The sequence below is a fragment of the Salmo trutta genome, chromosome 31 (assembly GCF_901001165.1).
Source record: "Salmo trutta chromosome 31, fSalTru1.1, whole genome shotgun sequence".
Classification (NCBI taxonomy): Eukaryota; Metazoa; Chordata; class Actinopteri; order Salmoniformes; family Salmonidae; genus Salmo; species Salmo trutta.
Window position 1 is genome coordinate 31,833,245 of NC_042987.1, and position 114,327 is coordinate 31,947,571.

The 114,327-nt window shown below is 42.6% G+C and overlaps 5 protein-coding genes across 8 annotated transcripts; 3 read left to right on the forward strand and 2 right to left on the reverse strand.

Annotated features, from left to right (window-relative positions):
• Window positions 1-4,720: 4,720 nt before the first annotated feature.
• LOC115169974 (anoctamin-8) lies at window positions 4,721-28,658 on the forward strand. Of its 3 annotated transcripts, none has more exons than XM_029726140.1 (17): window positions 4,721-4,933; window positions 12,727-12,837; window positions 13,474-13,606; window positions 13,898-14,036; window positions 14,154-14,250; window positions 14,353-14,469; window positions 14,682-14,809; window positions 17,024-17,185; window positions 18,032-18,184; window positions 23,502-23,628; window positions 24,297-24,352; window positions 24,487-24,561; window positions 24,666-25,337; window positions 25,591-25,782; window positions 26,117-26,248; window positions 26,738-26,848; window positions 27,292-28,658. In XM_029726140.1, exons 1-17 carry the CDS (start codon window positions 4,786-4,788, stop codon window positions 27,964-27,966), a joined length of 3,228 nt encoding a protein of 1,075 aa, XP_029582000.1. In that variant the 5' UTR covers window positions 4,721-4,785; the 3' UTR covers window positions 27,967-28,658. The 3 variants fall into 3 exon arrangements, with proteins under 3 accessions (XP_029582000.1, XP_029582001.1, XP_029582002.1); XM_029726141.1 differs by lacking the exon at window positions 4,721-4,933 and adding an exon at window positions 5,336-5,780; XM_029726142.1 differs by lacking the exon at window positions 4,721-4,933 and adding an exon at window positions 5,336-5,654.
• Window positions 28,659-28,844: 186 nt separating this feature from the next.
• Window positions 28,845-33,102, reverse strand: LOC115169976 (DET1- and DDB1-associated protein 1). Its single transcript, XM_029726144.1, has 5 exons — window positions 32,568-33,102; window positions 32,057-32,137; window positions 31,771-31,822; window positions 31,527-31,588; window positions 28,845-31,398 (listed from the first exon to the last, which is right to left on the reverse strand). The coding sequence occupies exons 1-5, from the start codon at window positions 32,574-32,576 to the stop codon at window positions 31,294-31,296; spliced, it is 309 nt and encodes a 102-aa protein (XP_029582004.1). The 5' UTR covers window positions 32,577-33,102; the 3' UTR covers window positions 28,845-31,293.
• Window positions 33,103-33,462: 360 nt separating this feature from the next.
• mrpl34 (mitochondrial ribosomal protein L34) lies at window positions 33,463-34,947 on the reverse strand. Its single transcript, XM_029726143.1, has 2 exons — window positions 34,802-34,947; window positions 33,463-34,351 (listed from the first exon to the last, which is right to left on the reverse strand). The coding sequence occupies exons 1-2, from the start codon at window positions 34,855-34,857 to the stop codon at window positions 34,033-34,035; spliced, it is 375 nt and encodes a 124-aa protein (XP_029582003.1). The 5' UTR covers window positions 34,858-34,947; the 3' UTR covers window positions 33,463-34,032.
• A 976-nt stretch (window positions 34,948-35,923) lies between these two features.
• LOC115169978 (protein ABHD8-like) lies at window positions 35,924-43,125 on the forward strand. The gene is made up of 5 exons (XM_029726145.1): window positions 35,924-36,384; window positions 40,580-41,379; window positions 41,781-41,951; window positions 42,257-42,473; window positions 42,716-43,125. Exons 2-5 carry the CDS (start codon window positions 40,589-40,591, stop codon window positions 42,929-42,931), a joined length of 1,395 nt encoding a protein of 464 aa, XP_029582005.1. The 5' UTR covers window positions 35,924-36,384; window positions 40,580-40,588; the 3' UTR covers window positions 42,932-43,125.
• Window positions 43,126-52,117: 8,992 nt separating this feature from the next.
• On the forward strand, window positions 52,118-82,456 carry LOC115169979 (lysine-specific demethylase 4A). 2 transcript variants are annotated; one of them, XM_029726146.1, is made up of 22 exons: window positions 52,118-52,258; window positions 52,949-53,104; window positions 53,283-53,458; window positions 53,810-53,924; window positions 54,303-54,496; window positions 54,727-54,776; window positions 54,875-54,978; window positions 55,140-55,277; window positions 57,981-58,204; window positions 58,355-58,521; window positions 59,847-60,517; window positions 60,737-60,953; window positions 61,121-61,299; window positions 61,550-61,763; window positions 62,541-62,617; window positions 66,804-66,859; window positions 67,442-67,550; window positions 70,440-70,628; window positions 73,943-74,113; window positions 74,584-74,703; window positions 79,925-80,017; window positions 81,403-82,456. In XM_029726146.1, exons 2-22 carry the CDS (start codon window positions 52,964-52,966, stop codon window positions 81,541-81,543), a joined length of 3,546 nt encoding a protein of 1,181 aa, XP_029582006.1. In that variant the 5' UTR covers window positions 52,118-52,258; window positions 52,949-52,963; the 3' UTR covers window positions 81,544-82,456. The 2 variants fall into 2 exon arrangements, with proteins under 2 accessions (XP_029582006.1, XP_029582007.1); XM_029726147.1 differs by having other exon boundaries at window positions 58,355-58,506.
• The last annotated feature ends 31,871 nt before the right edge of the window (window positions 82,457-114,327 follow it).

Consider the following 114,327-nt stretch of genomic DNA (forward strand, 5'->3'; position numbering starts at 1 on the left):
ACACACCTCCAGATTGTATAAGGGCTATTTGACCAAGAATGAGAGTGATGGAGTGCTGCATCAGATTACCTGTCCTCCACAATCACTCAACCTCAACCCAATTGAGATGGTTTCGGATGAGTCGGACCACAAAATGAATGAAAAGCAGCCAACAAGTGCTCAGCATATGTGGAACTCCTTCAAGACTGTTGGAAAAGCATTCCAGGTGAAGCTGGTTGAGAGAATGCCAAGACTGTGCAAAGCTGTCATCAAGGCAAAGGCTGGCTACTTTGAAGAATGTAAAATATAAAAATATATTTTGATTTGTTGAACACTTTTTTGGTTACTACATGATTCCATATGTGTTATTTCATAGTTTTGATGTCTTCACTATTATTCGACAATGTAGAAAATAGTAAAAATAAAGAAAAACCCTTGAATGAGTAGATGTGTCCAACCTTTTGACTGGTACTGTAAATATATACCACAGGATTTGTTGGAAAACATTAACTTTTCTTTCCTAATCACACTGGACTCCCAACTGTATTGGCTAATCAATTGCTCCAATCTTAATTTCAATCCTCAAATGTCCACAGACTAACCCATCTTTCCCAGTACACTACCATTTTACTATTTCCTTTTGCAATACATAAATATATTTTACTGTGATGTCTTACGAGGGTCTTGACTCTCTATTTGTACCATTTCTACTGAGATTGCTGAAAAAATTCAAACTTTACCTAAGCGTGTGTCACGTCCTGACCAGTAAAAGGGGTTATTTGTCATTGTAGTTTGGTCAGGGCGTGGCAGGGGGTGTTTGTTTTGTGTGTTTCGGTGTTTTTGGGTTTAGGTTGTATGTTCTCTATTTCTATGTTTATATCTAGTTTTCTATTTCTATGTTGGGTTTTTGGCAATGACCTCCAATTAGAGGAAGCTGGTTGTCGTTGTCTCTAATTGGAGGCCATATTTAGTGGTGTTTGTTTCACTTGTGTTTTGTGGGTGGTTATTTTCTGTATAGCCTGGGAGCCTTATGGGACTGTTTTTTGTCGTTTGTTTATTTTGTTTAAGTGTTTTCTTTAAATAAATTAAGAAGATGAGCACTTAACCCGCTGTGCCTTGGTCCAATCCTTACGACGCCCATGACAGCGTGTAATCATATTTTCCATTGATTGATCGTGGTTTTTCAGATCGCCTAACAGTATTGTTTGTAGGTCCATCTGAACACAGACATTTTGAATGAACAACTCCTGGACCTGACTCCAAAAGCATGCCACCGAAGGACAGTACCAGAACAGATGATCTATTGACTCTGTTTCCACGTGGCAGAGTCTGCCTAAGGCTGAGTGTTCAATGTACCATATATTGAGCATTATTTTTGTGGCAACATTTTTATATGGAAGTTTAAATTCAAAAGAACGGATTGATGCGTCAATTTGTATATCAGTTCATCAACCTGATGCCATGGTATCGGGACAATAGAATTAGGAATTAGAATAATTTGAGTAATTTAATAGGATCTCTATGATTGGGACATCAAAAATCAATGCCGCATAAAATTCAAGATAGGGAACAAACCATTAATTGAAAAGCTTAAAGTGGTTTGACTGGGTGACAATTGATAAATGATAGAATTCAGTAAGTGAGACCTCCTTCCTGTCTAAATGAAAAAGGAAATCCTTTGTTTAACATTGTGTTATTCCAGTCAGAACCGTTGGACCTCCAGTTCACCATGAGAGAAGCCAAGAGGAGATTGTAGGTCTATGTTCTGGTCTGATTCCATTTTGGCACACTCCGCCACACTGGACAACAGTCTCTTTCGATGGAAAATGTCTGAGATAGAGACATCAAAACTGCTGACATTACTGGCAAACCACTGCAATTTCATACTATCACAATCCTGACTTCATAAAAAAATAACTGAAACTCTTCAACGGTACTGCAAATGTAATGTCCATGTGATAGAGTTCACACAGGCGTATGCATGATTGTGCAAATTGCACTGCAGGTTAGCACAAAGCAGGCCTGAATGCCCTATTAAGTGGATATGTCACAATCAACTAAATGTAAAGATTTTGGAGGCATGAAGCAGTGTTTTCGGTAGTTAGCAAAACTTTGAGTGTAGGAGTGGTATCTAACTAGGCTAACTGTAAAAATAACTATAGCCAGCTAACTTGGCTAACTGTGGGTTGGAAATATCTCGTTGAGCTCTGCCCAGAGGTGTGCTGTTGGATGCATTCTGTTAATTTTTGCCTTATGAAGCTAATGTTAGCTAGTAGCTAGTAGACAGATGCTGCTGAAACTAACCAAATAACTCAAATATGGACTTTAAAACTGGATCAATCAACAACAGCCAACAAAAGTAGAAAACTTTGATATGTGTTTTAGGTTAAAGTCCCCTTTTAAACCTATATATCATCTTAATTTGACATATGAAGAATTGCCTGCTTATCCCTCTATCATGTTGTAGGTTCAGCGTGATGGGTGCTATTCGCAATAACCTTTATAGGTAATCTCTGCTTGTCATCTCTGCCACCAGTCATTTGCTTTTGAGCGTCCTCAGGTATCTGAGGCCAATTAGGTAAACAAAAAAAAATCTGATTTGAGCCACAATGGTGTCTGAGAATGCTGGGTTTGCTCTGGTCTGGGTGTCTTTAGCGACAATTTGAGATCCAGAAAGGAAAGGGGGCCACATCTCCCCACTCCACCCAAACTGCAAGAATGGAATGGCCGCTTATTATTGCTACCTCCTTACTACCCGGGGTTGCAGAACTCTGACCCCTTTTGTCTCTGGCTACTAACGTTGCCTTTTGACCATGAATGCTAATTACACTTCCTATTTGCCTGGCCCCTTTCAGGCCCATGGCCACCTGACTAGTAAACACATTAGAGGGCAAAACCTCTCTCTTGCTGATAGTTGAGGGTGAGGTTAAGAGTGGAAGCAGCAGCAGGTGGATGGAAACAATGGGCCTCAATGGTGTCCCTGGATCTGTCAAACACAACCTGAGCTCAATTGGCCTCTCATGTCAGGTCAATCACTTGTCATTGCATTACTATCAATCACATCTGTAAATGTGTGTCACACCCTGATCTGTTTCACCTGTCTTTGTGATTGTCTCCACCCCCCTCCAGGTGTTGCCCATCTTCCCCATTATCCCCTGTATATTTATACCTGTGTTCTCTGTTAGTCTGTTGCCAGTTCGTCTTGGTTGTCAAGTCAACCAGGGTTTTTGTCTCAGCTCCTGTTTTTCACAGTCTAATTTTTTCCAGCCTTCCTGGTTTTGACCCTTTCCTGTCCTGACTCTGAGCCCGCCTGTCTGCCGACCTGTACCTTTGCCCCACCTCTAGATTATTGACCTCTGTCTGCCTGCCGTCTGGTACTGTTGCCCCACCTCTGGTTTACTGACCCCTGCCTGACCCCTGCCTGCCTTGACCTGTCTGTTGCCTGCCCCTGTTGGATTATTAAACCATTGTTAATTCGACATTGTCTGCATCTGGGTCTTACCTTCTTACCTGATTAATTTGAGATGACCCAGTCATCTACAAGTTCAGTACTGCTCAGAAGCCTGGTATCTTTTCATATTTAATCGTCAAGTTATTGTAAGTAATTTAAAAAGTATACTGAATTCCTCACTTGCATTGCAAAATGAATGTTACAATCCTATTTAAATGAAGACTAAACCAACATTTACAATGAATATTTAATACAAAAGCTTTTTCCTTTACATAGACCAATGGCCTCTCCCCAACAAGATTATCAATCATCCTCAACGGCAATCCAGTTGGATTTTAGCATGTCACCAGACTAGATTTACTGTACTCAAGCCCATCGATTAGCCATCAACCAGAAAGCCCCAATGCCTATGGTATTCTGCCAGAGTAGGGAGAGACAGAGCATTTACTCTGCTCAGCAGCAGCACTGCTACCTGGGCCCATATTCATAAAGCATCTCAGAGTAGGCGGGTGCTGATTTAGGATCAGTTTTGCCTTTAAGATCATAATGAATATGATTATATGGACAGGTGGGACCTTAACACTCTGACTCTGAGACACTTTATATATACGGGCCCAGATCCTTTACCCGGTGTTCCCTGTAGGAGTTTAGTTAGGGCTTAAAGGTAGCAAGCAGGCTGGCACCTCATCGGGATGTCCTGTCTCTTGCCCTTTATACCAACAAGAAGCGTCTGTCTTTCTCACACTTTAACACGACTGCTCTCTAGCGGCCATGACATTGTACTGCAGGATCTGAAAGTATAACGGCATTGAGAAGTATCTCCTATAAATCGGTGCCCTCCAGGGGGGCTTTTTAAACCCTATAAACTATATTTATTGCAAATAGGGGTTTCTCATAGGTCTTTCCAAAGAGACTCCGTAAGCATCTATAATAATTACTTGCAGATCACATCATTTTGATGAGAGGTAAAGGGTCCTTTTGAGATAAAAGTACTCAATGGTTTGTTATTTTGGCTCTACAATACAATCAGGGCCCGTATTCATTGTGTCTCAGAGTAGGAGTGCTAATCTAGGATCAGTTCTGTATTTTAAATCATATTAATGAATGAGTTACATGGACATGGGGGACCTGATCATAGATCAGCATTCCTAATCTGAGACTATTTATGAATACAGGGCCAGACCTTCTCCATATGAACGAGAGAGAGAGAGAGAGAACCTGTTACAACCAAACACTTTCTGCCAGGTTCAGGTCATAGCACGAACAGGTAGGGTAGGCGGGTATCACCAACCCTGTTCATACAATGCTCATACAACATCACCTTCCATAGTTGCAGCGCTGTCTTTTAATGCACCATGATCGTGACGATTGGGGCACCTGATCCCACCGCGTCTGTAAACAGCACCGCGGACGACGACAGGGTAGGGAAGAGGATGGTGCCCACTGAAGACAACAAGATAACTAAGCAAAAACAGACATATTCAATGTCGTTCGGTGTCCTGGGTGAGTGTCTTGAGGAATAGAGTATTTGTCTCGTGAGGTGCGTGAATTCAAGTTAGATGGTTGTAGGGAGGAACATGATCAATGCTATTTGCGGTGGTACTAGATAGACTATGATGCAGTATTCTCAAACATTCACGCAAACTGCCATTTACCTCAGTACTTGAGGTTAATCACATACACCGTTCATATTAGGCTACATGCCACGTTTGTTTTTGTTTTTGGTGCGTCGCGTCCGGTAGCATTGTGCGCATTCCGATGAGCAGGGCCGAATGTGGCAGCTGTCTTCTGTGGTCCCACAGGTGTAGCCTAGCCTATGGATCCAAGGCATTTCAGTCTATTATATTGTTATGATATCGGCTATGTATTGTAATAAATAATGGATTACATTATTTATTTCAGAAGTCTAGCAGTCAAACAAGGGGGTTTAAACGGAAACTGTACGATTAAAAGCTAAATATTTCATGTTGGATTTGAGTAGCCAAAAGTGGCTATTTTATTACAACTTTGTCCTTAGAAAACTGGATTGCGCAATGTGCATACATTAAGCAATCACACACATGTCTTACACGTCTACACTTCTTACGCAAATACTCCGTACAGAGTATCACAATATCACAGCAAGCCAGCAGTTATCAGAACCATCACGGACGCGTTTTACCGCACTTCCTTTAGTTTTTGAAAATTCTGTCACAACGTGGTGGAGGCGAGAGCTAACTGACTGGTATGTTTTGCAATGGTTGAAGAAAGTCATCGAAGAGTCATCGAAGAGCAGTAGTGCCTGTATGGCACAGGACATGGCTTTATTATCAATTTGGAGATGGAGATCAACCTGGTCTCAGAGCATTTGGTATTATTCTATATGTAAATCCGAGACACTCTATTTAGACCATTTGTGGATGTCCATCACACATTTCGTATGATATGTTTAGAATTACAATTTGTATTATATACATAATGAAGTAGCAAAACTCAGAATATGTTTCAAATTCACAAAACGTACAATATGTTACGAAATTTTCTGAACGTATGCTATGTTACGAATTCTAGCTAGGTGGCTAAGTGGCTAACGTTAGCTAGCTCGCTAACATTAGCAAGGGGTTAGGGTTAAGTTTAGGAGTTAGGTTAAAGGGTTAGGGGAAAGGGAAGGGTTAGCTAACATGCTAAGTAGTTGGAAAGTAGCAAGTAGTTGAAAAGTTGCTAATTAGCAGAAATGCTAAAGTTGTCGGTGATGGGGGATACTGACTCAATGCTCAGGGCCTGTATTCATAAAGCATCTGAGAGTACAGTGATGATCTAGGATCAGTTTGGCCTTTTCGATTATAAATCAGCTCTGCTACTCTGAGACGCTTAATGAACACAGGCCCAGATATGCTATTGGATGAGGGGACATGGGGATAACCCACATTCAGTAGGCTTTGGACTGCATTTCTACAATTTTTACTGTCAGACTATTATCCGCCATTCAGTACACACACACACACAAAATTGGCCTGTAATTTATATTGAGTAAATTGTGTTGATCATAAAGTAAAAGTGTTGTTTAGGAAAAGAGCACCACAGTAAAGTCAGTAGGTACAATCAAAGGAACATGACCCCATTTCCTATATCTGCTGATAGATGGCTTTTGACACATTGCTACTAGTAGACCTAGCAGTCCCAGCACTATAGCAGTACCTAGTATAGCGCTGTCATAGGTTTAAACGGTGTTGGCAGTGAAGATAAAAGTATACAATTTAGTTGTGTAAGAATGGGGAAGGATAGAGTAGTTGATGCTGTTCATAACAAAAGCCCTACAGTGGCACCTGGTTAGAATGACAAGATTAATTTCACTTCACAATCTAGACATGGCTCACACGTTAGGGGAGGGAAAGAGGATACCTAGTCAGTTGCACAACCGAATGCGTCCACCGAAATGTGTCTTCTGTATTTAACCCAACCCCTCAATCAGCCTAGTGGTGTGTGTGTGGGTGTAAATGTGTAAGAGAGAGAAAGAGAGAGACAGTGAGAGAGCAAAAGAAAGTGAGAGACAGAGTAAGTGAAAGAGAGAGAGACAGAGATGGCAGGGAATTTTAGAGGACAGGACAGGACATGTCAGTAACAGAACATTTATGGGATTGCCAGTCAACAATTCTCATTCTTATTTTGTTTCACATGGTTTGACTGGATTAAGTTGGACACTTTAAAATCGGCAGATCCTGTGTTTAGTACCTCCCATGTAGTGGTTGGTTTTCAATTGCAGTGCTCCAAAGCTACCATACAAGTACTGCAGCTTAGTAGAGTAAATACTGTGAGCCTAATGTTCAGTTGTACAAACAACTTAAATACACAGACCCTGTGTTGTAGAAGAGGAGCCAAACTCTTTTTCAATCATGCCAATGTAGAAAATGATCATGTTGAATACTTTCTGATTTGGGTTGATCTGTGTCCATTTCTAACTTTCAGACAGCGGAATACAGTAACAAACTGCTTTGGCCTTGTTGATGGGCAGAAGAGTGGGGAAGCTGACAATGAGGATTTAGCATTTTGGCAGAATCCTCCCTCTCTCCATCTGTCACCACCCATGTCAATCAATCAATCAATCAATCAATCAATCAAATGTATTTATAAAGCCCTTTTTACATCAGCTGATGTCACAAAGTGCTGTACAGAAACCCAGCCTAAAACCCCAAACAACAAGCAATGCAGGTATACAAGCACGGTGGCTAGAAAAAACTCCCTAGAAAGGCCGGAACCTAGGAAGAAAACAGGCTATGAGGGGTGGCCAGTCCTCTTCTGGCTGTGCCGGGTGGAGATTATAACAGAACATGGCCAAGATGTTCAAATGTTCATAGATGACCAGCAGGGTCAAATAATAATAATCACAGTGGTTGTAGAGGGTGCAACACATCAGCACCTCAGGAGTAAATGTCAGTTGGCTTTTCATAGCCGATCATACAGAGTATCTCTACCGCTCTTGATGTCTCTAGAGAGTTGAAAACAGCAGGTCTGGGACAAGGTAGCACGCCCGGTGAACAGGTCAGGGTTCCATAGCCACAGGCAGAACGGTTGAAACTGGAGTAGCAGCACGACCAGATGGACTGGGGACAGCAAGGAGTCATCAGGCCAGGTAGTCCTGAGGCATGGTCCAAGGGCTCAGGTCCTCTGAGAGAAAGAAAGAAAGAAAAAGAGAGAGAGAGCATGCTTAAATTCACACAGGACACCGGATAAGACAGGAGAAATACTCCAGATATAACAGACTGACCCTAGCCCCCCGACACAAACTTTTGCAGCATAAATACTGGAGGCTGAGACAGGAGGGGTCGGGAGACACTGGCCCGTCCGACGATACCCCCAGACAGGGCCAAACAGGCAGGATATAACTCCACCCACTTTGCCAAAGCACAGCCCCCACACCACTAGAGGGATATCTTCAACCACCAGAGGGATATCTTCAACCACCAACTTATTATCCTGAGACAAGGCCGAGTATAGCCCACAAAGATCTCCCCCACAGCACGAACCCAAAGGGGGGCGCCAACTCGGACAGGAAGATCACGTCAGTGACTCAACCGACTCAAGTGACGCAATAGATTTTTTTGAACAATTCTCATCAATGACATCTTAGAACTGATTTATCGCTCATCTAAATCTGGTATCATTGGTAATCTGGTAATGATTATATAATTGCTTAAATAATGGCAGGTAGCCAAGTGGTTAGAGCGTTGGGCCAGTAACCGAAAGGTTGTTAGATTGAATCCCCGAGCTGACAAAGTAAAAAATCTTTCGTTCTGCCCCTGAACAAGGCAGTTAACCCATTGTTCCTAGGCCGTCATTGTAAATAGTTAAAAAAGTTTTTAGGGATGGCATGGAAGAGCACCAGTAAGCCAGGGACTCAGCCTGTGTAATAGGGTTTGAGGCAGAGAATCCCAGTGGAGAGAGGGGAACCGGCCAGGCAGAGACAGCAATGGCGATTCGTTGCTCCAGTGCCTTTCCATTCACCTGGGCCAGACTACACTCAATCATAGGACCTACTGAAGAGATGAGTCTTCAATAAAGACTTAAAGGTCGAAACCGAGTCTGCGTCTCTCACGTGGATAGGCAGACCATTCCATAAAAATGGAGCTCTATAGGAGAAAGCCCTGCCTCCAGCTGTTTGCTAAGAAATTCTAGGGACAGTAAGGAGGCCTGCGTCTTGTGACCGTAGCGTATGTGTTAATATGTACGGCAGGACCAAATCAGAAAGACAGGTAGGAGCAAGCCCATGTAGCTTTGTAGGTTAGCAGTAAAACCTTGAAATAGCCTTAACAGGAAGCCAGTGTAGAGAGGCTAGCACTTGGGTAATATGATCCAATTTTTTGGTTCTAGTCTAGATTCTAGCAGCCATGTTTAGCACTAACTGAAGTTTATTTAGTACTTTATCCGAGTAGCATGGATTAATTTTTCAGCATAATTTTTGGACAGGAAGTTTCTGATTTTTGCAATGTTACGTAGATGGAAAAAAGCTGTCCTTGAAACAGTCTTGATATGTTCGTCTAAAGAGAGATCAGTGTCCAGAGTAACGCAGAGGTCCTTCACAGATTTATTTGAGATGACTGTACAACCATCAAGATTAATTGTCAGATTCAACAGAACATCTCTTTGTTTCTTGGGACCTGGAACAAGCATCTCTGTTTTGTCCGAGTTTAAAAGTAGAACATTTGCCGCCATCCACTTCCTTATGTCTGAATCACAGGCTTCCAGGGTGGGCAATTTTGGGGCTTCACCATGTTTCATCGAAATGTACAGCTGTGTGTTGTCCGCATAGCAGTGAAAGTTAACATTATGTTTCCGAATGACATCACCAAGAGGTAATATATTTTGAGAGGAATGGGAGATTCGATATATAGGCCGATAGTTTTTTATATCTTCTGGTTCAAGGTTTGGCTTTTTCAAGAGAGGCTTTATTACTGCCACTTTGTGTGTTTGGTACACATCCGGTGGATAGAGAGCCGTTTATTATGTTCAACATAGGAGGGCCAAGCACAGGAAGCAGCTCTTTCAGTAGTTTAGTTGGAATAGGGTCCAGTATGCATCTTGAAGGTTTAGAGGCCATGATTATTTTCATCAATGTGTCAAGAGATATAGTATTAAAAAACTTGAGTGTCTCCCTTGATCCTAGGTCCTGGCAGTGTTGTGCAGACTCAGGACAACTGAGCTTTGGAGGAATACACAGATTTAAAGAGGAGGTCCGTCATTTGCTTTCTAATGATCATGATCTTTTTGTCAAAGAAGTTCGTGAATTTATCACTGCTGAAGTGAAAGCCTCTCTTGGGGAATGCTGCTTTTTAGTTAGCTTTGCAACAGTATCAAAAATACATTTTGGATTGTTCTTATTTTCCTCAATTAAGTTGGAAAAATATGATGATCGAGCAGCAGTGAGGGCTCTTTGATAATGCACGGTACTGTCTTTCCAAGCTGGTCGGAAGACTTCCAGTTTGGTGTAGCGACATTTCCGTTCCAATTTTCTGGAAGCTTGCTTCAGAGCTCGGGTATTTTCTGTATACCAGGGAGCTAGTTTCTTATGACAAATGTTTTTTTTATGGGTGCAACTGCATCTAGGGTTTTATGCAAGGTTAAATTGAGTTCCTCAGTTAGGTGCTAACTAATTTTTGTACTCTGACATCCTTGGGAAGGTGGTGAGTCTGGAAAGGCGTCTAGGAATCATTGGGTTGTCTGAGAATTTATAGCATGGCTTTTGATGATATTTGGTTGGGGTCTGAGCAGATTATTTGTTGTGATTGCAAACGTAATAAAATGGTGGTCCGATAGTCCAGGATTATGAGGAAAAACATTAAGATCCACAACATTTATTCCACTGGACAAAACTAGGTCCAGAGTATGACTGTGGCAGTGAGCAGGTTCGGAGACATGTTGAACAAAACCCACTGAGTCGATGATGGCTCCGAAAGCCTTTGAGTTTTTCTGTGGACTTTTCCATGTGAATATTAAATTCACCAAAAATGTGAATATTATCTGCCATGTCTACAAGGTCCCATAGGAATTCAGGGAACTCAGTGAGGGACGCTGTATATGGCCCAGGAGGCCTGTAAACAGTAGCTATAAAAAGTGATTGAGTAGGCTGCATAGATTTCATGACTAGAAGCTCAAAAGACGAAAACGCTGTCGTTTTTTTTATTTGATTGAAATTTGCTATTGTAAATGTTAGCAACACCCCCGCCTTTGCGGAATGCGCGGGAGATATAGTCACTAGTATAACCAGGAGGTGAGGCCTCATTTAACACAGTAAATTCATCAGGCTTAAGCCATGTTTCAGTCAGGCCAATCACATCAAGATTATGATCAGTGATTGACTATAACTGCCTTGGAAGTGAGGGATCTAACATTAAGTAGCCCTATGTTGAGATATCACAATATCTTTCAGTAATGACAGGAATGGAGGAGGTCTTTATTCCAGTGAGATTGCTAAAGCGAACACCGCCATGTTTAGTTTTGCCCAACCTAGATCGAGGTACAGACACGGTCTCAATGGGGATAGCTGAGCTAACTGTCTAACAGCCTGCTGTCTGGCCTGCACCCTATCTCATTGTGGAGCTAGGGGAGTTAGAGCCCTGTCTATGGTCGTAGATAAGATGAGCACACCTCCAGCTAGGATGGAGTCCGTCACTCCACAGCAGGCCAGGCTTGGTCCTGTTTGTGGGTGAGTCTCAGAAAGAGGGCCAGTTATCTACAAATTATATATTTTGGGAGGGGCACAGTTTTCAACCAGTGATTGAGTTGTGAGACTCTGCTGTAGAGCTCATCACTCCCCCTAACTGGGAGGGGGCCAGAGACAATTACTCGATGCCGACACATCTTTCTAGCTGATTTACACGCTGAAGCTATGTTGCGCTTGGTGACCTCTGACTGTTTCATCCTAACATCGTTGGTGCCGACGTGGATAACAATATCCCTATACTCTCTACACTCGCCAGTTTTAGCTTTAGCCAGCACCATCTTCAGATTAGCTTTAACGTCGGTAGTCCTGCCCCCTGGTAAACAGTGTATGATCGCTGGATGATTCGTCTTAAATCTAATACTGCGGGTAACGGAGTCGCCAATGACTAGGGTTTTCAATTTGTCAGAGCTAATGGTGGGAGGCTTCGGCGTCTCAGACCCCGTAACAGGAGGGGTAGAGACCAGAGAAGACTCGGCCTCTGATTCCGACCCATTGCTTAACGGGGAGAACCGGTTTAAAGTTTCTGTCGGCAGAATGAGCGACACCGGTTGAGCATTCCTACAGCATTTCCTTCCAGAAACCATGAGAAAGTTGTCCGGCTGCGGGGACTGTGCGAGGGGATTTATACTACTATCTATACTTATTTGTGGCACAGACGCTGTTTCATCCTTTCCTACACTTAAATTACCCTTGCCTAACGATTGTGCCTGAAGCTGGGCTTGCAACACAGCTATCCTCGCCATCAGGCGTTCTCCATTATATTATGAGTACAGCGATTGCAATTGGAAGGTTAATGTTACTACTTGGCTTCGGCTGGTGGAAGTCCTGACGATAAAGCTTCCGTGTGAAAAAGTTGAATGAAAAAAGTTGAGTGAGGAATTTTTTTTAAATATGAAACGTTAATTAAAAAGTAAAAACCGTAAAGTTGGCAGGTAGCAAAGTAAGGTTAGCAACAAACCGCACAGCAGCACGTAAACAAGTCTACAAATTAGGACCGGAAATGATGTTTTCATTACACTGCACTGACTGATGTGGGCTATTCTTACCCTCCATCTGTCTCTCTTTCTCTCTCTCCTCCCCTCTACTTCTTCCCCTTTAGATAAATTGTTTGGGAAACGCCTCTCGCAGGCCAGACAGTACATCATGTCCCATAAATCCTGGCTGAAAATGGTGCCAACCGAAGACTGTGATATCCTAATGACATTCTCAGGTACGCTAAATCACCACCTTCACCTACGGTTCAGTCCCCTCAATCATGATGGGAAACTTCGAGGGGGAGTCTTATTGGCCGATGTGGGCAATGAGCCAATCACTCGTTGATGTGACACAGAACAGTCTGCAGGGACTATTGAATAATATCCATTACTTGTATGTTTGTTTCAGAGTTAGGCACTCTATGATTCTGCACACATGCTGTGTGGGTTTACACAAATGGATCTCATTAGTCAAAGCAAGTTTCCCACATGGATCCCAAATAGGGTTGGATATGAATCATTGCACTCATTCTTGCAGGATGGGATGAAATGAATACCCCATACCCCTAGGGCGGTTGCCTCATTTGATTGTATTGACCTTTTCATGGGTCCACCCTCCCACGGTTACCATTGCTGCCTCTGTCAAGCATTGAAGAATGTTGTTGTTGCAGCCTCCTTATTTGAATGTTCCAAGAGTCTGTGATCAGACTGATGAATGACTAGAATGTCAAGTGTTAAAAAAATGTCAAGCATCGAATGACTGCGACAGAGGTTCAGTATTAATTCATGGCAATTGGGCTGTGGCTCTATATAGATTTAAATAAATGAAATACAAATGCTGACATCGAAACTGATCATTTACTCCTTTCTAGACACAACAGACGACCACACCTTGCTATGGCTGCTGAACCACATCCGACTGGGAATCCCACAAGTTACAATCCAGATCCGACAGCATCAACACACACAGTGCTACGCATTCTTTATTACAACCACATTTGAGAAGTAAGACACTCCACTTCTTACATGACATTTATGTCGGAAATGTAATGGTTAAATGTTAATTATATGGTCGTTACCTAATATTGTTACCACATCATTCGTAAACATCACATTCATAAATAGCGGCCTGGTTCCAGATCTGTTTGTGCTCTGTTGAAATGGTTGGTTTGACAATGACCAGAGGAGGAGTTGACAAGACAGAACAGTCAGATATGGGACCAGGTAAATAGCGTCTGAAACACGACTGTCAAATAAAGCTTGTGTCCTACTCCCCTCTTCTCTTCCTCTCCTCAGCTTGCTGCGTGGTGCAGAGCTGACGGGGATGCGCAAAGTGGTCAAACCACAGTATGGAGGTGGAACACATAGGTTTTCCTGTGCAGAGGACAATATATACGAGAACATAGAGAGCGAGCTGTGCTTTTTCACCTCCCAGGTTCGTATCAGTTATGGCTATGATCTCCAAACATATTTAAACAGCTCTGATATATGTCCTGTTGCTGATTTTGACCTTGTTCCCTCAAACTCTGTGGTTGTTCGATCTTTTCTTCAGGAGCGTCAGAGCATCATCAAGTACTGGCTGGACAACCTGCGAGCCAAACAAGGAGAAGTCCTTCACAACTTCCACTTCCTGGAGGGACAACCAATCAGTAAACAGTTGTTTTTGTATTTCATCATTGCCTGACTCTGCAGCATCACAATAAAATCTGAGACAGCTTTGTTATTGACTGATAACTATGTGTTCATCTCAGTTCCAGAGCTGATGGCCAGAGGAGTAATCTATCAAGTGTTTCCTCTACACGAGCAACGGATCCTCAGTCAGCTGATGACGTCATGGGTCCAAGCTGTCTGTGAGAGACAGCCTTTGGGTGAGCAGCACCTGTTGAGACAATATAGCATGCTTAATTGTTACAATTAATTGATCATTCTATCATAGAATAAAATAATATCATTTGCACTATAAATACAATATCAATGGAAAGATACACATTTCTTAAAAATATAATTTACTAACTGAAGCCAATAACCCATTGTGTCTGTCTTTGTCTGTCATGTTGTTGGTGTCATGTCTGTGTGTCAGATGACGTCTGTGATTACTTTGGGGTGAAGATTGGCATGTACTTTGCCTGGCTGGGTTTCTACACCAACTCCATGCTGTACCCTGCAGTCATCGGCTTCCTGCTGTGGATCCTGGCTGAGGCTGACCAGGTAGGTGGTGCAGCATCACATTACCTAAGGGAGATCTCACACTGGTCAATATACACTACCGGTCAAAAGTTTTAGAAAACCTACTCATTCAAGGGTTTTTCTTTATTTTTCTATTTCCTACATTGTAGAATAATAGTGAAGAAATCAAAACTATGAAATAACACATATGGAATCATGTACTGTAGTAACCAAAAAAGTGTTAAATAAATCAAAATATATTTTATATTTGAGATTCTTCAAATAGCCACCCTTTGCCTTGATGACAGCTTTGCACACTCTCAACCAGCTTCATGAGGTAGTCACCTGGAATGCATTTCAATTAATAGGTGTGTCTTCTTAAAAGTTAATTTGTGGAATTTCTTTACTTCTTAATGCGTTTGAGCCAGTCAGTTGTGTTGTGACAAGGTAGGGGGGTATACAGAGGATAGCCCTATTTGCTCAAATGAGCAAAAATAAATTACAATCCATCATTACTTTAAGACATGAAGGTCAGTCAATACGGAACATTTCAAGAACTTTGAAATTTTCTTCAAGTGCAATCGAAAAAACCATCAAGCGCTATGATGAAACTGTCTCTCATGAGGACCGGCACAGGACAGGAAGACCCAGAGTTACCTCTGGTGCAGAGCATAAGTTCATTAGAGTTACCAGCCTCAGAAATTGCAGCCCAAACAAATGCTTCACAGACTTCAAGTAACAGATACATCTCAACATCAACTATTCAGATGAGACTGCGTGAATCAGGCCTTCATGGTCGAATTGTTGCCAAGAAACCACTACTAAAGGACACCAATAAGAAGAAGAGACTTGCTTGGGACAAGAAACCCGAGCAATGGACATTAGACCGGTGGAAATCGGTCCAAATTTGAGATTTTTGGTTCCAACCGCCGTATCTTTGTGAGACGCAGTGTGAGTGAACGGATGATCTCCGCATGTGTATTTCCCACCGTAAAGCATGGAGGAGGAGGTGTTATGTTGTGGGGGTGCTTTGCTGGTGACACTGTCTTTGATTTATTTAGAATTCAAGGCACACTTAACCAGCATGGCTACCACAGCATTCTGCAGGGATACGCCATCCCATCTGGTTTGGGCTTAGTCGGACTATCATTTGTTTTTCAACATGGACAATGACCTAACACACCTCAAGGCTGTGTAAGGGCTATTTTACCAAGAAAGAGAATGATGGAGTGCTGCATCAGATGACCTGGCCTCCACAATCCCCTGACCTTAATTAAATTGAGATGGTTTGGGATGAGTCGGACCGCAAAGTGAAGGAAAAGCAGCCAACAAGTGCTCAGCATATGTGGGAACTCCTTCAAGACTGTTGGAAAAGCATTCCAGGTGAAGCTGGTTGAGAGAATGCCAAGAGTGTGCAAAGCTGTCATCAAGGCAAAGGGTGGCTATTTGAAGAATCTCAAATATAAAATATATTTAGATTTGTTAAACACTTTTTTGGTTACTACATGATTCCATGTGTGTTATTTTATAGTTTTGATGTCTTCACTATTATTCTACAATGTAGAAAATAGTAAAAATTAAGAAAAACCCTTGAATGAGTAGGTGTTCTAAAAATGTTGACCGGTAGTATACCTGTCAATAGTGCAATCTTAGAAAAAAGGGTTCTTCAGCTGTCCCCATAGGAGAACCTTTTTCGTTCCAGGTACAAGCCTTTTTGGTTCCAGGTATAACCCTTTTGGGTTCCATGTAGAGCCCTTTGTGGAAATGGTTCTACATGGAACCCAAAATGGTTCTGCCTGGAGCAAAAAGGGATATCCCTGGAAACAAATTTGGTTCTTTAACCCTTTTAGGTTCTAAGTAGCACTTTTTTTCCTAAGACTGTATCATACACAATGTAGTTTAGCCTAGTCCATAATCTGACAATGACATAGTGTAGGAGTTTGCAAGATAGCACAAACAGATCTAGAACTAGGCTACATGTAGTTACCATACACAGTAGGAATTCACAGTTTTACATTACAAATGGCTCACTTGTTGGAATCTATTTGTATGTGTTTTCTCTCCTAATCACCACATAAAAATTCATGTGAAAAAATCTGGATGTGTTGGCCTAGACTACAAAACTGTATTTCACCCACCATAGCACTTACCATCTCTGTGCTCTTTGATACATGTCCAGTGTTATTATTTGTTGATATTTAGTAGAAAGATTCCCCTAATCTGTTGTATCTCACCCACTTCTCCACTCCCCCACAGACCAGCCAGGACATCTGCTGTGTGGTGTTTGCCCTCTTCAACGTGGTGTGGGCGACACTCTTCCTGGAGAGGTGGAAGCGGAGAGAAGCCGAGCTAGCATACAGGTGGGGGACATTGGACACTCCTGCCGAGTCCCTTGAAGATCCTAGACCCCAGTTTCGGGTGAGCGTCCTGTTGTTATTGCATCCTATTCATTCAGAGTTAGGCCGAGATTCAATCTGGGCACGTTGTAGAGCACTTGACATTTAAAGATACTTTCTGATTGAGTTGAAATCTGCCCTGTTTACTATGAATGTCTGCAAGCGTTGAGAACATTGCCTTTAAAAGACACATTGTCGACAGCGCTCTACAACGCATCATAGATTGAATCCCGATCTTAGATTACTACCAGTGCTGTTTGGTTCCTTCAGGACAATGGCCAAAGTACAAATTCCATCAGCAACCTCATACAGCTGTCACAGGGCTAGAGTTTAGGGGTCTACAGGGCCAGAGTTTAGGGTCTACAGGGCCAGAGTTTAGGGGTCTACAGGGCCAGAGTTTAGGGGTCTACAGGGCCAGAGTTTAGGGGTCTACAGGGCCAGAGTTTAGGGGTCTACAGGGCCAGAGTTTAGGGGTCTACAGAGCCAGAGTTTAGGGGTCTACAGGGCCAGAGTTTAGGGGTCTACAGGGCCAGAGTTTAGGGGTCTACAGGGCCAGAGTTTAGGGGTCTACAGGGCCAGAGTTTAGGGGTCTACAGGGCCAGAGTTTAGGGGTCTACAGGGCCAGAGTTTACGGTCTACAGGGATAAGTAATATGAGATATAGGTTTGGAGAGTGTTGTGTGAATTCCAAGGGTTAGAGGCAGGGTTCATGCCTCCTGGGGTTTCTAAAGGGGCAGTTGTCTCTGTCCTCCTCAGGCCCGGCTAACTCAGTTGGTAGCGTGTGAAACTCTGGGTCGTGGGTTCGAGCCCCACTTTGGGAGCTAGCATTTTAGTTGGTGTGTGTCTGACTGTGTGTTTCTGTTTTTCAGGGTGTAAAGCGGTGTAGCCCCATAACAGACTGTGAGGAGTTTTACTACCCACCCTGGAAGAGGACGATTTTCAGGTGGATGGTCAGCCTCCCCATCTGTCTCCTCTGTCTCTGCTTTGTCTTCCTGGCCATGCTCGTCTGTCTGGAGATGCAGGTAAGAGACATAAATCAACAGAAAATAGCTATATTGACATTTAAAGGCTTTGGTAAACGCTGCATATGTCGGCACAGTAGGAAATTACCTTTAAATTTAAACCGTGCTACAGATTGAAGCAAGCCCTTAGCCATCGGAATCAAACATGGTCCACTATTGAAGTATTGAAAGAAGGTTGAGGACTGCAACTTAATTCTCTTTAATAATATTTATTGTTGACACGTTTCAAAGGAGCTCCTTTGTCAAAAAACACTAAGTATCGTTAGGGCTCGATTCAATCCATATCGCAGAAGTTCAGCAGTACAGTATAGCGCCAAAACAATTTACATGTAATTTCCGATTGAGCCGACATACTGTACAGTGCATTCAAGACCCCTTGACTTTTTCCACATTTTGTTACGTTACAGCCTTATTCTAAAATGGATAAAATGTTGTTTTTTTCCCTCATCAAATCTACACACAATACCCCATAATGACAAAGTGAAAACAGGTTTTTAGAAATGTTTGCAAATATATTAAAAATAAAAAACAGAAATACATTATTTACATAAGTATTCAGACCCTTTGCTATGCGACTCGAAATTGAGCTCATGTGCATCCTGTTTCCATTGATCATCCTTAAGATGTTTCTACAATTTGATTGGAGTCCACCTGTGTTAAATTCAATTGATTGGACATGATTTGGAAAGGCACATGTGCAATGAAATCTAATTTTATTTGTCACATGAGCCGAATACAACAGGTGTAGACCTTACAGTGAAATGCTTACTTACAAGCCCTTAACCAACAATGCAGTTTTAAGAAAAATACCTAGAAAAATAAGAACTAAAGTAACAAATAATTAAGGAGCAGCAGTAAACCTGTCTATATAAGGTTCCACAGTTGACAGTGCATGTCAGAGCAAACACCAAGCCATGAGGTAGAGCTCCGAGACAGTATTGTGTCGAGGCACAGATCTGGTGATGGTGACCCAAACATTTCTGCTGCATTGAAGTTCCCCAAGAACACATTGGGCTCTTATCATTCTTAAATGGAAAAAGTTTGTAACTACCAAGACTCTTCCTAGAGCTGGCCGCCCGGACAAACAATTGGGGGAGATGGGGCTTGGTCAGGGAGGTGACCAAGAATGTGATGGTCACTCGGACAGAACTCTAGAGTTCCTCTGTGGAGATGGGAGAACCTTCCAGAAGGACAACCATCTCTGCAGCACTCCACCAATCAGACCTTTATGGTAGAGTGGCCAGCCGGAAGCCACTCCTCAGTAAAAGGCACATGAAATCCCGCTTGGAGTTTGCCAAAAGGCACCTAAAGGACTCTCAGACCATGACAAACAAGATTCTCTGGTCTGATGAAACCAAGATTGAACTCTTTGGCCTGAATGCCAAGCGTCACGCCTGGAGGAAACCTGTCACCATCCCTACGGTGAAGCATGGTGGTGGCAGCATCAGAGTTTTTCAGCACCAGGGACTGGGAGACTAGTTATAAAATGTGGAAAAAGTTAAGGAGTCTGAATACTTTCTGAATGCACTGTATGCAACTTTTGCCGTAAATGCAGTCTCGACTAACGTGGGAATATGTCCATTAAATTATAATCGCTCTATAGGATCCCTTAGTGTCAGTTATGATGAGTGTGTACTGCCGTTTAAATCACTAGGAACCTAATTAACTTTTCAGGAATAAGCGCTTTTAAGATCAAAGATAATGGCTCAAGGGGTAATTAACCTGTCTTTAAAAAATATATATATATTTTAAGGGGTGGGTCAGCTTAATATTGCAGAAAGAATATTGCTTCCATCAATGTAATTGTCTGCATCATTTCCAATCCCCCATATATTTTTTGGGGTAAATATATATATCCATACACGCATGCATACATATACACATATATACATACACATACCTATATAGACATACATACTTTTTTAAAGAATATACCTTTATTATTCCCCGCAAACCCAACCACCGATCCCCCAATTGGAGTAAACTAATAAACACTTCGGCTTTTACTTTCAATTTATTCATCTTATACACATTTTACAGACAGTCTATTTTACAATAGTTCTTTTTTGTTTGTTTTTAGTCCTTCCTCTATTTCTGATGTCCATCCAGTTTGATTTCTATTTGTAACTGTGCTATTTCACAAAAAGTTCTGAACCTATATACATTTTACAGACTCTGTATGTTTACTATGTTTATCTTGTTAATAGTCCCACCCTTCAGCTCCATTCAACCCCTCCCATCTGTCTCTCAACACCATACATTTCGGATTTCTATTTGCCATATATTTTTCAACTGTGCTGTGATGCTTCACAAAACAATTGAAGCTTTCTATTCTCATAGCTTCCACAGATTGCAAATCAAAAATAAACATTTTTGCTAAAATAATTATTATATTATTGATTGATTGACTATGACTATGACTTTTCAAATCACCCAGTATTGCTATCTGCAGCGTTAGTTCTAGGTAAATGTTGCAATTCTTCAGCCATTCCTGGACCTGTGACCAAAAACGATCTACATATGGACAATACCAAAATAAATGATCTAATGACTCTGCCTCCTCACAGCAGAATCCGCAGAGCTGGGAAGATTGTATCCCCCATATATATAACGTTCTATTAGTTGCAAGAATTTTGTATAGTAATTTAAATTGAAAATTTCGAAGTTTTGAATCCGGCGTTGTTTTGCGTATCAATTCATAAACCATGTGTCATGGAATGGGTACATCGAAAATCTCCTCCCAACCATTCTGCAATTTTATATGGCACAGCTGTCAGTTTTTTGGTCCTTAAATGAAATTGGTATATGTTTTTATTTATCACACTTTTCTTTAACCATTTATGTTCTTTAATACAGGGATGACATACAAGTTCCTTACTTTTTTCCCCTTCTACTTGCCTCTTCCATTTTTGTGGTAATGCTGCAATGAATTGATTGTAATTTTGGATAGAGCAGACATTTCCATAAGTCTGTGTTAGCTGCATGTGTGACATCACTCCACCCATCCTATTTATAATGTCATTCACTAAAATTATACCTTTTTTAAACATTTCTTTGAAAAATACAGTTTTTTTATCAATTACTATATTTGAATTTAACCACAATATTTGTTGTATTATTTGTTCTGTCTTTTCAGGTGGATTAAACTGAAATTGCAACCAACTTTCTAAGGCTTGTTTAAAAAATAAAGATATTTTGGAGATTATTTCCTTTTCAAACAACCGAAAGTGGGCAGGTGTAATCTGAATAAAGGGAAAAAGTCCCTTCTTGAACATAGGATGAGACATTCGTACCAATTTACTAGAGAACCAGTTTGGATTTAAGTATAACTTTGGTATGACTGATGCCTTTAGTGAGAGGTCTAATGCTTTAATATTTAATCATTTCTGCCCTCTGAATTCATATTCGTTATATAAATAGGCCCTTTTAATTTTATCTGGCTTGCCGTTCCAAATAAAATTGAATATTTTTTGTTCATATAATTTAAAAAGCAGGTCACTAGGTGTAGACAAAGCCATAAGCAAATAGGTAAACTGTGACATGACTAAAGAAATAATCAGGGTGATTTTTCCACAAATATACAGGTATTTTTCTTTCCACGGTAGCAAGATCTTATCTATTTTTGGTAACTTTCTATAAAAATGTATTGGAGTGAGATCATTTCTTTCTTTTGGGATTTGTATACCGAGTATGTCCACATCTCCATCAGACCATTTAATTGGTAAACTACATGGTAATGTAAAATTTGCATTTTTTTTTTGTGATCCAATACGTAAAACCACTTATCATAATTTGGTTTTAATCCAGAGAGGATAGCAAAAGTATCTAGATCCTCTATGAGGCCGTGGAGAGACTCTAATTGTGGTTTAAGAAGAAAACATGAATCATCGGCGTACAATGACACCTTAGTTTTTAAGCCACGGATTTCTAATCCCTTAATATTATTGTTTGATCTAATCTTAACAGCTAACATTTCGATGGCAATAATAAATAAATATGCCGATAGTGGACAACCTTGTTTTACTCCTCTAGATAGTTTAAAACTTTCAGAGATGTAGCCATTATTTACTATTTTACACCTAGGGTTACTATACATAACTTTAACCCATTTTATAACAGATTCCCCAAAATTGAAATATTCTAGGCATTTATATATAAACTCCAGTCGTACTTTATCAAAAGCCTTTTCAAAATCAGCTATAAAAACCAGGCCTGGTGTCCCTGATATTTCATAATAGTCTATTGTTTCCAGTACTCGTCCAGGTAAAAACCTGTCTGATTAGGATGAATAATATCTGACAATACTTTTTTAATTATATGCGCCAAGCATTTTGCTAGGATTTTTGCATCACAACACTGAAGTGTAAGAGGTCTCCAATTTTTTAAATGGACTGGATCTTTATATATACCATTTGGGTCCTGTTTCAGTAATAATGATATCAGACCTTCTTGTTGCGTGTCTGATAATCTATCATTTATATAGGAATGGTTAAAACATGCTAATAATGGTCCTTTGAGTATATCAAAAAAAGTTTTGGATACTTCCACTGGTATGCCATCCAGCCCTGGAGGTTTCCCATCCTTAAAGGCCCCAATTGCATCAAGCCATTCCTCCTCTGTAATTTGGCCTTCACATGAGTCTTTCTGTACAGATGTTAATTTTACATTATTATTAGGAAAAAAATCCTTACAATTAGTTTCAGTTTGTGGAGATGGAGGAGACTGAAATGAAAACATATTCTTAAAGTACTTTACTTCCTCTTTCTAAATATCATTTGGTGAATCATGCGTGACTCCTTCATCTGTAACAAGTTTTAATTAAAAAAAAATTGTAGCATTTTTATATTGAAGATTGAAAAATAATTAGGTGCATTTTCCCCCATATTCCATCCAGTTCGCTTTATTTTTATAATATATTACACTGGATCTTTCTTGAATAATTCCCTCCATTTCTTTTAGTTTTTCCTCTAACTTATTCTGTGCCTCTATGGTACCGTTTTTATTGCTATCTAACTGTACTGTTAGTCCTTCAATTTCCTTTGTTTATATGGATTATTTTGATCTAAATTGCTTTTGTTTTATAGATGAGTACTGAATTGCATGACCTCTAAAGGCACACTTAAAAGTGTCCTATACAATTAGGGGATCTGCTGTACCTATGTTATGTCTGAAAAAGTCAGTTATAAATTCTTCTGTCCTAGTTCTAAACAATTGATCATATAGTAGGCTTTGATTAAATTTCCAATATCTAATTAACCTGTCTTGCTGTAATTAAATACATCTATTTTTTTGGTTGATCTCTTCTTTCTTTTTATAGGAGTTTGTGATGGAAATTAAGGAATTACCCAGTATCACAAGATTCATTCCTAAAATTTTGCTGGCCATCGTTGTGACTATATGTGGTGAGGTGTATAGGAAGATCGCCCATTGGCTCAATGATATGGGTAAGCCGTTCAGCTGAGATTCACTAATATGAGCAACAGGTGAGGAATGATCGGCGCAATGAGGTAGTCTCAAAAACCCGACCTAGGCAACAGCGACTAGGATCTGGTTTCAATGATGGACTCTTTATGACATAGATGAACTACATCACTGCCTACATCGCTACTTTATCCGCTTAAATAAAATACTAAATAGTAGCTAGCAAGATTGAGATCACAGAGGTTATTTTTAGAGTGCATTTCACAAGTGGCTAGTTTACATCAACTACCTTCACTAAAACAACTGCAACGGTTTAGCCTGCAAACTTTGGTTTTGAATCGCCACATTCTGGCATGTCTGCCTCGTGGTTTGATGGGAGTCTCCGGAATATTTTCCCCTGAACGACGTAGGCAGTGACATAGTTCCTCTATGCCAAAGATTCCATCATTGAAACCAGACCCTGTGTGTTGCCTAGGGTCAGGTTTTCCAGACTAGCAGTGAGGGCCCGACTCAGTAGAAATACTGATCTGGGATCAGGTCCCTCCCCGTCCATGTCATCTACAAGGCAAACGCTTTACGAATACTGTCTCTGATCTCTTCAGGTTTAGTACAAAGTGATCATACAGGTTTGTTCAGTAATCAGTATCAAATGGAGCGATGTATTTTAATGATTCTTATCACTTTGTTACAGAGAACTACAGACTTCAGAGTGCCTATGAGAATAATCTCATCATTAAAATGTTTTTTGTAAGTTAGACTTTTCATGTTTATTTTATTCCTACTGTTCTCTATTATCCAAAGGGTGTATTATTGACTAACACTGTTGTATATATGTTTAGAAATGTCATGTCTCATTCAGACTCCTTCTCTTCATTTTGCAGTTTGAGTTTATAAATTCTTACCTTAGCCTTTTCTACATCGGATTCTACCTCAAGGACATGGAGCGACTAAAGGAGGTAAAATCTGTCAATTAGGTTTGAATAATGGAAAACATGATTGAACAAAATTATTCTCGCTAAAGAACAGCAATAACAGAATCACTCAAACGGTCTCTTCACAGATGCTAGCCACTCTCCTGATCTTCCGCCAGTTTCTCCAGAACATCAAGGAGGTGCTCCAGCCTTATCTGTACGAGCACCACAAACTAGGAGTATTTACCCCCAAGGTCGTGTGGGAGGTTCTCCAGGCCATAGTGATCAAGTACAGCCGCCTGGCTCTAGGAAAGGCCCAGGCTTCATGGACTATCCAATCCCTGCTAGGCCCCAAAGGCCTTGCCACACATCATGTGAATGGACAGACAGAACAGAACAAGAGAGGAGATCTAAAGGCTGGCTACAGGTTCACAGAGGAAGAGTGGGACATAAATGACACACTGAGGCAGCGGAAGATTAGCTTCAATGAGAAGGTGGACGTTGCCAGAGACGTTGCCATGGCGACCCAGCCTGAGGACAGCTTCCCGGAAGACAGTCCCACGATGGTGGAGGAGGGCATGGATCCTTCCAGCATCTTTGAGATGGGCGACGATGACAGTGACTATGAGTTATCTGAGACCAAGGAGACCAAGGAGACTAGTGTCTCCCCACCAAGTGGCTATGACACGGTAGTATGTCAGAGACGGAAAAATCCAATCCCAGAGAAAGAATCCACAAAGTCCTGGATTGACCCTCCTGAGGAGCCTAAGTCTGTCATCCTCACCCAAGCAGAGATGGAGAGCTGCATGCAGACATATGAGGTATGGCTTAGTTGTCAGATCTGTTCTTGTGAACTGGATCTGCTGTCTGTGTATCAATGCAACACAGTTCATTAGTTTTATATTGTACACATGTTTAGTTGCATTTGAATGGACTTGAGTTAGTATTTGGTGCATACGAAGCCCGGCGTACAGTGCATTCAGATTTGAAGTGAAAAGTGATTTAAACACAAATGCAATTCAATGACAGCCCATGCAGTTATATGACTTAGATTTTTGACCTCTGACCCAACAGGACACCCTGCAGGACTACCAGGAGATGTTCATCCAGTTTGGCTACGTCGTGCTCTTCTCCTCTGCCTTCCCATTGGCTGCCATGTGCGCACTCATCAACAACATTATTGAGATCCGGAGTGATGCCTTGAAGCTCTGTACTGGCCTGCAGAGGCCCTTTGGCCAGAGGGTGGAGAGCATCGGACAGTGGCAGGTTAGTGGTCGCTCACATCTGGGCTGGTATTCAAAGACATCTCTGGAGTCTAGGAGTGCTGATCTAGGATCACCTGTAATCTTATTCATTATGATCTAAAAGGCAAAAATCATCGTAGATCAGCACTCATATTCTCCAAGTATGAGTTTATCCTGGTACAGTATGTCCCAGGGCATATATTCAAATACATATTTACCTCACCTGCAATTAAGCTTAAACTTAGAGAACCATTTTAAAATCATGCAATTCTTCAAAAAAGCAAGACAACAGCTATTTCTTTCATAAAGATAATTTCCCTCTGAAATATTTTAATCTCTTCTCTTTCTGTGTGCAGACTGCAATGGAGGCCATGGGCTTGATAGCCATCATGGTGAACTGTTACCTCATTGGCCAGTGTGGTCAGCTGCAGCGTCTCTTCCCCTGGCTGAGCCCAGAGATGGTTATCATCTCCATCGTGCTACTGGAGGTAAAACACAATGCAGTGGACATTGTGTTTTAGCACCTTTCTCAAAACCAAGGAGGCTGTATATAAATCACACAGAGTACTGACTATAAAACCATGCGGGGGGGGGGCTGTCTAAGCACAAGTCAACAGCCTTCACTCAAATAGGGCATTTCGTTTTGAAAATCCATTTCAGCGTTGTACAATAATGTAGATGCATATTGTGCTGTCTTTTAAAATTGAAAAAGACTTGACAGGTAATTGAGAAGAACAAGAGCTGCTGAAAGGCATGCGCCCAACGTGGGGCTCGTACCCACAACCCTGTGATTAAGAGTCTTAGGCTACACCAACTGAGCTAGCCGGCTTGAAAAGATCAAGCAGCTCCCTCTACACATCACACACACAGCATGGCATCATCACACTCTTTCCACTCTGGTATAGATGAATTACACTTTTCTGGGTTTTTATGTCACTGTTTGCTCAGTCTGTCCTTTGTTGTTTTGGGACTGACAGCATTTTGCCATCCTCCTCAAATACGTCATCCATGTGGCCATCCCTGATATCCCTGGATGGGTCGCAGACCAGATGGCCAAACTGGAGTACCGTCGAAGGGAGGCTTTCAAGGTACAGTTGCATAGGTTGAAACACTTTTGGCTAAATCCACAGAGCAAGCTGTTATATACTGTCCGTGTCTATCACTATCATCCTCCAAGTTTGTGTCCTTTATGTGTCTTTTCTTAGCGTTTTAAAAAAATCTTTGAATCGTGTATGCCAGCATTAGGCTTCCTACAGACACTGTAGTATGTTTGAGTCCATCAGGGCATCCTTTTGTACTGAATGTATCAAAAGGATATGCCTCTGACACTTCACTTGAACTCTCCAGTAACGTTGGCCTACATAACGATGTCATTATAATTTAATTACTTAACAGATTTCATACAGTCATGAAAGATGATGTCAGCATATGGTGTTTAACTTTACACAGTCATGACACAAACTAAAGCTGGTCATAGAAAGTGTCTGCTCTCTTTATGCCACATATTGTATATTACCTTGTTCCTATGCAGAAGCACGAGCATCAGGCCCAGCAGCACTTCCAGCAGCAGCTGAGGAGGCGGCGTGAGGAGGAGGAGCTGCAGCGTCAGGCTGAGCTCCAGGCCGAGGCCCGGCAGGAGAGCGAGTACCAAAAGGCTGACCACCAGCACCACCACGACAAGACCCAGGGCAAGCCTGGGGACAAGCCCAAGAGACCCAGCTCTCTGCTGGGCAACAACAACGTGATGAAGCTCAAGCAGATTTTCCCCCAGCAGGGGAAGTTCTCTACGGGCACGGCCCGATCCCCTCAGTCCCCAACCGGGGCAGAAGCAAAACTACCAGGTTTCCTCAGCTTCAAGTTCCGGAAGTCTCCGGAGTTGAAGAAGGAGCCGTTGTCAGTAACACCAGCGCCGGGGACCGTGGTGACGACTGCTTCCGTGAACCAGGAGAGGTCTCAATCCCCCAGCAGGACCTTCAGCCCAGGGAAGCTGTTCAGCTTCAGCAGGTCAGAGGGCGCAGTGGTGTGTGCGAACGGGGCTCAGCTGTCCAAACCAGGTGATTCTGGCCCCCAGGCCGCTCCTAACACCCAGCCCACCAGGCAGGACTTGAACACAACTCCATCAGGCGAGGAGCTACCCTCGTCTGAGAGCGAGAAGGGAGAAACGAGACTATCTAGCGATACTGACAACTCTGGCTCGAAGTGTTAGTCCATCGTCATGGCAACATGGAACGTTTAAGAAAGGGAAGCAGAGTACGATACATTTTTATCCTTGTTAAAATGTCACCATGTTAGATGCAGAGTACGATAAAATTGTTATACTTGTTAAAATGTCACTGTGGTAAATGCACTTCCTGTAGGTCATCTTGAACAAGCTAAATTATGAAATGTAAGGTCAGAATGCAGATGGTTTTGGGATAATTCTCCACAATCCAAATGACAGTAAATATAGGCTATATATGTTCTATATACTGACTGTATAAGTGGATACTATGTACAAATTGTAACAGTTTAACCCCTTGAATGAAGCCCAAGTACCGTCATTAAATACAGTTATAAGACTGCATGACCTGTGGTTCTGATAATCATAAAGCATTCCTGTAAGATCTGGATGGCAGTTTCCATTAAAGATTTTGTCTATCCATTCATCAGATTTGATGTCTTAAAAGCATGGTGAATCATCTGCATGCCTGAAATAAATGTCTTCAATTATTCAGCACCTTCTAAACCAAGCCATCATATATTCCTGCAATAGGACAGAATAAGTACATTCACTGTGACTGTAAGAGATATTCTATTTTTCTTGACTTTGTTTTTCTATGAATTATTTTATTACATGAAGTAGTGAATTTACCTCAATGATGCAAAACACACTTCAATAAACTTCATCATGAGACCACAGAAAATGTAACGCATCACGTTTTTAACACAGCTGCCATGGCAACTTTACCACGTAGCCTGCCAATTCCTGTCATCTGTAGTTATATTCATTTACTAGCCACCTTTGCGTGTATGCAAAATGTGTTTTGGTGAATTCCAATATTAGAAGGAAACACAAACCTCATGGACAGTAGACAGTACAAACGTTCATCAGCAACTTGACACTTCCTAGATCACTTTATTGAGACCAATGATCCAAAGTACTCTTGAAAGCACATCTTTGCAGAGGGTCATTGCCATATGAGATCAACCGGAAAATGTGCTGGTTTTTTTTAGCTTGCAGCTGTTGGTTTTAAAGAGAAACAATCAACAAACTTTTGCCCATTTGAAAAGTCAATGGTCAGAAAATGACCTCAAAATTTCATGGGCAAATATTTAAAGCGTTTTCATTGAAATCAACAGGAGTAAGGTCCCAAGACAAGTGCTTTTATATGGCATGGCCCCACATTCACACAGTTTAAATCACAGCACACAATGTCTACATTGGTCATCACACAGTTTACTGTTGAGAACTGAATGAGGGAGGGAGTGCATCATCTTCAAAAAATGTGTCTACCTGTGGAAAGAACTCTCAACATTAACACATGTAGACAGCTAGCTTCACCAAGGAACATAATGGTATCTGATCGTCAGCCAGCCTCAAGATCAACTCAAACAAGATGAGTTGACACCACCTTAAACATATGGCCTGCAGAGTTTAAACTGTACATGCATTCAAACAGGTAAGATACAAGGATCCAATGATCTAAAGGTTCTGGACCCTGCAAGTCCTTGAACTATTACTTGATAATGGTCTGAAGAAGCAAACCATATACACACAAACTTTATAACCCATAGTTTTGGACAGGATTAACGACTCACTAGACAATACCAGATCTTTGTAAGTAGCAGCAGAAGGATAGAGAGAGCGGATCAGGAACAATACTCTCCGCTTGTGTATTTACAGCTGTCGATAATGTTACAAACACAACTAGGCCCCACATTAACAGTTTAACAGCACGCCTTATACGGCAGACCACTTTGAGACAAGGTTCTATACACCTGAATTGCACATGTATCCCACATATTGACTAAAGCAAGACATATACTATAGGTTCACACAGATCGATTATGCCAAGTTGCAACTTAGCAGCTATGGTTTTACTTGTGGAGCCATCAAAGTACCTGAGCCAAGTTTAGTCTTGGCAGCTAGCTATATGTTTACTTGTGGAGCCATACCATGTTAACAGTAATAAGTGTTATAATATCCACAAACACTTATCTGTTTCAAGATAATTCTAGATGTGATGGCAATCTAGCTGTTAAGAGTCTAGGGGGAAACAAAGTTTTGACAAACACATTGAGCATCATTTGTTGTGTGTTGCTACAAAATTGGTCTGTTTTTATACTGTATAAGAGAGCAATAGTAATGGCGTCTTTTTGTAGGCACTAACTCAGTCATGTCTCGTTGGCCAAAGCCTATGGAAAAATGAATATGGTTATGGGAGGGGTTTTGGATAAATGCCGAAAATAAGGGCTGTGGTAAACACAGGCTTAAATTTTATACGTTTTGTTCTATGAAATAATACTAATCAGCTAAAGTCACTTTTTGTGAATTTTGAAGCATTTATGTAATTAAAACAAGGACAAAGGCTTCATAATTCATAAAGGTCACGTTAACTTACTCATTATCTCATTGAACAAAACAGTTAAGATGTCCTAAGCCTGTGTTTACCCCAAAACCCCATTATTTCTCCCATAGGAATGTAACAGTTTTGGGGCTCAGTTTTTTAGGACTACAAGGTGGTGAGCTCTAAAGGTTTGCATTTGGTATGCCTTTAAATGAGCCCCAATATGACCCCGTGGAAGCATTCTCCAAATCCACATCCCTCATTAACAGTGTGTATTTCCTCCAATGACATCACAATGTAAACAGAGGGAGGGTCCTTAAATGACCAAGAAACACATTTCCATTAAGGCAATTAATCCCTCAAACCAGGAGAGACATCAACACCTTCAGGAATACAGCCTTTTGAGACAGCATTCCCCATAATAACCTGAGACTAATTCAATCTAAAGTCTAAACACTGTCGTCATTCTCCAGTCACCGTAATAATTGTTGGGGATCTCTCACACATCCTTCAGTGTAACAGTATAATCACAAACTTAAACTGAGGCAACGGAGACCATATTCTATTCACTTCAAGCCCAGAAGGATATATATAAATGGCATGCAATTGAATTGATTAAATGGACATGACTTTAAAAAAAAATTAAAAACTGGTCAAAGTACAGATGAAGTACAAGTAAATTAATAAAAGCAAACAGAGCAATAGAAATGTAGAAACATGGTCAAGCAAAAATGAATTTGAGGGGGAGGAGATAATGTTATTGTGCCTTTTGTTATCAAGGCAGAACTTTTCAGCTATGTGCCAATCGAAGTCAAGGGAAAAGAAAAATACAAAAGGAAATAAAATACAAAGAGACAAAACTGTCAGCATCCCAAGATCATGTTGAACAATGTAGGCAGTGGTCTGTCCTGTCTGTCAAATGCACTTTGCTTGTGTGCTTCTTTATCCATAATTGTGTGTGTGTTGCATGTTGATGACACAGCACTCTACGAGTCCTCATTCAACTCCTGACTGTCCGTTCTGGCAATTTTCCGCGGAGGTGCAGTGTTCTCCCCCTCACTGTGCTCCTGCTCCCGCTTTTTGGCTGCATTCTGTTAAGACAAAAGACATGGAGGGGTTGGAAAACTAGCTAACATACATTAAACAATACAGTGCCCATATCGTGTAAAGGAACAATACATTATGACTTTCCAAGGTATCAACTGTCCCATTACTTTACCTTTTTGTCCCACTGTTGGTGAAGGTATCTCAATAGAATATTTGTCTTCTCTGTGACAATGACTTGAAGGAAATATATATCAGATCAAAACCAATATCAATCACAAAGATGCATTAATGTTGTAAATATAGATCAATAATGTGTAACCTTTATTACTCAAACTTCACACTATTCTCATCCAAAGTACACATCAGCACAGATACTGTGGCAACAGAGTACCAATTGAATCAGAGGGGACACTCACTCTGTTCTGATGGATACTCCCGAATTGGAAGATACACAGAGGGCCTCCGGTTCTGAAACAAATACAGAAATCAGTGACGAGTTTAAATCAAGTATGAGTCCACTAACTGAAAGTCTCAAACATCAAGAAATATAACAAAGATCAACTAAATGATGGCATTGTTTGGCACAATATCTATTTTGGACTTTAGCAATTCATGATCTCCAATACAGGTGAAATGCCAAACAATCCCATTCATTTGAGATTGCATTGACGTACAGAAATTGTATGGCAGGATGACACTTACTGAAGTTTTGCAGACAGAGTCTGCATGAAATCTGCTGAAATTGCTTTTGTTGAAGACAGGTAGTCCTTTTAAAAAATCTGCCTGTTTAGGAAAAGTGGCAAGTGTGAGAAATGACCCAGGCTGACAGACTATTCAAACCTTTTAGGATACTTCAAGTCTGAACAGTAGGATTGGGAAACATGTTCCTGGATAGCCAACTGAGAAATGACTGTACCTACACAAATGACATAGCTAGTTAGCGAGCTAATAAATAAGATTAGTAGTTAGTGAGGGACAATATATTGGGCCTATATCATGAAACATGTCTCTTTTCTAACTGTCATATCCAGTTAGTTAGCTAAGTCAGTTGAGGACCCAAAAGTAAACACATTGCCTAACTACGTTAGCGAGTTCAAACTAAAAACGTGGTAGCCAACTAACGTTAGTTAGCAGTCAACTGTCCCCCCCCCCATAGCGTAACTGTTACATGTTTAGCTTGATAACTACCTAAAAGAAAAGAAAGAGACGTTACCTTATCCATGGTGGCTTTTCACCCCAGAAAGACAACACACAGACAAAAAAAGTTGCTAGCTAACGTTAGCTGATGCGCGTGGAAGATCTGCTAGCAACAACACGAACCTGCTTAGCTAGCTAGCGAAATGTGATATTTAGCCTTGGCTTTTTCAAATATTCAAGATTACACAAAGTACAACGAATGTGTGCATCAATTCCAAGTCATTTCCAAGTATTTCATAAACTAGCAAAGACCAACAGCTAGCTAACTAGCCAAGCTTGTCTATCCAGCTAGCAACTCGCTAACGTTAGCTAGCTACTATTATAGCCAGTGTTTTGTTGTAACTAAGAAATCACTGGTTGTTTACAAATTCGTATAGAATATGCTACAATCAAATAAAGATGGGTTATTTGTAAAACTAGGTTTGACTTAGACGCTAATAAAACTGTGTTGCATTGAATTACAACGCATATTGTACTTCATTGATTGCTAGCTTAGCACGCAACTTAGCGTAACAAGAGCTGAGGTATAAGATAACAAGTCCATCTACTCTATTTGTGTTCCTAGTCCGTGTGTGGGCGTTCCTCGTCTTCTTGCCTGATGCTCCATTGGCTACAGGAGAAGATGGACAATCGTAGAATGACACAGCACAATGCTCATTGGGTCACTAATGTTTCCGTGAGAAACCAGCCCGCCAATGGGAAGAGGCGCTTTGACCCTTACTGCAGATGCCTTCACATGTAACGTGACGGCAACAAGGTGGTCAGAAACATGCGCAGTAGCAACAAATTTTAATTTCAAATATAATTTCAAATTGGTAATTTCCTAACAAGTAGATATTATTCACAGAAATTTAGATATTTAATTTGCATCATCTCAAACCCCACTGACTTGTACCAACTGCACACGCTCATGCAACAAAACAACGTTTATTTATTCAGAAACTCAGAGAGCTTTTATTTGAGCAAGACAAAGACTTGAATGACAAATGTGTATTAGCTTTAAAATTGATGAAGGTCAGAAGGTCTATCTATTTTAGCAGCAACTGAATAGCACAGATGCTTATAGCCCAGCACCCATTTATTAAAGGACAATATTCAAATTCTGGACCTAGTTCAACCCCACCACTGTATGTTGACATGTACAACTTCGGGTCTTTTATCACAACTTTCATCCTGCATGAATTAACAAGGTCATATTCCATTTCAAATTCACTGATTGCAACAGCAAGGCTCTGCACTACTTCTAAGCCTCTACAAGATAGTTGCTGAAATACATGATGGGAAAACATTTGTCGAAGTGTAAATGTAAAATATATATCTATTTACATGGACAAACATCTGCCTTCACATATCCAATAACTGACATTCAGCTCTACACAAAACTGGGCCAGTAAGTCTTGAAGTTGTTATGCATTTTCTCAAGAGTTGGCAAAACCTGGGTACTTCAATAAGTTCACCAAAAAACTTTGTCCATTGGGTGCTTAGTGTGACAGGGATTTTCGCCCTTTCAGCATTCTACGGAGAATCACCTCGATGCCACCCTGAGTGCTGATCCTCTTGATCCAGCCATGGGTCCTCTTACGCTTTATATTCTTGGGCTGATACTCTGTGCCCCGCTTCCCTGTGCGAATCTGCTGGTGGTGCCAGGGAAGTTGCTGCAACACCCCTGCCCCCTCTGCCTGCGATGTGAGAGGTCCACACCGAGAGGTCTGGGGAGGTACACTGGCCCGGGACAGCACCCAACCACTCAGTGTTCGTGGCTGGTGGCCACTGGATGCTGGAAGCTGTGGTGCAACAATCCTGTTTGATAATAAACGTACGGGATGTTATTAGTTTTATGATTTAACCATGCAAACTATTCAGCAGAGTGCGAACGCATTCAAGCTTTAGGAAAATATGGCTGTTGGTTTGTGAAAATGTATAGCTAGTTTAGTTAGTTTTTTAAAGCAGACTTTGTCATGAGAGTTAGTTAGCATCAGTTCATGGATAGCTAGTTCACTTAACATTCAAACATTATTTAAAGTAAATCCAAGCATGTAAGCAACACATTTGATGTTGTAAGACGTGGAGGGTGGCATCAAACGTGCAAAGAAAGCCGACAACACTGCTGCAGCAGAAAGTTAGCCAGCGTACGTTAGCTAAACAACAGTAGCTAGCTACCTAGTATACGTGGAACCTGAACATTTCATACCATGAGGACTTCTAAAACATACACTTTTCATATTCATTTGAAGATCGTAGCTAATTTACCTGGTGGAGCATATCACTCCATGAAACCGGAATAATGACGACCTGATAATATTCATTTTAGACAATATTTTAGAGGGTTTTATCACTGACTTAGCTAGCTAGCTAGGCCACTGGTGAATGCGCTAAGCACAACATGAATGTCATCGAATTGGAAAATCACCCTCGTTCCATTCAGAGCTACGATTGGCTCTCGTTTTTCATCCAATCGAAGTGCAGGTCACAAGCGTTTGAACGCAAAGATGTTGATTTGAAATGGAGATAATCCACTTAAAGTCTGGAGATTTTAGACAAATACATGCGTATTTAAGTACTTGTATTTTAACGTTTTAAAAAACATTTTATTTATCTATTTCATAGACACATTACAACATATATCTAAATACATGTTTTATTTACCACCATGTATTTCGATATATTACTTATAGTAACATATTTTCTACAGCCTGTTATCGCTTATAGCCAGAGATTCGAATATTACACACGTGGGAGAGTAGTTGTTTTATGCTTTTATGCTAAATTAATTACAACTTTATGTGCCATTTCTTTGATAATTCAGATGATAATTAAGTTGTGAAACTTCAGGGTGTTGTAGGTAACCTTTTTCATGGCCCGCAGCACCGTCTTGCCATGCAGGTTCTTTTGTAATTATCTTAAATGTCTTTCATGGTCCATTTCTGCCTTGGAACAGGAAGAATAATGCAATTCCACCTGTAGCAGTGGAGAGGCTGGTGGAGAGGCTGGTGGAGAGGCTGGTGGAGAGGCTGGTGGAGGTAAGGACCTGGCCAATGATCTGGTTGACCAGACAGATGAAGGAGTCATGTAGAGTCCCAGATGCTGCAGTGTTGATGCTGCTTATCTCACTCACATCTTTTTCCACATGTATTCTACATTTCTATTTCATCTGTATGGGTTCATCCATCCATTCACCCATATAACTACATGTCACATTGACTTATATAAATATCAAGACACACATCCACATATACACATACCCACACACACACACACACACACACACACACACACACACACACACACACACATATGCCTATGGTATGTGAATCTCTTGATTTGATCATTTCCCCACCCGGCCTTAGCAACAGGAATACAAGACATCCTATTGGCTTTAGTAGAACCAATGTTTGTGGCCTATTCGCTATATTTCTTGTCATTCAACAGCAGAAGGAAGCTGAGAGGAGAATTCCGTGGATGCGGAAAACAACAAGGGTAAAAGGGTTGGTAGAATCTAGCCCGTGTGCGCAGCGCCGAAGGATGCTTATTGAAAAAGCATTGCTATCTGTCATTACTATGGTCATTTTAAAATTGCAATTGGCACAGCTTCCTAGTGTGCATTACTTCGATTTAAAGCCTTATTCCATTTGTTTGATTAGTAAGATGTAAACCATCTCTAGATAAAGCCAATTATCAACTTCTCCATCTTGCAGGTTGCTTTTGAATTATACTAATATTGCAACCAATGCAACAGATTTTTCAGCTGCAGTTAATTATAAACAACCTATTGACTATCGTCTTATGGCAGAGGAGCATCATATTCCTCATCATCCTTAATCATCATCAGTAAGGTAAGAATTTCGTTTAAAAATAGGCATATGCACCAGTAAACGTTATTACTATATGTTGTTTCAAATTGATACCATATCTGAAACAGTGTATTTTATGTTTCATAATGGGAATTCAGATAAATAGATGTCAATCATGATGCATTAATGCGCCACACACAAACTCAATATTGATTTATGTTGTTGGTATATACTGTATCTTGCTCATGGTCCTCTTACCATATATATAGGCTACTGTAGTGGCTATTTGGCAAATGGTTAAATATTTAATAATAGTTTTGAACAAATTATTAAAACAATTATTATCGTATGCTCAATTGTCTTACCTGAATTTGACTGCGCTCTGTGGTACATTATATGTTTATAGGTAGTACAAACATAACTAGTTATAAATTGCACATTTGCATTTCTTTACAGACTTGATACATTATTGTAATCGTAGATTCAGTGGTCCTCCAAACCAGGTATTTTGAACACTGTACATATGCATCAGAATGTATTAGGCTACTGGAGGCCTAGCGTGTGGGTGGAAAACTAGAGCACATAGCGTACCAAATGTATGTTAAACATGACGCTTGAATAATCAACCTAATTCTGCAATGCAGATCAAATAGTAAAATGGCTGAGTAACATGGGTGAGAGAATTTAGAGGCAGTCCACTTGGAAACTCATTTAATTTACATTTTAGTCATTTAGCAGACGCTCTTATGCAGAGCGATTTACAGTAGTGAGTGCATACATTTTCGTATTTTTTGTACAGTTCTGGGCCCCTACGGGAATCGAACCCACAACCCTAGCGTTGCAAGCGCCATGCTCGAGAATTCATATTCAAATCTCACTTTAATTGTCGACCTTAATACGTGGGATTAAATGTCAGGGAACGTTGAGTCGAATGGTCCTTTGCATTTTAGGTCGTTTTCACGCATAGTTTTGAGCTATAGTTCAAATCAGAGTTCGACTATTGTTATTATCGTTTGTATTTTTTATCATTTGCTCCGGTTGGTTTCACATTGCCAAATGTAAACGAACTACAATTCCTAAACAAAACCACGTGTCCCTGCAAGTCATTTGTTTATTAGCAAAAATGCTCACGTTAAAACAGTTTTGGATTATCATGAAACATCACTTGTCCCAATCTTCATATTACTTTCGCTTTGGGCTGACGTGAGGAAACAGCACTGCGACGTGAATTCAGTAGCCTACATCCTTGGTAGAGCCCCGGTATCCCCTAATCTTCATCGGATGCGCTCTTTAATGCGCTGCTACTCACTGAACGTTTCAGAGATCTCAGGTTATGATGCTGCGTGTATTTCATCAAATGCTCGCAGTCAAACAAACAATAACAATAATATGTTCCTTTGTACGGACTGCGTTCTCACCAGCAGCGAACCGCACCACGTCACGAATTGAATCGGACCGAGACTCCCCTTTTTTTTAGCGAACCACGGTGCGTTGTTTAGTGCGCTACGGTGTGCGGATAGAGTATTCACAGGAGTGTAGTGCAAGTCTCTTCGCAGTTTATCAATCATCACCTCATCCCCTGGAGGAAAGTCCACCTCCAACATACTTTCTGTTCAGTCTTATATCATGCCTGATACATCAGATGATATAATAACCTCAATATGATGTTATTACATAAGGGAGCTGCAGTATATGCCTATATGTCATGGCTTTCACAGTGCTAATACACATATTATCCACTATCCTGAACCCTAAACTTAATGTAATGATTTAGAGGTCATCCCGTTAAATAAATACACATTTAGATGTGTCTATTGAATGTTGTGATGGTAGCAGATTTTCATATGATTAATGACTGACTCACTGCTTGTAGCAGCTCACCATATTGACCCACCAAGGAAAGGTAGTCACACATTTCACTTGGCTCCTGGATGAAACAGGATAGTACAGGATCCATCATCCTTCACAACACTCTCGATAAATTCCCTCTGTCTTTCTCACTCTATTTCTCTCTCCTTCCTTCTTTCTCGCACCCTCTCCATCCCTGCTTCCCTCTCCTTACCCACATTCCCTCTCCTTCACGCTCTCTTTCTCATCTCACTCACTCTCTCCATCCCTCTCCCCCTCAGCCAAACATTGATCCCTGTGTGCCACTTCAATACGTTAATGAACTCCCCTGTGTGTGTGGAGGCAGGGATAGAGTGAGCAATAAGCTGCACCTCATGCAGAGGTGTCATTTACCAGGGTCAATGGCCCCTCCTCTCTCCCCATTACCTGCTTCCTGATGTCCCATCTGTATATTCAACTGGACTTCATTAACTTGCCTTCGCCAAACCTGCACTCTCAAAATCGTTACGCTAAACAAAACTTGTTTTTGGCATAAGAAGCCTCTCATTTCCCAGTGCACCTCATTTTCTTAATAAACTTCGCTAGGTCAGCGTCAGCGATTAGCATACACATCTGGGTCGGGAATTGGAATATACGTACACAGCAGTTTCATCTGCTGCTATTCAGCATTTTAATGGCAAGCATTACACAGATGGACTTTTCAATTACATGTAATAGTAAAGCGATAGAACAATGAGACTTAGTCTGTTTAAAATGCACCAGCGAGTATTAATAATGTCGACACATCTCCCCCTATTGTGAATAAATAATGTATAAAGCTAGAAATGAATCCGGGGTTGAAGGTGATTAAAGGTAGGTGGTGAATGAGAGAAGGGTGAACTTGAGTCATATCACCCTTCCCCTCAGAGCTCTGCCATTATTATTGTGTGCGTGTGTGTGCGTGTGTGTGTGTGTGCGTGCGCGTGTGTGTGGCTTGACATTTATATAAGTCAATGGTGTGACCTTGGTGTGAATAACAGGAGCGAAATATAAATGTTGATTAAAGCCAGTGTGTCAGGTCAGCTTTTATAGGAAGGGTTTCCACAAACTCATCATTAGAAAAGCCTCCCTGTTGTGTAGGCAACACTTTTCTGAGAATTGAAAATGGCTGTGGTAGTTTTGCCCAGACCTCACTGACTGTAGCTATGAGCAGGATTTAATAATATCGGTGAACGTTATTGACTGGAAGTGTAACTCAATCCAATGTCTTGCATGGCCGGGATCATCATTTCTAAGCATAAATAGATCATAAATTCCAGCTTTACATAAGATAATTGAACGATAGACCAACAGTTACTGTACATAGGAAACAATGAAGTCTGGATCCAAGTTCCAACACATATTGTAGATATGCCACTTCCGTTCTGCTTCCCGTTGATAGTCTATGTGTCTATATTTGAACAGTGTGATATAAAATACTCCAATACCCGACTGCCAAAAACCTCTTGAGCCATTATTGGACATAACTGTCTTCGGAAAGACCATTGTCTGCTGGTGTACTGAAAACCAAACCCCATTGGCACATGGAATACATACAGTCAGTGAGCAGTTGGCATGAACCCAGCTGTGCCATTGCTAACATTCTATTTATACCCTAGGGTCCAGGGGCCATTTTGGAAGAGCCTTGTCTATTCTTAGTTTGTGTCTAGGTCATTATGTGAATTGATTCTGCTTCTCCACACTGAGACGAAGTGGGTATTGTTTTTACTGTTATCTATGGACTGACGTTGAACCCAGTGTGAAACTGGTACTTTTTAAATTGAAAGCTTAATGATTGAGAAACCCTAGGGTGTTTATCATGGAGCAAATGTCATCTACAAACAACTGTCGTTTTCTGTGTGGTGAATTGTTGTGGTGAGAGCCAGGGGGAACTTTTAGCTCAAAGATCTTTGTTGACAGTTGATCTTTGTTGTCTGTTAAGCCTACCAGATCCTTCCTATTATGTGTTTTGACCAGTGGAGGTGCTGAGAGGAGGACGGCTCCTTTTTAGGTTGTTATACTATGTTTGTTGTTTATATACAGTATGTTATAATCAGAGACTTTGTCACCACTCAGATTATGTTACCTACAGTGGAGGTTGCTGAGGGGAGGACAGCTCATAATAATGGCATGAACGGAGCAAATGGAATGGCATCAAACACATGGAAACCATGTTTGATGTATTTGATACCATTCCACTCATTCCGTTCCAGCCATTACCACGAGCCCATTCTCCCCAATTGAGGTGACACCAGCCTCCTGTGATTACCTCATGTTCTTACCACAGTACTTACTCCCTATCCGTTTGAAAATGTCATTTTTTCAATGAAAAGATAGCTCGTTGGCATTTCTCATGGATGTGTCTCTGCAGGCAGGCACCATGCTGACCAGCATTACAGATGGGATCCTGTGCTGTCTGACTGGGAAGGCTGCCAGCCTGGTGATGCCCGTCGACTCTTCTGAGCCAGCTGACACCTTCGAGTTTGTAGAAGTGAAGCCTGGGAGAGTCCTCAGGGTTCGCCACATCATGCCCGAGCGCCGGGCGTCAGTAGTGACGGAGGAGGGCCAAGTAAAGGAGCCAGAGCAGGAGAAGGGCAGTGGAAACAGCAACAACAGTAGCAGTGTGCACTGCAAGCGCAAGATCACTGTCTACCGCAACGGCCAGCTAGTCATTGAGAACCTGGGTGACGTGCTGCACTCGGAGATCGTCCAGTGCCAGGATGGAGACCTGGAGCCCTGCAGCACCGTGGAGGTGGAACTAGCCGACTATAAGGAAGTACCCACATCTCCTGAACCCAAACCCGCGCCTCCCCTGTCCATGGTCGGGGAGCAGAAACCCGCGCCCCCGCCTCGCCGGCGCCGCCGAAAGCCCAAGCGCATGGTGATGATTGACTCGGAGAGGGAGATCTCCAGCTGCAAGGGGACGCACTCGGACGTGGCGCTCTTTTTCGTGCACGGGGTCGGCGGCTCGCTGGACATCTGGGGCAGCCAGCTGGACTTCTTCTCGCGGCTAGGGTATGAGGTCATCGCACCTGACCTGGCGGGCCACGGGGCCAGCACGGCCCCCCACATCGCGGCGGCCTACACCTTCTACGCCCTGGCCGAAGACATGCGTGCCATCTTTAAGAAATACGCCCGTAAACGCAACATCCTCATTGGGCACTCCTATGGGTCAGTATGCTTGCTTCTCTGTTAAAAATGAATGGTCAATTGATTACCAAGTATCATCTTATGTCTTAGGTCAATTAACAGATGGAATATCATGATAGTAAATGAATAACAGTATTTGAACATGCCTTGAAACACATAATAAACTGGTGCTGACAATGACTGATGAAGAAGAACCAATCAAAGAGCAGCATTATGACGATGTCACAATTAAGGGACCAATTAGAGAGCAGGGTTATGACGATGTCATGATTAAGGGACCAATCAAAGAACAGGGTTATGACGATGTCACGATGAAGGGACGAATCAGAGGGCAGGGTTATTACAATGTGATGATGAAGGGACCAATTAGACAGCAGGTTCCCAATACATTGTTTTTACACGTTTGATTATATCCCTTTCAGGGTATCGTTCTGTACCTTCCTGGCCCATGAGTATCCAGACCAGGTTCACAAGGTAGTGATGATCAATGGAGGGGGGCCCACAGCTCTGGAGCCCAGCCTCTGTTCCATCTTCCAGCTGCCTTCCTGTGTGCTGCACTGCCTGTCTCCCTGCCTGGCCTGGAGCTTTCTCAAGTAAGGAAATCATCTCATCTATTTGTAGACAAACCAATATTGAAGTGCAGACAAATCAACAACACATTGCCAGACAAAACACCATTTGTAGACAAAATGACAACACATTGCTTTACAAATAGAACAACAACCTATTGCTGTAGACAAAACAAAACCAAGATACTCTTCATACAGAACGTATACTGTAGTGTACAGTGTCAATGCTTAGCTACTACTGCGTACAAAGATTAAGAGGAATTTACTGTAACACATAATTTCGAATGTCAAGTAATACTGATGGCTATGAGTCTTTCCAACATGTTCAGGGCTGGGTTTGCCCATCAGGGAGCCAAAGAGAAGCAGCTGCTGAAGCAGGGCAATGCCTTCAACGTGAATCCGTTTGTGCTGCGTGCCATGATGAGCGGGCAGTACTGGCCCGAGGGGGATGAGGTGTACCACGCTGAGCTAACCGTGCCCATCCTGTTGGTGCACGGCATGTACGACAAGTTTGTGCCCATTGATGAGGACCAACGCATGGCCGAGGTAAGGAGACATACATTTATGAATACCAATCCATGTCAATTGAGTTAGGAAGCTCTACTACCCATATATAAAATATACATTATATCAATTCAATTTGAAGTTGTTATGAAAGAGGAATTAAATTAAATTATGATATGAATTATGAACAGTCCCTATATCAAGCCCATCATATTCAATTACTAATATCGTATTGTAAAATGTTTTATATATCTTGACTGTAACTATTATCCTTTTAATTTCAGATCCTTCTGTTTGCTTTTCTGAAAGTCATCGAGGAGGGCAGTCACATGGTGATGATGGAGTGCCCTGACACAGTCAACACCCTCCTGCACGAGTTTTTCCTATGGGAGCCTGACATGTCCAAAAAGAACGCCGCCAAGACTGATCCTGACAAGACTGTTATAGTCAATGGTGTTGTCGCCCAGACACCAAAACCGAACAAGCCCATGGACAAATAACCAATAATGAGTCTCATTTTACATGAGCAAACCCAATCCGAGGGCCTGTCTTTGGCAGGTGGCACGTGGTCTTAAGGCTGCTCGCAGGCTGAGAGCTGTTATTAACAGGGCCAGAGTTTGTTGTGGAAGTGGAGGGGAGGCACCTGGTGCTCCAAGCTAGAGTTGACATTTGAATAGGACTGTGGCAAGAAGAATGAAGAAAAGGATGGAAAGAAGAGGAATCTGACAGAGATGCGTGTTTCTCTTTCCCCTTTGACAGCTGTCTGTGCTTCATCATGTGGTGTATGTAATCAGACAGACCTCGGGTCCAGAGGATGTTATTAAAACACAATATCCATTTGTAATTCTCTCGAGTACCAAACTTGGTTGGTGAGTGGACCATTGTGAACCAAAGCGAGGAAGGCATGACCATTAAATGGTGTGTGGATCGCGTTGCTACCTATCATCCATTATCTTGTGAGTAATATATCACTGCTGATTGGTGTCCTGACAAAATGATGATCTTATAAAACTGGGTTCATATTATGGATTCACTTCAAAGGGGAAAATAATTAACTTGAAAAACTGTGAAACTATCCAGACAATACGGCAGGTAGCCTAGTGGTTAGAGTGTTGGGCCAGTAACCGAAAGGTTGCTAGATCAAATCCCCGAACTGACAAGGTAAAAATATGTCGTTCTGCCCCTGAACAAGGCAGTTAGCCCACTGTTCCTAGGCCATCATTGAAAATAAGAATGTGTTCTTAACTGACTTGCCTAGTTAAATAAATGTTTTCCAAAAAATGACAATTATAAAATACAAGTCAATGAGTGACTGTTGTGTATTATGGGAGGAAGAGTTCTCATGCCACATTGCGATCCAGTTTGCATGAGGTCATCACCGTAATCATCCCCTACTAAGCAGGTTATAGACTAAAGTGTTGACTGGATGGAAGTGGTGGATGGATTGGTAATTGTTATGGCAACAAGTTACTACAAGACATACACCACACATCTAAACAAATGGGCCATACAAGTTCAGCAACCTCATAAAATATAATCTAGCCAAAGTAAAGCTGTTACAACATATCTTTAAGCAAACTAAATATCTGTCAGTTGCAGTCAGTATTGAAACATATCAACACATTCATCTATACCCAACATGGAGCATTTTGCCTCAAGAACATTTTGCGGTGTTTTCTGATATTATGCATTTAGAAACCTATGCTTACTGTGTGTCCACGTTATGAATTATCTAACTTAACTGGACTATTTGAAGTTGCTGCATGAATAGGCTTTTAAGATATTAGAGATCTTTCTTGTCAATATACTTTGACAGTTGAGAAATCCAAAAACCTTCTCTGTCCTCTGAGAGTATAATCTAAGCGGCATTATGGACAGAGGAGAAATTGGACCAAAGCTTTGGTGATGGGCAATCCAAATAATGTAAGAGTAGTCCATAACAATTATTTTAAAATACTGATGCTAGTTATTCAGCTAACAATAGGGCAACTCATTTTGCCTCTGAATTTGATGTAACACCATTAAGAATGATGTTGTTGTTCTGTCTACCAGATAGTATAGCAAAGCATTGTCCTCCACTACCCTCCAGTCAATCTGTTTGTGCTTGCAATGTCAATGGTCGTCCATGATAATAAGCTAAAGGACATACGTTTTCAGGTGCTCATTTGTGATCGTTTTCTTGTCTCATAATGAGAGTGTGTGATTTGATCTGTGATTAAGAAATAGGAAGCACAGTAACACATGTATCTGGTTCAATCTCTCTGACTGTTATTAACATGCTTTATTCACATCTGCATTATTCTGAGAAAGGATGAGAGATGATTATGCAATTTCAAAGGAGATGAGTAATGAACTGTACAGAAAGATAATGCATAAGTAATGGAAACAAGTAGGTTGAGGAACAAATTAGTTTGACCTAGCTGTTGAAAAGAAGATGTATTCATGTAGACTGTCTAAAATACCATGAAGTGCTGCTGATCCACTCTGCTTAGGCACTGTATAGATTGTTCCGACAGCTATATGGATTGCAGGGCGCACATTTGCTTCCTCCGCTAAATGTCTAAAAAACCAGTCTGTCCTATCCAGTGTGCTATCATTTGTGGTTCAAAATGTGTAAATGTCATTAATGCATTTATTCCTAGACATCAGAACTCATGCACTGCCTGAATGTAGGTGCATATACAGTTCTGATATATGGACATGTTCAGTTGAGTGTATGAATGTGCCTTTCCTGGCATGAAATAAAACAAATGTTTACATTATATGGTCGTTTTTGTTCTTCTGTGAATTAATGACTGAATGAATGAAAATGAATGTGTGAATTAATGAATTAGGACCATTTTGTTGTGACAGACAAAAGTAGCAATGGCTTTGAGTGTACATTACTGGCTCTGGGCTCTGAGCCCCACCCACCCCTGTTAGGCTTGTGATTCTATCTTATATCATAACATTTTTTACTATGGCGGGCTCAGTGTTTATTATTTTGCCCCATCATATAGACTAAATGAGATGTCCTTGTCCATCATAAGAAACAAGCCTTTTCACCTCTGTCGTGTCTTTGGCATCATTAAAACTGAAGACATGTTTATCAAATAACTCCCTGTAATTATTATTACGCGATTAACCTGATTAATCATGTAACTGTAATTAACTAGGAAGTCGGGGCACCAAGGAAAATATTCAGATTACAAAGTTATAATTTTCCTAATATAACTTTCAGATATTTTAATATCTGATCAATTAGTCTTCGAATTAATTATTTATTATTTACCTCACGCCAGTCTCATTCCAAACGTCGTAAATTTTTGGTTATCTGCACGAACCCAGTCTTCACTATGAATCATCCATACATCAATTGACTTAAAATAATTTATTTACTAACTAGGTAATTTAATTCACAGAAATGCATAACAAACAGTATATATCGTTACAAAGAAATGATAGAGGAATGTTCCCTAGTGGGCTAAACCGGCATGGCGGCTTGTTAGACAAAAGGGGAGTGGGGGGGGGGTCAACTGAGAAGGCACTACAGAGTTGATAATTATAACAATTGAAATGCTAATCCTTGCACATGAACGCTCACTCATTTGGGAATAATTGCAATCAATATATATATTTACGCTCAGTGTGTCTTCGGGATCTCTGTTGAAAAGTTTGTTTCTGTTGGAGAGTCTGTCCGCCCTCTCTCTCTCTGTCGCGGTTAGAATGGATAGTTCAGAGTGACATTCATTCATGTCGTTATAGAATAGCTGTTTCGGCGGTTGTCGGTCTTCACGTTCAATGATACCGAATTCCTAGCTGCAGACTAGTAATTAATATCAAAGACTTGTTCTTATTCTGTAGGTATCGATAGTCTATGTATTTAACCACGTGGTATGGTTAAAAGTTCAGCAAGAGGTAAGCTGGTCTCCAACCTTTAGCCATCTTGTAATTGAGGTAAGCTCAGTCTGGTGATAGAAAACCAAGGTGGGGGTTTTATTCGGAAGAGCAGAAAAAGGCTGTCTCATGACGCCAGGTCCTGTCTGTGTCCCTGGGGGCGTGCCAAGGACTTAGTTAAGACTCCAAAGGGAATTGGAGTTTCCTTCATTAAACAGTCCAAAATCGCATTACACAATTTCACAAACAGTTCCATCCTTATTCATTCATTTTATACAACCATTTAGATGTAAGTCTCATAGCTGAGGCTATTGTATAAACATGATTATGGTAATGTGGCGGTATTGTCTCTCATGAGTTTCACAAAATTGTACCAAATGGACCATTTCATAGCTGGATTCTTCACCTATCTTTTATACCTTCTGCAGAACCTGAATATCGTTCGGTTCTCCAGTTCTGTGAGGTGGAAGAACTCCTGAGTTCTCTCTATACTGGGGCCATGAGGAGAGGGTCTCCTCGTAGGAATTTACGACCGCTCTTACAGAGCCTGGTGTCAGAAGTATAGAGGTCGAGGGATGGTGCTCGCAGTGTCCAAAGAGGGCAACGTCATGACACCTCCTCACAGAAAGATGCCACCAAATCAAATCATATCAAGTCAAATTTTATTTGCGCCAAATACAACCGTAACCAACAATGCAGTTTTAAGAAAATAGAATTAAGACAATAGTTACTAAATAAACTTAAGCAAAAAAAAAGTAACAATAAAATAACAATAACGAGGCTACATACAGGGGGTAACAGTGCCGAGTCAATGTGTGGAGGTACAGGTTAGTCAAGGTAATTGAGGTCATTTGTACATGTACACTACCGGTCAAAAGTTTTAGAACACCTACTCATTCAAGGGTTTTTCTTTATTTTTATTATTATTTTCTACATTGTAGAATAATAGTGAAGACATCAAAACGATGAAATAACACATATGGAATCATGTAGTAACCAAAAAAGTGTTAAACAAATCAAAATACATTTGAAATTTGAGATTTTTCAAATAGCCACCCTTTACCTTGATGACAGCTTGGCATTCTCTCAACCAGTTTCACCTAGAATGCTTTTCCAACAGTCTTGAAGGAGTTCCCACATATGCTGAGCACTTGTTGGCTGCTTTTCCTTCACTCTGCGGTCCGATTCATCCCAAACCATCTCAATTTGGTTGAGGTCGGGGGAATGTGGAGGCCAGGTCATCTGATGCAGCACTCCATCATTCTCCTTCTTGATAAAATAGCCATTACACAGCCTGGAGGTGTGTTGGGTCATTGTCCTGTTGAAAAACAAATGATAGTCCCACTAAGCGCAAACCAGATGGGATGGCGTATCGCTGCAGAATGCTGTGGTAGCCATGCTGGTTAAGTGTGCCTTGAATTCTAAATAAATCACAGACAGGGTAAGCAACAAAGCACCTCCACACCATAACACCTCCTCCTCCATGCTTTATGTTGGGAAAGACACATGCGGAGATCATCCGTTCATCCACACCACGTCTCACAAAGACACGGCGGTTGGAACCAAAACTCTCCAATTTGGACTCCAGACCAAAGGACAAATTTCCACCGGTCTAATTTCCATTGCTCGTTTCCATTGCTTGGCACAAGCATGTCTCTTCTTCTTATTGGTGTCCTTTAGTAGTGGTTTCTTTGCAGGAATTCGACCATGAAGGCCTGATTCACACAGTTCCCTCTGAACAGTTGATGTTGAGATGTGTCTGTTACTTGAACTCCGTGAAGCATTTATTTGGGCTGCCTTTTCTGAGGCTGGTAACTCTAATGAACTTATCCTCCGCAGCAGAGGTAACTCTGGGTCTTCCATTCCTGTGGCGGTCCTCATGAGAGCCAGTTTCATCATTGCGCTTGACGTTTTTTGCGATTGCACTTAGAGAATATTTCAAAGTTCTTGACATTTTCCGTATTGACTGACCTTCATGTCTTAAAGTAATGATGAACTGTCATTTCTCTTTGCTTATTTGAGCTGTTCTTGCCATAATATGGACTTGGTATTTTACCAAATAGGGCTATCTTCTGTATAGCCCCACTACCTTGTCACAACACAACTGATTAGCTCAAACGCATTAAGAAGGAATGAAATTCCACAAATTGACTTTTAACAAGGCACACCTGTTAATTGAAATGCATTCCTCATGAAGCTGGTTGAGAGAATGCCAAGAGTGAGCAAAGCTGTCATCAAGGAAAAGGGTGGCTATTTGAAGAATCTCAAATATGAAATATATTTTGATTTGTTTAATTATTCTACAATGTAGAAAACAGTAAAAAATTAAGAAAAACCCTTGAATGAGTAGGTAGGGGTAAAGTGACTATACATAGATAAACAACGAGTAGCAGCAGAGTAAAATAATGCAAATGTAAAATAATAATGTAAATAATGCAAATAGTCCCGGTGCCCATTTGATTAATTGTTCAGCAGTCTTATGGCTTGGGGTAGAAGCTGTTAAGGAGCCTTTTGGACCTAGACTTGGTGCTCCGGTACCGCTTGCCGTGTGGTAGCAGAGAGCACAGTCTATGAGTTGGGTGACTGGAGTCTTTCACAATTTTTTGGGCATTCCTCTGACACCGCCTACTATAGAAGTCCTGGATGGCTGGAAGCTTAGCCCCAGTGATTTACTGGGCCATACGCACCACCCTCTGTAGCGCCTTATGGTCGGATGTCAAGCAGTTGCCATACCAGGCGGTGATGCAACTGGTCAGGATGCTCTCGGTGGTGCATCTGTAGAACTTTTTGAGGATCTGGGGACCCATGCATGCCAAATCTTTTCAGTCTCCTGAGAATAGGTGTTGTCGTGAATAGGTGTTGTCGTGTCCTCTTCACGACGGTCTTGGTGTGTTTGGACCATAGTTTGTTGGTGATGTGGACACCAAGGAACTTGAAGCTCTCGATCCACTCCACTACAGCCCCGTCAATGTGAATGGGGGCATGTTCGGCCTTCCTTTTCCTGTAGTCCACGTTCAGCTCCTTTGTTCTGCTCACGTTGAGGGAGAGGTTGTTTTCCTGGCACCACACTGCCAGGTCTCTGATCTCCTCCCTGTAGGCTGTCTCATCATTGTCTATGATCATGCATCAAGCAACGATAATCTAGTTTTAACCCAGTGTCTCTTACAGTGCCTTCAGAAAGTATTCACACCCCTTGACTTTTTCCACATTTTGTTGTGTTACACCAGCATTTCAAATAGATACAATTTTGATTTTTTTTGTCACTGGCCTACACACACAGTGGAATTATGTTTTTATGTTTACAAATTCATTAAAAATTAAAAGCTGAAATGTCTTGAGTCATTAAGTATTCATCCCCTTTGTTATGGCAAGCCTAAATAAATTCAGGAGTAAAAATGTGCTTTTAACAAGTCACATAATAAGTTGCATCGACTTACTCTGTGTGCAATAGTGTTTAACATGATTTTTGAATGAGTACCTCATCTCTCTGTACCCCACAAATACAGATAATTGTAAGGTCACTCAGTTGAGCATTCAATTTCAAACGCAGATTCAACCACAAAGACCAGGGAGGTTTTCTAATGCCTCGCAAAGGCCACCTTCTGTATTGGTAGATTGGTACAAATAAAAAAAGCAGACACTGAATATCCTTTTGAGCATGGTGAAGTTATTAATTCCACTTTGGAATGTTTGTCACGGTTGTTGTAGGAATGAGCGGACCAAAGTGCAGCGTGTGTGTCGTTCCACATTTTATTTATACTGTGAACCTATGCAATACATAAATAAACTGAATGACAAAAAAACAACAAACCATGACGCAGAGGTGAAACATACACAACTCAAAATCAATCTCCCACAAACCCAGGTGGAAAAAAACCCTACTTAAGTATGATCTCCAATTAGAGACAATGAGGACCAGCTGCCTCTAATTGGAGATCATCACAAAAAACAACAACATAGAAATACAAAACTAGAACATGAACATAGAAATACAAAACATAGAACAACACCCCCTGTCACGCCCTGACCTACTCTACCATAGAAAATAACATCTTACTATGGTCAGGATGTGACAGTACACCCCCCCCAAAGGTTCGGACTCCAACCGCACCAAAACAAAAACAGGTTTGGGGTGTAACCCCCGCTCCGCCTGCTGCTTCTGTGTCACCGGACCGTGGATCATCGCCGGAGGTTCCGGGCTGCAGGTCGCCGCCAGAGACTCCGGGCTGGAGGCCGTTGCCGGAAGCTCCGGACTGGGAACTGTCGCCGGAAGCTCCGGACTGGGAACTGTCGCCGGAAGCTCCGGACTGGGAATGCGCACCTCAGGGCAAGTGCGGGGAGCAGGAACAGGGCGTACCAGACTGGATAGACTCACTGGAGGCTGGGTACGTGGGGCAGGCACAGGATATACTGGAACGTGAAGGCGCACTGGAGATCTCGAGCGTAGAGCTGGCACAACCCGTCCTGGCTGGATGCTTACTTTCGCCCGGCAAACACGGGGCGCGGGCACAGATCGCACCAGGCTGTGAATGCACACTGGCGACACAGTGCGCATCACCGCATAACACAGTGCTTGCTTCTTCACTCGCTCCCCATGGTAAGCACGGGGAGTTGGCTCAGGTCTCCACCTTGACTCTGCCAATCTCCCCGTGTGCCCCCCCCCCAAAAACAAAAAATACATATTTTCCCTTTGTCATTATGGGGTATTGTGTGTAGATTGGTGAGAAAAAAATCTATTTAAACCATTTTTAATTCAGGCTGTAACACAACAAAATGTGAAATAAGTCAAGGATGTATAAATACTTTCTGAAGGCACTGTGTTTATTTTTTAGTGGTACAATCTAATTTATTTGGACAAAAGGGATACAGCTAATTCAACTTAGCTTCCTTTTCCGCTGAAAACCGGTTGTGGGAACTCCACTCAGGTATTTATTTCTACGCCTGCTACGTTAGGTTAGATATTGCACGTCTAGTGGAATAGGGTGCTGTTTATTAAATGATTAATTTCTTCATAAATAATGTAGTCCTTATTTGTATATACACTGAGTGTACAAAACATTAGGAACACTTTCACCCCCTTTTGCCCTCAGAACAGCCTCAATTAGTTGGGGCATGGACTCTATAAGCTGTCGAAAGGTGACCATGTAGACTCCAATGCGTCCCACAGTTGTGTCAAGTTGGCTGGATGTCCTTTGGGTGGTGAACCATTCTTGATACACATGGGAAACTGTTGAGCGTGAAAAACTCAGCAGCTTTGCAGTTCTTGACACACTCAAACCGGTGCACCTGGCCCCTACTACCATACCTCGTTCAAAGGCACTTCAATCTTTTGACATGCCCATTCACCCAATGAATGGCCCACACACAATCCATGTCTCAAAGCATAAAAATCCTTCTTTAACCTGTCTCCTCCCATTCATCTACACTAATTGAAGTGACATCAATAAGGGATCATACCTTTCACCTGGATTTACCATTTCATGGAAAGAGCAGGTGTTCCTAATGTTTTGTAAACTCAGTGCATATATATATATATATATATATATATATATATATATATATATATATATATATATATATTATTAATATATATATATTTTTTACATACATTTGTATAATTATTTTATGAAATAGTGGTACATAGGTGTAGGGCTAGGTGGTGGGGCCATTTTTTCCCTTTGCCCCTTTAAATTTTCAAAATACGAAATATCACGTGCTCGACTTCACACTCCCGCACAGTAGGTGGCGGCATGCACAAAACAAACGTGCGAACGCCATGCTACCAAAGAAGAAAGTGCACGTTGTCAAAATCATTCATTGATTGGCTACGTCTGATCCTGTGCGAGCGCCTGTGTACTAGTAGTAATGGAGAACAAATCCTCTTCGGGGTAAAATCGGAATTAAGTGCTGTCGATATCAAGTCACCAACTGCGCAAGATTTATCAGTGTTGGTATGGGATCTTGTTTTAAAGGTGTAATTGTACACCATATTTGGATTGTTTATCATGAATACGTCGTTGACAATGGCTAGCTAGTAGCAATAATAAGATGGCTTGCTAGCTAGCTATTTATTATTAGCTAGCTGTCATGTAACTAGCTAGATATCCATGAATCATGCAGACATTCATTTAACTAAATACCTAGCTAGTTGTTTTTTTATCATACATTCTCATTCCTTACGGACGTGTTATGGCAAGCATAACATTCGGCTACAACATTTGCTAATTACAAGCTGATAGTTGCATTACTTATCTGAGGTAGTTAGCTAACTAGCTACACTTCAGGGTAGGCCGGACAAACTTTAAATAGATGCTACTCTTGACCAATCAGGTTGCTGCTTTTCTTTTTGTCGAAGGTGTGTCACACGTTCACAGCAGAAAGTCATCTTCGACCGAACTGTTTCATCGTCTTGTTTACAAAGCTACTCTTATCTTATTTACAATCGACCAACACTTTGTAAACACGCTGTAGCCATAACAGTGAGATGTCACTGGGTGTGTCCAAATAAACCTATCACGCTGTCCAGTCATGAACCAACATGACTGAACAACCCCCCCCCTCCCACCCCACAGATGTCCGTTGTATTAGCTTCCTAACACATCGCTGTCTATTGTTGAAACCTGTTTAATTCTGATCTGCAGGGCTTTCTATTTAGTATGTCGTCTGATTCGGGGTCCCAGACTCCTGGCCCCAAGGGGATCATGACCTTTCACCCCACTGCTGAGGAGTTCCAGAACTTCAGCCGCTACATTGCCTACATGGAGTACCAGGGAGCACACCAAGCCGGCCTGGCTAAAGTGAGCACTGCCTTGTGAAGATTATTTTCTGATTTCTATTACCAGGCCTCCAGTTAGGCAAAGCAGCAATGCACAGAAATACACACATTGTGAATATTTTTTTTTAATACAAATGACCCAAGTTTTTACGAGTGAAATACTTTACAGTAACTGATACTAAAACGGACTGTTTTTACAGGTCGTGCCACCAAAGGATTGGAAGCCCAGGAAGTCCTATGACGATATAGATGATCTGGTGATCCCGGCTCCCATCCAGCAGGTAATGACGGGCCAGTCAGGCCTGTTCACCCAGTACAACATCCAGAAGAAGCCCATGACCGTCCGAGAATTCCGTAAGACGGCCAACAGTGACAAGTGAGTCTGACTGCACCAAAACTGGAACAGCTATAACAAAGTTTCATAACATATTACACAGTCTATGAATGAGCTATACTGTATGTTTCCTCTTGTATGAAGAATTTGTTGCCTTGGTCTGTGATTGGGAAAAGTCACTCCGTACATGCTATTTGTCTAAGGAAATGATACAGCGACAAAGTTAATAACATGATTTAAAACAGAGGGTTTGTATGATTAGCTTTGGTAGTAATTCATGTGTTTCTCAAGATCTCTTGGGATTTTGAAAGGCTCTGGCTCACAGGCACTGATTTGAAAAGTGTATAGTTTCTAGTCGACCGTACTGATTGACCCTGTTCCCCCCCATCATAGGTTCTGCAGTCCTCGCTACGCCGACTTTGAGGAGCTGGAGAGGAAGTACTGGAAGAAGGTGACCTTTAACCCGCCCATCTACGGTGCAGATGTGAACGGAACACTTTACGACCCTGTGAGTCATTACGAATCGCCCACAGGGTTGTTTTTTTTACTATTCTATGGTGTTTACAATGTTAACATGTTGTTATTGTTCCTGGTTATAAGGATGCTGGCTGGTGAGAGTGATGTATTTTGTGGTTGTGTAGACAAAGGTTATGTGAAATACTTGTACGTGTTTCTCTCAGAATCATGTTACACCCACAATTTAAATTCACAACCAGTCTAGAAGGATGCAGTGGTTTTGTTTCACTACAGTGGTTTTGTTTCACTACAGTGGTTTTGTTTCACTACAGTGGTTTTGTTTCACTACAGTGGTTTTGTTTCACTACAGTGCTGAAGAAGATAATGATCTCCAGCAACAATAGTTACATTATTCTGTCGTTCTCTCCAGGATGTGACTGTTTGGAACATCGGCAAACTGAATACCATCCTGGACACGGTGGAGCATGCGAATGGCATCACCATCGAGGGGGTGAACACACCCTACCTGTACTTTGGCATGTGGAAGACCACTTTCGCCTGGCACACTGAAGACATGGATCTCTACAGTATCAACTACCTCCACTTTGGAGCGCCAAAGTCCTGGTAAGTAGCTACACTATTAGTCACATACCGGTAGTAGATGTATTGGTAGTTGTGTGTGTATAAGAGCCAAGTTTTTAAGCATCAACATGCTGATGATGGTTATGTAAGTGTAATTTGAGGACTCGTTGTTACGATTGAAAACAACACTCGCCAAGTAATAGAAATGGCAACAATTTGAACGTCAGCGTTATAACAGAAGATAATTGATTGACGTTCTGATACCCTCACAGGTACTGTGTTCCTCCAGAGCAGGGGAAGAAAATGGAACGCTTGGCTCAAGGTGAGAGGGATGATGATGTGTGTGACACATGTTTTGCCTAATTAGAAAACAACTGTTTTTTTTAACTAGTTTTAATCCAACACACTGTTTCCTTTTAGGGTTTTTTCCTGGTAGCCACCAAAATTGCGAAGCCTTCCTGAGGCACAAGATGACCCTCATCTCGCCCTCCATATTAAGGAAATATGGCATTCCATTTGAGAAGGTAAGCCCTCATGAATAGTGATGATTTTCGACTTTTTTTTAACTGCGTTTATTGTATACTGACCTAAGACCACGTGGGATTTTATAAACGTATGTTGATCACTTATATAAAGCCTTATACAGTGTACAGTATATCATCGTTTTTTCCTGTCCGTGTTTCAGATCACTCAGGAGCCCGGTGAGTTCATGGTGACATTTCCCTATAGTTACCACGCCGGATTCAACCATGGCTTCAACTGTGCCGAGTCCACCAACTTTGCCACCGAAAGGTGGATTGAGTATGGAAAGCAAGCCATGCTGGTAAGGAAGAGTTACATTTTCTTTAAGTGCTCCTCGTTTAAACCATGTACATTAGGGATGTTAATCGGTTAGCTGCCGAAAGCATGACGGGTCAAATGTATTTATTGGTCTATAGGTTAATTTGCATAATTTAGTCGAATGAAATTGGCGAGTGTGTATTTTTCGTTAGTCATCATGTATCTTATCACACGCACAGCGTACAGAGCCTAGTTTGAGAAAAGGAATATCCTGTCAGACAGAATGAGAGCAGCTCCTCAGAAAGCTGCTACTGGAGTGAAACAGGCTTTTAGAAGCCCTGTCATTGCGCAACCAATAACCATTTTTAAATGCAATCACATGTTAACTGTTTTGATGAACACAATTAAAAAGAGCTACACTACCAGTCAAAAGTTTTAGAACACCTACTCATTCAAGGGTTTTCCTTTATTTTTACTATTTTCTACATTGTACAATAATAGTGAAGACATCAACACTATGAAATAACACACATGGAATCATGTAGTAACCAAAAAAGTGTTCAACAAATCCAAATATATTTATATTTCATTCTTCAAATAGCCACCCTTTGCCTTGATGACAGCTTTGCACACTCTCGGCATTCTCTCAACCAGCTTCACCTGGAATGCTGAGCACTTGTTGGCTGCTTTTACTTCACTCTGCGGTCCAACTCGTCCCAAACCATCTCAATTTGGTTGAGGTCGGGGGATTGTGGAGGACAGGTCATCTGATGCAGCACTCCATCACTCTCCTTCTTGGTAAAATAGCCCTTACACAGCCTGGAGGTGTGCTGGGTCATTCTCCTGTTGAAAAACAAATGTAGTCCCACTAAGCGCAAACCAGATGGGATGGCATATCGCTTTGGTAGCCATGCTGGTTAAGTGTGCTTTGAATTGTAAATAAATCACAGACAGTGTCACCAGCAAAGTACACCCACACCATAACACCTCCTTCTCCATGCTTTATGGTGGGAACCACACATGCAGAGATCATCCGTTCACCTACTCTGCTTCTCACAAAGACACGGCGGTTGGAACCAAAAATCTCAAATTTGGACTCCAGACCAAAGGACAAATTTCCACCAGTCTAAATGTCCACTGCTCGTGTTTCTTGGCCCAAGCAAGTCTCTTCTTCTTATTGGTGTTGATGTTGAGATGTGTCTGTTACTTGAACTCTGAAGCATTTATTCGGCTGCCTTTTCTGAGGCTGGTAACTCTAATGAACTTATCCTCTGCAGCAGAGGTAACTCTGGGTCTTCCTTTCCTGTGGCGGTCCTCATGAGAGTCAGTTTCATCATAGCGCTTGATGGTTTTTGTGACTGCACTTGAAGAAACCTTCAATGTTCTTGAAATGTTCCATATTGACTGATCTTCTTGTCTTAAAGTAATGATGGACTGTTGTTTCTCTTTGCTTATTTGAGCTGTTCTTGCCATGATATGGACTTGGTCTTTTACCAAATAGGGCTATTTTCTGTATACCCCCTTGTCACACCTTGTCACAACACAACTGATTGGCTCAAAAACATTAAGAAGGAAAGAAATTCCACAAATGTATCACCTGTTAATGAACACCTGTTAATTGAAATGCATTCCAGGTGACTACCCCTCATGAAGCTGGTTGAGAGTGTGCAAAGCTGTCAAGGCAAAGGGTGGCTAGTTGAAGAATCTCAAATATAAAATATAGTTTGATTTGTTTAACACATTTTTGATTACTACATGATTCCATATGTGTTATTTCATAATGTTGATGTCTTCACTATTATTCTACGATGTAGATAAATAGTAAAAATAAAGAAAAACCCTTGAATGAGTAGGTGTTCTAAAACTTTTGACTGGTAGTGTGTTTTATTTCCTAATCTTTACTCGTAATCAAAGCGCACATCTAATTCGCCATTCAAGCGCGTAGGCTATAGTCAACGGTAGGCAGGGTATCAACACGTAACACTGCTTTACAATGTGAGCTTGAGGCAGCAGTATAATTGTTTGAAACTTAAACGTTTTACTTTACTTCAAATAATGAGGCATGTCTTACCTTGCTTCAAAGTAGCCTAGCCAAATCCACTATAGAAACGTAGAGGCAGTTATTTTATGCAGACTTCCTCATGCTAATAACCATAGTTTCTCTCCTGTTCTATTGGTTTTCATATCTACATTCTTTCGTTGTCCAGAAGCCAAAGGAACAATCCTAGTCATATTGGTAACCCATTCTAGTTGTTGCTGTTAGATTCCCCTGCTTTCTAACAGAGATTTTCATCTCCGTCACATATAGAACAGATCTCACTAGGTGTTTTAGAACAGTGTTTTCCCGCAAATTTCAATTTACCAAATGTTTTATTAGCTGCTTCATTCCAGCAGTTGCATGTTCAATATAAAGGCTATTAGCCCTTTGACTGTAAAATGATGGGCTTGCTATTGTTGCATGTGTCCATTTTAAGATCTTAATGAAAAATGTCTTCCTTGTATGCATGTGTAATATTTTCTGTTGGTCACATCATTTTACTGTTTGGGGAAGAATATAACCATTGTTGACCAGTTAATGGGGGTTGGTTAGTCTGCAGAAAGAGGGAAACTGGGAAAAGACTATACTTTGTATTAATAACAATCTCGTATGACTCTCTATTAGACTGACCTTGGTTTATTTACCTCTGGGAGCATTAGTACATCCCTAGAACTTGTTCTCTCTACCTCTTGTACCTCTTGTCTCCAGTGTACGTGCAGGAAGGACATGGTGAAGATCTCCATGGATCTGTTTGTGAAGAACTACCAGCCGGACCGCTACGAGCAGTGGCTCGCGGGGCGGGACACAGGCCCCATCGACCACTCACGGCCCACCCCAGAGGCCAAGGAGTTCCTGGGGGAGGAGCAGGGGAAGGACTGCATTTCCAAGGAGCCCTATGGAGCGGAGCTCAACACACAGGTGGAGCGAAAGAGGTCAGAAAATATGTACATTTTTATGTTGGTAGAGGGTGCTATAGAGCAGATTTAACAGTATATGGATGGAAATGTCCTTTTTTGTTTAAAAAAAAAAGAAATGCTTGACATAAATAATTTTTTTAACTTGAATGTTTTATGGCTCACCAGCCCAACACCAAGGATAGGGACCAAGAGACACTGGGTGTGTCTGGATGTACCTGACAAGGTGGTCCTTAAAGATGAAGAAGAAGAGTATGAAAAGGAGGCCAGACTAGGCCTCACCACGCTGGGCACGGGAGCAGAGGACTGCACAGATACAGGTACCTTCACTGACAGTAAGGCTGTGACTACCTACCTTATTTTCACTATTTAAAACCTTTAAAATTCCACGCAAAATCAGCACAGAGGATGCATGATACATTTGTAAAATTAGGGGGTAACAAAATATCAGACTGACACTTGTGACTGGATTTAAACCTGGAATCCGCATTATGGGAAACAGCGTCAGTGTTTGTGTCCCCAGCACATTTGTTATTGTTTTTGTTTTGTTTATGGAAGGAAAGAGAGGAGCGTCCAGCATCGTAGTAAATACTCTGCTGTTTCATCGCACGTGCAATGATGTCTGCGGGGGGAAAAAGTGTTCTTTGTTTTGAAGTTATTTCTTTGTTGTTGTAATATCGCAAACTGCCATGGTGGATTCCAGCTTTAATAAGCTCCAGTGTCTTTGGAGATGTGGGCTCCAATCCTGCCACAGCCATCAAATGTTAAATGGTTTGAATACAGGCCACTTGTCAAATCAGTTTATTGGCTGCGTACACAGGTAAGTAGGTGTTGTAGTGGTTGCAGTGAAATGCTTATGTTACTAGCTGCTAACAAGTCAGTAAACCACAAACAACTTGTGTAGTATTGTAGTAAATGGGTATCGATCTTCTGCCTGGCTGCCCAGACTCCTTGTTCCAAGAAAACACTACGTCATGCCCCCGGATGTTAGTTTCAGTGGAGGCAGGTGGGAAGAGCTATAGGAGGACGGTCTCATTGGAACGGAGTCGACCATGTGGTTTCCATATTTTTGATACCGTTCCATTTATTCCATTCCACATTCCACAGTCTCCACATTGACTTTGGATCTGCGAACACATTCAAGGCTGTCTGATTAGTCCATAAACCGATTGGTTGGGCCAGAGCCAGAACACACGTGGTTAAAGCCTAGTGGTTAGAGCGTTGGACTAGTAACCGAAAGGTTGCACGATCGAATCCCCGAGCTGAAGGTAAAAATCTGTCGTTCTGCCCCTGAACAAGGCAGTTAACCCACTGTTCCTAGGCTGTCATTGAAAATAAGAATTTGTTCTTAACTAACTTGCCTAGTTAAATAAAGGTAAGATAAATAAATGGGGGAAAAAGCAGTGGTTTGAAAATTAATTGGCTTTGATACTCTGATTGGTTAGAGACTATCCAATCGCTGATGACTTTTTGTACAATAGCCCTCGTCACCACAAAGGACTTCAACGATGGCAGTCTCAGACTGAAGTATGTAGTGACAGAGCAGCGGAAGTCGTCATGATAATCGATCTGCGTCACTAATCCACTATGGGACTCAGTGGATATTTGGGAATGGTATCCCTGTTGCTTCTCTCTCCTGATACAAATGTTTATATTTCAGACACACCAGTGAAGCTCACCCCGAGGGAACTGCCTAATTTAAAGACGGACCCTACGAAGGGCAACAGCAGTACAAGCCCGGCTCCACAAAAAGTCACCATCCCCTCCACCAGCAATCACGCAGCGACCATTTTGGCTCAACCCCAGTCGCACAGAAATGGCCACCTCCCAGTAGTGGCTCCCCCGGCCAGGACCGGTCCTTCCGCTCAGCCTGTCCGAAAGCTGGGGGTGGCCAGCCTCCTCTTCCACAAGACCCAGAGCCCCAAGGAGAACCTGCAGGTCCACAGCTACGCCCGTGAGAACCAGCAGCCGATTCACCACACCCAGCTCCACGTGCACAGTTACGCCAGGGAGCATCTGCCACGGCACCTCCAACCCCACCTTCAACTCAAGGCCCAGCTCCAGTCCCAAGTCAAAGCCGGGCAGCAGGAGTCCCAGGTCCCATTCGCCGAAGATGAGCATATCCAGGCCGAAGCACAGAGTCCCAGTAAGGGAGAACAGGTTGAAACCAAGGCCCAGACCCAAGGCCTCAGTAAGTGGCAGCAGCCAGGCGAGGCCCAGGCTCGGGAGGAGAAGTCTGAAGCGAAGGCTCCTAGCAGCCCGGAGCCTGTCCAGACCCACGCACACACCAGGCCAACCAAGAGGGCAGAGGTCAGGAGGGACAGTTGGAAGGTTAGTTTACCCTCTTTCATGATTCTATCTTTAGAAGTTATTCATGTTTGGTTATGGGTTTGTGATGATAGTAGAGACTGATATTAGAGGCGAATATGTTAAAGATTAAAATGACATTGATGTTTTCACACTTGCCATACAATAGAAAAGGCATTAGATGTGGAAACAACACATGAGCCAGCTGATGGTCACTCCTCCTCTTCCTGTCTCTTTCCCCAGCAATGTCTTTCCCCCGTGCAGGCGGAGTTAACTTTAATCAAGCAGACAAACTTCAACTTAAGTAAGCCGATGATTTTACATCCAAGTAAACTGACTAACTTAAGTCCAAGTAAGCAGACGGACTGCAAGAGCGTGAAGAGCAAACGATGTCCTCTCCTCCGCCAGCTGCCCAAACAGCACCCACTCCTCAGCTCCAGTGAAAGCCACAGTGATGATGGTGAGCATCTGCTTGTGGTGCGTTAGAACAGTATCCCATCATGGACTTCTATAACCAGCAACCTTTTCAACACAAGTACATATTCACAGTGATAGAACAGGGCCCTAGTCTCTCTTTCTCCTCTCTCCTAACCTCCTCCATTACTCTCTCCCACCTCTATCTTGTAGATGAGCTGTATGTGGATATGAAGGATGAACCAGAGGAGATGGAGGAGTGGGCCAAGCCCCTGGCCCAGCTGTGGCAGAGCCGACCTTACAACCCCCAGGCGGAGAGATCGTACAACCAGCGCATGGGCCTGCAGGCCCCCTACTGCTCCATCTGCCTGCTCTTCCACACATACGACCAGGTAGAGTGGAGAGGTCCTTGGTCTTATACTGTAGCTGTTGTTAATGGGCCCTCAATACAGTTGTTAATTAGGTTGTTTTTTTGTTTTTTTTACAAAAAAACACGTTTTACTTTGAATTATCAATTAGTTTTTATGTACGTTCTAAAGATATTTAGGCAACAGAAAAGCAATTCAGCCACCAAGCCAGCTGTGCACAATAGTAGTCGTAGAAATTACAATTTGACCTTTAATAATACGCATCCCTCTCCAGTCGCAGTCTAGCAGCAACCCCAGCTACACTGTAAAAGGCCGGCGCGGGGGCAGTCAGAGGTCCAAGCCCCTGATCCCGGAGATGTGTTTCAGCACCACCAATGACAAGACCAACAGCAGCAGCGCCGAGGGCCAACTCTACACCCCTCACCTGGAGGAGGACGGCACCAGCCTGCTGGTCAGCTGTTCCCAGTGCTGCGTCCGTATCCACGCCAGTCAGTAGCTACAGTCTCATTCATTTGTAATTTACTGTAGTACTCCAGATTTCAATGAATAGTAGTTCATTCACATCCGTTGTTAGACAGCACGTGTCCATTGATAATCGCTAATATGCTCTTGCTGAATTCCATTTAATTCACATCAACAGTCTAACACCAATGTTTAGAGCATTTAATTGATTTTAGAATTATTTTCTCAATTGTCATTGAAATGACTAACAACAAATTGAAACTAGTGTAGAAATAATGTACCTGCGGAACAGAACAAATATAAGCACCCCCCAAATAATGTTGTTTATTATTATTACATTTAGTCTCTTGACTCTGTCCCTCTTGCTAACAGTCATCAAAACTAAAGCTAGACAGTCTCGGAGCATTGGAAATTCCGTTTGATAGAGGACTATTTTTTGCAAATTATGACGGCAAGGAAATCTAATCAATTTTAAGTGCGGTGAAGACTGAATGTGGCCCCGCGGGGCAAAATGAGTTTGACACCCTTGTGCTTAATGTGTTCCATATGTTTAATGTAATCAATGATATGCTCTCAAGGAATACCAGTTCATGTCAAAGTTCAGTAATCAATCCAGAATGTCCATTCTCATTTATTAACAATGATTTACTGCAATGACGTGCACTTTAATCAATTGATTTGCATGACAAATAAATGCTAAGTGGCTGTGGAACTTCTCATTCACATCAGTGCCTTTGTCACCTCTGTCAATAGAAAATGGCTTCTAATGTTTTCCGTGACCTTGTTTCCCTTGTGTCCCTCAGGTTGCTATGGAGTGTCTGTTGACCAAGTGTCAGACGATTGGATGTGTGCCCGCTGTGAAGCCAACGCTTTGACTGAGGTCAGTACTGCAACGAAGTACAAGTGAAACCATATCACTACACAAGCTTATCAACACTACATGATCTTAGTTCTACTTCACACACATACTAGCACCCTACTGACAATGGCGTGGGATAGGATAATGTTGTAACTCATGTGCATTCAATCTCTTCAGAGATTCTCGAAGTAAGAATATTGAAGGAAGAAGGCTGACAACAAGAAAGGATAGGATTACAGTGCTTTCAGAAAGTATTCACACCGCTTGCGTTTTTACACATTATGTTACAGCCTGAATATAAAATGAATTAAATTGAGAGATTTTTTTTTTTTGGTCCCTGGCTTACACACAATTTAATTTCTCCCTTAATGTTAAAGTGGAATGATGTTTACAAATTAAATGTTTACAAATTAATTAAAAATCCAAAGCTGAAAAATGTTGCATCTAAGTATTTAACCCTTTTGTTATGGCAACCCTAAATAAGCTCAGGAGTAAAAATGTGCTTAACAATTCACATAAGTTGCATAAACTCACTGTGTGCAATAGTGTTTAACATGTTTTTTGAATGACTACCTCATCTCTGTACCCTACACATATAAAATGATCTGTAATGTCCCTCAGTCGAGCAGTGAATTTCAAACAGATTCAACCACAAAGACCAGGGAGGTTTTCCAATGCCTCGGAAAGAAGGGCACCTATTGGTAGATGTGTAAAAAAAATATAAAAAGCAGACATTGAATATCCCTTTGAACATAGGGAATTTATTAATTACAATACACCCAGTCTCTACAAAGATACAGGCGTCCTTCCTAACGCTGTTGCCGTTTTTTTGTATTTTTATTCCAAAACATGCATCCTGTTTGCAACAAGGCACTGAAGTAATACTGGGGGGGGGAAAAAATGGCAAAGCAATTCACTTTTTGCTCTGAATACAAAGTGTTACATTTGGAGCAAATCCAATATAACACATTACTGAGTACCACTCTCTATTTTTTCAAGCATACTGGTGGCTGCATCATGTTATGGGTATGCTTGTAATCATTAAGGACTGGGTAGTTTTTCAGGATAAAAAATAAACGAAATGGAGCTAAGCATAGGCAAAGTCCTAGAGGAAAATCTGCTTCAGTCTGCTTTGCACCAGACACAGGGAGATGAATTCACCTTTCAGTAGAACAATAACCTAAAACACAAGGCCAAATCTACACTGGAGTTGCTTACCAAGAATGCAGTGATTTTCCTGAGTGGTCGAGTTACTTTTGACTTAAATCTGCTTGAAAACCTGAAACTAGTTGTCTGGTAATGGTCAGCAACCAATTTGACAGAGCTTGAAGAATTTTGAAAAGCTTAATAATGAGCAAATGTTGCACAATCCAGGTGTGGAAAGCTCTCAGAGATTTAGAGACCCAGAAGGACTAACAGCTGTAATCACTGCCAAAGGTGATTCTAACATGTATTGACTCGGTGATGAATACTTATCTAATCAAGAGATATTAGTTTTATTTCTCATGATTCTTTTACAAATGTAAACATTTTTCTTCCACTTCGACATTAGAGTATTTTATAATTCCTCTGAACACCACAAGTTCTATCCTGTACCGAGTCTCACACACCAAGTCATGAATCATATTTTGGACGTATGATTCTTGATTAATTAATGGACTATTTAGTGAAATTAATTTCTCCCTCTGAATACGCCTACCTGTCAAGCCGTGAAATATGTCTCTTTTCGATGACCTCCCAACTTGATATAACCATGTTTATCCACTAGATGACAGTGTTGTCTAAGGGAACGGTCATGAACATTCCTGCTTTTAACTCTGTGGTACCCAGTGTGTTTGAGCAGAATCGCTGATCTTTATCACTTCAGTAATTATTTGGGATGCAAGGTGATATGTAGATCAGTGATTCTGTGCAGTCCAACTAAGTTAATTATAAACCATGCATTGTACCTAAACTGTATGTGTAAACATGTATACGCAGGGCCCAGCTGTAAAAGAGAACTTGGTCTCAGTCTGTGTTCCTTGTTGAAATAAATGTATAATAAATTGCCGTAGCTCTTACTTGTGGACATGCACATGTCTGGCTTACCCCCGCCACTAACTGTAAAGTTACTGATTGACCAGAGTTAGCTTAACGTCCTACGTCCACAAGAGTTACGCATTACAAGATGCTGGAAAACCCACTGCCAGGCAGCCCAGCGAGGAATGTAAATCGCAGTACTCTGGACAGCTTTCTTTATGAAGGGCATTGCCACAGACAACGTGGAGAAAAGTTTCACGTGAATAAATTGAACATTCAGCTAATGAATTTAAGTCGGTTAGTAATTGGTATTTTATTAGGATCCTCATTAGTTGTTGCGAAAGTAGCAGCTACTCTTCCTGGGGTCCACACAAAGCATGAAACATGACATAATACAGAACATTAATAAACAAGAACAGCTCAAGGATGGAACTACATCATTTAACAACTCACTGGCACCAAGTGGCAAGAACTGGGTATGTTTTAATGATTACCAATTAAATAAAATACTATATAATTACCATTTTACTATGTCATTTACTGTATACAGTTGAAGTGTATAAACTTCTGACTAAGGTTGGAGTCATTAAAACTCATTTTTTAACCACTCCACAAATTTCTTGTTAACAAATTATAGGTTTGGCAAGTCGGTTAGGACATCTACTTGGTGCATGACACAAGTAATTTTTCCAACAATTGTTTACAGACAGATTATTTCACTTTTAATTCACTATCACAATTCCAGTGGGTCAGAAGTTTACATACACTAAGTTGACTGTACCTTTAAAACAGCTTGGAAAATTCTGGAAAATGATGTCATGGCTTTAGAAGCTTCTGATAGGCTAATTGACATCATTTGAGTCAATTGGAGGTGTACCTGTGGCTGTTTTTCAAGGCCTACTTCTAAACTCAGTGCCTCTTTGCTTGACAACAGTGGGAAAATCAAAGAAATCAGCCAAGACCTCAGAAAAAAAATTGTAGACCTCCACAAGTCTGGTTCATCCTTGGGAGCAATTTCCAAACACCTGAAGATACCACATTCATCTGTACAAACAATAGTACGCAAGTATAAACACCATGGGACCACGTTGCCGTCATACCGCTCAGGAAGGAGACGTGTTCTGTCTCCTAGAAATGAACGTACTTTAGTGCAAAAAGTGCAAATCAATCCCAGAACAACAGCAAAGGACCTTGTGAAGATGCTGGAGGAAACCGGTACAAAAGTATCTATATCCACAGTAAAACAAGTCCTATATCGACACAACCCGAATGGCCGCTCAGCAAGGAAGAAGCCACTGCTCCAAAAACTCCATTAAAAAAAACAGACTACAGTTTGCAACTGCACATGGGGACAAAGATCATACTTTTTGGAGAAATATCCTCTGGTCTGATGAAACAAAAATAGAACTGTTTGGCCATTATGACCATCGTTATGTTTGGAGGAAAAAGGGGGAGGCTTGCAAGCCGAAGAACACCATCCCAACCGTGAAGCGCAGGGGTGGCAGCATCATGTTGTGGGGGTGCTTTGCTGCAGGAGGGACTGGTGCACTTCACAAAAGGAAGTACAATTTTGTGGATATAGTGAAGCAACGTCTCAAGACATCAGTCAGGAAGTTTAAGCTTGGTCGCAAATGGGTCTTCCGAATGGACAAGTCAAGGTATTGGAGTGGCCATCACAAAGCCCTGACCTCAATCACATAGAAAATGTGTGAGCAAGGATGCCTACAAACCTGACTCAGTTACACCAGCTCTGTCAGGAGGAATGGGCCAAAATTCACCCAACTTATTGTGGGAAGCTTGTGGAAGGCTACCTGAAACGTTTGACCCAAGTTAAACAATTTAAAGGCAATGCTACCAAATACTAATTAAGTGTATGTAAACTTCTGACCCACTGGGAATGTGATGAAAGAAATAAAAGCTGAAATAAATAATTCTCTACTATTATTCTGACATTTCACATTCTTAAAATAAAGTGGTGATCCTAACTGATCTAAGACAGGGAATTTTTACTAGGATTAAATGTCAGGAATTGTGAAAAACTGAGTTTAAATGTATTTGGCTAAGGTGTATGTAATCTTCCGACTTCAGCTGTACATACCACATAAATGACTATAACATTAAGTGTATCCAAAATGTGATGTTAAACACTAGGTCAGAGGTCATCTGTGTGCGTCTTTTGCTCCCTCAGGACTGCTGCCTGTGTTCACTGCGAGGGGGAGCTCTACAGAGAGCCAACAATGACAAGTGAGTATAGTACAGCGATTTGAGGAGCTACCCATTTAATGGAGGCCTCAACCTCTAGGCTAAATACATTTTGTTTCACCGACGCTACAACCACTCTAGTCTGGTATTTTATTAGGATCCCCAGTCTGTAGCCAGTGGTCACACTTTACCCTCCCCGCTGAATCTAGGACACTTCAGTCAATGAAAAAGGCAGGGAATGCCTGTAGACCAAGCTAGCCTTCTCTATCTAGTCAAGTCTCTGTAATGGCTTGTGACAGTGAGGAGCCTGTGCTAGTCTACAGTAAGATTGTATTATATATTGAAGGATGATGTCCTCAATAGCATAACGATATATAATAGAAACAGGTTTTTGTCTAGGCTACATGTGATGCTAACATTTTTGTATGTTAACAAAACAAATGTTTAATGTTTAATATAGCCTACCCTTTAAAAAAATATATTGTTTTTGTCCATGTTAGTAATAAATAACATCATGTTGTAATTTCCTTGAATTGGGAATGAAGGCTCAGTGGAAACTTTCTCCTGATGTGTCACACACCTATAGTCTGTTTATTGTGCTGATCTGTTTCCTGTGACACACAGGTGGGTGCACGTGCTGTGTTCACTCGTGGTCCTGGAGGCGCGCTTCGTGAACATCGCCGAGCGCAGTCCTGTGGACCTCAGTTACATCCCTCTGGCCAGGTTCCAGCTGGTGAGCTCCTGTTCCTCAATGGTCACGGTCAGGACCACAACACTACTTCTTTGCAGGGCCTAAAATGTGTTTAGATTTTGCCATTGGTGGTTATTTCAACAGCCGCGTTGGTGGGTGCATTTCACTCGTATTTGTGAATGAAAATAGTCAAGGATGATCACATTTATAGTAAAATAAATGCTGTATTAGCTGGGGTTTTTTCAAAGTATTTCTGCTGTTTTGTTTCATAGCTGGTACATTTTATCGCACAAAGTCAAAGAACTACGAATTCTATATAGCCTATTCCACCTCGCGCTGCGATACTGCCTGGCTGGGGGTATAACAAAAGTGAGAATTTGTGTTTCTTGGCTATTTACATTTGTTTTGTTCACAAGCTAGGTTGTTTTTCTATGTTTGAGTTTCATTTGCTCGGGAAGACGACGCTTTTACTAGTCAGATTCAGACACAGACACAGACATGACTGGAGTCACCTTATCACAGTAACATCTGGCCCTTAGAGGCAGGTGAACATTTCTCTCATCTATGATATTTTGGTTAAAAGACAGGTCACAAAATGTTTTATTATACAATATACTACATTACTACTTACTAGTAATACATTTGTTGTTTTAGAAACATTACAAAGCATGCTCATCTGTTTTTGTGTGTTATGTTGGTTTAAAGTTAGCTAAAAAACAATATTTTGGTTGGTAAACACTGAGTCATGGGAGATTTTGAAATCTACCTTCCACAGTGGCTGGTGGGGAGAAGTTATTTTAGGCCCTGCTTTTGTGTATCGACTTCCTGTCATTTAATTCTCATGGTTGTCGTTTAACAGTGGTTTTCTCAACTGCTGAGAGATACAGAATTCAAGTTCCCCATAGTCCTAAACTCAAATGAGAAAAGTCTAACTATTTTCCATATGATGGGTATTGTTCCATTTTCCATATAAATATTTGCCTATGCTGGTGCCATTTGGTCATTTTTTATTTTATTAGGACCCCCATTAGCTACTGCTAAAGCAGCAGTTATTCTTCCTGGGGTTCACACAAAACATGAAACATGACATCATACAGAACATTGATAGACAAGTACACACACCTGTTCAACAGTTTTGGGTCACTTAGAAATGTCCGTGTTTTGAAAGAAAAACACTTTTTTTTTTTTCATTAGAATAACATCAAATTGATCAGAAATACAGTGTAGACATTGTTAATGTTGTAAATGACTATTGTAGCTGGAAACGGCAGATTTAAAAAAAAAAAATTCAATACAGAGGCCCATTACAGAGGCCCATTATCAGCAACCATCATTCCTGTGTTCCAATGGCACGTTGTGTTAGCTAATCCAAGTTTATAATTTTAAAAGGTTAATTGATCATTAGAAAAACCTATTGCAAATATGTTAGTACAGCTGAAAACTGTTCTGATTTAAAGAAGCAACAAAACTGGCCTTTAGACTTGTTGAGTATCTGGAGCATCAGCATTTGTTGGTTCGATTACAGGCTCAAAATGGCCAGAAACAAAGAACTTTCTTCTGAAACTCGTCAGTATGTTCAATTAAAAATCAGCCGTTTCCAGCTACAATAGTCATTTACAACATTATCAATGTCTACACTGTATTTCTGATCAATTTTATGTTATTTTAATGGACAAAAAATGTGCTTTTCTAAGTGACCCCAAACTTTTGAACAGTTGTGGACAGAATTGCATACATTCATGCCTGAACATTCCATGCTCCTAATCATCATCATCAATGTTAATGGCTATACTGCAGCCATTCATGTTTTCTCATACATTCTCTACTGCTTCCTCTAAGCCGGCCCTGATATCCTGATCCCACAGCCACCAGTGTTCTGTAAACACCAGAGGGAATCAAACTTGTTTAACAAGGTCCGTGTCCTTGGTCTTTCAGTCTGACATCAATACTGTCTAATCATGTGGCGTTCCACCGAGGTCATTGACTCCTGCTCAGTTCCCCTGATGTGAACAAAGCCACACATGCAATCACACATACAATCATGCATACAGTTTCACTATCCTGCTAATATGTAACCTTTATTTAACAAGGCAAGTCAGTTAAGAACAAAGTCTTATTTACAATAACGGCCTAGGAACAGTGGGTTAACTGCCTTGTTCAGGGCCAAAACGACAGATTTTTACCTTGTCAGCTCGGGGATTCGATCCCGCAACCTTTCGGTTACTGGCCCAACGCTGTAACCACTAGGCTACCTGCCGTCCCTGAATATGAAACAAACAAAAGTGTGTCATATGGAGCTTCACCAAGGGTCCTTCACTCCCATTCAGTTCACGAAATGAACATAATAATTAGTCATATGGGCCTTAACCGGAGTCCTTCAGCCCCTGCTCATATGAAATGAGCCAAATAGGCCTCTCAAAAGGAGTTTCCTCCAGCTAAGGCTTCTCCTCAGCAACCATGAACAGTGCCTCATATGGAGCTTCACCAAGGGTTCATGTTGGTGGGCCAGTCTGTTTTCATGGCTGTCACTTCTTACTCTGACCCAGACCACTTCAGTGTGATTGCTTTGTTTGGTCTACAGTGAGGAAGTGGACTGTATGTATTTATTGGAGTCATATTCTAAACTGGACTGGGAACAACAGACAATGGGTCATCTGGGAGCTTGAAACGGTGAGAAAGGAAACGTAATTTCCTATGTCCTTGTCTCCTTCCCCCTCCCCTGTTTCTTTCCCTTTATCCCACCTTCCATCTGGCCCTCTCCTCCTACTCCTCCCACTGGTGATCCTCCTCTACTTCCTCATCCTCCATCCCTCCCTCCTTATTCTCATCTCCCCCTCTTTCTTGTCACTGACTCTTCCCTACAACCTTTTCAACTCCCACTGCACTTCTCCTCCCCCTCTTCCCTCTTCCACTTTCCTCACCCCCCTGCAGAAGTGTTTCTACTGTAAGCGGCGGGTGAAGAGGGATGTTGGCTGCTGTGTTCAGTGTTCCCATGGCCGCTGCACCACTGCCTTCCACCCCACCTGCGCCCAGGCGGCTGGCCAGCTCATGCAGCCTGATGACTGGCCCTTCATCGTCCACGTCACCTGCTACAGGCACAAGTCACCCGTCCTACCAGAGGTAGCTTCTACGGGGGTGGGGGTAAACCATTGGTTCAGGGAATGCATCACGTTTGTAAATGGTCAGAAGTGTCTTCTGACTCTTTTTGTCCCAAAAGCAACTATTTTCATAGAAATAACTCCTGCACATAGGTTTACCTCTGCATATTTAATTTATTGGCTTTTGTTATTGCTGCCACCATCAATTGGTTAATAGATATTATTTGTATAGCAGAAATTACATGTATCTTAGTTGTCAGGTTGGAAACCAGTTTGACGCCAGACTAGGTGAAACAGGTCAAATCATTCTTCCCTAATAAAATATTGAGCAGCAACAGAAACCAGAGACCATAAAACCAGAGACCATGTGGCCATAGGAACATTGCTTCCCTTCCCCTAGAGTGAGAACTGGCAAGCCCAAGCACGTACAGATATTTTGTCATGCGACATGAAGGATCACGTTTACTCTTTGTCCTGATTCCTGCTGTGAGCATTGTGTCAGCAAGTCAGAACACGTTGCAGATTCAATCAATGACATACAATCCCCTGGTGTAGAGTTACTGTTGTGGGTTAGCCTGTCAATCATTCTCGGCTCTGATTTAGATTTCTTGTCTTTTGTATACAGCTATGTAGCCTAGGCCAGTGTTTCCCAACTCCAGTCCTTGAGTATCCCCAACAGCTGACATTTTTCTGCGTGTGGGCGTCTGGCAGCGTGTGGGCGTCTGGCAGCGTGTGGGCGTCTGGCAGCGTCTGGCAGCGTCTGGGCGTCTGGCACATGACTAAGTCGCTTTTTGTAAAACTGCTAAAAGGCATATTATTATTCAACTTGTCAACTAATCATCAGGCCCTCAATGAGTTGAATCAGGTGAGTTTGTCTGGGGCTACAACACAATGTGTGCTGTTGAGGGACTGGAGCTGGAGACACTGCCATTGGTTGAATCATCTACAGCACGTGTCCAACTCATTCCACAGAGAGCCGAGTGTCTGCGGGTTTTCGCTCCACCCTTGCACTTGATTAATTACCTGGTTGTCTTGGTCTTAATTGAAAGGAAAAACCAAAAACCCGCAGATACGCGGCTCTTCGTGGAATGAGTTTGACACCCTATGATCTATGGCCCTTCTGCTCTACACTGTATTCAACTGGATTTTTCGCCTCGGGGGCAATACGAAAGGCAAGTCAGGTTCCAAATATCAATCCTCCACATAACATAGTATACAGACAACACATTCTGATTCCCAAACATTATACAGACATCACAATGTGTGTATGAGTACTATATAAAAAGCTATATCTATAAACGATTCATGTTCCAGACGGATTGTTTCTTTTATACTAATACTCCCGTAATTGGCAACGGTTGGAACAGAGCGAAGATCAACGCTTCTGTCTCTGAAGTAGTCAGTCAGTGCCGCAGGCTGCACAATATTTCCTCTAACGTGCTGCAGGCTCTCTAGCTTTTGTTGAAGCTCAGTGCTTTAAATAGCTAGTTGGGTAGGGGAAGTTATGTTATAGTTGAACCGGAGATGTGTGCAGAGATCAAACTAATGTTCAGTGAAATGCAAATGAATCTTCTCTGAACTTTTTTTTCTTCACCGATGGCATATGCATTGTCTAGATTTAAATACCTCTGCTGAATGAACTTTAAAATAAGCTGTTAGATGTCTCACGTGACCAGAACAATTAACCACTACTGAAATAGCTTTTATGAATCCTCTTTAGTTTATTTTCTCTTACCAAATGTAATATATTCATCAACTGGAAATATACGCTGTGTGTTATCTTTATGGTATAACAATTGTAGGCTAACTCTTTAATCTCCCAGCGTAATAAGGCAGCCATGCAAGATTTTATTTCTAAACTGAGTTAACCGAGGGCTAATGCATTGTCTGGTTTTTTAATACTTTAGCTGAGTTCAAAAGCATACAGTGGGTATAGAAAGTCACCACCCCCTTTAAAATGGTTCACCTTTTGTTGCCTTACAGCCTGGAATGAAAACGGATCAAATCAGACTTTTTCAGCTTTATTAACACACAGTAACCCACGTGATTTGCTGACAGGGGTAAAATCGAGCACACATCCATGCAATCTCCATAGACAAACATTGGGAGTTGAATGGCCTTACTGAAGAGTTGAGTGACTTTCAACATGGCACCGTCATAGGATGCCACCTTTGCAACAAGTCAGTTCATCAAATGTCTGCCCTGCTAGAGCTGCCCCGGTCCACTATAAGTGCTGTTATTGTGAAGTGGAAATGTCTAGGAGCAACAATGGCTAAGCTGCGAAGTGGTAGGCCACACAAGCTCACAGAATGGGACCGCCGAGTGCTGAAGCGCGTACAAATCGTCTGTCCTTGGTTGCAAAACTCACTACCAAGCTCCAACCTGCCTCTGGAAGCAATGTCGGCACAATAACTGTTCGTCGGGAGCTTCATGAAATGGGTTTCCATGGCCGAGCAGCCGAACACAAGCCTAAGATCACCATGCGCAATGCCAAGCGTCGGCTGGAGTGGTGTAAAGCTCGCCGCCATTGGACTCTGGAGTAGTGGAATTGTGTTCTCTGGAATGATGAATCACGCTTCTCCATCTGGCAGTCCGACGGACGAATCTGGGTTTGGCGGATGCCAGGAGAACGTTACCTGTAAATAATGGTCTGTGGCTGTGTTTCATGGTTCAGGCTAGGCCCCTTAGTTCCAGTGAAGGGAAATCTTAATGCTACAGCATAGTGACATTCTAGATGATTCTGTGCTTTCAACTTTGTGGCAACAGTTTGGGGAAGGCTGTTTCCTGTTTCAGCATGACAATACCTTCCGTGCACAAAGTGACTTCCATACAGAAATGTTTTGTCAAGATTGGTGTGGAAGAACTTGAATGACCTGAGCCCTGACCTCAACCCCTTCGGGATTAATTGGAATGCCGACTGCGAGCCATGTCTAATCGCCCAACATCAGTAACCGACCTCACTAATGCTCTTGTGGCTGAACGGAAGCAAGTCCCTGCAGCAATGTTCCCACATCTAGTGCAAAGCCTTCCCAGAAGAGTGGAGGCTGTTATAGCAGCAAAGGGGGGGACCAAATCATTAGTGCCCATGATTTTGGAGTGAGATGTTTGACGAGCAAGTGTCCACATACTAAATATTACATTTTATTTATCTAAATGTATGGTTCTTAAAAGAAGAAATTGTTAGATGTTAACAAACGAGTAGCTTTTACGGATCCACATTCCTTCATTTGTTTCCACTTACCAAATGTCATATTCGTTTAACGGTGTCTGGTCTTTATGGTCCTCTGTTTATGGTGCTATATGGAGTGCTTGATCTTTGACCTCATGTCCTCCTAGCGTAATAAGGCGGCCATGCAAGAGCTTGAGGTCGGCCAGCAGGTTATCTGTAAGCATAAAAATGGCCGCTACTACCAGTGTGAGGTGCTGGAGCTGACCACCGCCACCTTCTACGAGGTCATCTTCGACGACGGCTCCTACAGCGACAACCTCTTCCCTGAGGACATCGAGGTGAGGAAACTATACCTTTATCGTTGGATGCATGAGACAGCCACAAGTTCTGAAGCTTTATCTGGGGGTGTTGAGAAACATCAGAAGACATCTGTGTTGTTTGCTGTAACAAATAGACAATGCAGTTGTATTGACATTTTAAATATATTCTAAGCAAACTAATCACTGGGGCAACAAATTAAACTAAGTTTTGCCTGAAACATTTCCTTTTTAATGTTGTATTACAATGAGGAGCCCTAATGCACCAGTGTCAATAGATCAGTCTGCTTTTATCAGTGCAAGGCGTGGCATTCAGTGGTATGGCAAACGCAGTGGTAGTATTGGTCATAGAAATTGACCAATCCTAAAAAGTGGAAACAAATCAATCCAGTTGTGCTGTGGGCTATATTGACTTGATTTAATGGTCCTGGCATATTTAACTGTGGCTCACTGAACTAATACGATGGCTCTTGTCTACGGTTTGGTTTCAGAACCGGGACTGCGTCAAGCTGGGCCCGCCAGCAGTGGGCGATGTGGTGCAGGTGCGCTGGACGGACAATCTGCTGTACGGGGCCAAGTTTGTCGCATCGCACTCCATCCTTATGTACCAGGTAATAGGGACCACATTCACTTTTTTACCTTTATTTTAACTAGGCAAGTCAGTTAAGCACACATTCTTATTTACAACGACAGCCTACCCGGCCAAATTAACTTCCTCACTTCAACCACATTCAGGCTGTGCGCCATAGTGATGCGCAGGTTGACTCGTAACCTGCGGTTATATCCGCGGGGCGGGCGAGTTTAGGGTCATGAAATATTGTGTGGATGAATGGCTGATGGATGGGTGGCGGACAGGGTGAATATAAATAAGAAATTGTACAAAAATCCGTAATTGTATATAATTCTTGTGCAATTCATATCTAGAAGAACTACGTTGAGGTTTTTCTTTAATTATTTGTATCTGGCATTAGTGCTTACGTTTTAGGGCCTAACTGTACGCGCGCCAAATAGGCTACACACATGTTTTTGTTTCAACTACTCTTAAGATATCACGGGATCTGTCAGTCTAATTGAGGAGGGTTTGAGCACAAGAGAACAACCAGAGATTAAAAATACTGTGCAAAATTAAGGTTTTATTTACACGTTTACTCCAGTGAAAATAGTGCAGGTGAATATTTACAGAAGTGGCTTAGAATTGTTCCAAAAGTAACTTTCTGGTAGCCTGTTGCAGTCGACAAAAAGGACAAAATGTCAAAATAAAGAACAATAGCACGCAGTAGTAACCAACGGCTATGAAAGGCAAAACGCATTTAAGCAGGCCAAGAACTCACGCAACACATATTGCCTTAACAGCAGCTTGTAACCGAGCACACCCAATTGGAGAGAAACCATACCAATGCGCACTAAGTGGATCCATTGATAGATCATCATTATAGACACTAAAAGGAAACTGACATTTTAGTAATTTAGCAGAAGCTCTTATCCAGAGCGACTTACAGGAGGAATTAGGGTTATTAAGGGACTTCTTCAAGGTCACATTTTTTTTCACCTAGTCGGTTCAAATTCCAACCAGCGCTCTTAGCCGCTAGGCTACGTACCTTAACACCTACAGATGTCGCCATAATAAACTTAAAGCTACAATATGTAACTTTTTGGATGACCTGACCAAATTCACAAAATGTGACTTATAGATATTTTATTCTCATAGAAAGCAAGTCTAAGAAGCGGTAGATGTGTGCTATTTCTATACTTCCCATTTGACGTTTTGTTTCTGTTTTTTACTTTCGGTTTTGTACACCTGCTTCAAATAGCTGAAAGTTAAAAAAAATGTAAAAAAATTGAACTGGTTATGGAAAATATATTTCAGTGGTTTAGATGGTACAATGATTCTCTACACATTGACTGCTTGTTTTGTCACAAACTGAAATGGGGCAAACAATTAGAATTTTAGAAACTAGGAAATGTCGCTGCGATTTCTGCATAGTGCACCTTTTGAGGATTACTTGCTACAGTTACTGGTTAAGCAATACAATGGATAATTGTCCTAATATAGTATGAATCCCAAATGGGACTAACCAATGCAATGACAGATTGCGTGAAATACAGAGAGGTGTGGCGTACGCGCACTAGTAACACTGCACTCCTGACACCGATGGAGCTCTCAAACCAACATGTGGCATATTACAATGAGTGAAACTCAAAAAATAAATGGATAAACAAATGAAATGTGTTAGCTCTAATGGCACAAACGAATGGTGCACTCACAAGTTTAATGCAACTTATAGAAATGGAAATGTTTGTAGACTACTTGGCGCACATGGGGAATGGTGGTTCGACGTGATGAGAGCAGTAGAGCTTGCATCGTCACATACTGATCAATAGGCCATAATGTCCAATAAACAAACAAAATAGCCAAAATGTTGAAGAAAAAAACATAATTGTGTAATACATTTAAGAGGAAAAAAAGGGAACCATACAGAGCATTTTTTTATATTTGTGGGTTGGAGTCTGGTGTAGGTGTCAATTTTATTCTGCGGTTGCGGACAGTTTATTAGCAATTGCAGGTGGCCGAACAAACAGCTGGCCTGTACACAACTAGGGCCTCGTCCAGGCTGCGCTCCCACCACTTCAGCCCATACCAACAGATTCAGGGGGCTGACGTTTATAGAGAAATTGTGAGTGGGTTTGTGTAATTGGGTTGGCAAGTACAACGGTTCTGAAAACGCATCAAACAATCATGTGGTCCTCCTCTGTACGGATTTGCTTAAATGTTTTTTTTTTTTCTTTAATGTAAAACATTTTTCCTTCTTGCTACTCTTTTCACATACTACAGTGCCTTGCAAAAGTATTCACCCCGTTTTTCCTATTTTGTTGCATCACAACCTGTAATGAACATACACAAAATAGTCCAAATTGGTGAAGTGAAATTAAGAATTACTTGTTTCAAAAAATTGAAAAAATGGAGCGTGCATACAGTTGAAGTGGGAACTTTACATACACCTTAGCCAAATACATTTAAACTCAATTCCTGACATTTAATCCTAGTAAAAATTCCGTCTTAGGTCAGTTAGGATCACCACTTTATTTTAAGAATGTGAAATGTCAGAATAATAGTAGTGATTTTATTTCAGCTTTTATTTCTTTCATCACATTCCCAGTGGGTCAGAAGTTTACATACACTCAATTAGTATTTGGTAGCATTGCCTTTAAATTGATTAACTTGGGTCAAACGTTTCGGGTAACCTTCCACAAGCTTCCCACAATAAGTTGGGTGAATTTTGTCCCATTCCTCCTGACAGAGCTGATGTAACTGAGTCAGGTTTGTAGGCCTCCTTGCTCGCACACGCTTTTTCAGTTCTGCCCACAACTTTTCTATGGGATTGAGGTCAGGGCTTTATGATGGCCACGCCAATACCTTGACTTTGTTGTCCTTAAGCCATTTTGCCAAAACTTTGGAAGTATGCTTGGGGTCATTGTCCATTTGGAAGACCCATTTACAACTGAACTTTAACTTCCTGACTGATGTCTTGAGATGTTGCTTCAATATATCCACATAATTTTCTTACTTCATGATGCAATCTATTTTGTGAAGTGCACCAGTCCCTCCTGCATCAAAGCGCCCCCACAACATGCTGCCACCTGCGTGCTTCACGGTTGGGATGGTGTTTTTTTCGGCTTGCAAGCCTCCCCCTTTTTCCTCCAAACATAACGATGGTCATTATGGCCAAACAGTTCTATTTTTGTTTCATCAGACCAGAGGACATTTCTCAAAAGTACGATCTTTGTCCCCTTGTGCAGTTGCAAACCGTAGTCTGGATTTTTTTTATTGTGGTTTTGGAGCAGTGGCTTCTTCCTTGCTGAGTGGCCTTTCAGGTTATATCGATATAGGACTCGTTTTAGTGTGGATATAAATACTTTTACCTGTTTCCTCCAGCATCTTCACAAGGGCCTTTGCTGTTGTTCTGGGATTGATTTGCACTTTTCGCACCAAAGTACGTTCATCTCTAGGAGACAGAACTGGTCTTCTTCCTGAGCGGTATGACGGCTGTGTGGTCCCATGGTGTTTATACTTGCGTACTATTGTTTGTACAGATGAACGTGGTATCTTCAGGCATTAGGAAATTGGTTCATATTTGGGAGCAGACTTGTGGAGGTCTCCAATTTTTTTTTTCTGAGGTCTTGGCTGATTTCTTTTGATTTTCCCATGATGTCAAGCAAATAGGCACTGAGTTTGAAGGTAGGCCTTGAAATACATCCACAGGTACACCTCCAATTGACTCAAATGATGTCAATTAGCCTATCAGAAGCTTTTAAAGCCATGACATAATTTTCAGGAATTTTCCAAGCTGTTTGCATGTAAACTTCTGACCCACTTGAATTGTGATACAGTGAAATGATCTGTCTGTAAACAATTGTTGGAAAAATGACAAATGTCAAAACTATAGTTTGTTAACAAGACATTTGTGGAGTGGTTGAAAAACAGTTTTAATGACTCCAACCTAAGTGTATGTATTCACCCCCTTTTGCTATGAAGCCCCCATATAAGATCTAGTGCAATCAGTTACCTTCAGAAGTCACATAATTAGTTAGATTGCACACAGGTAGACTTTATTTAAGTGTCACATGATCTCAGTATATATACACACACCTGTTCTGAAAGGCCCCAGAGTCTGCAACACCACTAAGCAAGGGGCGCCACCTAGCAAGCGACACCATGAAGACCAAGGAGCTAACCAAACAGAACTGGGCTTTACAGAACAGTGGCTCAAAAAAATACATTGCTTAAAGAAAACAATAAACAAACACATTTGGTGTTTGCCAAAAAGCATGTGGGAGACTCCCCAAACATGTGGAAGAAGGTACTCTGGTTAGATGAGACTAAAATTGCGCTTTTTGGCCATCAAGGAAAAAGCTATTTCTGGCGCAAACCCAACATCTCATCACCCCGAGAACACCATCCCCACATTGAAGCATGGTGATAGCATCAGGCTCCGGGTATGTTTTTCATCGGCAGGGACTGGGGAAACTGGTCAGAATTGAAGGAATGATGGATGGCGTTAAATACAGGGAAATTCTTGAGGGAAACCTGTTTGTTTTCCAGAGATTTGAGACTGGGACAGAGGTTCACCTTCCAGCAGGACAATGACCCTAAGCATACTGCTAAAGCAACACTCGAGTGGTTTAAGAGGAAACATTTAAATGTCTTGGAATGGCCTAGTCAAAGCCCAGACCTCAATCCAATTGAGAATCTGTGGTATGACATAATGATTGCTGTACACCAGCAGAACCCATCCAACTTGAAGGAGCTGGCAAAGTTTTGCCTTGAAGAGTGGGCAAAAATCCCAGTGGCTAGATGTGCCAAACTTATAGCGACATACCCCAAGAGACTTGCAGCTGTAATTGCTGCAAAAGGTGGCTCTACAAAGTATTGACTTTGGGGGGGTGAATAGTTATGCACGCTCAAGTTCAGTTTTTTTGTCTTATTTCTTGTTTGTTTTACAATAAAACATATTTTGCATCTTCAAAGTGGTAGGCATGATGTGTAAATCAAATGATACAAAAAAATGAATTTTCATTCCAGGTTGTAAGGCTACAATATAGGAAAAATGCCAAGGGGGTTGAATACTTTCTCAAGCCATCGTAGTTAACATATTTTACACTTCATACTGCTGCATACACTTTGTTCCTTGTGACCAGGACAAATTCCAGGCCCTAATTTGGGTGCTGTTAACTGGTGTTTTTGATATACGGTGACTGAAGTACCCTCTTAAGTAACGTTGGATGGAAGCCTGTTTTTGCGTGACTTGTCATTGTTTTTTTGTGCTGACTCAGATGGAGTTTGAGGACGGGTCGTCGTTGTCTGCCAAGAGGGAAGATGTCTACAGTCTAGACGAGGAGCTGCCCAAACGAGTCAAGTCCCGAATGGTGAGACGCGTCTCTCCCAATGTTCCTTAATCCAAACTGATTTATATCAGATTAGGTGATATGAAATCACGCATTTCTGAGAGTTTTGATGAAAATTGGATTCGGTCCATGTTTATAATGCCAATCTATGTAAATGTATTTCTTCAATTCTATTCATAATAAACTCAGCAAAAAAAAGAAACATCCTCTCACTGACAACTGCGTTTATTTTCAGCAAACTTAGCATGTGTAAATATTTGTATGAATCTAACAAGATTCAACAACCTGAGACGAACCGAACAAGTTCCACAGACATGTGACTAACAGAGATTGAATGTGTCCCTGAACAAAGGGGGGGTCAAAATCAAAAGTAACAGTCAGCATCAGTCAGCATGGCCACCAGCTGCATTAAGTACCGCAGTGCATTTCCTCCTCATGGACTGCACCAGATGTGCCAGTTCTTGTTGTGAGATGTTATCCCACTCTTCCACCAAGGCACCTGCAAGTTCCGGACATTTCTGGGGGGAATGGCCCTAGCCCTCCGATCCAACAGGTCCCAGACATGCTCAATAGGATTGAGATCCGGGCTCTTCGCTGGCCATGGCAGAACACTGACATTCCTGTCTTGCAGGAAATCACGCACAGAATGAGCAGTATGGCTGGTGGCATTGTCATGCAGGAGGGTCATGTCAGGATGAGCCTTCAGGAAGGGTACCACATGAGGGAGGAGGTCTTCCCTGTAACGCACAGCGTTGATTGCCTGCAATGACAACAAGCTCAGTCCGATGATGCTGTGACACACCGCCCCAGACCATGACGGACCCTCCACCTCGATCCTGCTCCAGAGTACAGGCCTCGGTGTAACGCTCATTCCTTCGACGATAATCCGACCATCACCCACGGTGAGACAAAACCGCGACTCGTCAGTGAAGAGCACTTTTTGCCAGTCCTGTCTGGTCCAGCGACGGTGGGTTTGTGTCCATAGGCGACGTTGTTGCCGGCGATGACCTGCCTTACAACAGGCCTACGAGCCCTCAGTCCAGCCTATTGCAGACAGTCTGAGCACTGATGGAGGGATTGTGCGTTCCTGGTGTAACTCGGGCAGTTGTTGTTGCCATCCTGTACCTGTCCCGCAGGTGTGATGTTCGGATGTACCGATCCTGTGCAGGTGTTGTTACACGTGGTCTGCCACTGCGAGGACGATCAGCTGTCCGTCCTGTCTCCCTATAACGCTGTCTTAGGCCTCTCCCAGTACAGACATTGCAATTTATTGCCCTGGCCAATTCTTTGAAAGACAGGGTCCTGAAAAAGGGAAGTTTATTTTTTGCTGAGTTTACTATGTTAATGGCTCTTAACTCCTAGATAACTGGATGCTAATTTACTCATGGCCTCTCTCTCTCTTTCAGTCCAAGGCGTCAGACATGCGCTTCGACGGGATATTCACAGAGAAGGAGGTCAAGCAGGGCTCCAAGAGACAGCGAGTCATCAACTCCCGTTACAGAGAGGACTACATCGAGCCTCTCCTATACAGAGTTATGATGGAGTAACCCTCCTCTACTTTATGAACTCACCACACACCCAGAGAGGGGGGCATCTTGGGGCACCCACAGCCTGGACAAGTGGCTCCAAACCTGGGTACTATTAGGAACAAACTCCCTCTCTGGGTGTGTAAGGCTTCCATGCCCCTGGGGCATTTTTTTAAACCACGGCTGGGATTTTAGGGGAGTTTTGGTTCTTTATGAAACTCCCGTATTTCTGTGAATTGTTTCTTCTTCCTCCTTCACTGTCCGTTAATGACAATAGGAACCATCAATGAATTAAGGTGGAATAGGAACATGCTGGGCATTTGTTTTGCATTGCATTATATCATCTGACAACTTGCTGAGTCGGCATTCTAACCTCTAGCATTACCCATCCAAAAGCATTAATTTGACATTTTTACATAAAATATGGTATGTCATAATTCAATACGATTTTTAATAACATGCTGTTAACTGATTACAAAAAATCTGAAGTGCTTTATATGCTTTGCAATACATTTTATGGACTTCATATTATCTCCAATAGGAATGTGCAGGTTTGATTGTGTTTACTGTGACAGTAGGAGGATGATCGAAGTTAGCAGGCCAAGCCTTATGGGCAGTGTTTTCTTGTTGGGTTCAGTTTAGCTATACAATGTTAAAGCTTTGGATTTATTGCATTTACATTTGTCAGTTGTGCAAGTTTGAGCACAACTGTTTTACCACACATCTCACTGCACTTACAATCTCCAAAAAATCCCCAAGATGTATTTATGTGGATAGTTGTTTATGTGCACATTTGTTCTCGTATCTTGAATTGTTGTTTTTTAAACATTTTATTGCCATCCCATGTTGAATTGGTAGTGTGTGTATATGCCAAGGTTAGTCAAGTTACTCGTTCTGCTAAAAAGCACTTATTACAATACCCCGTTCAAAGGCACTTTCATTTTTTCTGTCTTGCCCATTCATCCATGTCTCAAGGCTTAAAAATCCTTCTTTAACAAGTCTCCTCCCCTTCATCTACACTGACATCAATAAGGGATCATAGCATTCACCTGGTCAGTCTGTATATTTCTTTGCTTGCGGTAGCTGAAGTTTGCAATGGCTGTTTTTTAAAGAACTGAACCATGGATTACAGTTTATCCTGGTCCATAGACTATTTTCAGGGTAAGGAACCATCCGTTAAATAGTGAACTTCTCCTTTTAAAAGGGCAATTCTGTCACTTCATCTCCAGCACCAAAGCGGCGTCTCCATGTGAAAACAGCGCGTTTTTAATACAATTTTAAAAAATGCTTCTGTGACACAGGGTAGGAGTGAAGGTGATTTTTAAAACCTGCATCAAGTTTGTTCTTGCTACCCATCACCGCAAATCTCTGTTTGAAAATCATTTTAACTTTTGATGATGTAGTGTTCTGCCCAACGACAAAATGTAGAGATGTGCCGTTTTCACATATTGACACTGGTATTGTGCTGGAGATTATGAAAATAAGGTTGAAAAGCGGTGGAGTTGCCCATTAAGTTCATAACATGAACGTTGTGCAAGAAAAATGAAAACGGCAGCAGCGTTGATGAACATCAATTTCACTGTGCCAGACTTGTCTGTAGTTCCTGGTCAGGCAAAGACAAACAAATGGCATCAGAAACTAAAGTCCCCTTCTCTTCACCATCTTCGCACAAATACTGTATCGGGTTGGATAGTAGGCTGTTACGTACGCCTCTTGGAGGAGAGAACGTAACACCCCGCTACATCAACTCCCCGTGGAGTGAAAAAGTATGTGATTGTAGGTACGGGAAAGGACGACAGAGTCAGAGAAAAATACCGTTTACAGGGAATTTATTATTCCTTAACACTGTAAAGTGGGGAAAAGGGGCTGGACGGAACCAAAGCAAACAAAGTAAAAATTGAGTCCCCTCCTACCTTACCCTAACCTTTAGCACCACCAGACGCGCTAACCAAAATACAGGTGGTTGTCCGCCCAGGTCTTAGATTAAAACTACGGGTTATGTATGCCCGCTGGCCTAAACACTCCCAAGGTGTGTTCCGCTCCCCCCCCGGGAACAAATGAACAGAACAATTTCAATAACCAAAAACACTAAGTCCTATAGGCATACACATACCTCGGAAGGAGTGGCTACAAAATAATATCCACAAAGCTTTTCATGACCGCCACAACAATCAACACAGGACATAAAAATAAGCTCTGTTCCTCGGGCAGGAACACTGGCTTTTATCAAGCTGGAGAAGGAGTTGGTAATTGCAGAGACAGCTGTATCCCCTGACAAGAGAGAGGGATCTGAACTCCAATCTGCGATGGGGCCGACCAATCAGCTGCTTAGAATCCAGGAAGCCATTTCCTGAAATACACACATACAAACCCACAACAACACAGAAACTGGGGAACGTAAAACATAGGTTATAGCCTATATTCAATCACTGGGATTCAATGAGAGGGAACGTTCCTTTTGTGACATACAGTGCATTCTGAAAGTATTAAGACCCTTTGACTTTTTCCACATTTTGTTACATTACAGCCTTATTCTAAAATTGATTAAATCGTTTTTTCCCCTTCATCAATCTACACACAATACCCCATAGTGACAAAGCAAAACTAGGTTTTTAGAAAAGTCTGCAAATGTATTAAAAATAATAAACTGATATCAAATTTACTTAAGTATTCAGACCCCTTTACTCAGTACTTTGTTGAAGCACCTTTTGGCAGCGATTACAGCATTGAGTCTTCTTGGGTATGACGCTACAAGCTTGGCACACCTGTATTTGGGGAGTTTCTCTCATTCTTCTCTGCATATCTTCAAGCTCTGTCAGGTTGGATGGGGAGCGTTGCTGCAAGCTATTTTCAGGTCCCTCCAGATATGTATTTTGTTTTTTTATGTATTATTTCTTACATTGTGTTAGCTTTGAATCTTAAGTGTTATTACATACAGCCAGGAAGAACTATTGGATATCAGAGTGACGTCAACTTACCAGCACAACCAGCACTACGACCAGGAATATGACTTTCCCGAAGCGGATCCTTTGTCCGCACGACCGAGGGCATTTGAACTGATTCCAGAGGCCGACCCGCAACAATACAGCCGGAGGAGAGGGAGCCGGAGCAGCCTTCTAGTGAGACTTTGGAGGCGTGCACACCACCCATTTAGCTACACTCACAATACCATCTGCTAATGTTCGATCAGGTTCAAGTCCGTGCTCTGGCTGGGCCACTCAAGGACATTCAGAGACTTGTCCCGAAGTCACTCCTGCGTTGTCTTAACTGTGTGCTTAGGGTCAGGGTCATTGTCCTGTTGAAAGGTGAACATTCGCCCCAGTCTGAGAACCTGCTCCAGAGCGCTCAGGACTTCATCAAGGATCTCTCTGTACATCTTTCTCTCGATCCTGACTAGTCTCCCAGTCCCTGCCGCTGAAAAACATCCCCGCAGCATGATGCTGCCACCACCATGCTTCACCGTAGAGATGGTGCCAGGTTCCCTCCAGACATGATGCTTGGCATTCAGGCCAAAGAGTTCAATCTCGGTTTCATCAGACCAGAGAATCTTGTTTCTTATGGTCAGAGTCCTTTAGGTGCCTTTTGGCAAACTCCAAGCGGGCTGTCATGTGCCTTTTACTGAGGAGTGGCTTCCGTCTTGCCACTCTACCATAAAGGCCTGATTGGTGGAGTGCTGCAGAGATGGTTGTCCTTCTAGAAGGTTCTCCCATCTCCACAGAGGAACTCTGGCGCTCTGTCAGAGTGACCATCGGGTTCTTGGTCACCTCCCTGACCAAGGCCCTTCTCCCCCGATTCCTCAGTTTGGCCGGGCGGCCAGCTCTAGGAAGACTCTTGGTGGTTCCAAACTTCTTCCATTTGATGGAGGCCACTGTGTTCTTGGACCTTCAAAGCGGCAGAATTGTTTTGGTACACGTCACAAGAGCTGTGCCTTGACACAATCTACGGACAATTCCTTCGACCTCATGGCTTGGTTTTTGCTCTGACATGCACTGTCAACTGTGGGACCTTAAATAGACAGGAGTGTGCCGTTCCAAATCATGTCCAATCAATTTAATTTACCACAGGTGATTTACCAATCAAGTTGTAGAAACATCTCAAGGATGATCAATGGAAACAGGATGCATCTTAGGTCAATTTCGAGTCTCATAGCAAAGGGTCTGAATACTTATGTAAATAAGGTATTTCTGTTTTTCATTTTTTATAAATTTGCTCAATTTCTAAATGTTTTGTTTTGTCATTATGGGGTATTGTGTGTAGATTGAGGGGGGGGAAAAAAAAAATCAATTTTAGAATAAGGCTGTAGCGCAACAAAATGTGGAAAAAGTCAAGGGGTCTGAATACTTTCAGAATGCACTGTAAATATAACCATAGAACATACCATTACATGCATGATTGTGGCACATAGCGCGCGATCTGGTCTTCATATGGTATTTCTACCACATGAAGAGCATTGCATCCTAATGCTGTTTACACCCCAGGGGGGTCTGCTATTTTCCCCTGGTTTCTGCTGTTGGCATCAGATTGCATCCTTCCCCGCTTTACAGGTGCACAGAATGGCTTGTGGAGTGGGAGACCTGTGAGGTGTGGAGAGCTCCACTGCAATTTGGTGAGTGTTGGCCCCTGGCACTCTGTGCACTTCTACTCCTTATGGGATTAATTAACACAAACAAACATTACAATAATTCACTGTGGTAATTCTTCTTCCGGTGTTTTCTGCAGTGTGTATCGCATAAAGAGTCAAAAAATAATAATAATATATATATATATATATATGTATGTATGTATGTATGTATGTATGTGTATATATATATATATATATATATATGTATATATATATATATATATATATATATATATGTGTGTATATATATATATATATATATATATATGTATATATATATATATATATGTATATGTTGTTTGGATCGAAAGTATTTGTCATTGGTTTCAATAATGGATCCTGAAAATCAATAGTCTATAGGACATTTTTACAGGACTATGGGAAGCTTGCACAGAGACAATGTAGTTGTCTTTCCTACTATAACAGAATAGTTAGAAATTAGATGATGACAATCATTAACACACAATAGGCCTACTGTACATGGAGACAACACATTCACTATACTGAAAAGCCAATAAGTGACCAAAATGTAAAGGTCCAATGCAGACAATCTCAATATCAAATCAGTTCTGAGTAACAATTAAGTACCTTACTGTGATTGTTTTCAATTAAATTGTTTTCATCGTATTATTCCAACCTCATAGTGTGGAAATGTATATAAAACACGGAACATCCTGTTTTGACTGCACTGGGCTCTTAAATTTTCAAGCAATAAGGAAGTAAGGAAATTAAACAGAATAATGTTTTTTCCCTGTAACTGAAGACGAGTTCTTAGGTTCTTATCTTTGGTGGAAATCAAGATGACGAAGTCTGGTGGTCAAAGACCACAATGTTGCTATTTTCTGCAACGTTTCTCATCCTGTTCAATGATCAGTACACAAGGTGCCTTCGGAAAGTATTCACACCCCTTGACTTTTTCCATATTTTGTTGTGTTACAGCCTGAATTTTTTTATTGATTGAATTGAGATTTTGTCACTGACCTAAACACAATACCCCGTCATGTCAAAGTGGAATTATATGTTTTTCAAATGTTTACAAATTAAGTAAAAATGAAAAGCTGAAATGTCTTGAGTCAAGTATTCAACTCCTTTGGTATGGGATGCCTAAATAATTGCTTAACAAGTCACATAATGTTGCATGGACTCACTGTGTGCAATATTATTTAACATAATTTTTAAATGACTACCTCATCTCTGTACCCCACACATACAATTATCTGTAAGGTCCGTCAAGTCGCGCAGTGAATTTCAAACCACAAAGACCAGGGAGGTTTTTCAATGCCTCGCAAAGAAGGGCACCTATTGGTAGATTTAAAAAAAGCAGGCATTAAATATCCCTTTGAGCATAGTGTAGTTAACAATTACACTTTGGACGGTGTATCAATACATCCAGTCACTACAAAGATACAGGCATCCTTCCTAACTCAGTTGCCGGAAAAGAAGGAAACCGCTCAGGGATTTCACCATGCAGCATATGGTGACTTTTTAAACAACATTGTAGTTACTCCACAATAGTAAAAGAAGGAAGTCTGTACAGAATATAAATATTTCAAACATGCATCCTGTTTGAAATATGGCACTAAAGTAAAACTACAAAACATTTGGCAAACAAATTAACTTCATGTCCTGAATACAAAGCGTTATGTTTGGGGCAAATCCAACGCAACACATCACTGAGTACCACTCTTAATTTTTTTTCCAAGCATTGTGGTGGCTGCATCATGTTATGGGTATGCTTGTCATTGGCATGGGCTAGGGAGTTTTTTGGGATAAAAAGAAACAGAAGAAAGCTAAGCACAGGTGAAATCCTAGAGGAAAACCTGGTTGTCTGCTTTCCAACAGACACTGGGGGACAAATTCACCTTTCAGCAGGACAATAACCTAAAACACAAGGCCAAATATGTTTTTTTTTATTTTTTTATTTCACCTTTATTTAACCAGGTAAGCTAGTTGAGAACAAGTTCTCATTTACAACTGCGACCTGGCCAAGATAAAGCAAAGCAGTGCAACAGAAACAACAACACTGGAGTTGCTTACCAAGATGACATTGAATGTTCCTGAGTGGCCAGGTTTTGACTTGAATAGTCTTGAAAATCTATGGCAAGACTTGAAAATGGCTGTCTGGCAAAGATCAACAACACGCCTGACAGAGCTTGAATAATAATTTGCAAATGTTGCACAATCCAGGTGTGGAAATCTCTTAGATTTACCCAGAAAGACTAACAGCTGTAAAAGTTGCCAAAGGTGATTTTAACATGTATTGACTCAGGAGTGTGAATACTTATGTAAATGAATTTATGTAAGTGAGTTTTTTTATTATGTAAATGAATTTTTTTATTGATTGAATTGAGATATTTCATTTTCAATACATCTGCAAAAATGTTTTTTACTTTGTCTTTATAGGTTATTGTGTGTAAATGGGTGAGAAATGTTGAATTCAGGCTGTTACACAACAACATGTGGAATAGGACAAGGGGTATGTGTACTTTCTGAAGGCACTGTACGCTCTCTAGAAGGCCTGCCAGCAACTGTGCTGAGTGTGTGATGGCACTGTGCCAGTTAAAGTGGGGTAATTTCTTTTGGCAGCCATTGACTAACTGCGTGTGTATGTAAAGGAAATTACTAAAGGGAGTGACAGACAAACTCCTACAGAGTTACATCACTGGACTCGTTCTGTAATTGGTTCATTCAGTGGGCACTTCTACAAGCAGGGGATGCTAAAGGATATGTAGTAATCTAGAGGCGAAAGAAACGCACACCTATTTAGGTGAGGTGCTGGCTAGCGGAGTAGAACACTTGAAACATTTGAGAGCTGCACACTCTAGGAGCTCAGATGCAATAATGTAATAACCTAATATCCAACATTTCAACAGACAAGCTGTCTTCATCAGGGTGTAATGACAAATGCTGCGGGGTGACTAGTTTATATAGTGTCAAAGGACACACAGGTGTCTGTAATCATGGCCGGGTGTGGCCTGATCATTGGTTAATTGTCATATATTAAAATATATTGCATACAAAAAACACAAATGGATAGCATACGATCATAGATACAATTTGGCTACAAGAATGGCTTCAGATCAAAGTCTACGTTGAGACCGAAGGGACGAAATCTTTAATTTAAAGACCCCTGCTCCCTTCGGTCTCAAAGTAGACTTTGATCTGAAGCCATTCTTGTAGCCAAATTGTATCTATGATCGTATGCTATCCATTTGTGTTTTTTGTATGCAATTTTAATAAATGACAATTAAGCAATGATATCAGGCCACACCCGGCCATGATTACAGACACCTGTGTGTCCTTTGACACTATATAAACTAGTCACCCCGCAGCGTTTGTCATTACACCCTGATGAAGACAGCTTGTCTGTTGAAACGTTGGACATTAGGTTATTACATTACTGCATCTGAGCTCCTAGAGTGTGCGGCTCTCCTTTAAATGTTTTAAGATATGTAGTAATCATATTCATTACATGTCATTATGTACATTGTGTTGAGAGGATGAAATAACATATGCCCTTACTGATTTATGTCCTGGGTCGACCTCTGACTGTTTCCCAGGTAATGTGGGTTCTGCTAGCTCTAGTTCAACCATAGTAGTCATGCCTCGAGCTCATGCACCATACTTCCTGAGCTCACCATACTAAGCCATTGTGCTCTGACATGTACAGGCATTGACATGTACAGGCATTGCGTAAACCAACTCCAGAGAGAGTTCTGCCAGGTTTCTGTCCCTGTAGGGCAGAGAGAGACTTGCTGTGAGGAGAGTGCCTGTGTTCAGGTGGCAGGGTTGGTTCATCGACTCTGTTCAGCTCTATCTCCCCCGGGGGCCTGGGAGACTTACAGAGAGCCACCTGTAGCCACATGACTGGCTAATGAGCATTGCCGCTGGGCTGCGTGCCCTCGCACCCCACCCTTCCCCGGGCCCTGGCAGAGGTTCATATCAACATCTGCTGATGGACAGGCAGAAATGCCGAGCCTTGAACTGAGCAGCTTTGTTTGCCTTTTCCATGTGCCTCTGCTAGATGGAGAAATCAATGGTCGCTGACAAAAAAAAAAAACTAAGATCACCTCTGTCTGAGAATTTAAAAAATGAGGCAAACCACAATACTGTATATCCATATGAAAATACTTTTCTAACTAAATGATGTTTGAATTTAATTATGTTTCAGTAGAATGAATATCAAAACTCCCCAAAAGTGTTGTATGACTTAAATGTTTTATGACTTGGGCCTACACTTGCATGAAAGCAAGTTTTATATGTGACATATTCATAGTAACTTTTCTATATTTCCTTAGGCAACGTTTTTTAGGTGATTCAGAGCTGACAGTACACCGCAAACAAAGACGTTTTGTTTACTCAAAGTCGCAAGGTCCTTTTGGAGACTAGAGGAAACAGACCCTCAATAGATATCAAACTGTTTCTGTTCCCCAGGTTGTCAATGTAGTTCATCTCTAATAGTGATGCCATTGTGGTGTGAAATGTTACTCAGAACCGGAGTTCTGTAAAAGCGTAGTGTATAATATCCTTTGTCTGAGCAGCAGTGCTGGTTGAACTCTGAAGAGAGGAGGTTACTCACGGCTCCCCATTGTGCTGGTTGCGTAACACCAGTGGAGTTGTCATCATCCCAAAATGTACATATTATATTGGAAAACGTTTTTGAACTGTGACACATTTTATTATGATATATTGTTGCAATGAGAAAAATAAGTAGGGCAAGTTGCTAAGCGTATGTTTTCTACTTATACTGTAGCCTGTATGCATTTCTATGTTATTTAGTTATTATTTTAGTGGTTCTCTTTTTTTCAGAACTTTTTTTGTTGCTCAATCCCACTGAATGAGTTATTTATTACACCGCTTACATTAAGTAATACAAACATGAACCAGTCATTGATGAAGAGATCTGTCAAAGGGAAGAAAGGCCCTTCTCTTTTCCACTGACACTGACTTTGCTGATAAATGCTTTGTTGAGGAAAAATGCATTTGATTGTGATGTGTTGTTGTCTCACTTAGCCATCTTAAGATCAATGCACTAATTGTACGTCAAATCAAATTTTATTAGTCACATGTGCTGAATACAACAGGTGTAGACCTTACAGTGAAATGCTTACTTACGTGCCCCTAAACAACAATGCAGTTAAAAAAATTACGGATAAGAATAAGAAATAAAAGGAACAAGTAATTAGAGAGCAGCAGTAAAATAACAATAGCGAGACTATATACAGGGGGGTACTGGTACAGAGTCAATGTGCGGGGGCACTGGTTAGTTGAGGTAATATGTACATGTAGGTAGAGTTATTAAAGTGACTATGCATAGATGATAACAACAGAGAGTAGCAGTGGTGTAAAAGAGGGGGGGGAATGCAAATATGTTGGGTAGCCATCTGATTAGATGTTCAGGAGTCTTATGGCCTGGGGGTAGAAGCCTCTTGGACCTAGACTTGGCGCTCCGGTACCGCTTGCCGTGCGGTAGCAGAGAGAACAGTCTATGACTGGGGTGGCTGGAGTCTTTTACCATAAGTCACTCTGGATAAGAGCGTCTGCTAAATAACTAAAATGTAAAAATGCATAATAAAACATTTCTTATTACCTTTAATGCCCAGTTTCGTGTTTCACACACAGTTAATATTTGTATGATTTACAATAAATGCAATACCCTGTATTCAAAGTAAATATTTTTAATCAAAAGGACCTTTGCTCATAAAGTATAACAGAAATCAGAACCATACAATATATAATCGTTTCAGTTGAAACCTCAACGGCTATATTGAGAAAAACCAAGCGGTTCATTTGGCTTCATTGGTTCTGTAGATCCACTGTGATTGGCTGCCTGGTGTCAAAGCAGGTGGGTGTGTTAGATAGGTCCTCAGGACCCACAATGAATAGGAGAGCCATACTGAGGCTATGAATTACCCAATGACAAACCAAGACAGAAGCGCTGAAGTGGGTCACTAAGAATAATTGGATTTAATACAGCCAATGTGAAAGTGTGGGAGATCGGTAATGGGGGTAAGACAATGGGGAATGTGTAAGTTATTTCGAGAGGTGTGAGTTTCTAAATGAAAGGTGAAAGAAGTCAACAGTAATCAGTAGGGTCTCGCCCTTCATACCACCATGGATGTGATGGCTTTCGCCATTAACAGTAAACCATCGGAAATGCAGAAAATCAGATCAATTGTGCCTCTTTATTTTCATCCACCATTCTCTCACCCAAACCCCCATTCTCTCACCCAAACCCCCATTCTCTCACTCTCACTCCATAATCCCTCTTTCCTCCTTATGCCCTATTTTCTCTCCTTCTGCCTCTATCTCTCTCTGCGTCTCTCTCTTTTTTCTTTCATAAGGAATGCAAAAGTTAGGCAGTACACATGGCTAAAAGTTAATGAAGGTGGTGTCAGTGCAGCAAGGTTAGACAGGTTGTATGTATCTGATCACTACTGTAGTAGGGTTGGAAGGTTAGACAGGTTGTATGTATCTGATCACTACTGTAGTAGGGTTGGAAGGTTAGACAGGTTGTATGTATCTGATCACTACTGTAGTAGGGTTGGAAGGTTAGACAGGTTGTATGTATCTGATCTCTACTGTAGTAGGGTTGGAAGGTTAGACAGGTTGTATGTATCTGATCACTACTGTAGTAGGGTTGGAAGGTGTGACATTACTCCTGTGGGTTTTTCTGATCACCATAATGTGACTGTTGATATTCACTTGAACTGAGGTTTGTTTCTACATGAAAGAGTGAAGGGTGCCTTGATTAGGACTCGCTTTGGTACCCTCAAGGAAATGAATGCTCCTTGCATTTTTTTTTTAACCACTAGGACAGTGGACATTACAACGCAAACAGATGGTCTGCCTTCGTCTCCCTGATGGGAAGGTGACCACGGATGACGGTGAGACGCATCAACATGTCGAGGATTTCTACTCTGCCCTCTACAAGGCGGAAGATTGTGATCCTCTGTGTGCTGAACAGTTGTTTCATGGACTTCCTCAATTGGGCCCTGAGCAGAGAGCTGCTTTGGACTCTGACTTTACTCTGCAGGAGCTGCCCACTGCAGTTATGCAGCTCTCATCAGGCCGAGCCCCTGGCATCGATGGTTTACCATCTGACTTCTACAAGCACTTTTGGGGGTCTATTGGGGGGTTATGAAGTGGTGTGGGAATCTTTTCATGAGGGTTCTCTTCATGTATCTTGTCAACGTGCTTCAAGGTGCCAAAAAAACGGAGATTTAACATTTAAGTCATTTAGCAGACGCTCTTATTCAGAGCGACTTAGAAATTGGTGCATTCACCTTATGATATCCAGTGGAACAACCACTTTACAATAGTACATCTAAATCTTTTAGGGGGGGGTTAGAAGGATTACTTTGTCCTATCCCAGGTATTCCTTAAAGAGGTGGGGTTTCAGGTGTCTTGGAAGGTGGTGATTGACTCCGCTGTCCTGGCGTCGTGAGGGAGCTTGTTCCACCATAGGGGTGCCAGAGCAGCGAACAGTTTTGACTGGGCTGAGCGGGAACTGTGCTTCCTCAGAGGTAGGGGGGCCAGCAGGCCAGAGGTGGATGAGCGCAGTGCCCTCGTTTGGGTGTAGGGACTGATCAGAGCCTGAAGGTACGGAGGTGCCGTTCCCCTCACAGCTCCGTAGGCAAGCACCATGGTCTTGTAGCGGATGCGAGCTTCAACTGGAAGCCAGTGGAGAGAGCAGAGGAGCGGGGTGACGTGAGAGAACTTGGGAAGGTTGAACACCAGACGGGCTGCGGCGTTCTGGATGAGTTGTAGGGGTTTAATGGCACAGGCAGGGAGCCCAGCCAACAGCGAGTTGCAGTAATCCAGACGGGAGATGACAAGTGCCTGGATTAGGACCTGCGCCGCTTCCTGTGTGAGGCAGGGTCGTACTCTGCGAATGTTGTAGAGCATGAACCTACAGGATCGGGTCACCGCCTTGATGTTAGTGGAGAACGACAGGGTGTTGTCCAGGGTCACGCCAAGGTTCTTAGCACTCTGGGAGGAGGACACAATGGAGTTGTCAACCGTGATGGCGAGATCATGGAACGGGCAGTCCTTCCCCGGGAGGAAAAGCAGCTCCGTCTTGCCGGGGTTCAGCTTGAGGTGGTGATCCGTCATCCACACTGATATGTCTGCCAGACATGCAGAGATGCGATTCGCCACCTGGTTATCAGAAGGGGGAAAGGAGAAGATTAATTGAGTGTCGTCTGCATAGCAATGATAGGAGAGACCATGTGAGGATATGACAGAGCCAAGTGACTTGGTGTATAGCGAGAATAGGAGAGGGCCTAGAACTGAGCCCTGGGGGACACCAGTGGTGAGAGCACGTGGTGCGGAGACAGATTCTCGCCACGCCACCTGGTAGGAGCGACCTGTCAGGTAGGACGCAATCCAAGCGTGGGCCGCACCGGAGATGCCCAGCTCGGAGAGGGTGGAGTGGAGGATCTGGTGGTTCACAGTATCAAAGGCAGCAGATAGGTCTAGAAGGATGAGAGCAGAGGAGAGAGAGTTAGCTTTAGCAGTGCGGAGAGCCTCCGTGATACAGAGAAGAGCATTCTCAGTTGAGTGACCAGTCTTAAAACCTGACTGATTTGGGTCAAGAAGGTCATTCTGAGAGAGATAGCAAGAGAGCTGGCCAAGGACGGCACGTTCAAGAGTTTTGGAGAGAAAAGAAAGAAGGGATACTGGTCTGTAGTTGTTGACATCGGAGGGATCGAGTGTAGGTTTTTTCAGAAGGGGTGCAACTCTCGCTCTCTTGAAGACGGAAGGGACGTAGCCAGCAGTCAAGGATGAGTTGATGAGCGAGGTGAGGTAAGGGAGAAGGTCTCCGGAAATGGTCTGGAGAAGAGAGGAGGGGATAGGGTCAAGCGGGCAGGTTGTTGGGTGGTCGGCCGTCACAAGATGCGAGATTTCATCTGGAGAGAGGGGGGAGAAAGAGGTCAAAGCACAGGGTAGGGCAGTGAGCTCGCAATGAGTCGTCGAGCCACGGAGCAGGAGGGGAGGACCGAGCCGGCCTGGAGGATAGGGGACATAGAGTCAAAGGATGCAGAAAGGGAGGAGAGGAGGGTTGAGGAGGCAGAATCAGGAGATAGGTTGGAGAAGGTTTGAGCAGAGGGAAGAGATGATAGGATGGAAGAGGAGAGAGTAGCGGGAGAGAGAGAGCGAAGGTTGCGACGGCGCAATACCTTCCGAGTAGGGGCAGAGTGAGAAGTGTTGGAGGAGAGCGAGAGGGAAAAGGATACAAGGTAGTGGTCGGAGACTTGGTGGGGAGTTGCAATGAGATTAGTGGAAGAACAGCATCTAGTAAAGATGAGGTCAAGCGTATTGCCTGCCTTGTGAGTAGGGGGGTAAGGTGAGAGGGTGAGGTCAAAAGAGGAGAGGAGTGGAAAGAAGGAGGCAGAGAGGAATGAGTCAAAGGTAGACGTGGGGAGGTTAAAGTCACCCAGAACTGTGAGAGGTGAGCCATCCTCAGGAAAGGAACTTATCAAGGCATCAAGCTCATTGATGAACTCTCCAAGGGTACCTGGAGGGCGATAAATGATAAGGATGTTAAGCTTGAAAGGGCTGGTAACTGTGACAGCATGGAATTCAAAGGATGCGATAGACAGATGGGTCAGGGGAGAAAGAGAGAATGTCCACTTGGGAGAGATGAGGATTCCAGTGCCACCACCCCGCTGGCCAGATGCTCTCGGGGTGTGCGAGAACACGTGGGCAGATGAGGAGAGAGCAGTAGGAGTAGCAGTGTTATCTGTGGTAATCCATGTTTCCGTCAGCGCCAAGAAGTCGAGGGACTGGAGGGTAGCATAGGCTGAGATGAACTCTGCCTTGTTGGCCGCAGACCGGCAGTTCCAGAGGCTGCCGGAGACCTGGAACTCCACGTGGGTTGTGCGCGCTGGCACCACCAGGTTAGAGTGGCAGCGGCCACGCGGTGTGAAGCGTTTGTTTGGCCTGTGCAGAGGGGAGAGAACAGGGATAGACAGACACATAGTTGACAAGCTACAGAAGAGGCTACGCTAATGCAAAGGAGATTGGAATGACAAGTGGACTACACGTCTCGAATGTTCAGAAAGTTAAGCTTACGTTGCAAAAATCTTATTGACTAAAAAGACTAAAATGATACAGTGCTGCTGGCTGGTGAAGTAGGCTAACTAGCAGTGGCTGTGTTGTTGACTTTGTTTGAAAGTGTAGCTGGCTAGGTAACCTCGATAGTTTCAGTACTACACCATTATCATGATACAAAGGCTCTTCTAAAAAATTGGCGACTTGTTGCATTGCTGTGTGCGGAATATAAAATGGTATCTAAATGTCTCCCAAACAGGTTGAAATAATATCTGGGGCTGTTGGTCCACAAGGACCAGTCTTACTGTGTACCTGACCGCTCTGTTGTTGATAACTTGTTTCTGATAAGAGATGTTTTAGACATTTGTAAACTGTCTGATGTAAATGTGGGTTTACTTTCTTTGGATCAGGAGAAGGCCTTTGACCGTGTGGACCACCAGTACTTGTTCAAAACAATGAAAGCCTTTGGGTTTGGGGATGTTTTTTTGTCTTGGATGAGTTTACTGTATGCTGGGGCCTCATGTATGGTGAAGGTAGGGGGTGGTTTGAGCTGCCCCATCCCCGTCCAAAGGGGTATCAGGCAGGGATGCCCAATTTCAGGACAGTGATATTGTCTGGCAATTGAACCAATGCTTTGTTTTTTTAAGAGCGAGTCTTACTGGTTTCTCTGTGCCAGGTGTAATGAAGGGTCCCATGACAGCACTGTCTGCGTATGCAGATGATGTGACAGTTTTAATTACAGGGAGTGAGGATGTTAAGGTTCTCTCAAACGCTTTAAAGGTGTGTGAGGGGGCCTCCTCAGCTAGTCAATTGGGAAAAGAGTGAATCGCTGTGGGCAGGTCAGCTTCAGATGGGGTCCGCTCCACGGTTACTAGGGGGGATTCAGATGGGGTCTGCTCCACGGTTACCTGGGGGGCTTCAGATGGGGTCTGCTCCACGGTTACCAAGGGGGATTCAGATGGGGTCTGCTCCACGGTTACCAGGGGGGCTTCAGATGGGGTCTGCTCCACGGTTACCAGGGGGGCTTCAGATGGGGTCCGCTCCACGGTTACCAGGGGGTCTTCAGATGGGGTCCACTCCACGGTTACCAGGGGGGCTTCAGATGGGGTCCACTCCACGGTTACCAGGGGGGGCTTCAGATGGGGTCAGCTCCACGGTTACCAGGGGGGCTTCAGATGGGGTCCGCTCCACGGTTACCAGGGGGGCTTCAGATGGGGTCCGCTCCACAGTTACCAGGGGGGCTTCAGATAGGGTCCGCTCCACGGTTACCAGGGGGGCTTCAGATGGGGTCCGCTCCACGGTTACCAGGGGGGCTTCAGATGGGGTCCGCTCCACGGTTACCAGGGGGGCTTCAGATGGGGTCCGCTCCACGGTTACCCGGGGGGCTTCAGATGGGGTCCGCTCCACGGTTACCAGGGGGGCTTCAGATGGGGTCCGCTCCACGGTTACCAGGGGGTCTTCAGATGGGGTCCGCTCCACGGTTACCAGGGGGGCTTCAGATGGGGTCCGCTCCACGGTTACCAGGGGGGCTTCAGATGGGGTCCGCTCCACGGTTACCAGGGGGGCTTCAGATGGGGTCCGCTCCACGGTTACCAGGGGGGCTTCAGATGGGGTCCGCTCCACGGTTACCAGGGGGGCTTCAGATGGGGTCAGCTCCACGGTTACCAGGGGGGCTTCAGATGGGGTCTGCTCCACAGTTACCAGGAGGGATTCAGAGATGGGATGAAGACTTTTTTTTCTCTAGGCTCTGATGTCTTTCAGAAAAAGAACTGGGAGGGTGTAGTGGAGAAGGTGTGTGCCAGATTGTCAAGGTGGAAATGGGTGCTACCCCAGCTGTCTTATTGGGGGTGCTGGTAGCCAATAATCTAGCTGCCTCTACCCTGTGGCACAGACTAATGATTTTACAGCTACCGTCTGATACAAGAGCTTCAGAGAACCCTTGTCAATTTCTTCTGGTCAACATTAGATTAAAGCTGCAGCCCTGTACCTGCCACTGCACCAGGGTGGGTAAGGCCTGGTGGACATTTCTTCCAGGATCATGCTTTCCGGCTTCAAGCAGCCCAGAGACTGTTGTACAGTGACGGTTCTAGCAGCCCAGAGACTGTTGTACAGTGACGGTTCTAGCAGCCCAGAGACTGTTGTACAGTGACGGTTCTAGCAGCCCAGAGACAGTTGTACAGAGACGGTTCTAGCAGCCCAGAGACTGTTGTACAGTGACGGTTCTAGCAGCCCAGAGACTGTTGTACAGAGACGGTTCTAGCAGCCCAGAGACTGTTGTACAGAGACGGTTCTAGCAGCCCAGAGACTGTTGTACAGAGACGGTTCTAGCAGCCCAGAGACTGTTGTACAGAGACGGTTCTACCAGCCCAGAGACTGTTGTACAGAGACGGTTCTAGCAGCCCAGAGACTGTTGTACAGTGACGGTTCTAGCAGCCCAGAGACTGTTGTACAGAGACGGTTCTAGCAGCCCAGAGACTGTTGTACAGTGACGGTTCTAGCAGCCCAGAGACTGTTGTACAGTGACGGTTCTAGCAGCCCAGAGACTGTTGTACAGAGACGGTTCTAGCAGCCCAGAGACTGTTGTACAGTGACGGTTCTAGCAGCCCAGAGACTGTTGTACAGAGACGGTTCTAGCAGCCCAGAGACTGTTGTACAGTGACGGTTCTAGCAGCCCAGAGACTGTTGTACAGAGACGGTTCTAGCAGCCCAGAGACTGTTGTACAGTGACGGTTCTAGCAGCCCAGAGACTGTTGTACAGAGACGGTTCTAGCAGCCCAGAGACTGTTGTACAGTGACGGTTCTAGCAGCCCAGAGACTGTTGTACAGAGACGGTTCTAGCAGCCCAGAGACTGTTGTACAGTGACGGTTCTAGCAGCCCAGAGACTGTTGTACAGAGACGGTTCTAGCAGCCCAGAGACTGTTGTACAGAGACGGTTCTAGCAGCCCAGAGACTGTTGTACAGTGACGGTTCTAGCAGCCCAGAGACTGTTGTACAGAGACGGTTCTAGCAGCCCAGAGACTGTTGTACAGAGACGGTTCTAGCAGCCCAGAGACTGTTGTACAGAGACGGTTCTAGCAGCCCAGAGACTGTTGTACAGAGACGGTTCTACCAGCCCAGAGACTGTTGTACAGAGACGGTTCTAGCAGCCCAGAGACTGTTGTACAGTGACGGTTCTAGCAGCCCAGAGACTGTTGTACAGAGACGGTTCTAGCAGCCCAGAGACTGTTGTACAGTGACGGTTCTAGCAGCCCAGAGACTGTTGTACAGTGACGGTTCTAGCAGCCCAGAGACTGTTGTACAGAGACGGTTCTAGCAGCCCAGAGACTGTTGTACAGAGACGGTTCTAGCAGCCCAGAGACTGTTGTACAGTGACGGTTCTAGCAGCCCAGAGACTGTTGTACAGTGACGGTTCTAGCAGCCCAGAGACTGTTGTACAGTGACGGTTCTAGCAGCCCAGAGACTGTTGTACAGTGACGGTTCTAGCAGCCCAGAGACTGTTATACAGAGACGGTTCTAGCAGCCCAGAGACTGTTGTACAGAGACGGTTCTAGCAGCCCAGAGACTGTTGTACAGTGACGGTTCTAGCAGCCCAGAGACTGTTGTACAGAGACGGTTCTAGCAGCCCAGAGACTGTTGTACAGTGACGGTTCTAGCTGGGTCGACACAGCCTATACAGTGATGAGGAGAGCGGCTGTTTGGGCTTAGATAAGCACCTTTTCCTCTTAAAGCTGGAGGGGAGTGCTTTTTCTGGCTTGACTCCATTTTATGAGTCTGTTATGCAGGCTTGGAGAGTTTTTGTCATGTCTCGTAAGGCCGGCACGCCACCAGGGATGTGGCTTTTTGAAGAGCCTCTGTTTTACAACACTGCCATGCAGTCCCGTTTTCTGGGTTCAGCCAGCCTACGTTCATGTCTGTTAGGTGTGGGGTGTACCAAGCTGGGTCATCTGATGCGGAGCAGGAGCAGATTGGTGGAGGAGCTGGGAGAAAGAGCGGGGATCCAATCATCTCGACTACTGAGGAAGGTTATAACTGAGGTCTGCGATTCCTTGCCAGTACTTCATCAGCAGTATGTGACAGACACTTCCAATTCTGATCGGTGGACAGAGGGTCTGGATGATATGTTCCCTGTGCTGAATGTTAGTGCTGCGGTGGGGGCGTTAGAGGAGGATGGAGGGTCTGGATGATGTGTTCCCTGTGCTGAATGTTAGTGCTGCAGTGGGGGCATTAGAGGAGGATGGAGGGTCTGGATGATGTGTTCCCTGTGCTGAATGTTAGTGCTGCTGGGGCGTTAGAGGAGGGCGGAGGGTCTGGATGATGTGTTCCCTGTGCTGAATGTTAGTGCTGCTGGGGCGTTAGAGGAGGGCGGAGGGTCTGGATGATGTGTTCCCTGTGCTGAATGTTAGTGCTGCTGCTGGGGCATTAGAGGAGGATGGAGGGTCTGGATGATGTGTTCCCTGTGCTGAATGTTAGTGCTGCTGCTGGGGCATTAGAGGAGGATGGAGGGTCTGGATGATATGTTCCCTGTGCTGAATGTTAGTGCTGCGGTGGGGGCATTAGAGGAGGATGGAGGGTCTGGATGATATGTTCCCTGTGCTGAATGTTAGTGCTGCTGCTGGGGCATTAGAGGAGGATGGAGGGTCTGGATGATATGTTCCCTGTGCTGAATGTTAGTGCTGCGGTGGGGGCATTAGAGGAGGATGGAGGGTCTGGATGATATGTTCCCTGTGCTGAATGTTAGTGCTGCGGTGGGGGCGTTAGAGGAGGATGGAGGGTCTGGATGATGTGTTCCCTGTGCTGAATGTTAGTGCTGCTGGGGCGTTAGAGGAGGATGGAGGGTCTGGATGATATGTTCCCTGTGCTGAATGTTAGTGCTGCTGCTGGGGCATTAGAGGAGGATGGAGGGTCTGGATGATATGTTCCCTGTGCTGAATGTTAGTGCTGCGGTGGGGGCATTAGAGGAGGATGGAGGGTCTGGATGATATGTTCCCTGTGCTGAATGTTAGTGCTGCGGTGGGGGGCGTTAGAGGAGGATGGAGGGTCTGGATGATGTGTTCCCTGTGCTGAATGTTAGTGCTGCTGGGGCGTTAGAGGAGGATGGAGGGTCTGGATGATGTGTTCCCTGTGCTGAATGTTAGTGCTGCGGTGGGGCCGTTAGAGGAGGACTTGGGGATGCTGCTTTCCTTCCATACCCTGGAGGGGTGAAATGGACGAGTTGGGCGAGTGTGTTTGGTCCAGGTCCCTCCCCAAAAGGCTGTTGGTGGTATTTGTATAAACTGCCTATTGAAAAGAAGACACCTGACCTCCAATGGAGGATAATACATGAAGCCATAGCCACCAACATGCATCTGGTACACCTGGATCCTACTGTTGGGGAGGGGTGTCCAGTCTGAAACTCTGGCACATCTGTTCTTACAGTGTCCCAAGTTGGTGGGGATGATTGACCTGATCACTAGCTGGTTCTTAGCTCTGGGAGAGGTTTTGTCTTCCCAACAGTTTATATTTGGGCTAAAGTACAGGTTTAGTTATCTAGATTAACTTTGTCAGGCGCAGCTAAATTATCAATTTGTTAGACATGAAAGAACAGTATTCGGGGACAGGGGTCTGTGGATGTGGTGGGAATGCGGGAGGGGATGTTGGCAGCGAGACTGGGGGTTGAGTTTGCCTATTACAAACTGGTTAACAATATTGGGCTGTTTATGAGTATTCAGAGGCTGTTTAGTTATGGTGGAGGAAGATTTGATGTTGTGTTTTTAATTGATGTGTAACCATGGTTTTGTTTGAGTGTTTGTGTTGTGGCTTCCCAGACCAATAAAGGATATAAAAAAACCTCTTTTTCTCTTTCTGTCTCTATTTCTTTTTTTCTCTCTCTCTCTTTTCTATCTCTCTCTTTCTCTCTCGCTCTGTCTCGCTCTCTTTCTGTCTCGCTCTCTTTCTGTCTTTCCGGTCTCTCTCTCTCGGTCGCTGTCTCTCTGTCTCTGTCACTCTCTCTTTTTCTGTCTCTTTCGCTCTCTGTCTCTCTCTGTGTCTCTCACTCTGTCTCGCTCTCTTTCTGTGTCCCTCTGTCTCACTCTCTTTCTGTCTCTCTCTTTCTGTGTCTCTCACTGTCTCGCTTTGTCTCCCTCTCTTTCTGTCTCTCTCTCTCTCTTTCTGTCTCTCTCCGACTGTCACTCTCTCTTTCCTATCTCTGTCTCTCTTTCCTATCTCTCTCTGTCTCTCTCTCTTTCATGTCTCTCATTCTGTTTGGAATGTCTCACCACCACTGTTTGGAATGATAATCACAACAATAATTATTGTAATAACAATAATAGTAATAATAACTATGTTACTGTTTACTATGCAGATATTATTCAGTGTCCCTCAGGCTATGGCAGGCAAATACATATTTGGCTGCAAGAGGAGCCATTGCTCCTTCACCTATGAGTATTTTTAGTTTTTCCTCTGGGTTTAATAAGTTCAAATTTGGAATAAATGTAGTCATTTCTGTGAATAATGAATCTCTTGGTGAGGAATATTTGTCACAGTAAAGGAGAAAGTGCATCTCTGTCTCTACCTCCCCTGTCGTGCAGTGACCACATACACGCTCCTCTTTGGGTAGCCATGTCTTTTTATGTCTGCCGGTTTCTATTGCCAATCGGTGGTCACTCAGCCTGTACTTGGTAAGGATCTGTCTCTGCCAGGTAATCACTCAGCCTGTACTTGGTAAGGATCTGTCTCTGCCAGGTGGTCACTCAGCCTGTACTTGGTAAGGATCTGTCTCTGCTTCGTATCTCTGACAGAGTAGAGATAATCAGCCAATTCATATTCTCTGTTTAGGGACAGATAGCAATGTAGTCGGCTTTGGGATTTTGTTCCGTTTTTCCAATGTTGTAAATATGAGTCCTTTGATTGGTTCATGATTTTGTTTATTGGAATTCTTTCTTTTGAATTCTTTCTTTTGAATAATTTCATTTTTATTGCATACGATGCTCTGCAGGCTTTTTCTTTGAGCGCATTCACTGCCATATTAAAGTTTCCTGATGCAGATATGGTCAGACCAAGGTACTTATTGTCACGCCCTGACCTAAGAGAGCTGCTTTTTCTCTGTTTAGTTTGGTCAGGGTGTGATATGGGGTGGGCATTTTATGTGTTGTGTGTCTGTTTTGGCCAGGTATGGTTTCCAATCAGAGGCAGCTGTCTATCGTTGTCTCTGATTGGGAGCCATACTTAGGTAGCCTTTTTCCACCTGGTTTGTGTGGGTAGTTGTTTTCTGTTTCGTTAATGTAACCTGACAGAACTGTTGGCTGTCGTTTTGTTTATTTTGTGAAAGTGTTTGTTTTCATTAAAATACAATTATGAGCACTCAACACGCTGCGCCTTGGTCCCCTCTATACGACGCCCGTTACAGAACTACCCACCATGATTGGATCAAGCGGCGTGCCCGGGCAGAGATGGATACCTGGTCGATGGAGGAGTGGATTGAAAGGAGAAACTGGACTTGGGGCCAGGTTTTGGACAGGTATCGTAGCCTACCAGGGAAGAACGAGAGGCAGCCCCCAAAACGTTTTTTTTGGGGGGGCACACGGGTAGTTTGCCTGGGCCAGGGTTGAGACCTGAGTCAACTCCCCGTGCTTATCGTGGGGAGCATGTGTCTCTTCCTCGCACTCTCCCTCCAGTGCGCCTCCATAGCCCAGTACGTCCGGTGCCTGCTCCTCGCACTCTCCCTCCAGTGCGCCTCCACGGTCCAGTATACCCCGTGCCAGTTCTGCGCACCCAGTCCTCAGTGCGTCTCTCCAGTCCGGTGAGACCTGTTCCAGCTCCACGAGAAAAGCCTCCAGTGATAATCTATGATCCGAAGCCTGTAGAGATGATCCATGGCCTGGAGCCTGTAGGGATGTTCCATGGCACGAAGCCTGTAGGGATAATCCATGGTCCGGAGCCTGTAGGGATAATCCATGGCCTGGAGCCTGTAGGGATAATCCATGGTCCGGAGCCTGTAGGGATAATCCATGGCCTGGAGCCTGTAGGGATGTTCCATGGCACGAAGCCTGTAGGGATAATCCATGGTCCGGAGCCTGTAGGGATAATCCATGGCAAGAAGCCTGTAGGGATGATCCATGGCCCGGAGCCTGTAGAGATGATCCATGGCACAAAGCCTCCTGTGATGATCCATGGCGCAGAACCTGTATTGATGATCCATGGCATGGAGCCTGCAGCAACGGTCCCTAGTCCGGAACCTACAACAACGCTCTCCAGTCCGGAGCCTCCAGCAACGCTCCTCAGTCCGGAGCCTCCGGCGGCCTTCAGCCCAGAGTCTTCGGCGGCGGTTGACGTTCCAAAGCCTCCGGCGATGATCCACGGTCTGGTGCCTCCAGACACACAGAAGCGGGTGGATCAGCGAGCGGTGGGGGTGCTACGCCCTGAACCAGAGCCGCCGCCAAGTACAGATGCCCACCCAGACCCTCCCCTATAGGTTCAGGTTTGCGGCCAGGAGTCCGCACCTTTTTGGGGGGGGGGGGGTACTGTCACGCCCTGACCTAAGAGAGCTGATTTTTCTCTGTTTAGTTGGGTCAGGGTGTGATATGGGGTGGGCATTCTATGTGTTGTGTGTCTATGTTTTGGCCAGGTATGGTTTCCAATCAGAGGCAGCTGTCTATCGTTGTCTCTGATTGGGAGCCATACTTAGGTAGCCTTTTTCCACCTGGTTTGTGTGGGTAGTTGTTTTCTGTTTCGTTAATGTAACCTGACAGAACTGTTGGCTGTCGTTTTGTTTCTTTTGTCAAAGTGTTCGTTTTCATTAAAATACAATTATGAGCACTCAACACGCTGTGCCTTGGTCCCCTCTATACGATGCCCATTACAATTATGGTGTTGTTCAGGGTGAACTTTTTTTAATTTACTGCCAGGGCCCAATTATGGCAATATTTCTCTAGAATGTTAAGGTTCTGTTGAAGACCTTCTTTGGTTGGTAATAGAAGTACCAAATCATCAGCATATAGTGTCAAATAGTGTGAGTCCTGGGGCTGGAGAATGGTCCAACATGTCTGCTAATTAATTTATATAAATATTGAAAAGATTTGGACTCAAACTACAGCCTTGTCTCACACCTCGACATTGTGAAAATAATTATGTTCTTTTGTTTTTAATTTTTATTGCACATTTATTTTCTTTGTGCATACATTTTATTAACTCATACACCTGTGTGTGTAAGGTGTGTATATATGGTCAGTAGTGCGACGGTTGGGGAGAAAGACAATTTGACATTTACATATGACATTTTTTTTGAAGAAAGGTTTGAATTCTTGAATTCAAAATGCTACAGAAAACCTGTCCCAAGTTGCTGTTTACGCAAATTCCCCTGTTATCATTGGGGTCTGATTTGTCTCCACTTCTGTGGATAGGGGAGATGAGCCCCTGGTTCCAGACATCAGGAAAGCAGCCAGAAGTTAATACCATGTTGAACAATTTAAGCACATCATTTTGCAACTCAGGTGTGTTGTTTTTCAGCATTTCATTTCTGATGTTATCTAGACCACAAGCTTTCATTGATTTTATAGATTTGAGCTTTTCATTTAGTTCTTGTTGGGTTATTGGGTAATCTAATGGATTTTGGTTATTTTTAATGACTGATTCAAGGATGTTCCATTTTTCTAGAATTTTTCATTGGTTATTTTTGTAAGTCTTTTTGTGGGATGTTTTTATATAGATGATCAAAGTAAATTTTCCAGATTCCTACATCTTGTATGGATAATTCCTGTGGCTTTGTCAATCTTAAACTGTTCCACATCTCCCAGAACTGATTTTGGTCAATTGCGTTTTCAATTTCATCAAGTGTCTTATTGGTATAATTCAATTTCTTGCATTTCAGTATATGTTTCTACTGTTTCAGAGTTTCTAAGTATTCATAGCGTAGCTCTGGGTTGTTTTACTGCTTATGTTCTTCATTTAACATTTGTCTTAGGTGTTTTGTTATTGTTTTACATTTGTTGTCAAACCATTTTTCAGAAACATTTAGTTTCTGTTCAATTTCTGTGGATTTCTCAAATTTGCTTTGGATGCTGCTTTTTGGAATATGCAATTGATGTTTTGAGTAGCCGAATTGACACCTTTATTGTTTTGTTATTGAAGAACTGTATAGGATTCATCATTTCATTTGAGTTCAATGTTTCAATGAATCTCTCTGCACTGTTTGGAGCCCAGCTGTACGATTGGTTTATGTTGTAGAGTTTATTGGGCTGTTTTTTTTTAATGAATATTGCCGGTTAATTTCTTCAGAAACACATTGATCTGACTGTGATCTGACAATGGTGTCTGTGGTCTGACAGTGAATGCACTAATGTCAGTGATGGCATAATCGACTACACTTGTCCCAAGAGCTGAGCAGTAGGTAAACCGACCTAAAGAGTCCCCTCTGATTCTACCATTAAGCATGTACAGGCCTAAGGCTCGACAGAGATTCACTAACTCCTTCCCATTTTTGTTCAGTATTTGGTCAGGACTGTTTCTATTATTTATAATAGTCTCGCTCTGTCTGTGTGCTTCTATGCTTCTCTCTTTCTGCTACTCTCTCTTTTCCTTTGTTTCTCTGTTTCTGTCTCTCGCTATCTGTCTCTCTCTCTCTGTCTCTTCCTCATTCTCTCTCTGTCTCTCGCTATCTCTGTCTCTCGCTATCTCTGTCTCTCGCTCTTTCTGTCTCTCGCTCTTTCTGTCTCTCTCACGGTCTCTTTTTCTGTCTCTCTTGGTCTCTGTCTCTCTCTTGGTCTATCTTTCTCTCTTGTTCCCAGAGCTCTCCTTCATCTCAGAGGGTATTAGTTGCTTGGTGGCTATGTGCCAATCACATGGTGGTCAGGTGGTAGAGCTCAGGTTACCTCATACTTTTTAACAACTAATTTAGGATCAGCCTGAACTTACCCTAAACCATGTTCTGCTACACAACAAAAGCAGCCCTGGAACAGTGGTTAACTTCACTAGGGTAGGGGGCAGTATTTTCACGGCCGGATGAAAAACGTACCCAAATTAAACGGCCTACTACTCCGGCCCAGGAACTGGAATATGCATATTATTAGTAGATTTGGATAGAAAACACTCTGAAGTTTCTAAAACTGTTTGAATGATGTCTGTGAGTATAACAGAACTTATATGGCAGGCAAAAAACTGAGAACAATCTAAGCAGGAAGTGAGAATTCTGGTGCTTGTAGTCCTTTCAAGTCTTGCCAATCAAACACACAGTGACTAAGGATTCATTTTGCACTTCCTAAGGCTTCCACTAGATGTCAACAGTCTTTAGAACCTTGTTTGAGGCGTCTACGATGAACAGAGACCCACCCGACTGGAAGGCTAGGAAGTTGGTAACCCAAGGAATGACATCAGTTCATTGGTGCGCGTTCATGAGAGTGTTAGCTCTGTTCCAAAACCTTTTTCAAGACACAGGAACCGTCCGGTTGAAATATTACTGAATCTTCACGTTCTATAGGCCCTAAAGATTGATGTTTTACAACATTTGACATGTTTGAACGAACGTAAATACAATTTTTTTAAACTTTTCGTAGTGACATTTCCCTCGCGCGCCCTACATTTGGAGTACCTTACTGAACGTGCAAACAATATGGAGTTATTTGGACATAAAATCCATAATTTATCGAACAAAACAACATTTGTTGAGTACCTGGGATTCCTGGAAGTGCCTTCTGATGAAGATCATCAAAGGTAAGTGAATATTTCTAATACTATTTATTCATTTAGATGACTCCAACATGGCGGCTATCTGTATCGCCTAGTGTTTTTTTCTGAGCTCAGTACTCAGATTATTGCAAAGTGTGATTTCCCAGTAAAGTTATTTTGAAATCTGGCAATGCGGTTGCATTCATGAGATGTTAATCTATAATTCTTTGAATGACAGTTCAATATTTTATCAATGTTTTTGACAAGTATTTTTGTAGATTGTGGTGCTGATTCACCGGCAGTATTGGAGGCAAAATATTTTCTGAACGTCACGCGGCAATGTAAAATGCTGTTTTTATATATAAATATGAACTTTATCGGAAAAAAAATTCATGTATTTTATAACAATGTCCTAGGAGTGTCATCTGATGAAGATCGTCAAAGGTTAGTGCTTCATTTAGCTGTGTTTTGTGTATTTGTGATGCTAGTTGCTTAGAAAGTGGCTGTGTTGTTAATTGTGTCGATGTACTCTACTAACATAATCTAATGTTTTGCTTTCGCTGTAAAGCCTTTTGGAAATCGGACAACGTGGTTCGATTCAGGAGAAGTGTATCTATAAAAAAAGAAGTGTAAAATAGTCCTATGTTTGAGAACTTTGAATTATGACATTTTGTGGTTTTAAATCTGGCGCTCTGATTTTTCATTGGTGGTTGAATAGGGTAACCAGACATGGTGAAAGAGTGTAAGGCTGAACTGTCAAAGAATTTCCCCATTATAAGGCTGTTGGTGACTAATAAGGAAGTTAGCAGAGGTCATGTTATTAAGAGGAACTTACTACTATATACAGTGAGGGAAAAAAGTATTTGATCCCCTGCTGATTTTGTACGTTTGCCCACTGACAAAGAAATGATCTGTCTATAATTTTACTGGTAGGTTTATTTGAACAGTGAGAGACAGAATAACAACAAAAAAATCCAGAAAAACGCATGTCAAAAATGTTATAAAATGATTTGCATTTTAATGAGGGAAATAAGTATTTGACCCCTCTGCAAAACATGACTTAGTACTTGGTGGCAACTCGAACCTTCAGCTCCCTCCACAGATTTTCTATGGGATTAAGGACTGGAGACTGGCTAGGCCACTCCAGGACCTTAATGTGCTTCTTCTTGAGCCACTCCTTTGTTGCCTTGGCTGTGTGTTTTGGGTCATTGTCATGCTGGAATACCCACCCACGACCCATTTTCAATGCCCTGGCTGAGGGAAGGAGGTTCTCACCCATTTGACAGTACATGGCCCCGTCCATCGTCCCTTTGATGCGGTGAAGTTGTCCTGTCCCCTTAGCAGAAAAACACCCCCAAAGCATAATGTTTCCACCTCCATGTTTGACGGTGGGGATGGTTTTCTTGGGGTCATAGGCAGCATTCCTCCCCCTCCAAACACGGCGAGTTGAGTTGATGCCAAAGAGCTCCATTTTGGTCTCATCTGACCACAACACTTTCACCCAGTTGTCCTCTGAATCATTCAGATGTTCATTGGCAAACTTCAGATGGGCATGTATATGTGCTTTCTTGAGCAGGGGGACCTTGCAGGCGCTGCAGGATTTCAGTCCTTCACGGCGTAGTGTGTTACCAATTGTTTTCTTGGGGACTATGGTCCCAGCTGCCTTGAGATCATTGACAAGATCCTCCCGTGTAGTTCTGGGCTGATTCCTCACCGTTCTCATGATCATTGCAACTCCACGAGGTGAGATCTTGCATGGAGCCCCAGGCCGAGGGAGATTGACAGTTCTTTTATGTTTCTTCCATTGGCGAATAATCGCACCAACTGTTGTCACCTTCTCACCAAGCTGCTTGGCGATGGTCTTGTAGCCCATTCCAGCCTTGTGTAGGTCTACAATCTTGTCCCTGACATCCTTGGAGAGCTCTTTGGTCTTGGCCATGGTGGAGAGTTTGGAATCTGATTGATTGATTGCTTCTGTGGACAGGTGTCTTTTATACAGGTAACAAACTGAGATTAGGAGCACTCCCTTTAACAGTGTGCTCCTAATCTCAGCTCGTTACCTGTATAAATGACACCTGGGAGCCAGAAATCTTTCTGATTGAGAGGGGGTCAAATACTTATTTCCCTCATTAAAATGCAGATTCGTAACAGATTCAAAACTCCAAACATACAACCAAATTTTGGACTAAATTACCTGGAAGGATTACTACTACCAAGGATTTCTTTTTCCAATCATGGACACTCGTACTGACATTTGTGGCTGTTTTGGGTGAACGTAATTCACAACAGTCTTGCAATTCAAAGATTGCATGTTCGCGTCGTGTTGGGGACAACTGTAGCATTTTAGCTGACCCTTCTTAACCTAACCCTAATTCTAAATGTAATCCAATTCACCTAACCTGATATGTAAATTCTCCCTGTAATTCTCCTTTGTTGTTATGCTACAACAAGCAACCTGGTCTCAGATAACTGTGAGCAGACCAAGTACTTTGAGGTTGCTCTAAAGCGGAAAGGTGGAATAAACGAGACAGGAGCAGGTTTTCTTAATTGAACAAAGTTCTCTATTGAGGAATTTCTTTCTTCTTAAACACTCCAACACAATCAACGTTGATCTCCCAAGGAAAACACAAATCTTATTTTTTTCAAGAACAAGGAACATAAGGAGAGTATCTTTAAACTATAACATAAATCACAGGTGGGTCACCGCCTAAACGATCCATCCATGGAGAGCTCCCTTCGGGTGGTCGTCCGGATCCGTAGTGACCCTCCCCAAGAGGTGGTGGGTCCCCTTCTCCCTTCCGAAAGGTACGTCCTCTCCTTTGTAGAAGCAAACACTCTTTTCTTTCTCCCCTCTCTGCTGGTTCCCTCCTCGCTCTTGTAGGGGAAAGAGAATAGCTCAATAGTACCGTCAGCTGTGCTTAATTGCCTCTGATCACCTTGACTCACATGCCGGGCTGGGCTACTGTCCGTTGGAGCAGCCTGCTTTCTGGTGATCCTTCCACATAATGATATGCAATACTTTACATCCTCCAAGATGGTAAGATATATCCACTAATTCGTATGATATTGTACGATCGCTATTCCATTCATAATGTATCCTAACGTACTGTAACGTAACATATATCATACTAAATCGAGTTTCGCAGATTTACTTACAGAATCATATGAATTGCCCTGAGATCACGTTGTAGAGATGTGAAACAGGATATGTGTTTTACTTTTCTTCATGGTCCTCTAAAGACAACTTGTCAGATGGTGAATTGAAGACTGTGTTCCTGACCTTTCTTTTCATAATATCATTGCAGGTATGGTTCTATTATCGAAAAATTACCACTTTATGATCTTTGTATTGAAAAAGGTTTATTATTTTATTCTTTACATTGTGGCTATATGTATAAATTGTATGAATGATTGTGGAGTTTGTGATTACACAGAGAGAAATAACTTGTCAGATGTTACAATGAAGACTGTGTTCCTGTCCTGTCTTTTCATAATATCATTGCAGATCCACATAAAGGTCCTAAATGACAGCCGTGGTGTCACTCTTCATTTCTAGATGGTTCTATGCTAGCTACATCCGCCAAATTAGATTAACAGCTGTGGTTGCACTGGTTGACAAGTTTCTATAATAACAGTTAAACTCTTAACCACATTTCTGTTGTGAATCTGCCCTACCTTACTGCAGCCTGCAAGAGAATGACATTGGCTTTTCGCCTCCCTCCTCACTTCCTACCAGACAGCCTGACACATGTAAAGCCGCTTTGTTGATACCCTGCTATCCTACACAGCGCCTCTGAATAAATCAAATGTTATTTGTTACATGCGCCGAATACAACAACCTTACCGTGAAATGCTTACTTACAAGCCCTTAGCCCTTAACCAACAATGCAGTTAATAAAATAATTGCTAAATAAACTAAAGTAAAAAAAATAGTAACACAAGAAATGTACATAATAATAACGAGGCTATATACAGGGGGTGCCGGTACATATAGTAGTATATACAGTTGAAGTCAGAAGTTTACATACACTTAGGTTGGAGTCATTAAAACTCATTTTTCAACCACTCCACAAATTTCTTGTTAACAAACTATAGTTTTGGCAAGTCGGTTAGGACATCTACTCCTGCATGACACAAGTCATTTTTCCAACAATTGTTTACAGACAGATTATTTCACTTACAATTCACTGTATCACAATTCCAGTGGGTCAGAAGTTTACATACACTAAGTTGACTGTGCCTTTAAACAGCTTGGAAAATTGGACCACGCAGCCGTCATACCACTCAGGAAGGAGACGCGTTCTGTCTCCTAGAGATGAACATACTTTGGTGCAAAAAGTGCAAATCAATCCCAGAACAACAGCAAAGGACCTTGTGAAGATGCTGGAGGAAACAGGTACGAAAGTATCTATATCCACAGTAAAACGAGTCCTATATCGACATAACCTGAAAGGCCTCTCAGCAAGGAAGAAGCCACTGCTCCAAAACCGTCATAAAAAAGCCAGACTACGGTTTGCAACTGCACTCTGGTCTGATGAAACAAAAATAGAACTGTTTGGACATAATGACCATCGTTATGTTTCGAGGAAAAAGGGGGAGGCTTGCAAACCAAAGAACACCATCCCAACCGTGAAGCACAGGGGTGGCAGCATCATGTTGTGCGGGTGCTTTGCTGCAGGAGGGACTGGTGCACTTCACAAAATAGATGGCATCATGAGGGAGAAAAATTATGTAGATATATTGAAGCAACATCTCAAGACATCAGTCAGGAAGTTAAAGCTTGGTCGCAAATGGGTCTTCCAAATGGACAATGACCCCAAGCATACTTCCAAAGTTATGGCAAAATGGCTTAAGGACAACAAAGTCAAGGTATCGGAGTGGCCATCACAAAGCCCTGACCTCAATCCTATAGAAGATTTGTGGGCAGAACTGAAAAAGCGTGTGCGAGCAAGGAGGCCTATAAACCTGACTCCGTCACACCAGCTCTGTCAGGAGGAATGGGCCAAAATTCACCCAACTTATTGTGGGAAGCTTGTGGAAGGCTACCCGAAACATTTGACCCGAAGTTAAACAATTTAAAGGCAATGCTACCAAATACTAATTGAGCGTATGTAAACTTCTGACCCACTGGGAATGTGATGAAAGAAATAAAAGCTGAAATAAATCATTCTCTCTACTATTATTCTGACATTTCACATTCTTAAAATAAAGTGGTGATACTAACTGACCCAAGACAGGGCATTTTTACTCTGATTAAATGTCAGGAATTGTGAAACACCTTAGCCAAATTCATTTAAACTCAGTTTATGTAAACTTCCGACTTCAACTGTATGTCCTGGATGTCAGCTAGCTTGGCCCCCATGATGTACTGGGCCGTACGGACTACCCTCTGTAGTGCCTTACGGTCATATGCCGAGCAGTTGCCATACCAGGCGGTGATGCAACCGGTCAGGATGCTCTCGATGGTGCAGCTGTAGAACCTTTTGAGGATCTGGGGACCCATGCAAAATCTTTTCAGTCTCCTGAGGGGGAAAAGGTGTTGTCGGACCCTCTTCACAACTGTCTTGGTGTGTTTGGACCATGATAGTTTGTTGGTGACGTGGACACCAAGGAACTTTAAACTCTCGACCCACTCCACTTCAGTCCCGTCAATGTTAATGGGGCCTGTTCGGCCCTCCTATTCCTGTAGTCCACAATAAGCTCCTTTGTCTTGCTCACATTGAGAGAAAGGTTGTTGTCCTGGCACCACACTGCCAAATCTCTGACCTCCTCCCTATAGGCTGTCTCATCGTTGTCTGTGATCAGGCCTACCACGGTTGTCGTCAGGAAACTTAATGATGGTGTTGGAGTCGTGCTTGGCCACACAGTCGTGGGTGAACAGGGAGTACAGGGGGGGACAAAGCACGCACCCGAGGGGCCCCAGTGTTGAGGATCAGCATGGCAGATGTGTTGTTGCCTACCCTTACCACCTGGGGGCGGCCTGTCAGGAAGTCAAGGATCTAGTTGCAGAGGGAGGTGTTTAGTCCCAGGGTCCTTAGCTTAGTGGCACTATGGTGTTGAACGCTAAGCTGTAATCAATGAACAGCATTCTCACGTATGTGTTCCTTTATAGGTACACTGTGTGCGAAGTTAGTGTGTTTTAATGTTTGCGAGGTGAGAGTACAGATAAAGGCGGGCAGGAGTGTTAGGTCAGTAACCTTTCGAGTCCCCGAGCTGCGGAGATAAAAATCTGTCGTTCTGCCCCTGAGCAAGGCAGTTAACCCGAGCGCAGATGACGTTGATGTCGATTAAGGCAGCCCCCCCACACTTCTCTGATTCAGAGGGGTTGGATTAAATGCGGAAGACACATTTCAGTTGAATGCATTCAGTTGTACAACTGAATAGGAATAGGAATCCTAATTTCCCTTTCCCTAAAGAGAGAGACAGACAAAGAGGAAGCATGCAGGACTGTGGCCAGTCTTTGCCTATTTCAGTATACCTATTCATTTTC

Bases quoted from the DNA above. Each gene is read 5' to 3' on its own strand.
- LOC115169974 (XM_029726140.1), top strand. From the start codon at position 4,786: ATGATCGTGACGATTGGGGCACCTGATCCCACCGCGTCTGTAAACAGC. The intron at 14,251-14,352 runs GTAAACAGTTGT...TGTTCATCTCAG, and splicing joins CCTGGAGGGACAACCAATCA to TTCCAGAGCTGATGGCCAGA. The intron at 24,353-24,486 runs GTAAGTTAGACT...TTCATTTTGCAG, and splicing joins TCATCATTAAAATGTTTTTT to TTTGAGTTTATAAATTCTTA.
- LOC115169976 (XM_029726144.1), bottom strand. The intron at 31,823-32,056 runs GTAAGTGTCATC...TATTTGTTTCAG, and splicing joins ACTCTGTCTGCAAAACTTCA to AACCGGAGGCCCTCTGTGTA. The intron at 31,589-31,770 runs GTGAGTGTCCCC...ATTTCCTTCAAG, and splicing joins GGAGTATCCATCAGAACAGA to TCATTGTCACAGAGAAGACA.
- mrpl34 (XM_029726143.1), bottom strand. From the start codon at position 34,857: ATGAATATTATCAGGTCGTCATTATTCCGGTTTCATGGAGTGATATGC. The intron at 34,352-34,801 runs GTAAATTAGCTA...ATTATCAAACAG, and splicing joins GGAGTGATATGCTCCACCAG to GATTGTTGCACCACAGCTTC.
- LOC115169978 (XM_029726145.1), top strand. From the start codon at position 40,589: ATGCTGACCAGCATTACAGATGGGATCCTGTGCTGTCTGACTGGGAAG. The intron at 41,380-41,780 runs GTCAGTATGCTT...TATCCCTTTCAG, and splicing joins CTCATTGGGCACTCCTATGG to GGTATCGTTCTGTACCTTCC. The intron at 42,474-42,715 runs GTAAGGAGACAT...TTTTAATTTCAG, and splicing joins AGGACCAACGCATGGCCGAG to ATCCTTCTGTTTGCTTTTCT.
- LOC115169979 (XM_029726146.1), top strand. From the start codon at position 52,964: ATGTCGTCTGATTCGGGGTCCCAGACTCCTGGCCCCAAGGGGATCATG. The intron at 66,860-67,441 runs GTGAGTATAGTA...TGTGACACACAG, and splicing joins CAGAGAGCCAACAATGACAA to GTGGGTGCACGTGCTGTGTT. The intron at 74,704-79,924 runs GTAATAGGGACC...GTGCTGACTCAG, and splicing joins ACTCCATCCTTATGTACCAG to ATGGAGTTTGAGGACGGGTC.